The sequence below is a fragment of the Salvelinus alpinus genome, chromosome 23 (genome assembly GCF_045679555.1).
Source record: "Salvelinus alpinus chromosome 23, SLU_Salpinus.1, whole genome shotgun sequence".
In the NCBI taxonomy this organism is placed as follows: domain Eukaryota; kingdom Metazoa; phylum Chordata; class Actinopteri; order Salmoniformes; family Salmonidae; genus Salvelinus; species Salvelinus alpinus.
This window is the reverse complement of record NC_092108.1, coordinates 42,939,240-43,062,909: the sequence shown is the minus strand read 5'-3', so window position 1 is coordinate 43,062,909 and position 123,670 is coordinate 42,939,240. Positions and strand designations below refer to the sequence as shown.

The 123,670-nt window shown below is 42.1% G+C and overlaps 6 protein-coding genes and 1 pseudogene across 12 annotated transcripts in view; 3 read left to right on the top strand and 4 right to left on the bottom strand.

Annotated features, from left to right (window-relative positions):
* Nucleotides 1-1,518: 1,518 nt before the first annotated feature.
* LOC139551093 (NACHT, LRR and PYD domains-containing protein 3-like) lies at nucleotides 1,519-23,529 on the bottom strand. 4 transcript variants are annotated; one of them, XM_071362486.1, is made up of 9 exons: nucleotides 23,118-23,516; nucleotides 15,414-15,697; nucleotides 14,951-15,130; nucleotides 10,400-12,266; nucleotides 9,128-9,295; nucleotides 8,627-8,800; nucleotides 6,427-6,591; nucleotides 6,153-6,196; nucleotides 1,519-3,381 (listed from the first exon to the last, which is right to left on the bottom strand). In XM_071362486.1, exons 2-9 carry the CDS (start codon nucleotides 15,679-15,681, stop codon nucleotides 2,849-2,851), a joined length of 3,399 nt encoding a protein of 1,132 aa, XP_071218587.1. In that variant the 5' UTR covers nucleotides 15,682-15,697; nucleotides 23,118-23,516; the 3' UTR covers nucleotides 1,519-2,848. The 4 variants fall into 4 exon arrangements, with proteins under 4 accessions (XP_071218587.1, XP_071218588.1, XP_071218590.1 ...); XM_071362487.1 differs by lacking the exon at nucleotides 23,118-23,516 and adding an exon at nucleotides 22,014-23,097; XM_071362488.1 differs by having other exon boundaries at nucleotides 3,244-3,381; nucleotides 6,153-6,293; nucleotides 23,118-23,529.
* Nucleotides 23,530-34,140: 10,611 nt separating this feature from the next.
* Nucleotides 34,141-41,377, top strand: kcnmb3 (potassium calcium-activated channel subfamily M regulatory beta subunit 3). Its single transcript, XM_071362751.1, has 4 exons — nucleotides 34,141-34,226; nucleotides 36,271-36,474; nucleotides 38,039-38,213; nucleotides 39,653-41,377. The coding sequence occupies exons 1-4, from the start codon at nucleotides 34,141-34,143 to the stop codon at nucleotides 40,046-40,048; spliced, it is 861 nt and encodes a 286-aa protein (XP_071218852.1). The 3' UTR covers nucleotides 40,049-41,377.
* On the bottom strand, nucleotides 40,353-59,476 carry LOC139551092 (phosphatidylinositol 4,5-bisphosphate 3-kinase catalytic subunit alpha isoform-like). Its single transcript, XM_071362485.1, has 21 exons — nucleotides 59,107-59,476; nucleotides 57,721-58,131; nucleotides 57,330-57,539; nucleotides 56,835-57,085; nucleotides 56,220-56,465; nucleotides 55,821-55,906; nucleotides 55,580-55,685; nucleotides 54,914-55,066; nucleotides 54,541-54,675; nucleotides 49,310-49,434; nucleotides 48,992-49,073; nucleotides 46,885-47,049; nucleotides 46,493-46,596; nucleotides 46,041-46,212; nucleotides 45,713-45,819; nucleotides 45,403-45,524; nucleotides 45,149-45,227; nucleotides 44,406-44,576; nucleotides 43,959-44,076; nucleotides 43,588-43,739; nucleotides 40,353-43,255 (listed from the first exon to the last, which is right to left on the bottom strand). The coding sequence occupies exons 2-21, from the start codon at nucleotides 58,070-58,072 to the stop codon at nucleotides 42,985-42,987; spliced, it is 3,207 nt and encodes a 1,068-aa protein (XP_071218586.1). The 5' UTR covers nucleotides 58,073-58,131; nucleotides 59,107-59,476; the 3' UTR covers nucleotides 40,353-42,984.
* Nucleotides 59,477-60,376: 900 nt separating this feature from the next.
* Nucleotides 60,377-66,505, bottom strand: LOC139551283 (calcium-activated potassium channel subunit beta-2-like). The gene is made up of 5 exons (XM_071362749.1): nucleotides 66,477-66,505; nucleotides 63,218-63,346; nucleotides 62,832-62,999; nucleotides 62,237-62,432; nucleotides 60,377-61,963 (listed from the first exon to the last, which is right to left on the bottom strand). Exons 1-5 carry the CDS (start codon nucleotides 66,503-66,505, stop codon nucleotides 61,679-61,681), a joined length of 807 nt encoding a protein of 268 aa, XP_071218850.1. The 3' UTR covers nucleotides 60,377-61,678.
* A 7,319-nt stretch (nucleotides 66,506-73,824) lies between these two features.
* Nucleotides 73,825-109,372, top strand: LOC139551080 (F-box-like/WD repeat-containing protein TBL1XR1). 3 transcript variants are annotated; one of them, XM_071362466.1, is made up of 16 exons: nucleotides 73,853-73,993; nucleotides 75,243-75,304; nucleotides 85,461-85,566; nucleotides 88,823-88,968; nucleotides 94,816-95,050; nucleotides 95,955-96,087; nucleotides 97,543-97,684; nucleotides 98,185-98,248; nucleotides 98,415-98,456; nucleotides 98,580-98,677; nucleotides 103,268-103,450; nucleotides 103,862-103,936; nucleotides 104,146-104,273; nucleotides 104,678-104,843; nucleotides 105,181-105,282; nucleotides 108,481-109,372. In XM_071362466.1, the coding sequence occupies exons 3-16, from the start codon at nucleotides 85,509-85,511 to the stop codon at nucleotides 108,505-108,507; spliced, it is 1,599 nt and encodes a 532-aa protein (XP_071218567.1). In that variant the 5' UTR covers nucleotides 73,853-73,993; nucleotides 75,243-75,304; nucleotides 85,461-85,508; the 3' UTR covers nucleotides 108,508-109,372. The 3 variants fall into 3 exon arrangements, with proteins under 3 accessions (XP_071218570.1, XP_071218567.1, XP_071218568.1); XM_071362467.1 differs by lacking the exon at nucleotides 73,853-73,993 and adding an exon at nucleotides 74,014-74,154; XM_071362469.1 differs by lacking the exon at nucleotides 98,415-98,456 and having other exon boundaries at nucleotides 73,825-73,993.
* Nucleotides 109,373-109,494: 122 nt separating this feature from the next.
* On the top strand, nucleotides 109,495-117,920 carry LOC139551282 (protein DVR-1-like; annotated as a pseudogene).
* Nucleotides 117,921-121,324: 3,404 nt separating this feature from the next.
* LOC139551077 (E3 ubiquitin-protein ligase TRIM39-like) overlaps nucleotides 121,325-123,670 on the bottom strand; it is a 10,648-nt gene continuing 8,302 nt past the window's right edge. Inside the window, exon 11 of one of the 2 annotated variants that reach the window (XM_071362465.1) lies at nucleotides 121,325-123,670. This exon is cut by the window's right edge and continues 2,166 nt beyond it. The gene's annotated coding sequence lies outside the window, so the exon portion shown is untranslated. The other variant, XM_071362464.1, reaches the window with a different exon arrangement.

Genomic DNA, 123,670 nt, shown 5'->3' with positions numbered 1-123,670 from the left:
AGCAAACCTAAAAAGGAATATGCACACTGTATTTCATTCAAGTAATGGCATGTGAAGGAATGTAATTTCAGAGGCAAACCTTGCTAGGCTGGTATTGCAGTGTGCCTCCTGTCCCAGACAAGCACAGACAACATCCTTTCAGCAGGCCTATGGTGCGCTCCACTGTTCTTGTGCGTGGGCTTGCTTGTACCTTGCCTCTTGTTGGTTTGAGGGGTTTGTGTGGAGTCATCAGCCATGTTTTTAATGGGTAGACCCGGTCTCATGCAGTTATGAACACAACATTCCGATATTGTTTCCCAGTAGAGGTCTAACAGGGCAAATCAAACATAAGTCGCCTACCAATAAGCCGTCCATCATCAACAGCTCCTTCCTGGAGGTTAAGGCCGACTGAACTGTTCTGCACAATGAATGAATCATGTGTCCCACCTGGCCACTACCTTCAACAAAGCCCAATGTGAATCACAGATGACCTGCACATTGACAGGATGGAAACCTTTTCTGTTGACGAAGTTGAATTTGTTCAATGACAGTGCTTTTACTGCGATGTGGGTGCAGTCAATTGCTCCAATGACATTGGGAAATTCAGCTACGGTATGGAAATCCCTTTTCACTCTGGCCTGTTGCACAGCAGTGTACGGAAACTGTATGTATTGTGGGGTCAATGAGATAATGCCATGAAGGACTGCAGGCAATATTCGGCTCATGGTTGGTTGTGAAATGCCAGACTGATCCTCAATCTCCAATTGGAATGTTCCAGTGGCCAGAAATCCCAGGGTGGAGAGGACTTGGGTATTCACTGGTATGGCATTGGTGCATTTCGTCTTCCTTTCTAATACTGGAGAGAGTTGGTTGCAGAGATACAATAAAATATGCCTTGGAAAAGTAAATCTAATAATAAGCCAAGCATCGCTCTCAGCAAAAAAAATCAGCATGTTCATTGAAAACACGCTCCCTGCGTAATGCAGCTTGTGCCAGATCCTCCAGCAATGCAAGATTTGCCATTTTGGACAAGTCACAATGCCTCAATGTTGCCTTTTTTATATATTATATAACTAAATTGCCTCCAACCTTACATTCCACTCTCTTTCTAATTGACTTTATTATTCAATTAGGCTTAAATGGTTTCATGTTTCTGAATTCAATAGCACCCTGAGAACTATTAGTAGCTTAAGTGTCTAAAAAAGAAATACATTAATAAACGATTCATGTATTATATTTTTTCTTCATAGTTTATGATTTGGTCCAGTATGCCAATCCTTTCTCCATTTGGTGGATGGAATTTCATTAGCAGTTGGACTTTTCTAACCACAAGGTGCGTACGCATGGTCAGAGTGTGCGTAAACTTAAGCACACTTCTCAAGTATAAGTACAACTTGGTCAATCCCACACTTTGATTACAAAATGATCGCACGCATGGTTTACCAACTTTCTGTTCGTACGCAACATTGATAAATGAGGGCCCAGGTACCTTCTCCTGGATATATAAATATAGTTCACATAAGAGTCAAACACTTCACATGGTGGTCAAACATGTCATAACATAAATTTAATTCGCATGATGGTCAAACATTTTGTAATATAAATACAAATACTCCAATATCACAAACTATAGGTTTTACTCTTGCATCATGCTCCGTTCACTATTGGACATAGGCCTACTGTACTGTAGGCTAATATGTTATTGGATTGACGATGTGTTAAATATCACATTTTAGTCATTTAGCAGAGGTTCTTATCCAGAGCTACTTACATTAGTGCGTTCACACATTCTTCACACTGGTCCCCTGTGGGAATCAAACCCACAACCCTGGCATTGCAAGTGCCAGGCTCTACCAACTGAACCACACGGGATACATTCACAAGCTGGCGTGGGCCGATGCCCTGGCGTTGTCGGATTAAACAAACATCATTTAAACAAATCTCCATACGTTTCCCTTTCACATAATCAACATGGAATGAATAATATACGTTTTTAATGAATTCATGAATAATGAATTGCTAAAGGTATGCTTATGCTCAACTCCTGATGTTGTGGTCATATAAACTGTGGTGAGACAGTTGCAATCTTCATTTGAGACCGTTTGCTACAGCAGGAAAAGAATCCTGCAGCAACAGGAAATGTGAATTGGGAAAGGTGAATTGAAAATGTTTGTAGGGGGTTGATGAAATTTCAAATTCCAGACTTTAGAAGCCTTTTTAAAACTCACTACAAGTTTGCATTTCCTGCTGTGCAGTAAAATTCTCAGCAACAAAAGTGATCAAATTAAGATCCTACACCTGTACATCTTTTCAGTTTATTTCAAGTGTGACATCTTCAAATAACATAATAGTATAATCACAGTGATCCCAGTATATACAGCGGCAACTGTTAGAATGACCTAATAAACAATACTTACACTCTTACAACAGTTAATATCAATACATACTGAAAAATAATATCTCCAATGGTCTTTTTTCCACTTTGGTTGTGAGTCTTTTTTTTCAACAGTCAGTGTTCAAAGTCTTTCAGATATAGTTTTTTGTGCACTAGTGTTCTGAGTGTAACCAGTAGCACTACTTAGAGTTGTAGCAGTCTGTCTGGGCATTTGTCTTACCAGTAACCGGTTGACTTTACTCTGTAGTTGGGTTGCAATCCTGGTGTCTGTAATATACTGTATCTCCAGTGTCATGTTGAATTTGTGATAATCGGTCCCACAGATACCAAGTTCATGGCAAAATATGTACCATGAAAATTCCATTCAGTGTAATTGAGTTCAAACCGAAGCAGAGTTTCACAAAACACTCTACGAATATCATTATTTACAAACACCAATAATAACAAGACTGCCGCTGTCTTAATGCAAAGTTTTTACCTCAGAGTCACTGAGGAGCCACTCCCAACATAAAACCCTGGGTAGAGGGGCTCAGTGAATTTGGTGTGGAATGTGTGCAGGTGTGTCCGTATGTTAGAGGAGACTCTGCAGAAGGACAGAATGCCGGCCTGCCAGTCCAGATACACTCCTACTCTGTAGTAAGGGGAGGATTGGACGGGAAACTCAGTGCAGTTATTATTGTGCCAGGTGGTGTTACTGTGATTAGAGGACTCCAAACTCCAAGACTTACGATTGTATCCAAGCACACAGTCTTTACGCCCTCCTGTCCTGCTGATTCCTTTATATGCCATTCCTATAACAGCCCATTCCCCATTCCAATCTGCCTCCCAGTAACAGGGCCCAGGCCCAGATAGACCCTCTCTACACAGCACCTGTTCACAGTTCCCAAATCTCTCTGGGTGATCAGGATACCGCTGCTTCTCATCCACCCATGTCACCTTTCTGTTCCCCTCAGACAGAGAGAGGCGTCTGTGTGCTGTGTTTGGGTCCAGTGTGAGATCACGTGCATCTGAATGGGGAGACGAAGACATAACTGATCACATTTCATCAAATTATCCAACAATTGGGGGGGGGGGGGGCATATCCAAATGAACCCACTGTCTGGTCCATTAACTGGATCATGACTGAAACTAGAAAGGAGTCCAAGTGGAACATTCCAACAGTCTCTTGAATAAATCAATTGAACTTTTCCCCAACTATCCACAATGTTTTGGTCAACCTAAAATATGAATTTCATAAAATAAAAAAAGTTGGGTAAATCAAAAAAGCTGGAACTAGTTACATAATCTTTTTGACTTGGGCCACCTCAGTTTTTTTTTTTTACAGTGTATGATTGCCATTATCTATCATGCAGAGGGTAAACGCAGAGGTTTAGCAGAGGTTAAACGCACATAAACACCGTTAAACCACCTTTTTTTTTCGGCGAGCGTATCTTTTGCGCAAAAATACATTGAAAGTATAGGGAGCATTACTTTACTCACCCGAACGGCGATCATCGTTTACCCACTTATTGTTTTGCCACTACATCCCTGATCCTACCTCCATTATCAAAGTTTGAATTTGTGGAACATTTTCACGCTGGGAGAAATTTTACAGCATGATGTCACAATCAGAACGATTGGGAACTATTCCACGCTGGGAAGATTTTTTTTACATGGGACAGGGTGTCATGTAAAAATCTTCCGAGCATGAAGTAGTTCCCAATCGTTCTGATTGTGACGTCAGGCTGTAAAATTTCTCCCAGTTCAATAATTGCACGGGCATCTCTTTATATGGATGGCTGAGCTCGTGAGAATATTTCTCTCACACCCTCCCTCGATCTCGAAAAACAGTTTTGTGGGCACGAGCATTTGCTTCACACATCTGCCAATCAAAGGTGGCCAGGATTATTGACTCTGACAAAACAGAAGCTTGTTGAGGGATGAAGTCAGCATATAAATACCTGGCCTCACGCGTCAAAGGGCTGAGGGTTGATGTGAGGAGAGATTACTATTATTATTATTTTATTTTTGTATAAAAATATATACAGTGGGCTCCAAAATTACTGGCACCCCTGAATGGCAATGCACAAACAATGCTTAAACAAATATAACAAAATAATTATAGAGAAACTCTAAATACCAGCATGTGAGAAATACTGTACTTTATTAATGTTTCAATGGAACCAACCAAAATTATTTATTGATTTAATTAAAAATCAATGTCCTCCAAATCAAGGTTTCTCAATTAATGGCACCCTTAAAGATTATTGTAAATAACATCTACCAAAATTAAACCACAAATTAAATTCCCCTTTTTGTTTATCTAAGTATTAAGGAACTATATTGAGCCATTACATCACTTCCTGTTTCACTAGGGTATAAAAATGAGGTAACACACATGCAATATCCCTTTGTCATCCAACACCATGAAGAAAACAAAAGAACTGGCAGTTCAAAAGAGACAGATGGTCATCGACCTTCATAAATCTGGTAATGGCTACAAGAAGATCCACAAACAATTGAATATACCACTGAGCACTGTCAGGGCAATTATTAGAAAATTCAAAAGATATGGTACAGTTGAAAACCTCACGGGTAGAGGATGCAAATGCATTTTGCCCCGCAGGATAGGGAGGAGGGTGGTGAGAGAAGCAACAAAATCCCCAATAATCACTGTGAAAGAATTGCAGGCCTTGGTGGCGTCTTGGGGTCACCAGGTTTCAAAAAGCACCATCAAAAAGCACCGTCGAAATAGAGATGCATACAAGGAGAGGCACCTCATACCCACGGTGAAATATAGAGTGGGGTCAGTGATGTTTTGGGGCTGTTTTAATTCCAGAGGTCCAGGGGCACTGGTTAAGATTGATGGCATAATGAATTCCACCAAGTATCAGGCAATTTTGGCTGACAATCTGGTTGCCTCTGCCAGAAGGCTGGGACTTGGCCGTAGGTGGACTTTCCAACAATTTTTCAACGGTTCTGCCTGCGGCTATGGAATCCTGACCTGTTCACCGAATGTGCTACCTTGTCCCAGACCTGCTGTTTACGACTCTCTCTCTACCGCACCTGCTGTCTCTAACTCTGAATGCTCGGCTATGAAAAGCCAACTAACATTTACTCCTGAGGTGCTGACCTGTTGCACCCTCTACAACCACTGTGATGTATTATTATTTGACCCTTGCTGGCCATCTATGAACATCTTGGCCATGTACTGTTATAATCTCAACCCGGCACAGCCAGAAGAGGACTGGCCACCCCTCAGAGCCTGGTTCTCCTCTAGGTTTCTTCCTAGGTTCCTGCCTTTCTAGGGAGTTTTTCCTAGCCACCGTGCTTCTACATCTGCATCGCTTGCTGTTTGGGGTTTTAAGCTGGGTTTCTGTACAGCACTTTGTGACATTGGCTGATGTAAAAAGGGCTTTATAAATACATTTCATTGATACAGCGAGATATTTAGCCTATATTCTGGAATAATTTTCAGCACTGGACAACTCCTGGGATGACAGTTAAGTTTCAATTTGTAGCGAGTGCACTGCATGGTGTTTTGGGAAACGGGTGTGACATCTTCGGACGTTATTGTTTTTACAATGCATCGTTTAAACACTCCTAAGACTAATTTCAATCTTTATCGGGAAACCGGCCCTGATCATTTGAACATGTCTTTTCATGGCTTTGAGGGGGAAAAAAAGATTCCATAATTTAGATATCAGCTCAGGGAACAAGTGTACAAAAGGAAATTATACATTTCTGTTATGGACATGAATGTGATAAAAGTTTATTCATCCCAGCAATCAACACTCACATTTAATTTGACCTGGTTGGGTTCTGAAATCTCCAGATCCCATGCTGTAGCAAAAACAAAACAAATGAATAACATGCACGCACACACACACACACACACACAAATACACACAAATGAATGCAAGCATGTGCATTATGGACACTGCAACAGAGACAAAGAAAGAGCTTTAAACACAACTTCACTAACGTATCTGTTCTCACAACTTTACTGGTCTGTTCTCACACTGGTTACTGGATGTTTGGCTAACAATAAATGAGAAAATGGTACAACATACTTGAGTTTCTCCAGTTTACAGCAGGGATCCTCTAATATAGCAGAGAGCAGATTCACTCCTGAGTGATTGTAGCTCAAGTCCAGCTCTCTCAGGTGTGAGGGGTTTGACCTCAGAGCTGAGGCCAGAGAAGCACAGCCTTTCTTTGCGACTCCACAGAATGACAACCTGCAGAGTTTATCATGAGTTTACATCCTCTAGTGGAGAAAATGGTAGCTGTGTATGTCTTCCTCAATCACTTAAAATGTGACATTTGTATTTAAAAAATAAATTGGAAAACATATAATTAAATATATTAGAATTTAATAAATGTTGCATCTTAATTTATGACAATCTTTTTTATGCAATTAAGTACAAGGCATTTGGAAAGTATTCAAACCCCTTCCCTTTTTCCACATTTTGTTACATTACAGCCTTATTCTTGTTTCTCATGGTCTGAGTGTTCTTTAGGTGCCTTTTGGCAAACTCCAAGCAGGATATCATGTGCCTTTTACTGAGGAGCGGCAGCGTAGCCTAGTGGTTAGAGCGTTGGACTAGTAACCGAAAGGTTGCGAGATCGAATCCCCGAGCTAACAAGGTACAAATCTGTCGTTCTGCCCCTGAACAGGCAGTTAACCCACTGTTCCTAGGCCGTCATTGAAAATAAGAATTTGTTCTTAACTGACTTGCCTAGTAAAATAAAGGTAAAAAAAAAAAATAAGATAATTCTAAAATGTATTAAATAAAACAGTTTACCTCATCAATCTACACACAATACCCCATAATGACAAAGTGAAAAGTTTTTTTGTGTGCAAATTTACTACAAATAAAAAACAGATACCATATTTACATAAGTATTCAGACCCTTTGCTATGAGACTTGAAATTGGGCTCAGGTGCATTCTGTTTCCATTGAGCATCCTTGATGTTTCTACAACTTGATTGGAGTCCACATGTGGTAAATTCAATTGATTGGACATGCTTTGGAAAGGCACACACCTGTCTATATAAGCTCCCACAGTTGACAGTGCATGTCAGAGCAAAAACCAAGCCATTAGGTCGAAGGAACTGTTCGTAGAGCTCTGAGACAGGATTGTGTCGAGGCACAGATCTGGGGACCGGAAACAACATTTCTGCAGCATTTAAGGTCCCCAAGAACACCGCGGCCTCCATCATTCTTTAAATGGAAAAAGTTTGGAACCACCAAAACTCTTCCTAGAGCTGGCCGCCCGGCCAAACTCAGCAATCGGGGGAGAAGCCTTGGTCAGGGAGGTGACCAAGAACCCGATGGTTCCTCTGACAAAGCTCTGTGGAGATGGGAGAACCTTCCAGAAGGACAACCATCTCTTCAGATTTCCACCTATCAGGCCTTTATGGTAGTGTGGCCAGACGGAAGCCACTCCTCAGTAAAAGGCACATGATATCCTGCTTGGAGTTTGCCAAAAGGCACCTAAAGAACACTCAGACCATGAGAAACAAGAATATCTGGACTGATGATACCAAGATTGAACTCTTTGGCCTGAATGCTAAGCGTCACGTCTGGAAGAAACCTGGCACCATCCCTACTGTGAAACATGGTGGTGGCAGCATCATGCTGTGGGGATGTTTTTCAGCGGCAGGGACTAGAAGGCAAGTCAGGATCGAGGGAAAGATGAATGAAGGGAAAGATGAACGGAGCAAAGTACAGAAAGATCCTTGATGAAAACCTGCTCCAGAGCACTCAGGACCTCAGACTCGGGTGAAGGTTCACCTTCCAACAGGACAACGACCCTAAGCACACAACCAAGACAAAGGGAGTGACTTTGGGACAAGTTTCTGAATGTCCTTGAGTGGCCCAGCCAGATCCCAGACTTGAACACGACCAAACATCTCTGGAGAGACCTGAAAATAGCTGTGCAGCGACGCCCCCCCCCATCCAACCTGACATAACATGAGAGGATCTACAGAGAAAAACGGGAGAAACTCCCCAAATACAGGTGTGTCAAGATTGTAGCGTCATACCCAAGAAGACTCGAGGCTGTAATCGCTGCCAAAGGTGCTTCAACAAAGTACTGAGTAAAGGGTCTGAATACTTATATTAGGGAAAAAATACTATTTAATCAATTTTAGAATAAGGCTGAAACGTAACAAAATGTAGAAAAAGTTTAAATTCAGCTGACATATTAGTCCGATATTGTCCTCTATACTTAACATAAGAACTAGTTAACTAATGCAGGAATACTGACCTCAGTGTCTCAAGCTTACAGTGTGGATTCTCCAGTCCAGCTGAGAGCAGTTCCGCTCCTGAATTCCGCAGGTCATTGTCACTCAGGTCCAGCTCTCTCAGGTTTGAAGAGTTCGACTTTAGAACTGAGGCCAGAGAAGCACAGCATTTCGCTGTGAATCCACAAAATGACAACCTGCAGAGTGTATCATGAGTCTAAATCGTTTAGTAGTGAAAGTGGGAAATGGAAGCTTTGTATGTCTTCCTCAATCTCTTAAAATATGATAATTATTGATCACATTATTTCATATAATAAGTACTGCATCTTGAAAGTAATTTTTTTAAATACAATTGTATACTGTACAATAGATCTGAAATCAAACTTTCTCTTATGTAGTTAAGTAGCCTAACTATGACATTTACATTTGGCTGAGGTCAAACACATTAGTCTGATATTGTTGAAAGGGGAATAAATGTGGATTTGAAGAACTATCCAAATGTGAACTAATACAGGAAAACTAACCTCAGTGTCTCAAGTTTACAGTGCGGATTCTCCAGTCCAACAGCGAGCAGCTTCACTCCTGAATCCGTCAGGCTGTTGTCACTCAGGTCCAGCTCTCTCAGGTGGGAGGAGCTGAGAGCTGAGGCTAAAGCTTCACAGCATCTCTCTGTGAGGTTACATCCATTCAGCCTATGAAAGGTAAAATACTAATTTATCACAGTTATACAAATCTAGTGAAAAAGTAGCTTATATTTTGATCAAATTGGGAAAATAATGAACATTGGAAAGTTTAATTCCAAAACGCTATATATCCATTAGATTTTTAGATTAGATTTTATTGTTTAAAGAAATTGGCAATTTCTCGCATGGAATAGCCTTCATTACTCAGAACATGAATAGACTGACATATTTCAGAAGAAAGTTCTTTGTTTCTGGCCATTTTGAGTCTGTAATCAAACCCACAAATGCTGATACTCCAGATACTCAACTAGTCTAAGGCCAGTATTATTGCTTCTTTAATCAAAACAACAGTTTTCAGCTGTGCTAACATAATTGCAAACGAGTTTTCTAATGATCAATTAGCCTTTTAAAAGGATAAACTTGGATTAGCTAACACAACGTGCCATTGGAGCACAGGAGTGATGGTTGCTGATAATGGGCCTCTACGCCTATGTAGATAATCCATTTTAAATATGCCTTTTCCAGCTACAATAGTCATTTACAACATTAACAATGTCTACACTGTATTTCTGATCAATTTGATGTTATTTTAAATGGACACATTTTATTCTCTTTAAAAAACAAGGACATTTCTAAGTGACCCCAAACTTTTGAACGGTGGTGTGTGTTATAAAAAAAATCAATACAGTAATATAACATCTGTAAAACATTTAAATTTTTGACATTTTAGTCATTTAGCAGATGCTCTTATTCAGAGTGACTTGCAATAAGTGCATTCATCTTAAGACGGCTAGGTGAGACAACCACATGGGATGGAATGTTCGTATCCTGTATGATTGACTATACAGTCAAACATACAGGATACGAACATTCCATTCCATCTAAACAATGGATATATATCAAAAAAACTTTCATGCACATCTAAATCTATGAATGAAAAATTAGAGAACAGTAATATTTTACACACACATGAAGGTGCCCATAAGCAATCATTTCTGATGAAAAAACACACGTGAAATTGGTGGATATCGCGTTTTGGAAATAAACTCTTCACATGTATAATATAATTTAATTATGACTGACAATTTATAACATAGTATGTTTTCAACTCACAGAGATGTTCTGGAGGCTTTGACGACTGGCAACAGTCTCAGAAGCCCCTTTTCTGATCTGGAGTATTTCTTCAGATCAAACACAACCAGCTCCTCTTCTGAAGTCAACAACACGAAGACCAGAGCTGACCACTGTGCAGGTGAGAGTTCTTCACTGGAGACATTTCCTGAGCTCAGGTAGTTTTGGATCTCCTTCACCAGTGAATGGTCATTTAGTTCATTTAGACAGTGGAACAGATTGATGCACTTCTCTGGAGAGTGATTCTTTCTGATCTTCCTCTTTATGTACTTGACTGTTTGCTCGTGGCACTGAGAGCTGCTTCTCGTGCTCCTTGTCGGTGTCAGTAGGCCATGTAAGTGAGACTGATTGGACTCTAGTGAGAGGCCCAGAAGGAAGCGGAGGAACAGGTCCAGGTGTCCATTCTTACCCCGTAAGGCTTTATCCACAGCACTCTTGTGAAAGGTGAAGGCAGGTTTTAATGTAAACTTCCCAAGAATTTTTCTGATGGCAGAAAGGTCTTTGTTCATTAGGTTTACATTGTTGTTGTTGAATGATAAAAAGACATACAACGCAGCCAGAAACTCCTGGATGCTCAGATGCACGAAGCAGTACACCTTCTCCTGGAACGGCCCATAATCCTCTCTGAAGAGCTGTGTGAACACTCCCAAGCGAACCGAAGCTTCTCTGGCATTAATGCCACACTCTTGCAGATCTGACTCATAGAAAATTAGGTTGCCATTTTTTAGCTGTTGAAAAGCCAGTTTTCCCAGTGCCATAATGCTCTCTTTATCCCAGTGTGGATCTCCCTCGTCTTTCTCATTATATTTCTCGTTCATCTGTTTAGCATGAAACACCAGTAAACCAAGGAATAATTGAGTCAGAGTCTTTGGTATTTCTCCATTCGTATCTGTACTCAATATGCGCTCCAGAACTGTAGCGGAGATCCAACAGAAGACTGGTATGTGGCACATGATGTGGAGACTCCTTGATGTCTTAATGTGTGAGATGATTCTGTTTGCCAGATTCTCATCACTGAATCTCTTCCTGAAGTACTCCTCCTTCTGTGTGTCATTGAACCCTCGTACTTCTGTCACTTGGTCAACACACCCAGAAGGAATCTGATTGGATGCTGCAGGTCTGGAGGTTATCCAGAGGCGAGCAGAGGGAAGCAGATTCCCATTGATGAGGGATTTCAGAAGCACATCCACTAAGGTTGGCTCTGTAGCTTTATCCCAGCTATCATTCTTCTTGTAGTTTAGAGGCAATCGACACTCATCTAGACCATCAAGGACAAATAGAACTTTGTACTTGCTCTCATTGTAGTTTGGGTTTCCTGATTCTTGTAATTTTGTGAAAATCTGATAGAGAAATTCCTTCTCAATCACTTTTGCCTCTCTGATGCATTCATGAACAAGATCCACTAAACTCAGCATTTTCTTCCGCACCAAATTTAGCTCTCGAAAAGGCAGTGAAAATATGAACTGGATATCTTGATTTGCTTTTCCTTCCGCCCAGTCCAAAATGAACTTAAGTACAGAGAATGTTTTTCCAATGCCAGCGATTCCCTTCGTCAGCACAGTTCTGGTAGGTTTGTCTTGTCCAGTTACAAATTTAAAGATGTTATTGCATTCGATCACCTTTTCTTCTGTCGCCGCTGGTGTGACGGATGCGATCTCAATCTGTCTTACTTCGTGTTCATTATTGACCTCTTCACTTCCACCCTCTGTGATGTAGAGTTCTGTGTAGATCTTATTGAGAAGTGTTTTATTTCCCTGTTTTGGCACCCCCTCGAAAACATGCTGAATTTTTTCCTTCAGTTTGTATTGGAATTTACGTCGGTACTTCTCAACATCTTCATATGACGGACCTGACAATGGATAAACAATTACAGTTTAAGATTAGGTATAATCAAGGTTTGATTGTATTTAGCGACTCAATTATCAGTCCCTCCGTGATTTTGCGAAGCCAAAGAGGTGTTTTCATTTGAAAAAAGTTATTGTTTAAGTGGCTTAATAATTGAACAGTGCACAAAGGGTACTTGCGACTGTGATTCCTGAAATGCAGCGCTTTTTGGAGTATTTTTCTATTTTATTCTGAAATTATACTTTTGTTGCATTGTTTGCTAGCTGGTTAGCTAGCTCATTGGCCACAATTGGAAAATGTTGCTAACGCTAGCTAGCAAGTTAATATAACTTATTCTCTCGATGTATGTTAGCCAGCTAAGTTAGTTGTATCTGAATATAACTCTCAACTGCTGTCAACATCAGAATAAGATTTGCAAACACTAGTTAGGTCCAGAAGTGGTTTAACAGCTTTGACTGAATGCTGACAGTGCATTCAGAGCCATCCAGTGGCTAGCCAAACTACAGAATTGTGTGTTGTAACGTAACTAAAGTTCGGGAGGAAAGACCACACATGAAACAATTTACATTTCCTCCGCTTTTGACAACCAAACAATTTAGAACTCCTTGTCAGGGCTGGACTACCCCATTTGGGGCCCCCAGGGGGCCCCCCCCTTTTTAGGAAAACAGCTAACTTCCTTCATTTCAACATATTTTGCAAAAATTTGCAGTTTTATAAAGTTATTCTACACATTTTGTAATGAGGCTAAGATCTTATTTGCAGTTTTAAAACTAATTTCCTGCAATTCTACGGTTTTTGCCATAGGTCAGAAAGAAAAATGTGGTGTTTTATAGCTCATCTCATGCTATTGTTCATGTTTTGCCATAGGCCTGAGAGACATTTTTGCATCTGGCACGTCCGCGGCTCATTTTCAAGATTGCACCAGCACGCTCTCCTGAGCGCATTTCTCTACTATTCACGGCCCTTCCCCGAACGCACCAGCACATCTCCCGGGTACACGCAAGCTGCATGCCCTGCTCCTCGGTGGACCCGAGAGGCCGTGCCGCCTACCATCGCATCGGAGTCTCGGCTATTCATCCATCGTCGGTCAAGTAAATCATCTTGATGCAGAATCTAATCTGTTCTAAGAATTTCTCTCCACAATCCCGTATTCTCTTCTTTCATATTAAGAGTAATGTTTGATAAAAGCTCTGCCGTTTTGCACATTTCATTATGCCATTCATTTAAGTATTGTCCAGGGTCACATTTACAACAGCCCACATGAGGGCAGCCATATATTGTATCAGATTGTTGGATTATGCTAATTTCAACCAACCATATATTGTCCACCATACTATTTAGACTCAGACTGGCTTTCTGCCATCATTATGTCCTGCCATTGTTTTTCTCTCTCTTGTTATCTTGATTTACTACAGCTGCCCTTCCTACCCGGCGCTACAACAACATCCACCTCCCGCATGTTGCCCACCAACCTGGGAAACACCATGCTCCCGAGGTCCACCATGATGTCATTCCCTGCCACCTCCACTGCCGTATAGTCATTCCACAACCACCAACTCAGCCCAAACCAGCTCCGGACATGGTTTCTCACTCCACAGATTACAACCTGTCATCCAACACAGACTTCACGTCCCTGCAGCTTCCCCTGACGCCCCAGCAGCTTCCAGCAGTACGACTCTCCCTGAACCGAACCTCCCAGCTTCAGCTGCTTACATCCACAACCTACCCCCCTCAACACCGCCAAGCCACCATAAAACACAGCAACTTCCTCTGCCCCACTGTCCCAACCATCTCCTTTCTCGGCTGCGGTCCACCAGCAAATCAAGCAGTAAAACCTCCACGTCCCAAAGCTTCCCTGATCTTCGGCCATTGTCGAGATTCCTACCGGGATTCCCTTGCATGACACAGTCACCATTCATACCCAAGCCCACGGTTCCGCCACAACCAGATGCTATCGCAGTCCAACAATCTCATACGACCATACTGACGTCCTCCTTTGCTGAAGCCTGTTCATCTGGTTCACATCGGATTAGCCATGACGCGTTTCTCCATTCAAATCGTTTGCTCAAGCTACACGTCTCCAAACTCATTCCTCTGACAGTGCATTGTCATGACAAATTGGACACCAAAAATTGCAAATTGCCTTGCAAGATGTCAGAATTGTCGCAGCAGATAAAATCATTTTTGCCCGCAAATGTATATTAAAAGAAACGCTGCGAAATCCTGGAGGGACTGATTTATTATTAAGGACAGAATACAAACTTGAGATGCGTGGGGCCAAAATAAACTAATCCATGGTTTGGTTTTCTATAAACAGCCAATACAAACTTCAGCTAACTTTAGCCACCGCTAGTTACACACCAATGGAAGTGATTTGGCCATGAAATTATTAACAGGCACTGCCTGTTATCACTCCCATAAATATTTTCGTAGCAGTGGCGAAAGTAAGCTGAAGTTTGTAGTGGCTGTTTTAAAGAAAACTGAACCATAAATAAATCAAAAATCACAGCCCATAGTTCCTCAGCCTGAAAGCAGTCTATCTAATATTAAGTTGTAAAATACAACCCTTTAACGCTACATTCTGCGAATGCAAAAACTTTTTTTCTTTTCTTTTTTTTTTTATAAATTTGAAGACATATAGTTGTATTGAATACCTCTCTCCATAGCGTGAGATGTTATGTTATTTACCATCATCTGTAGAGTTAACAGCATCTTCCTTAACATGGTCTCCAGACTCAGTGTGGTTGGAGAGATCTGCAGAAGCATCCTGAACATCCTGAACTGGTACGGTGCTTGTGTTCAGGTCGGGCCTGGTTGCTGTGGCTGATACTCCTGCTATGGCTTGGTGTTCTGTCCCTGACATTGGAACTAGATAAAACAAAAATGTACAGAAATTGATGTATTGATCAGTCAATGAGGTCTGCATTTGTTTTATTTTGGAGGGACTAAATAATGTATGATTAAAGTGGTCCTCCAAAGAAAGGGGTAGTGGGGGCGCAATTAAAGAAAATATACTCCCTCCTTAAACAACTCTTTCCCTCCTAGTCGGCAAACACGTCTGGTTTCAATCAAATGTGCATTTTAGAATGATTACAGGCTCAAGCATACAGTATGAATCCTGAGCTATTTTTACAGTCGGTCTTTAACTTACCAGCTAGATCATTCCGTTTAATCTTCTGCAGAATATGGTGTGCCATCTCCAGAGCACCAGCTTCCCTATAGGTATGCACCATCTGATCCACTGTGTCCTCTCTTTTAGCATTTTCCAGCCTGCTAACTGGGATGGTAGATGAGCCATCCGAAACAGGCTGTTTCAGGTACCACTGAAATGTCTTCAACTCCTCACTGGTCAGTTGTTGTAGAATAGCTAGCAACCGCTCTGGGACAGGTGTGGGTGGAGCAGATGATGAGGTGTCCATTTTCGATCACTTGACACTATTAAACAACAGATCAAGTTAAATGTGTATATAACGTTCACACAAAACACAAAATACTAGGCCCCTGTCAATTGTGTCAATCTGCTGTTGATATGGCATTATTGGCGGACTGAATCGTTTGGAGGAGCATGTCTTTGGCAATTGGATGAGGGGCACTATTTAAAAATGGGGATGGATAGCCAACTTGAACAAGCAAAATTAAGTATGCAGCAGTGGCGGTTGGTGCCATTTAAGATTGGGGAGGACATTTTTTGTTGTTGTTGTTGATCAAGGCCTTATTTCTATTACAGCATATTGGATGACTATCATTTACTGTATATTCCATTCACCCAGCTCAATGTAACATTAATAGGTTTAGGCTAGCTACTACATGATGCTCATTTTCCCTATACCCATCATGAGGTTGCTACAGGTTGCTACAGGTCGAGAGAAAAATGCCAAACTTCATACCATAACTGCTAACTGCTACACACAGCCTACATCATTGTCACCATATTAACTAGCGTCATAGTCAACATAGCTACTAGAACTAACACGTTAGTAAACCAGCTACAATCATGCAGTACAGTGTACAGCAAGCAGTTTAGCAGTTACACCGGTGGGCCCCGGTGGCAATACATTTTATAAAACCAAAAACTTACCTTGACTTGGAAAAGTTAGTGTTGGATAGCCATAGCCAGATAGCTAACATAGCATCTCCGTTTGAGCAGGGTGTTTGACTATGCTAAACTAGCTAGCTGCATTCCCTAGCTAAGAAAGTGAACGTGAATTTAAAAAATAATAATAGCTAGCTCTCTCTCTCGTTCTCTCTCTTGCTTCTCCTTAATTTTTGAATAAATTAATTTGTTCAAAACTGTTCAACTAGTGTCTTTCTCTCTCTGTCAACTACTCACCATATTTTATGCACTGCAGTGCTATCTAGCTGTAGCTTATGCTTTCAGTACTAGATTCTTTCTATGATCCTTTGATTGGGTGGACAACATGTCAGTTCATGCACAAAGAGCTCTGATAGGTTGGAGAATGTCCTGCAGAAGTTGTCAAACTTACTGTGTAAGTCTATGGAAGGGGGTGAAAACAATGAGCCTCCTAGGTTTTGTATTGAAGTCAATGTACAATGAAGTCAGTGCATTCGAAAAGTATTCAGATCCCTTCACTTTTTCCATATTTTGTTACGTTACAGCCTTATTCTAAAATTGATTACATAAAACAAAATCCTCAATCTACACACAATACCTCATAATGACAAAGCGTAAACAGGTTTTTAGAAATGTAGGCAAATATTATTATTTTGTAATATATATTTACATAAGTATTCAGACCCTTTGCTATGAGACTCAAAATTGAGCTCAGGTGCATCCTGTTTCCAATGATCATCCTTGAGATGTTTCTACAACTTGGAGTCCACCTGTGGTAAATTCAATTGATTGGACATGCTTTGGAAAGGCACACACCTATCTATATAAGCTCCCACAGTTGACAGTGCATGTCAGAGCAAAAACCAAGCCATTAGGTCGAAGGAATTGTCCGTAGAGCTCTGAGACAGGATTGTGACAAGGCACAGATCTGGGGAAGGGTACCAAAATAATGATGTAGCATTGAAGGTCCCCAAGAACACGGTGGCCTCCATCATTCTTAAATGGAAGAAGTTTGGAACCACCAAGCTTTCTAGAGCTGGCCGCCCGGCCAAACTGAGCAATCGGGGGAGAAGGGCCTTGGTCGGGGAGGTGACCAAGAACCCAATGGTCACTCAGACAGAGCTCTAGAGTTCCTCTGTGGAGATGGTTGTCCTTCTGGAAGATTCTCCCATCTCTGCAGCACTCCACCTATCAGGCCTTTATCGTAGAGTGGCCAGACGGAAGCCACTCTTCAGTAAAAGGCACATGACAGTCCGCTTGGAGTTTGCTAACAGACACCTAAAGGACTCTCATACCATGAGAAACAAGATTCTCTGGTCTGATGATACCAAGATTGAACTCATTGGCCTGAATGCCAAGCGTCACGTCTGGAGGAAACCTGGCACCATTCCTACTGTGAAGCTGATTAATTATTATTATTATTATAACAAAGCAAACACTCTGTCCATTTCTAAGAATTTGTAAGATCCTTATTTGCATAAAATAGACAAAGACCAGCCACCAAATTAATCAATAGCGTTTATTCTCGAGAGAGCTCCATTCAAAAAAACATGTACATTAGCTTATATATCACACACAGCGTCATAGCTTTCTAAATGTCCCTCCTCTTCCCCGACAAGGACAAAGCTGACCAAAAGTCCATTCCAACCCACCAACGCACATACCTTACACCCAATATCTGGATTATCTCCTGAAGTCTCACCATAGTTTATTACCACTTAGCTGACAGTTCCAGTCCCCCCCAGATACGGAAAACCTAGAGGGGCTTTTGCTGTCTTCCCTTATCTCCACAGAGTTATAGCTTAGTCGGTTCAAACATAGGTTAATGATCCACTTAGTTTTCTTTAGGCACACACACAGACATTCCTTCTCCCCCCCCCCCGTACATGCTACATAACCTCTAATCCTAATGGTTAGGTTTCTGGGTAGAATCATTTATCTTAAACCTTGATAAAATATCTTAACAGAAGCATGGTGATGGCAGCATCATGCTGTGGGAATGTTTTTCAGCGGCAGGGACTGGGAGACTAGTCAGGATTGAGGGAAAGATGAACGGAGCAAAGTACAGAAAGATCCTTGATGAAAACCTGCTCCAGAGCAAAGTGTCACCTTCCACCTGGACAACGACCCTAAGCACAAAGCCAAGACAACGCAGGAGTGGCTTCGGGACAAGCCTATGAATGTCCTCGAGTTGCCCAGCCAGAGCCCAGATTTCACCCCATCTAACATCTCTGGAGAGACCTGAAAATAGCTGTGCAGCGACGCTCACCATCGAACCTGACAGAGCTTGAGAGGATCTGCAGAGATGCACCAGAGAAACTCCCCACATACAGGTGTGCCAAGCTTGTAGCGTCATACTCAAGAAGACTCAAGGCTGTAATCTCTGCCAAAGATGCTTCAACAAAGTACTGAGTAAAGTGTCTGAAGACTTTTTGTTTTACATTTGCAAAAGTGTTTTTTTATTTAAAATCGGGTATTGTGTGTAGATTGATGAAGATTTATTCATCAATCCTCTGGGAATGCACAGTACCCAGAGGATGACAGAAATTAGCTGTCCTCCGGCTACACCATGGTGCTACCCCAGAGAGTGCTGTTGAGGCTACTGTAAACCTTCATTGCAAAACAGTGTGTTTTAATCAATTATTTGAGGATGTGAATATATACTTAAAGTGTTATAATAACCATGTAAATCTCTCTTGGACAATGGGACTTTGATCAAAATATTTGGCTATATACACTACCGGTCAAAAGTTTTGACGCCTACTCATTCAAGGGTTTTTCTTTATTTTGACTATTTTCTACATTGGAGAATAATAGTGAAGACATCAAAACTATGAAATAACACATATGGAATCATGTAGTAACCAAAAAAGTGTTAGAACATTTGTTTATTTTAGATACTTCAAAGTAGCCACCATTTGCCTTGATGACAGCTTTGCACACTCTTGGCATTCTCTCAACCAGCTTCACCTAGAATGTTTTTCCAACCGTCTTGAAGGAGTTCCCACATATGCTGAGCACTTGTTGGCTTCTTTTCCTTCACTCTGCGGTATCCATGCTGGTTAAGTGTGCCTTGAATTCTAAATAAATCACAGACAGTGTCACCAGCAAAGCACCCCCACACCATAACACCTCCTCCTCCATGCTTTACGGTGGAAAATACACATGCAGAGATCATCCGTTCACCCACACCGCGTCTCACAAAGACATGCAGGTTGGAACCAAAAATCTCCAATTTGGACTCCAGACCAAAGGACAAATTTCCACCGGTCTAATGTCCATTGCTTGTGTTTCTTGGCCCAAGCAAGTCTCTTCTTCTTGTTGGTGTCCTTTAGTGGTGGTTTCTTTGCAGCAATTCAACCAGGAAGGCCTGATTCACACAGTCTCTTCTGAACAGTTGATGTTGAGATGTGTCTGTTACTTGAACTCTGTGAAGCATTTATTTGGGCTGCTATTTCTGAGGCTGGTAACTCTAATGAACTTATCCCTTGCAGCAGAGGTAACTCTGGGTCTTCCTTTCCTGTTGCGGTCCTCATGAGAGCCAGTTTTATCATAGCGCTTGATGGGTTTTGCGACTGCACTTGCAGAAACGTTCAAAGTTCTTGAAATGTTCCTTATTGACTGACCTTCATGTCTTAAAGTAATAATGGACTGTCGTTTCTCTTTGCTTATTTGAGCTGTTCTTGCCATAATATGGACTTGGTCTTTTACCAAAATAGGGCTTCTGTATACCCCCCTACCTTGTCACAACACAAGTGTCATGATGTTGCCTGCTTGGGTACTGCAAACCCCATCCCCCTCTCCCTGCCTCTCCCTTTCCTACCACAACCCATGCGGTGATCACAGAGAGGTCGTAAATTCCTGAGAATCTCCTCATGGCCCAACAGTATTAGACAGAGGGTAAACTTTCAGGACAAAGGAATTCTCTTCCACCTCACAGAACTTGAGGACCCGCCCCTGAGCCAGTTGGGTCAGAGACCATGGGACAGCCCCTCTCTGCTATCCGAATAAAAGCCAACTCTGAGAAATTACCATTAGACCATGTTTATCCTCAATGGGGAGAACAAAGGTTAATGTAACATTGCTGAATCTTTAACCATACCACGTGGTTAAAACTCTTATACTAATAATAACAAGTTTTGATATTGACTACTAGTCTGCAGCTAGGAATTCGGTATCATTGAACGCGAAGAAAGACAACCGCCGAAACAAGCATTCTACAACGAATGTCACTCTGAACAATCCACAATAACTACGACAGAAGGAACTCCAACAAAACGAACTTCTCTCCAACGATCAAGACGACACACAATGAGCGTAAATATATATATATTGATTGCAATTGTTCCCGAATGAGTGAGCGTTCATGTGTAAAGGATTAGCATGTCAATTGTTATAATTATGAACTCTGTAGTGACTTCTTGGTCGAACGCCAATTTTTCCTTTGTCTAACAAGCTGCTATGCCGGTTCAGCCCACTAGGGCATATTTCTCCTATCATTTCATGTAACTATTTTAAGTTTGTGTGTTTGTTTATGCATTTCTGTGAATTAATTAGTTAGTAATAAATAAATGATTTAAGACAATTGATGTATGGATGACTCATAGTGAAGACTGGGTTCGTGCAGATAATCAACAATTTACGACGTTTGGAATGAGACTAACGTGAGGTAAAGTAAATAAATCATTAATTAGAGGACTATTGATCAGATATGAAAATATCTGAAAGGTTATATTGGGAAATTATAACTTTGTAATCTAATAACTTTCCCTGGTGCCCTCGAATTCATAGTTAATTAGTTACGTTATTACTCAAGTGATCGCGTAATCCCTAATTACAGGAATCTTTGATAAAAACTATAAGTCTTCAATTTAACGATAGCAAAGACACGACACAAGTGATTGGCTCAAACGCATTAAGAAGGAAAGAAATTCCACAAATTAACTTAAGAAGGCACACCTGTTAATTTAAATGCATTCCAGGTGACTACCTCATGAAGCTGGTTGAGAGAATGCCAAGAGTGTGCAAAGCTGTCATCAAGGCAAAGGGTGGCTATTGATTTGTTTAACACTTTTTTGGTTACTACACGATTCCATATGTGTTATTTCATAGTTTGTCTTCACTATTATTCTCCAATGTAGAAAATAGTAAAAATAAAGAAAAACCCTTGAATGAGTAGGTGTTCTAAAACTTTTGACCGGTAGTGTATATAGCCGAATATATTGATAAGTCCCCTTGTCCGAGAGAGACTTACATGGTTATTAAAAAACACTTTAAGTATATATTCACGCCGCCAAATAATTGATTAAAACACACTGTTTTGCAATGAAGGTTTACAGTAGCCTCAACTGCGCTCTCTTGGGTAGCACCATGGTATAGCCGGAGGACACTAGTTTCCGTCATCCTCTGGGTAAAGACATTTGGAAAGTATTCAGACTTTTTCCACATTTTGTTACGTTACAGCCTTATTCTAAAATGGACCAAAAAAAAGAAATTTTCATCAATCTACACACAATACCCGATAAATTAAAAACATTTTTGCAGATGTAAAAAAAAAACTACTTAAATATCAACTTTACATAGGTATTCAGACACTTTACTCAGTACTTTGTTGAAGAATCTTTGGCAGAGATTACAGCCACGAGTCTTCTTGGGTATGACGCTACAAGCTTGGCATACCTGTATGTGGGGAGTTTCTCTGATGCAGATCCTCTCAAGTTCTGTCAGGTTCGATAGTGAGCGTCGCTGCACAGCTATTTTCAGGTCTCTCCAGAGATGTTCAATCGAGTTCAAATCCGGGCTCTGTCTGGGCAACTCAAGGACATTCAGAGACTTGTCATAGTTGTTATGTTTTCACTATTATTCTACAATGTAGAAAATAGTAAAAATAAAGAAAAACCATTGAATGAGTGGTGTTCTAAAACTTTTGACAGGTAGTGTAGGTCAGACACTTCAGAACAAACTTCCTATAGATTTTTTGTTTGTGGGGGGACTATCTGTTGTTCCATGTAGTGAATCTGTTACTCAATGTATTTGTATGGGCTATTAGCATTAATGCCCCCCCAAAATTATATATAAACATTGTATACCACCCCCTCCCGGCTTAGACTAAGCTTGGACTGTAATGATTAACAGTTTAAGGAACAAAGAGTAAGATTGGGATCTTTACGTGTTTGTCTTTTTGCAAACTGTGGTAAGAGGCATGTAGGCCTACTATAGTGAACAGACACATTATTCTCTATTCTCTAAAAATCTGTATATTCTGTTGTATCTTAGATATTGTCTAAAGATACTGTATAACCGTATAAAACCAGCTCTCACTTTAAGAAGCAGTACTACTCACCCTGAAATGGAACTCAACTACTGACAAACACTTGAATCATATCATATTTATCGGAAATATACCAGTCTTAGCTTTCAGGAATGGGGTCATATAGGTAATAGCCCAAACCGTTCAAATGCTAGGTCACAGCCAGTAGAAACTGGCTGAGAGGAAATCAAGGGGGTTTGGGGGATTTGTACGCAATGTCGGGGCCATGGGGTGATGAACAAATAACACATATGTAAAGCTCTGACTTTGACTTCTGATTGACTTACATGTAAAGTTAAAAATGTTCCATTCAGTAATGGTTCACTTTCTCGTCAAGTAATATTTAGTAACCTTTCATGAAATCGGGGAAATGTGAGCAGGGTTCCACAATATTAATCAATACTATGTACACATTTATATTTAAGTATTACCTCTGTCTTGCTCTGTTAATAGTAATATTCAAGTTTACTTACTTCATTCTCTCTTCTCTTTAAAGCAGCATATTCTGCCTTGGGTTCTCAAAAATAACCACACGGCCAGGAAACTACTATAATCAGGAAGCAGATCTTACAGTCTTTAAAGTTGCCTTGTCGTGAGTTTTAGGGTGTTCTCACACTTGGTTCTATTCATCCAATTTTTGTGAACTTTATTAAGAGTTTTGCTAATTTTCTTGATTTCTTGTCAGCCCATATGTAGGTTAAAATGGTTATTCCATCAAGGTTCAAATGATTAGACTAGTACACAACACAGAACAACTAGGTTAAGGGTCAGTGGCCCAAGCCTGGGAACAGGAATATTCCAAGTTCAGACGGAAGGAGGGAGTCAGATCGCTATGATCACCAGAAACTTTACTTTTGGTTTCTCATTACAATTGTTGCGCTACTAGTGCTGCCTGTTGATGTTAGGTAGGCAGCTGCAGTAACTGGATGATATTAACATATTCGGTTTTTATTTCATTTTTCATTTTATTTCATCTGGGTGCTTACGTCACCTACTAACACCCTGGTACTACCAGTGTAGCTCCAATTCTCATCAGTCCGAGAACAGAAAGGTATGTGTTGCAGATTACTCCTGTGTACAAGTCCATAACGTGAAATAAATAAAGACTCCCATTGTTAATGCTATAGGTATTGTAATAAGGTGGTGTGAGACTATTGAAACATGTAACTTTCATCGTTGTTATTGATATAGTTTTACAGTGCTAAAAAGTATTGCTATTGCTAGCTAGCACGCCTTCTGTGATGTAGATGGTTAGCTGAGCTGCCGAGTTATGCTAGCGTAGCATTATGGGAGGTGTAGTTTTGCCCTCTAAGGTCTGAATGGGCTAAATGCGATTTCACGTTGTAGCTTGTTTTTGTACGTGAGTTGTTGTATTTTAATACTGTCAACACCTAGCAATGTATTGGGGATGTGTTTTACATTTTCTCTTCATGCTCCTGTATTTTATTTTAACATTTATTTAACTAGGCAAGACAGTTAAGAACAAATTCGTATTTACAATGACAGCCTAGGAACAGTGGGTTAACTGCCTTGTTCAGGGGCAGAACAACATATTTTTACCTTGTCAGCTCAGGGATTCGATCTAGCAACCTTTCAGTTACTGACTCATCACTCTCATCACTTGTCAGATGGTGCATTGGAGACTGATGTGTTCCTGTCCTGTCTTTTCATAATACGATTGTAGAGAAAGTTCTACATAAAAGCCCAAAAAAGACAGCCGTGGTGTCGCTCTTAATTTCTTGGTTTTTCTGTGGTACATCTGTAGACCGCTACACATAAATACATATGAAATAAGTCACTGGTGAGTTGTTTTGTTTTCCATGGGTGATACAGTAGATCATATGAATATACACAGAGCATACAAAACATTAAGAACACCTGGTCTTTCCATGACATGGACTGACCAGGTGAAAGCTATGATCCCTTTTATAGATGTTAAATCCACTTCAATCAGTGTAGATGATGAAAGGGTGGCGACCGGTTAAAGAAGGATTTTTAAGCCTTGAGACAATTAAGACAGGGATTGAATATGTGTGCCATTCAGAGGGCGACCAGGCAAACTAAAAATGTAAGTGCCATTGAACGGGGTATAGTAGTAGGTGCCAGGTGCACTGATTTGTGTCAAGAACTGCAACAATGCTAGGTATTTACGCTCAACAGCGTGAACAGAGTCCATGCCCCGACGAATCAACAAATTGAGGCTGTTCTGAGGGCAAGGGGGGTTGCAACTCAATATTAGGAAGGTGTCCTAAAAATTGTCAAAGACCCCAGTCATAGGCTCTTCTCTCTACTACCGCATGGCAAGCGGTACCGGAGTGCCAAGTGTAGGACAAAAAGGCTTCTCAACAGTTTTTACCCCCAAGCCATAAGACTCCTGAACAGGTAATCAAATGGCTACCCAGACTATTTGCATTGTGTGCCCCCCCCCATCCCCCCAAACCCTCTTTTTACACTGCTGCTACTCTCTGTTTATCATATATGCATAGTCACTTTAACTATACATTCATGTACATACTACCTCAATTGGGCCGACCAACCAGAGCCCTGTTAGCCAATGTGCGGGAGCAATCTGCATTGTGTCCCACCCACCACCCGCCAACCCCTCTTTTACGCTACTGCTACTCTCTGTTCATCATATATGCATCGTCACTTTAACCATATGTACATACTACGTCAATCAGCCTGACTAACCGGTGTCTGTAAGTAGCCTCGCTACTGTATATAGCCTGTCTTTTTACTGTTGTTTTATTTCTTTACATACCTTTTGTTCACCTAATACCTCTTTTGCACTATTGGTTAGAGCCTGTAAGTAAACATTTCACTGTAAGGTCTACACCTGTTCTATTTGGCACATGTGACAAATAAACTTTGATTTGATTCCTAATGTTTGGTGTACTCAGTGTATATATTTAGATTGTCACAGCAAACCTGATCCAATGACAAACACAATAGCACCAGCTACATGTAATGCTGAACTAAATTAGCGTATACCTCTTTCCATAACAATGAGCTTATCATGGACAACAAGGTGTGGCGCTGCTAGCTGGGGTCCAATGGGAGATCATTAGCGTCTTACCTGGCTGTTTCTATAGAAACTCCTGGGAGCAGGTGGAGAGGAGAGGGGAGGATGTTTTACGCTCACCTTCTAGCCTTGGCGAATGGCAAACACAGGGAATTCCCTCCAGTCTATCACTGTCAGTACATAGAGCCGTCATCATACAGTCATCATGCTGCTGTATTAAAGAGTAGAGCTGAGGAGAAACTATGAGAATACGCTGTAGGACCATTGGAAAAGCTACTACAGTGTTTTCTCAACCTTTTTTAGTGCCAAGTACCGGCAAGCTAGATTGTTTCCTCCTTTTGGGGAAAATGTACATTTAAACTAGCACAAAAAAAAAAGACCAAATCAGCGTCAGCTAGCTGAACATCTCAGGGACTGCTGAGCATCATCCCAGGGACCGGAGCTGGTACTTGGGCCGGAGGTTGACAAAACACTGGGCAACCAGACTACAGGAAGTTGTTGGGAGTGTTTGAAAAGCAGGAATGTTCTTGAACACAGCCTCACCTCGGAAGTCTTTTAGCGTCCCCATTAGCATCAACCTGCAGGGCGCACGGAGGCGACAGACACGGTAAGACACAGGTTAGCTAGCCTGATCCCAGATCTGTTGGTGCTGTCTTGCCAATGACCCTAAGATTTGGCACGACAGCACAAAGAGATCTGTAAATAATCCTTAACCTGGTCCCAGATTGGCTGGGTAATCTAGAACAATCTGGGACCAGGTTAAGGATTACCTAAATAATATTTTTTAATTCAATTGAAGATACAATGGGTGGGGATTTCTGAAACTGGAAGGTGGGTGAGCAAAACTACATCAAAGCTTCCTTTCTGCAAGTGAGACTTCCTATTACAGGGAAAACAAACAGAATTCCTAGAAAGTGTTTCGAGTGGTGGTTCTGTCTGTCCTAATGTGCTTTAGGACAGACAGAATAATCGCTTGAGCACATTAGGACAGACAGAACCACCACTCGAAACACTTTCTAGGAATTCTGTTTGTTTTCCCTTGTTCACAGGCATGTTATGTTCATACAAATATTTACACATGTTAAGTTTGCTGAAAATAAAACTTAGTTGACAGTGAAAGGACGTTTCTTTTCTTGCTGAGTTTATGTGAAAACGGCGCATTTCTATGTTTTGTAGTTAAAAAGTTCTACCCGATGACATCATCAAAAGTTTTGAAAACACACTATGAGAATCGAGGTGATGTAGGGAGCAAGAAAATACTCTTCCTCTGGCTAGAAACGTGTACTTTTAATCCTACCCAGGGATGTCACAGAGAAGCATTTTTATCAGTATTTTTTAAAGCATTATTTATCTATTTAACCACAGATCATAGAAACGCGCCGTTCTCACATACGGTGCATTCGGAAAGTATTCAGACCCCTTGACTTTTTCCACATTTTGTTACGTTATAGACTTATTCTAAAATGGATTTTTTTTTTTTATTGTTCATCTAGACACAATACCCCATGTTTTTTTTTTAAATGTTTGCAAATGTATAAAAAAATATAAGACTGAAATATCACACTTACATAAGTATCCAGTTCAAGTAACCCTTTACTCTGTACTTTGTTGAAGCACCTTTGGCAGCGATTACAGCCTCGAGTCTTCTTGTGTATGACGCGACAAGCTTGGCACACCTGTATTTGGGGAGTTTCTTCTCTCCAGATCCTCTCAAGCTCTGTCAGGTTGGATGGGGAGCGTTGCTGCACAGCTGTTTTCAGGTCTCTCCAGAGATCGGGTTCAAGTCCAGGCTCTGGCTGGGCCACTCTAGGACATTCAGAGACTTGTCCCGATGCCACTCCTGTGTTGTCTTGGCTGTGTGCTTAGAGTCGTTGTCCTGTTGGAAGGTGAACCTTCGCCCCAGTCTGAGGTCCTCAGCTCTCTGGAGCAGGTTTTCATCAAGGATCTCTCTGTACTTTTCTCCATTCACCTTTCCCTCAACCCTCGACCCAGTCCCTGCCGCTGAAAAACACTCCCACAGCATGATGCTGCCACCATTATACTTTACCGTAGGGATGGTGCCAGGTTTTCTCCAGATGTGACGCTTGGCATTCAGGCCAAAGAGTTCAATCTTGGTTTAATCAGACCAGATAATCTTGTTTGTCATGGTCTGATAGTCCTTTAGGTACCTTTTGGCAAACTCCAAGCGGGCTGTCATGTGCCTTTTTACTGAGGAGTGGCTTCCATCTGGCCATTCTACCATAAAGGCCTGATTGGTGGAGTGCTGCAGAGACGGTTGTCCTTCTGGACGGTTCTCCCATCTCCACAGAGGAACTCTGGAGCTCTGTCAGAGTGACTATCGGGTTGTTGGTCACCTCCCTGACCAAGGCCCTCCTCCCCCGATTGCTCAGTTTGGTAAGGCAGCCAGCTCTAAGGAAAAGTCTTGGTGGTTACAAACTTCTTCCATTTAAGATTGATGGAGGCCACTGTGTTCTCGGGGACCTTCAATGCTGCAGAAATCCTTTGGTACCCTTCCCCAGAACTGTGCCTTGACACAATCCTGTCTCGGAGCTCTGTGGACAATTCCTTCAACCTCATGGCTTGGTTTTTGCTCTGACATGCACTGTCAACTGTGGGACCTTGTATAGACAGGCGTGTGCCTTTCCAATCGATTGAATTTACCACATGTGGACTCATGTGGAAACAGGATGCACCGGAGATCAATTTTGAGTCTAATAGCGAAGGTTCTGAATACTTATGTAAATAAGGTATTTCTGTTATTTATTTTTTAATAGATTTGCAAAGATTTGTAAAAACCTGTTTCCGCTTTGTCATTATGGGGTATTGTGTATAGATTGATGAGGGGGAAAAAATATGTAATACATTTTAGCATAAGGCTGTAACTTAACAAAATGTGGAAAAAGTCAAGGGGTCTGAATACTTTCCGAATGCGCTGTATGTAGACACTGGTTTGGTGCTGGAGATAATGAATATGAAGTTGAAAAGTGGCAGAATTGCCCTTTAAGCCTTAAATCAAATCAAAGTGTATTGATCGTGTACATAGATTTGTAGATGCATGTGTTTTTTTTTCATATCCAATAGTTCATCTAGCAATACAATAACAATACACATATAATCCAAATAGTTTACCAATATCAGAACGTGGTCAGTGTCCGGAATATATATACTGAGTGTACAAAACATTAAGAACACCTGCTTTTTCCATGACATAGACTGACCAGGTGAATCCAGGTGATATCTATGAACCCTTATCGATGACACTTGTTAAATCCACTTCAATCAGTGTTTAGATAGGGGAGGAGACTACTTCAAGACTGATGTTTATGCCTTGAGACAACTGAGTCATGGATTGTGTATGTGTGCCATTCGGAGGGTGAATAGGCAAGACAAAATATTTAAGTGCCGTTGCACCGGGTACGGTAGTAGGTGTCAGGCGCATCGGTTTGTGTCAAGAACTACAACGCTGCCGGGATTTTCATGCTCAACCGTTTCCCGTGTGTATCAAGAATGGTCCACCACCCAAAGGACATCCAGCCAACATAACACAACAGTGGGAAGCATTAGAGTTAATATGGGCCAGCATCCCTGTGGAACGCTTTCGACACCTTGTAGAGTTGAGGCTGTTCTGAGGGCAAGAGAGGGGGGGTACAACTCAATATTAGAAAAGTGCTCTTAATGTTTTGTACACTCAGTTTATATACGGTGCATTCGGAAAGTATTCAGACCCTTTGACTTTTTCCACATTTTGTTACTTTACATCCTTATTCTAAAATGAATTTAAAAAAAATTAAAAATCATCATCAATTTACACACAATAGCCCATATTGACAAAGCAAAAACAGTTTTTTTGAAATTTTTGCGATTTGTGCAATGACTGCCCTTGTTTCACTAGTGTTAGGTTCTAATTCTCAGTGTAAAAAACTCGACAGACATTATGAAAGCTTAACCAAGTTTATTCTTCCCAGAGGATCAATACAGCTGCATTAGACAAACACATTTTCACACAAGCACTGATATTTAACCGTTCCTCATAGGCTGAGTCCCCTCCTACCCATCTGTACAAACATCGTTCTTTACTGCTAGGCAGGACACTAGTAATACGGGCCATGAACTTTTATTTCTCCCTTAAGGTGACCTGACCCCCTCCATCACTAATCCATGGCTCTCTCCCCTTATCAATGCCTGCCACATGTTATCGCTTCCCTGCACTCAACACATTCCAAGCTTAATTGCACCCACGATATACCTTCCTCCTATAACCATTAACTATTTTCCAGGGATTCTAGGATTATAGGCTACACTTAAAGTTATTTGGCCACTTTAGTTGTGATACAAACCTTCTGAAACATCTAGGCCTATGGGCTAGGTTACATAATGCATGGGCCTACGATTTGAAAAAGAAGCAACAATTGTCTTTACATATACTAAATAATATATGTGTGAAATTAGTTTTGATTTAGAATGGGCCGTTATCATGCACCTGTCGGAACGGGGGGGGGGGGGGGGCACTGATGCTTTCCAGAGGTTCATTTTCATGCCAGCCAGGTAGGCTACTCCAGTTGCAAAGCAATGTGCTTAATATTAGGAAAGTTGAGAAATAAATCTATTAGGCCTGGCCCAGGGGTGCACAATTAGAATTCAAAGAGGTCCAGTGACTTAACATTTTCTCCCCACAAGGTCCGAGCCATTAAAATGTCTAACGTGCGCTCTGATTTGGGGGCATATGTAGTTCTTGTATATGTCGAGCTAATAAACAAAGTACTACATTTCAATAACATTTCGACAATATTTATTGCACATTTCCAATGCAGACACATTAAACATGAGGTAAAATAAATATGCAGCCTAGTCATAAATAAAAGTAGGCCTATCACAAATGTTCTCATTTCAAGCAGAACAAGACTGCATCTTCACAAAACAAGAACAAAAGTGCCTGTTTCTGGAAAAAGTGATTTGATTTCTGAACAAATAAGAAACCACAGGTTTAATATTGCTCTTTCCTACTCTCTCCCACTTCACTTCTCCATCTCTCTTCTTTAGTGAGAGAAATGGGCTGTTTCTTGCCCTGCCAGTCATTTGAACCTTGGCTGGAATGGAGTCAGTGTCATTCTCATGCACATATGTAGGTGCTCATTGGTGAGTCTAGAGCGGTACTGATTTTTAATGATGTTCATAGTGGAGACAGAAGACTCACAACTGTATGTGGAGCCAAAGATGGTCAAGGTGTGTGGTGCTACTTTGGTTAGACCAGGGAAACCAGTCTCAGACACAGCCTGCAGCCAGAAAGTGTCATGATCAGTTAGTTGAAAGTGCTCTCTTAGTGCAACATTTGCTTGCAGATCAATCTGTTCCATCTGTGGAGATCCAGCATGTCCCCTGACATCTGTGATGAGGAATGGATTCTCAATTAGAAGAAGGAGCTGCTGTCAAAGTGATTTCTGAAGTTTACAATCAGCTTGTCTATGAAGTCAACATGAAGAGAAACATCTCTCTCACCCTGAATCTGTTCCTGCACTTTTGGGAAGTGTGCACAGTCTCCTTGAAGATCTTCCTTGAACACTTCCAGTTTCCTCTGGAACGAGCGGACAGATGCCAGCAAATCAGAAACTGAATTGTTCTTGCCCTGTAGTTTCACGTTAAACTCATTAGGGTGTGATGTGATGTCTACCCAAAAAGCAACAATATCCATTTTGCTCTCGTCTTGCAAAAGAAGTGAACACTGTGTTGCCTTCTGACTCTTGAGCTGTACTAGGAAAGCTGTTATTTCCTTTCGAATGGACCAAAAGCGTTCCAACACCCTGCCTTTACTGAGCCAGCTTACGTTGTTGTGCAGCAGTAGGTCATTTGCATTTGCCTCAACTTCTTTCAGGAATTCTCTCAGCAGGCGATGTTGATGAGACGAGGATGCCCTGAGGAAGTGGATGAGTTTCATCATTGTATTCATCACTTCAGCATACTCTTCTGACAGATTGGAGCACAGGACGGACTGATGAATGACGCAGTGGTAAGCTGTGAGATCAAGGTTGTCCTCTTTCAGCCGTGCCACAGCTCCTCTCTCTCTTCCTGTCATGGCAGGGGCCCTGTCTGAGGTGATGGAGATCACTTGTTTTAGATCTATGCCCCTCTTTCTCAGCATGTCCTTTATGGCCATGTATATGTCTTTTTCCTCTTGTATGTGTCTCGAGTGGTGTTACACCTAACAGGTCTTCACAGAATTCCTTCTTCCCTGTGTGGTAAAATCTAACATACACCAGAAGCTGGGCATTATCACTCACATCAGTAGATTCATTAACAGCTAATGCTCTGCATGGTGCTCTCCGAATAGCTTCATCAAGCTGTGTTAATACATCCTCTGTTCGTATTTCACTCTTTCCTGCTGATGTTGTACGTGACATTGGGATATGCTTGATCTTCTCACACAGCTCATCTTTTTGTTTACCGTCAAGTAAGTTTCAGCAACAGCATTCATGCACTCCATCGCCACTCCCCAGTCAGTAAATTGCTTTTGGTATTGACCCAAAATCCAAGCTATTTTTAGTGAACATTCGTTTGCACGTTGTTGGGCAGTGAATGCAGAGAGGACTCTGGTGGACCGATCATACTGGGCTTTGAGTTTGTTTATTTTGCGTGCCCTCACCTCCAGACTGCTGTGGATATGTTTGCTTAGAATATATGTGCTTTGTCTCGCAGTGGCAGGCAGAGTGGTTGGACACTCGCTGCGGGAAGGATAAAGCCATATTTGTCTGTCCACTCTTCTTTGAAAGCTCAATTTTCTGTATCGACTTTCCTGACTTTTGCACACGCAATTCTATAATTTCTCCTCTCGCTTCCGCTTTTGCTTCTCTCGCTGCCTCTCTCTCTGACGACATCAGTCTCCTAACATGCATTGTAAACAATCGCTTTGATTGGCTGAGATTCGTGAAGTGATTTAAATAACGCACGTGATTGAACAACACACAGTAGTATGGGGCGCTGTCTGGGACCTTCCCAGCTGCACTGAGCCAGCGCGATATGTGTACATTGAACAAAAGGGTTGCTTCATCAGTATTTAATTGAACAATTATTTCTGAGAAATGTGTCGAGGTCCAGATAAATCCTTCGTCCGCCAATTGTGCACCTCTGGCCTAGCCTATAGAAAGCTGATGGGATCCTCCTGTTTTTAATCATCAAAACTATGTTTCCTTACGCAATTGCATAGAATAGCCTATAGAAATGTTTAAAATGTAAGGAACACTCATTTCATTCAATGCATAAACCAGCTATGAGGAGATGGGTCTCGCTGCGCAACAGGTGATCCTATTACGCTGAAACTCTGAGTGCCAGGGCTCTCATGAAGTGTTACATTTTCCCGGATGCATTTGCATTGATGTCAGAGTGATTAGAGGGACAATAGAGCCCTGAGTACCAGGCCATTAATGATTGGCTGTTAGCAAGTTGGGTAGGCTACTAATGACCATCAGCGGTATCAGAGTGCAGTTTTGGAGAAGTCTAGTCACCGTGACTCAACGGTCACGTGAAATTTGACTGCGGTTATGACTACACACCACCCTCTGGAGAGCCATGCGGTTGCTGGCGGTTCAGTTGCCATACCAGGCGGTGATGCAGCCTGACAATGCTCTCGAAGGTGCATCTGTAGAAGTTTGTTAGGGTCTTAGGAGTCATGCCAAATTTCTTTAGCCTCCTGAGGTTGAAGAGGCGCTGTTGCATCTTCTTCACCACGGTGTCAGTGTGGTAAGTCCATTTCAGGTCCTTGGTGATGCGCACGCCAAGGAACTTGAAGCGTTTGGCCCTCTCCATTGTGGGCCTGTCTATGTGGATGGGAGCTTGCTCTCTCTGCTGTCTCCTGTAGTCCATGATCAGCTACTTCGTTTTGTTGAGGGAGAGGTTATCTCGTCGTTGTTAGTGATCAGGCCCGCCACGGTTGTCATCAGCAAACTTGATGATAGAGTTGGAGTCGTGCGTAGCCACACAGTCATGAGTAAACAGGGAGTACAGGAGAGGCTGAGCACACACCCCTGGGGGAGGGGGCCGTGTTGACAATCAGCGTAGCGGATCTGGGGGCGACCCATCAGGAAGTTTAGGACCCAGTTGCACATGGAGGGGTTCAGTCCCAAGGCCCTGAGCTTGGTAATGAGCTTGTGAGGCACTATGATGTTGAAAACCAAGCTGTAGTCGATGAACAGCATTCTCACGTAGGTATTCCTCTTGTCCAGGTGGGATAAGGCGATGTGCAGTGGCTTTTGCATCATCTGTGGATCTGTTGAGGCGGTATGCGAATTGTAGCGGATCGAGGGTGTCAGGTAAGTTGGAGGTGATATGGTCCTTGATTAGCCTCTCAAATTACTTCATGGTGATCGAAGTGAGTGCTACAGTGCTTAGTCATTTAGCTCAGTTACCTTTGCTTGGGTACCGGAACAATGATGGACATCTTAAAGCAAGTGGGAACAACAGACTGGGATAGGGAGAGATTGAATATGTCCATAAGCACTCCAGACAGCTGGTCTGCACATGAGGACGCGGCTTTGGATGCGACCAAAGAAGGTGTTCAGCTTATCTGGGAGTGAGATATCAGTGACATGGCTGGTTTTCCCTTTATAATCCATGATTGTCTGACGTCCCTGCCACATGAGTTTTGTGTCCGAGCCGTTGAATTGCAACTCCACTTTGTCCCTGTACTGTCGTTTTGCCTCATTGATCGCCTTATGGAGGTCATAGCTGGTTTGTTTTTACACGTCCATGTTCCCGGTATCCTTGCCATGGTTAAATGCAGTGGTTCACACTTTCAGTTTTGAGCAAATGCTGCCATCTATCCACAGCTTTAGGTTTGGATATGTTCTGATCATCACTGTAGGAACAACATGCACTTCCTGATGAACCCAGTGACGGGGTCAGTGTAATCGTAAATGTTATTCCTAGAGGCGACCCAGAACATATCCCGGTCCACGTAATCAAAACAGTCCTATAGCATAGATTCCGATTGGTCATTCCACTGATGGATATACCTTCCCATGGGCGCTTTCTGTTTTAATTTCTGCCCATAGACTGGGAGCAGCAGGATGGAGGCGTGATCTGATTTGCTGAAGGGATGACGGGGGAACTTCACCTTGTAGCCTTCCCAGAAGGGAGAATAACAATGGTCAAGTGTCCTCTCTTGTAGCACAGGAGACATGTTGGTAGAACTTTGGAAGCGCTTTTTTCAGATTTCCTTTATTAAAGTCCCCAGCGACGACAAATGCGGCCTCGGAAAAATTTCCAGTCTCGTCAAAGTTCCTTAAATGCCAACAGCTGAAAATTACTCCGGAAGGTAATGGGGTCGGTATTTGATGGTGAGGAATGCAAGAACGGGAGAACAAAAGGACTTGAGTTACTGTATGTTTTTAATCGTGAAATATACCCCTATGCCTTTATTTCCCCGGAGTGTTCTTTCTTTCTGTCCGCGCGACGGACAGAGAACCCGGTTGGTTGGTTGGTTGGTTGGTTGGTTGGTTGGTTGGTTGGTTGGTTGGTTGAAGACAAAATCAAGGAAGAGTGACACATTTCCATAAAACAGATTATGTTGCAGTCCCTTGTCTCTCTGAAAGGAGATCCTCGCCCTGAGCTAGTCTACCTTATTGTCCAGAGATTGTACATTAGCAAGTAATATACTGGGTGGTTTGCCATCTTTTTGAGCCTGACTAGGATGCCGGCCCTCCTTCCTCTCCTCTGGTGGTGACGTTTTGGTAGAATGCCCGGGATGAATGGTACTGCTTCGGGAAATCCAAATAAAGGTTTGTGTCCAGGGAAGTCGAATTTGTGGAGTGATCGCCGATCTAATGTTCAGGAGTTCTTGTTGGTTGTAGGAGATGATACCAGAAACGTTCTGAGCAAATAAAATAAGACATAACACAAAAACAAAACACAAAACTGCAAAGTTGTCTGTCGGCGCCATCTTGTATCGACTTAACCTTTCGGAATGAATGGGTAAACGTGAAAGTGTATAGTTGTTTTTGTTTTAACCCTATCCAAAACCTTGACCCTTAAATTAAGCATTCGGAATGAATGAAGGACAATGCTCAGCAGGAGGAGCAACCCAGGGTGTCAAAAACACTTTGAAATGTGATGTTTGGAGAAACGTAGAAATTTGACATTTGGAGAAACGTGTATAAATGTTAGAATCTGAAGTCAGACTGGTAAAACCATGAGATCTTGTTGGCTCACATACACACTCTGGCATTCAAAAGCAGCCCTATCAAAGAATTGTCAATTAATAATCATATCATTGGATGGAGTGAATGAATGGCTGCAGCAACCGTCTGACAAGCACAACTGGTGTTGCATAACAAATGAGGCCTAATTAGACAAAAGAACAATTAAGTAGTTTGAACAATATAATAAGTCGTTCAAATGACTTAGTATCTCGTTGAAACGACTTAATATCTCATTTGAATGACTAGGTAAAAAAAGAGATAGTAAGTCGTTCAAACGATATTCCATTTTTTTTTGGCCTTGGGCTTCAGGGCATCCATATATGTGTGTTCATTCATGAGCGTGTGTGTGTGTGTGTGTGTGTTCATTTGTGTGTGTGCATTCATTCATGTGCATGTATGTGTGTGCCTATGACAAAGGGAGATCCTCCACCCGTTGGCGGCGAGGGAGCAGGTGTGGCGGAGAGGAGGGTACGGGCGCGGAGGGGAGAGGGCCAAGGCCCAGGTGACGGCCTCCAGTGTGGGGGAGGACAGAGCTATGCTCCTGGGCTTCAGCATGATGGCCTTCTCTGTGCTCATGTACTTTCTGATCGGGATCACTCTGGTTAAACCCCACCTAAACAGGTAAGGGAGGCCTCTGTCAATAAGACGTTTATATATGGAGCAGAATCGCTATCTGGTGAGTGGACACCGAGAGCTGGTGGTTTTGTACACTTACAATAGGTTATATTTCTAAGAATCAATCATATGATTCTAAGAATCAAAATCATCTGGGCTGAATTCGTAGGAGATGACTACTGTACCGTATGATCATCTTCAAAGTGAAGAATTTGAGTTAATGCAAGATGGCCAATAATGTAAGATAACTTTAGTAACACTACTGTAGGTGTCCTTGTGCATGCATTCATAACGCCTTTATAACAGCTATAGAAAACATAACATTTGTCAGAAATTGTTGTAACTAGTTATGAGAAACCCCACATGATGTTATAAAACTAGTTATAATTGGTGTAATAGGTGATATTTCATACTGTTGTCATATGCTCTAAGGGAAACTGTTAATAACAACTACTATTACATAGTCTGCATGAAAACTTATGTCATATGTTATTACATGCTACATACAAGATATTGTATCAGGTTATTATTTAATTTACCAACCTCTGTGTCACATTATTACATTGAATGGAATAATGGGCATCATAACCATGTCATATACCCTTATAAAGTATGCACAGACACTAAGTAAATTGACATTCATTTGAGGTGTTATAAAACAGTTATGAATTTGCTTATACCATAGGATGAGTTGAGAGTATCACAAAACATAACCATTTAAAGGATCTCTAAGACATATGGGCAAGGGGGAGTATAGATGTACTTATGATTTGTATTTATTTTGACAACGAGACAACCACCAGTATGACAACAGTATGAACAGTCATCAATAAACCAATTATAGCTTGTTTTATAAAATAATGTGGGGTTCCTCATTACTAGTTATGACAACTTATAACAGCTTATGACAAATGTTGTGTTATATAGTTGTTATGAATGCATGCATAAGGACAGCTATAGTGTTACCATAACTTCTCATCAGTGGTGGAAAAAGTACCCAATTGTCATACTTGAGTAAAAGTAAAGATACCTTAACAGAAGATGACTCAAGTAAAAGTAAACATCACCCAGTAAAATACTACTTGAGTAAAAGTTTAAAAGTATTTGGTCTGATATGTAATTAAGTGTCAAAAGTAAAAGTATAAATAATTTCAAATTCCTTATATTAAGCAAACCTGAAGGCACAATTTTCTTGTTGTAAAATGTATGGATAGCTGCCGCGCACTCAGATGCTATTTACAAATAAAGCGTTTGTGTTTAGCGAGTCCGCCAGATCAGAGGCAGTAGGGATGACCAGGGATGTTCTCTTGATACTGTAAGTGTGTGAATTGAACCATTTTCCTGTCCTGCTAAGCATTCAAAATTGAACGAGTAGTTTTGGGTGTCAGTTAAAATTTATGGAGTAAAAAGTACATTTTCTATCGGAATGTAGTGAAGTAAAATTAAAAGTTGTAAAAAATATAAATAGTAGAGTACAGATACTTATAAAAAACTACTTAAGCAGTACTTTAAAGTATTTTTACTTAAGTACTTTACACAACTGCTTCTCATCAACTGCTGATGGTTTCAGTGACTGGCATGAGGAGGCCAGCTGCTTGCTGGTCCAGGTTGATGTTCTGGATGAGTGGGCCGACTGCAGAGGGGTCAGCACTGCCCCATGCCTGAGGGTTCTGGTCAACCTCAGTACCTCTGGACAGAAGGCTCGCCTACACTACGATGAAGAGTCTGTACTCCTCAACCATGAGGTACAGTTGAAGTCGGAAGTTTACATACACCTTAGCCAAATACATTTAAACTCAGTTTTTCACAATTCCTGACATTTAATCCTAGTAAAAATTCCCTGTCGTAGGTCAGTTAGGATCACCACTTTATTTTAAGATTGTGAAATGTCAGAATAGTAGTAGGGAGAATGCTTTATTTCAGCTTTTATTTCTTTCATCACATACCCAGTGGGTCAGAAGTTTACATACACTCAATTAGTATTTGGTAGCATTGCCTTTAAATTGTTTAACTTGGGTCAAACGTTTCGGGTAGCCTTCCACAAGCTTCCCACAATAAGTTGGGTGAATTTTCTCCCATTCCTTCTGACAGAGCTGGTGTAACTGAGTCAGGTTTGTAGGCCTCCTTGCTCGCACACGCTTTTTCAGTCTGCCAACAAATGTTCTATGTGATTGAGGTCAGGGCTTGTGATGGCCACTCCAATACTTTGACTTTGTTGTCCTTAAGCCATTTTGCTACAACTTTGGAAGTATGCTTGGGGTCATTGTCCATTTGGAAGACCCATTTGCGACCAAGCTTTAACTTCCTGACTGATGTCTTTAATGTTGCTTCAATATATCCACATAATTTTCCATCTTCATGAACCATCTATTTTGTGAAGTGCACCAGTCCCTTCTGCAGCAAAGCACCCCCACAACATGATGCTGCCACCCTTGTGCTTCACGGTTGGGATGGTGTTCTTCGGCTTGCAAGCCTCCCCCTTTTTCCTCCAATATAACGATGGTCATTATGGCCAAAAAAGTTATATTTCTGTTTCATCAGACCAGAGGACATTTCTCCAAAAAGTACGATCTTTGTCCCGATGTGCAGTTGCAAACGGTAGTCTGGTTTTTTTTATGGCGGTTTTGGGGCAGTGGCTTCTTCCTTGCTGAGCGGCCTTTTAGGTTATGTCGATATAGTAATCGTTTTAATGTGGATATAGATATTTTTGTACCTGTTTCCATTACATCCCTTTCTGGAATTTTCGAAGCTTTTTAAAGGCACAGACAACTTAGTGTAGGTAAACTTCTGACCCACTGGAATTGTGATACAGTGAATTATAAGTGAAATAATCTGTCTGTAAGCAATTGTTGGAAAAATTACTTCTCATGCACAAAGTAGATGACCTAACCGACTTGCCAAAACTATAGTTTGTCAACAAGAAATTTGTGCAGTGGTTGATGAGTTTTAATGACTCCAACCTAAGTGTATGTAAACTTCCGACATCAACTGTAGAATAAAGGCCACCAGTGACTGAATGTCGCTAATTTGAGAAATTTGCTTCAGTCATTAATAAGGAGAAGCTTCCATCCGGAGTGACTGGTGTCTAGCTTATGTGCATTAGTCATGCGTGCAAGTCATGATATATATCGGACTTAGATAATATAAACAAAATATGTATACTATTTTTCCCTTATCATTGCAGTGTTTCTACATACCCAAATGTCAAGTAGACAGGAAAGTCCTTGTGGACGAAGTGCAGAAAATCCAAAACACTTTGGAGGAGACACAAGGCAGTGAGTTGCGTTGTCTATCCGACCCCAGAAAATACCCCGAGGACACCATTTTGAAGAGGAAGTACACGTTAGGCCTTGCCCTGTGGTCTCTGCTGTGGCCCAGCTTGATGCTGGGCGGGGGAGCTCTACTGGTGGGCCTGGTGAAGCTCAACCAGAGACTGGCACACCTCTGTACGGAGCTGGGTAATGAGGCAGCAGGGGGTAGGCTGACAACGATGACAAATACCCAAGGCAAACTCTATCAGCTCCTTAGGTGGTCTGGCTCTGGACAGCACTCGCCTATGCAGGATGACTCAGTGAAGTGATAGCTGACAGTGGCTTTGTTCCAATGTGTAATAAGTGTACTACAATGTGTATTGTAATGTATCCAGTGAAAGGACATGGAGATAACATACTGTGTAGGTGATCCCCACTGTACAGAAGGAAGTCTATGGGTTGATGTAGTAGGAAATGGAAATAATTACGTTATCCACTTTGTCCTGGATTTTTTTTATTGATATGCACAAGGGCTGCAGGGAATCCCACTGTATAATTATAATGGCAAGAGGCAAATGGATAATAAGAAATGAAATGCATTGGTTCTCAAAATATCTGAGACGGGGATACAGAGACATTTTTATTTTTTTATTTAAACAGTACAATGAGAGAATGAATACAGGGTTCTTTCCAGACGTGGTAAAATGAATGAGTATGAAAGAGTAATTAGTGCATACTACAGGTCAAACAATATTTACAAAGATGAATAGCTAGATAAGAATATCAGCTTTAAAAACATGCAGGATAGCTTTTCACCATTGTGCTTTTACACTGTAGCCAGAGCAGCAGACCTAAAGTGAAACTCCACTAGATACTTGTAAGTCGCTCTGGATAAGAGCGTCTGCTAAATGACTTAAATGTAAATGTAAAACTTTTTCCTCTTACGGCCCTTCATTCGTCTCTCATTTCAACAACTACAAGCTGTCTACTGGGTTGTAAAAGGATGTATTAGGCATAAGTCCAATGTTTTTGGGAGGGTTAGCGATTATATTTAGAGTTTGTCTACATTTAGAATACAAAAATATATTACCTCTAGAGTTATTCAAGGATCAAGTGATTTGCACAAAGTAGCAGTTCTCTTCATGGTGTGCCATTGTACCTCACCAGTAACAAAAAGGTAATTAACATGAAGTTCAAGTAAACACTAGTAAGAGAAAAGGATGACATTTCCCACAGCAAAAATGAAAAGAAACATTTATGATAGCTCTTGCATAGTGTATGTACTATGGGTATTGTAGTCGTCTCGTTTTGAATGGGTCCTGCCCAACAGTCTGTAACCTGTACAGAAACACACAGTCAGTAAATCATTTGGTGAAGCTGGCATACAACTGACTAATAACGTAGCTCTATGCAATGAGCAAACTGCAGGATCCACACTTACAAGGGAAGTTGTCAGGGAAGGGAACAGAAAAAGACACTTGAAGGGAGAACCACATTCATAATTTTTCTTTTTTAAACAACTTTACTATATAGGGAGTTCATATGAAAGAGAATGCTGAGGAAGTCTGGAATAGTGTCTAATCTATACATACTTGAATTTTATAAAGACACGGTGAAGCAAATTCCAATTCAGTAAAAAGAAAAAAGAAAAAAAAAAAGTTTCAAACGCTTCCTAAAATGTCTGTTTAGATGTTTCACTGATAGTTTTCCGACCTGTGGGTTGTTTCTTTTCATTCGTTTTTTAAAGTGAAAGGCAGGGTACAATAGCCTTTTTTCACAGTTCTTCCAGAGTCACCCTGTTAGGGAAGAGATAGGTGATACTGTCACAGTGCATAATTGTACATTTGTCTTCTGTGTACTGTCTGTACATAGTTGATAGACACCCTTAATGCCGTGTATATGCACAATTCAGAGATACTCCCATCTCTTGACCCTACTTTGCCTTGACACCAGTATTACAAGTCTATAGTACAGTACATAAATATCACAATTTGCATAGTGTAACAGCACGGCATTCTATAACATTGCACATCCTTTTCGCCCCCCCTTTCCCTTTAAAAACAGAACAAGGATGAAATTGAATATCTATTTCATCTGGGTGTCGCAAAAGGACTTTACAGTTCTTTTCTGTCGGTCATCCAAAACGTCTGCGATGCAGCCTTTTTGCACCTGAATGCTCCACACGCGTCGTAACACTGACAAACAAATACAAATGTTAGAGATCAGTGCTAACACAGAAGATACACAGGGATTGGAATAGTAGTGACTCATTCCCACGGTAAGACCGATAAGTAAGCTGTCGGGGGTGTGTGTGTGTGTGAGAGATATATATATTTTAGTACTTTGGCTCAGTAGAAAATAAAGACTCAGAATAATATGTGCACATTATGGATACGAGACCATTGGGATACTTCTGTACAAAATGTCATACTTGAGGTCACGAAACATGACCGTTTCAATCTGAGGGGACACTGTGTAATCGTCACTTGAGATCAAACATCGGTCAGAAAGTTCTGCTCGCTAGCCTTAAAATTGACGGCAGACGATGAACGGACATCCTTGTCTGTTAACCATGCACCACTGGGATTTAACAATGCTGGTGGTATTCTGGGTAGTGTTCATTGGGCTCCAAGCGTAAGAAAACAGACTGCCATGATTTGTCCAATAAGAAGAAGAAAAAAAAAAAACACTTTCCGTTGCATGCCCTAATGAACATGACCCTGGGCAGGCCTTCTTGGTGTCCTGGCGTGCTAGTAGAATGTAGGCTAGAGATCCATTCTGTCCATAGTAAACTAGTGGATGGGGTACGCTATATAGGGATGCACAATATCGGCTGACAATATTAAAAATCGGCCAGCATATCAGTAGACGTGATATATTGGCCGATAAAGCAATAGATCAGCCTTCATCAATTGTTTGTAATCATGATTGGTCCCCTAATTTTACAAGGAGAAAACTTTATGACCATATTGCAATACCAATATGGGAAAAATAATGGCCCAAAAATATGATTATCGTATCAGCCCAGAATTTCCCCATCAGTGCATCCCTAATATCCAGTTGGCACCCTTCTAACGGATGGGTTCATAAGTTAGCGGATGATGTAGAGACCCGTTCTAGCCTTTCACTTCATCCAACAGCTCTATCCATTCATATCTATATTCATGGGCGCTAGCTCTGCCAGCTTAGCTTAGCTGGCGGATGGTGTCGAGATCCGCCCGTGTCCTCTCTGCGTTGCTGCTGCTCTCCAGTCCTATGGAACCTCTCAGTTCATGGCGTGCTGGCGGATGGTGTGGAAGATCCAGTCCATTTTGGTGGTCCAGCCGCCGTGGTGGGCGTCATTCATCTGCTTCATGAAGTAGTCCAGGGCCTCCTGCTCCGTCTTGTCCAAGGCAAGGGTCTTGCGGATGTAGGCGATGTCGTCGAACGACTGCAGCTCGGGCATGCCGGAGCCCAGCATCATGGAGAACAGGTTGATGAAGAGGTTGGCGTGCTGCCGGATGGCCAAATAGGCCTTGTAGCACATCTCCTGAAACCTGGGGGAGTGGGAGGACAATTGTGAGGGAGAATTAGGCTGGGAAACGTGGAACCTAGCTGGGTTAGGAAGCATGTGTTTTTGTGCTAATAACTGTGCTCCAAAATGGCTCCTGAGGGGATTAATAAAGTTGTAATGTATTACCAGTAGAGCAATGATATCACTCTATAACACAATTTCATGTTCAGATCAATTAAAAAGCTAAATGTAGTCAATGGAGTTCCCCATGTAGCCTTTTTAAAAAACACTTGCCTTGCACTTCAGAGTAGTGAATCTAATCCCTAATATTCACTGATAGGAAAGCTAACATTAACAAAAATACAGATACTGTACCTCTCAAACTCCCTGGTTTTTGTGCACTCCTGGGTTCCTTTGCTGATGACGATTAAGAAGTCCTGTGTCAAGACAAAAGGCACCCGCTCTCGCTTGTAGCCAAACTTCTTCTTCTTGTGATCCAGGAAATGGCCAAAGTCTATGTGGAATAGCTGCAAGGAGAAAAGACAAAAACAAAGAGCATCACAAAAACTGCTGACAGGCCTCCTATAACCAGGGAACGTCGAGAGAAAAGAAAAGTCTATGTAGGGTTGCAAAATTCCAGTAGCTTTTCCAGAAATCCTGGTGTGAAGATTTCTGGAATTACGTAGGAATTCTGGGTAATTTGGGGAAACATACCGGAATTTTTCCACCCTGAGTCTGTTAAGTACCTGTCCATCATCTTTGACCATGATGTTGCTGTTGTGTCGGTCACCGATCCCCAGGATGAAGGTGGCTACGCAGTATCCTGCACACGACCGTGTGAACAAGTCAATGGCCTGGTCGTACCTGGACACATTTCAATGGGTATATGTCATTAGACCAAAGACATGAAACTACAACAATCCTATTGAAGCTAAAGAAAGACAACCATAAGGCATTTTATAAGAATACAGTACATTCCACTTATAGGCAATTCGTGGATACTTTTGCCCTTTCAAGGATTAACCCCCCCATATGTGACAGTCTATTCCTTAATATACACCCAATATGACTAAGCGTTTAGCACCTAGCATAGCTTAGAAGAACACCATGTAGAAGAACGTAGGCCTACTGGTCATGCATTCTAAGATGTATGCTATGCTGTTGTGGATATTGAAACGTAGCCCAGTGCTCACATCTCTCCCCTGTTCTTGTCCTTGAGCCACTGGTGCAGCGTGTGGCTGTTGAACTGCAGCGCCCCCTTCAGGCCTCCTTTACACTGGATCTGCATGATGGTGTGGGAGTTCCTCACCACCTCGATCAGGCCCACGCAGTCGCCGATGGACAGGCAGCCGTACGGCAACATCCTGGGGACAAAAACAACCAAATAGGATGACCGGTAGGTCTACCATGGCTACAGTCTCATCGATACATTATTCATCTACCAATCGATAGACATGCATTGATTCCTTCTGTTCAATCAGAAGTGCATCCTGACGGTCAATCCACCAACAGAGAATGGGATGTGATCAGTACAATATGATACAGATCTAAGAAATATTACTCCTAATCTGGAAGTAACAATTCATTTCCTCGATTCACTTTTTAAAAAACTTTATTTAACTAGGCAAGTCAGTTAAGAACAAATTCGTATTTACAATGACGGCCTACCTATGGAAGCTATACATTCACTCCCTTCAAAAAACAACCCGACATTCAATCGACCTACATTCCTCCGCTTCGTATCTCATTTAGGCTACACTAGTTTCCAGTTCAGAGTTTACATTATCAGCTCCTACGGAAAGTAATGGACTCAATGTTTAATGAATCGGACGAGTCGCTCCTAATTTTAGGCTCCTGCCATCAAGGAGAAGAACATGAAGGGTGTAATCGACTATTCATGCATGCTGCTGCGTTAAGCGGCTACAGAGACTAGTACCTGAGATCAAGCCCCTGGTTCTGCCAGATGTTCTCCATTATCCTAATGATCTGCAGAGTCAGCATGTCCTGCCTCAGATCTGAAGGAGAGGTGAGAGTGAAATAGCAAGATGAGGAGTCTGAGCTTTGATCACACTAATGCAATATGAAATCGGTGCCAGGGCAAAATGGGATTCGGTAAGCATGTTTATCGTCTAGTGTGTCCATAGTGAGTCAAGGGGGTTGGGCGATTCATTTTGCATTAGCAAGATGTACCGTCTCCATTCTTGAAGATGATCTCGTTGCTCTGGAAGAGCAGCTCTGACATCATGTCGGGATTCTCCCAGTTGAGCCACAGAGGCCGTTTGGCCGATGACATCATCCGGCACTCTTCCAAGCTGAAAGAGATGGCAAACGTATCAACACAGACTCAGAATAACGTTACAAAAACATTTTTAACACAGTACAGCCTGTTATTAAACCTGAATTTCACAGGACACATTTCTTGGTTTCTTTGTTCAAACATTCAGAAGAATATGTGGACATTTGTGGTTACGTCTACTGTGAGATAGAAAACCGGCAGTACCGGAGGTTTCCCAGCTGGTGAGCTGGGTTGAGCGGAGAGGTGAAGCTCTGTAGGGCATCCATGTAGTCAGGCCTTTTCATCTGCTCCACCAAGAACTTCATCTGAACCTGAGGGCAGAGAGAGAGCGCACGCTTCACTTTCACTTTACTAAATGTAGGGAGTCCATAGTCCTGAAGACCAAGGAGGCCTTTATAGCAGTTCCACACTCCTTTTTGCTTAGTATCTAGTTTGTTGTAAGTAAGAAAAACATCACGAAAAAGACTGATCAATTGAGGCTTCCATATTAGGGCGGGAAGTCGGAAGGCCTTGATCACGTCGCAAACGTTACCTTCTGGGCCTCGTCCTTCTTCTCCTGCTTGAGGAGGTCGGTGAGGTTGATGAGCTTCTCCATGGCCTCCACCTGTCTGCTCAGGTGCTTCAGGTACATGCCACAGGCCCGGCAGTAGGACTCCAGCAGCAGACCAAAACGTTGGCTCACTGTCTTGTTGTGCATCTCAGACCTGGAGGCAGAGAGAACAACTTATGTGATTGTGCACCCCTATACAAATGTACTAGCAAGACTTTTCTCAATCACAATCAATGTAACCTCTGTAAGCCTTTTCTTTACGTAAACCTTAAAATGCAGAAATGAAGCATGTTTTACAAGATTTTACACCAGCAGAATGGAATTCCGGCTGCCTAAGGCAAATTCAAGCAATCCTCCACACACACACACATTTGGTTTCATAAACACCATAAGGCTAGTGGACTAGTAAGGAAACAAACATAAATCAAACTCACTTGAGATGCCAAAAAAAGAAATGTCCTATCCGCTGATTGGTCAAAGCCTTCTTCAGCAGAAAGCGGGCCAGTGGGTTATCGAGGTACTGCTCGTACTTCAGAACCTGGTGGCCAGAAACGCAGTATGTTCAGAACACACACCCAAAATGAAATGCATCTGATAGGATTAGAAGCCACCATGTAAAAGAAAGCAGTTAGCCTGAGGGGTCATATTGAATTCTTTATGTAGTGTCAAATAATTAAAACACTGTCAAACGTAGGTGTCAAAGCCATTCAAAAACACATTAAGCTGACAGCCATGTTGAATCCAAGAATAGTAGGTGTATAGAATGGACAAGCCACACCCCATCTCTTGATTCATTACAGACTAAGAGTGGGTCTTATTATTGTACCTGGACCAGCTGAATGAGGTATTGAGAGAGTCTGTCATCCGTTAAGTATTTTTCAAGGCACTTCACAGCAAAGTCTCGGATCATGGGATCGGGGAAGTTGCAGTCCAGCAACTCCATGGCTTGTTCTGGCTTCATGGCTGGCCAGTCCTTTAAAAGGCAATACATCTGGAACAAAGATTTTAAAAAAAATTGAAAAGTATATAAAGAACACAAAGGCAACCTGCCTAAATGACTAGCACTCACGTCCGTAGCCATGAAGTGTAGCCATGAAGTGCTTTGAAAGGTTGGAAATGGCTCACAACACCATTATCCCAGAAACCCTAGACCCACTCCAATTTGCATACCACCCAAACAGATCCACAGATGATGCAATCTCTATTGCACTCCACACTGCCCTTTCCCACCTGGACAAAAGGAACACTTATATGAGAATGCTATTCATTGACTACAGCTCAGCGTTCAACACCATAGTACCCTCAAAGCTCATCACTAAGCTAAGGATCCTGGGACTAAACACCTCCCTCTGCAACTGGATCCTGGACTTCCTGACGGGCCGCCCCCAGGTGGTGAGGGTAGGTAGCAACACATCTGCCACGCTGATCCTCAACAGTGGAGCTCCCCAGGGGTGCATGCTCAGTCCCCGCCTGTTCACCCACGACTGCATGGCCAGGCACGACTCCAACACCATCATTAAGGTTGCAGACGACACAGCAGTGGTAGGCCTGATCACCGACAAGATTGACCTCCCTACAGGCTAAGACCTGGCGGTGCCAGAATAACAACCTATCCCTCAACGTAACCAAGACTAAAAGAGATGATTGTGAACTACAGGAAAAGGAGGACCGAGCACGCCACCATTCTCATTGACGGGGCTGTAGTGGAGCAGGTTGAGAGCTTCAAGTTCCTTGGTGTCCACATCAACAACAAACTACAATGGTCCAAACACACCAAGACAGTAGTGAAAAGGGCACGACAAAGCCTCTAAGGAAACTAAAAAGATTTGGCATGGTTCCTGAGATCCTCAAAAGGTTCAACAGCTGCAACATCGAGAGCATCCTGACTGGTTGCATCAGTGCCTGGTACGACAATTGCTTGGCATCTGACCGCAAGGCACTACAGAGGGTAGTATGTACGGCCCAGTACATCACTGGGGCTAAGCTGCCTGCCATCCAGGACCTCTACACCAGGCGGTGTCAGAGGAAGGGCCGAAAAATTTTCAAAGACCCCAGCCACCTCAGTCATAGGCTGTTCTCTCTACTACCGCATGGAAAGAGGTACCGGAGTGCCAATGTAACCGATGTGAAATGGCTAGCTAGTTAGCAGTGGTGCGTGCTAATAGCATTTCAATCGGTGACGTCACTCGCTCTGAGAGCTGAAGTAGTTGTTCCCCTTGCTCTGCAAGGGCCGCGGCTTTTGTGGAGCGATGGGTAACGATGCTTCGTGGGTGTCAGTTGTTGATGTGTGCAGAGGGTCCCTGGTTCGAGCCCAGGTAGGGACGGGGAGAGGGACGGAAGCTAAACTGTTATACCAAGTCTAAGACAAAAAGGCTTCTCAACAGTCCAAGCCATAAGATTCCTGAACAGGTAATCAAATGGCTACCCAGACTATTTGCATTGTGTGCCACCCACCACCTGCCAACCCCTCTTTTACGCTACTCTCTGTTCATCATATATGCATAGTCACTTTAACCATATCTACATACTACCTCAAAATCAGCCTGACTAACCGGTGTCTGTATGTAGCCTCGCTACTTTTATAGCCTGTTTTTTACTGTTTTATTTCTTTACTTAACCATTGTTCACCTAATACCTTTTCTGCACTATTGGTAAGTAAGCATTTCACTGTAAGGTCTACTACACCTGTATTCAGCGCACGTGACTAATAAACTTTACTTTGACTGGTTTTCCACACCCCTACTTAAAGGATAGCTGTATTCCCAGTCATGTGAAATCCATAGATTAGGGCCTAATTTATTTATTTATTAAAATTGACCGATTTCTTTATATGAACTGTAATTGTTGCGTTTATATTTTTGTTCAGTGTATATCAAATGTCCCCATGCCATGGTAGGCTATAAAGATAGCAATTGAAATGAGAGACTGTTTACCTGTGCAACCTCATCCCTGGAGTTCCATTTCACTGCCAGGAGAATCTTGGGCAGTATCTCCGGGATACTGACGCAGTAATGTCTACAGTAAGAGAAAAATAGCAAACCTTTGAATGTAGAAAATTGCTTTCCTCCATTAAGATCACACACACTTCTCAAATCATGAGCAGCACACATCTTAGTACAAGTACTTAGTACCTTGAGCAGGTAACCAAACTATTTCAGGTGTAAGACATTTTGGATAAATCTTGCATGGGTTTTGTTTGTGTTTTTCATAATATAAATATGTATTTGTTGATAAAGCACACAGAGTAATACCTGTGCCTCCAGAGGAAGTCCTTCTCCTGCTCAGTTATTTCAGACAGTGGGTCTCTGTTACACACCAGGCGCAGCTGTTCGTTGTCGCTGTCCGTCAGAGGGTTGTCTCTTGCCAGTCTGTTACTCTGCAATAGAGAACATTATGCTGCTTATTAAAACTACAGTACTGGTGGAAAGCAGGGTCACGTTCAATAATCACTCAGTTGTAAAAAGTTTTGCAACAGAAAACAAAACCTGCGTTCATATTGGACACACTCAGGTAGTTCCCGGTTCACACCTGGTTCAAAGCATTTTGTTCATGTTTTGTGCCTCATGAACATGTCACCAGTGTCTCCTGGGGCATCTCTAGTACACACAACTTGTCAACAGCATTAACCCTTTGACACGTATGATATCATTTGTGATAATTGTTGAGTGGTCCCTGCAGCGTACCGTTGCAAATATGTGATTGAAACAGTAGCAACCAAATGTATGATGTAACAAACGCGTCTAAACAGCATTGTTGTCTGAAAAGCATCTAAACAATGTTTTGTACTGATTCGAAATAACAGGTCTTTACAACTTTATTCTTACATTTCACCTTTTATTGTAAAAAAAAAAAAGTGACCTTCAGCCAATCATCATACTGACCACATCCATTACATAAACCAGTATAAATAACAGGTTTCGCTGACAAAAATAAGTTAGTTACCTAACAGCTAGACTTGTTTACAATGTACCAGATCTCTGGTAAGCACAAGGGAGTAATATTGTTTGTAAAGTGGTTGTTCCACTGGATATCATAAGGTGAATGCACCAATTTGTAAGTCGCTCTGGATAAGAGCGTCTGCTAAATGACTTAAATGTAAATGTAGAAAAGAGATGCGTGGGAACTAAGCTAACAGCAGCTAAATTCTTTATGATGGCAGCCATGTTGGTTTATGTTTGACAAGCGAAAACTCCCTAATCCCAGAATGCCTTTCACTACAAGATGCAAATAAACAAAGTCAAAGATGGCTGCGCCCATTGCCTGAAAAATATTAACTCATTTGTAATGTTCTGAAAAGTGGCCAAACTATTTGATCATCACTCCAAATATATGCTAGCCTAACCGTAGCGCGAAACCTAAACACGGATGAAACCCTTTTTAGGGGGGGTTTATGATGCAGGAAATATTACTATGATGGATTTATCAATAAAAGGTGGGCAAACACAGGAGAAGTTCATACACTAAATAAAAACCCTGGCAACCCTGAGGTACCATAGATACAATCTGATGCCGCGTTCATGGGAACTCTGAAATCTCAGACATCCGACTTTAGTGCATTGAAGACAACTGTTAACTTGGGGGGGAGCTCAGGCTGGGAAAAATGCCAACTCTGAATTCCAACTCGGGAACTCAGGCCTCTTTCTAGAGCTCAGACTTTCCGACCTGAAGATCACTGACGTCATGATTTGACCACATTTTTCAGAGTTCCATCACCTCGTTTTAAAAATATTTGTTATAACATCTTTGGTCTGACAGACGCTTACTTAACAACCAGAATGCATTGTATAATGTCAACAAACATGGTGCCACACATAGCTGGCAAATAGCTTAGCGCATCATAATAAGAACCTTAAAAAAAATATACAGTATAGATGTTTTACACACATCATATGTGTCCATTACAATCTATGCAAGAAACAGAATGCATGATTTGTCACCAGTACCTGAAAACATTACCAGTCAAAAGTTGACACCTACTCATTCAAGGGTTTTTCTTTATTTTTACTATTTTCTACATTGTAGAATAATAGTGAAGACATACCTCCAGTCCCTCGACTTCTTGGCACTGACGGAAACATGGATTACCACTGATAACACTGCTACTCCTACTGCTCTCTCCTCGTCTGCCCACGTGTTCTCGCACACCCCGAGAGCTTCTGGTCAGCGGGGTGGTGGCACTGGGATCCTCATCTCTCCCAAGTGGACATTCTCTCTTTCTCCCCTGACCCATCTGTCTATCGCCTCCTTTGAATTCCATGCTGTCACAGTTACCAGCCCTTTCAAGCTTAACATCCTTATCATTTATCGCCCTCCAGGTTCCCTTGGAGAGTTCATCAATGAGCTTGACGCCCTGATAAGTTCCTTTCCTGAGGATGGCTCACCTCTCACAGTTCTGGGTGACTTTAACCTCCCCACGTCTACCTTTGACTCATTCCTCTCTGCCTCCTTCTTTCCACTCCTCTCCTCTTTTGACCTCACCCTCTCACCTTCCCCCCCTACTCACAAGGCAGGCAATACGCTTGACCTCATCTTTACTAGATGCTGTTCTTCCACTAATCTCATTGCAACTCCCCTCCAAGTCTCCGACCACTACCTTGTATCCTTTTCCCTCTCGCTCTCATCCAACACTTCCCACACTGCCCCTACTCGGATGGTATCGCGCCGTCCCAACCTTCGCTCTCTCTCCCCCGCTACTCTCTCCTCTTCCATCTTATCATCTCTTCCCTCTGCTCAAACCTTCTCCAACCTATCTCCTGATTCTGCCTCCTCAACCCTCCTCTCCTCCCTTTCTGCATCCTTTGACTCTCCATGTCCCCTATCCTCCAGGCCGGCTCGGTCCTCCCCTCCTGCTCCGTGGCTCGACGACTCATTGCGAGCTCACAGAACAGGGCTCCGGGCAGCCGAGCGGAAATGGAGGAAAACTCGCCTCCCTGCGGACCTGGCATCCTTTCACTCCCTCCTCTCTACATTCTCCTCTTCTGTCTCTGCTGCTAAAGCCAATTTCTACCACTCTAAATTCCAAGCATCTGCCTCTAACCCTAGGAAGCTCTTTGCCACCTTCTCCTCCCTCCTGAATCCTCCTCCCCCCTCCTCCCTCTCTGCTGATGACTTCGTCAACCATTTTGAAAAGAAGGTCGACGACATCCGATCCTCGTTTGCTAAGTCAAACGACACCGCTGGTTCTGCTCACACTGCCCTACCCTGTGCTTTGACCTCTTTCTCCCCTCTCTCTCCAGATGAAATCTCGCGTCTTGTGACGGCCGGCCGCCCAACAACCTGCCCGCTTGACCCTATTCCCTCCTCTCTTCTCCAGACCATTTCCGGAGACCTTCTCCCTTACCTCACCTCGCTCATCAACTCATCCTTGACCGCTGGCTACGTCCCTTCCGTCTTCAAGAGAGCGAGAGTTGCACCCCTTCTGAAAAAACCTACACTCGATCCCTCCGATGTCAACAACTACAGACCAGTATCCCTTCTTTCTTTTCTCTCCAAAACTCTTGAACGTGCCGTCCTTGGCCAGCTCTCCTGCTATCTCTCTCAGAATGACCTTCTTGATCCAAATCAGTCAGGTTTCAAGACTAGTCATTCAACTGAGACTGCTCTTCTCTGTGTCACGGAGGCGCTCCGCACTGCTAAAGCTAACTCTCTCTCCTCTGCTCTCATCCTTCTAGACCTATCGGCTGCCTTTGATACTGTGAACCATCAGATCCTCCTCTCCACCCTCTCCGAGCTGGGCATCTCCGGCGCGGCCCACGCTTGGATTGCGTCCTACCTGACAGGTCGCTCCTACCAGGTGGCGTGGCGAGAATCTGTCTCCGCATCACGTGCTCTCACCACTGGTGTCCCCCAGGGCTCTGTTCTAGGCCCTCTCCTATTCTCGCTATACACCAAGTCACTTGGCTCTGTCATATCCTCACATGGTCTCTCCTATCATTGCTATGCAGACGACACACAATTAATCTTCTCCTTTCCCCCCTCTGATAACCAGGTGGTGAATCGCATCTCTGCATGTCTGGCAGACATATCAGTGTGGATGACGGATCACCACCTCAAGCTGAACCTCGGCAAGACGGAGCTGCTCTTCCTCCCGGGGAAGGACTGCCCGTTCCATGATCTCGCCATCACGGTTGACAACTCCATTGTGTCCTCCTCCCAGAGTGCTAAGAACCTTGGCGTGATCCTGGACAACACCCTGTCGTTCTCAACTAACATCAAGGCGGTGACCCGTTCCTGTAGGTTCATGCTCTACAACATTCGCAGAGTACGACCCTGCCTCACGCAGGAAGCGGCGCAGGTCCTAATCCAGGCACTTGTCATCTCCCGTCTGGATTACTGCAACTCGCTGTTGGCTGGGCTCCCTGCCTGTGCCATTAAACCCCTACAACTCATCCAGAACGCCGCAGCCCGTCTGGTGTTCAACTTTCCCAAGTTCTCTCACGTCACCCCGCTCCTCCGCTCTCTCCACTGGCTTCCAGTTGAAGCTCGCATCCGCTACAAGACCATGGTGCTTGCCTACGGAGCTGTGAGGGGAACGGCACCTCCGTACCTTCAGGCTCTGATCAGGCCCTACACCCAAACAAGGGCACTGCGTTCATCCACCTCTGGCCTGCTCGCCTCCCTACCTCTGAGGAAGTACAGTTCCCGCTCAGCCCAGTCAAAACTGTTCGCTGCTCTGGCACCCCAATGGTGGAACAAACTCCCTCACGACGCCAGGTCAGCGGAGTCAATCACCACCTTCCGGAGACACCTGAAACCCCACCTCTTTAAGGAATACCTAGGATAGGATAAAGTAATCCTTCTAACCCCCCCCCCCTTAAAAGAGTTAGATGCACTATTGTAAAGTGGTTGTTCCACTGGATATCATAAGGTGAATGCACCAATTTGTAAGTCGCTCTGGATAAGAGCGTCTGCTAAATGACTTAAATGTAATCAAAACTATGAAATAACACATATGGAATCATGTATTAACCCCCCACCCAAAAAAAAAGTGTTAAACAAATCAAAGCCTCAAACATAAATTGTCCGCAAAGGTGAAATGGGCTACATCTTTTGTGAATTAATAAAGAGGCGGAACACACCTCAACTGTTCGAAAATTAAACATCTTTAGAAAATAATTTTAAATTGACAAGTTGAAACAGCCTATAGATAATTAGTAGGCAGCATGCCTTGGTTTGAGGGCAGCGCGGGTTAACTGTCCTGCTGTGTAACAATCACATTTTGTATTGATCACAATCACAATATAACTGTCTGTTACAAGCCAGGAAAACTAGCTAGCAGTACTGTACGTTGGCTACTATGAAGAAGGGAGAATGACATCAAGACTGACATCAAGAGCATAAAAAAAAAATCTAAAATACGCTTGTGCGAGCGACTGTTACACAAGATATTTGGAACTCATACGTGAAAAGGTTAAATCATTACAACAGATTAACATACAATGTCAATATTGACTTAGACCAAACAAAAACACTTGGGACTTACCAAACCGGTGTGGCAATAGTTGAAGCCCAGCTCCCGGGATATGTTCCAGTTGGCGTGCTCCTCGATGGCCGGCATGTCGGGGAACTTTACTGGGTTACTGAAGTGGTCAAACTCCAGCTCCAGGCAAGGGGTTTCCTGTGGGCCCAGAGCAATATAATGGAAAGGTCATTTGGCGTCATCCAAAAGGGCTTATGAGAACAACGGCATCTTATTATTGTGGGATTAACTTGTGTCAATGAGTAATTAATAAAGATGGATAAGAGGCTTAGACAGTGAGAGGGGAGATGCAGATTATTGCTAACTGTAGCTGTGTGTGTGTGTGTGTGTGTGTCTTTCCATATGCGTGTGTAGCTAGCTAGCCAACATCTCAGACCTTGTTCGGATTGGAGCCGGTGACTCCGATAGCATTGAGCAGGTCTTCCAGGCCGTGGGGCACGGGCCATAGGTTGAGGGCCATCTTTCCAGCCACCAGCGTGTGGGTGTAATCAAACAGGTTGATGTTTCCCCAGGCTAGTGGACAGTGCTCCTGCAGCAACATTAGCACAATGATGGATTGTATTGTAGTCAATGTACAGAGTTGCATTGAAATTGGGATCAATGTAAATCGAGTTTAAAAATGTATAAAGAGGATATAGAATCCCAAGCTATACAAGTACAAGATTGAAAGCTATTGTTGTGCAAAGAAAACGCATGTGACACACAAGTAGGATTTGTCAAAGCCAGGAAAGTGAGTGGTACTGTTCATATCAATTACACTACCCAAACACCCAATTCATTTACTTTTTCCACATCTCCATGTATTCCCCAATCATTATTAATCTACACCAGGGATCTCAAACTGACTGGCGGCCCGGAGGCCACATCAGGCCCGAAAGCTGTTTCCCTCCAGCCCCCATGACAACAGTAACACCGACATTGGCCCCCAGGTATTTTGAGTTAGACCTGATTTACACTATTGATACTTTGGTCAAACCAAAGTAACTATTTTCTGTCAGAAACAACAAATTCCTGAAACCGGTGGGCAGGAGGGAGAGCTCACCTCTTTGGCCCCCTTCCTCCCTTTCACAGAACAGATTGACAGACAGAGTCGGGCGGCACGGGGGATGTCTGGAATGTACATGTCGTAGTTCAGCCACTCGTTCCACCTTGGATGTACAACAAAAACATTCTCTCAAACAGACATCCCTATGAAGCTAACATTAAGTAGGCTACACTACAGTATGTGATTTAGCAAGTACTTCATTAAGAAAGTAATTTATTATGGATGCAGGATGGCATACCTGGGGTTTGAGCATGGCACACGCTGAGTGTTCACGTTGTCACACAGCTGCTCCCCACCGTGGTAAATCCCAGTCCGGACGTAGATCTAGATCAATAGCAGAGACAAACATGAATAATTTACATAGACGTCTTTGACAGAAACCTTTATTGTACTACTAAAAACAACAATGACATCCAGGACATTTGGACCCCAAACGTGATCTAAAATGTAGTTCCCCTTCTCCACCAGGACCTGCACTGAACAGAACTGTCAACCGGGTTCAGTGAGGATTTTGGGGGGGGGAAACAGGGAGGTTCTACTTGAACTTGTTTAATAAGAACATGGGTTTTTGTTTTCTGTTGCAAAACATTTTGATACGCCCTACTGAACACCACCCAAAGGTCCTCAAGTACAGTACCTTGTCAATGTCCCTGATGTTGACATTGACGTAGGTGGCACACAGTATCCTTATCCTCAGCGTGCCGTTGATGGTCCACAGAGACTTGGTGGCCGTCTCGCCGTTCATGTAGGGAGTGGCCGTGGAGATGCGGCGGGCATACGAGGGCATGGTAAAGGTGTCGATGGGCAGCTGTGAGTACAGGCTGTCCTTGGCCATTAGCATGAGGTTGGGCATGCGCCCCAGCATGATGCAACTCCTCACGTACTGGGAAGGAAAGGCAATAGACATTAGACGCTACACCAAGCGAGAGGTATTAAACATACCTCTCACTTGGGATGTCTGAATGGAAACCATTGTTTTGCACAGTTGCTATTACCTGTGTAACATTGCTAGCTAGTCATTGGACAGTCATTCAAACATGCTGCAGACAGGATTCAAAGAAATGTCCTCAACACATTATTTTTCAAAGCCAAAGTTTCAAATCACAGACTGTTGTCAAAGAAATGCCTTATTTGGGAATTTCTTCTTTCGATTCGCTCATATTTAAAAAAAACAGGCAAGAGACTAACTACAGATGTTTGAATGTATCCCTATTCAAGATGTGGAGTCATCAGAGCAGTGTGTGTGTTATACCTTGTATTGACTCAGGGGGTATTTCTCCAGCAGGTACTCGTCGCAGCCGCACACCTTGAGGATGTACTTGCCCTGATACTCCTGCACGCACATCTTGAGCTGCTCGTGGGACAGCAGCATGCTACGTGTCTTCTTGCGGATGGCCTCTGCGATCACGTGCTCCGGCACGCAGTCGTGGTTGATCTTCAGCGTGTACTTCTGCTTGTCGTTGCTCGGTGACACGATGACCCATATGACCACTATGATTTGACCTTGGAGGGAAAGACGAATAAACGTGTTATTAAAGGATCATAACGTGGTAAGCCAAGTAAATGTAAGTTCAAGTCTTCCACCATCCAACCCGATACATCACCAAACATATATTTAAAACAAGTGGTTGGTGGTTCTGTCAATGCTTACAATAGGCTATTTTGATACAAATTTAGGCTGTACATGGCTGGGCTACTTTCCCTTTGCCACAGACGCCAAAACTTCATTGTGTCTCCCATGTCCTACCTTTGTCAAGCTTATTGAAGATGTGCTTAGGTAGTTCTACTGACGACTCTACATTGGGAGGGTAGACGTACAACGCTCTACTGATGGGTCCGTTAGTGTCTCGGAGGTCCACAGACTCCTTGCAGACATTTAATATGTTCCTTCTAAAGTCCTGGACCTCCGCGTCCTTGACCAGGTCAAACTCGCATATAGGCATTCCTATGGCAAAACCTGCACACACACACAAAAAAAATAGAATTTCATGCACTTCTACAGCTACATTTTATCAAGCTTTATCCTCTCAGTATTCATGAAATTTGAGGGCTTGATTTGAAGACGTCCTGAGGCCACACCATTCTCTGTGTGCTTATGCGACGTCAGTGACTTGGTATAAAGAATACAAGAGACATACCAATTTCTCGGTTTAGTATTTTCTCCTCTCGGTTGCCTACTGGCTCGATGACTTTCAGGAAGGCCTGAAAAAGCCTTAGGTCGCACAATCTCCTCGTCTCATCGTAGAACTCCTCTCTCTCAGCCTCTTGGGTAACGCTGACAAAGATGTAGGAGGTCTCCTCCTGTAGGAGGTGGTGGAGTGGATACTTCCTGGCCTCCTTGAAGAGTTCGTGTTTCACCGAAATGAGTGTGGCCTCACGTGTGCACTCCAATGTCAGAATCATCCCATTGGGGAGAAGGCAGTCCACCATGATGCTCGGGGGCATCAAGTGCATGCCCCATAGTTCTCCCGAAGATGGCCTGGGAGGCATGGTGGTCGGGTCGGCTGCTCCTCACTATGCTAATAATTACAATGAGTTGGGTCGACCAGCTGGAGAGAGAGAGGCAATTACATAAGATGCAGTGACCCATTTATAAAATGTCCATTCTGCATGAGATAGTTAGCTAGCTACTAAATATTTTTAATGAGAGCAGAGGCATTGAGTGCAAGTGCTCACTAATAACTATCATATTATAGCAGGCAGTTGCTTACACTACATTATAAAATAATAAGTTAATTTTTCATTGTCCAAAAAAAATGGAAATGCATGGGACAGCTCAAGCAGGAAACTACAGTTCCTCTTGGACAGATGTTGCTCGAAGAAAATATTTTTCATAACAATAGATAGTTTGATAGCTAAATGGAGAGGTTGACAGGTCACTCACTGTGTAATCTGACAAACTAACAGTGGTGAAGCAATGTGTCACAACAAGTAATGGAACGGGAAGACTGTAGTTAGCTAGCTAATGAAGTAGCTAACTAGCTTGCTAACTAACAGTTAGCGGTTTAGAGAATTTTGTAACATCCTTAATTCTGTCCTATGGGTATATTAGGATGGCACACGTTTGAAAACTAACCGGCAATTGTTATTTGCATTTTGCTTACTAGAATGCATCTATCGCTAGTGAGTGACAGGGTTAAACTTAGCTATCTAAAACACCGGTGCCGCTAGCTAGCTAATATTAGCTAACAAACCGCTACGCTAGCCATTAGCAAGCTAGTTGTTTGTGCAGAGTTAGCTAGGCTAACTGGCACAAGCTAAATGTCCAATGTCAATGCCTCATCATATTTGCAACTAGCCGTGTTGTCGTCTCGTTAAATTATGTATTTATTAGTTATGATTGTCATTTGACAGCATTTTCTATTTTATGACAAAATACCTGGCATTTGCAGGCAAACATTAGTTTGGTTATCGTCTCGCTCAAGTAACGCCCTGTTTTCAGTCATAACATGCAACTTTCTCCCGAGAATAGCTAGCAAATGAGGCAACTGTGAGCTAGCTAGCTAAACAAACCATATTCCTACCCGTTCTAGACCTCTCGCCCTCAGACGTAGCGCTGGCTTGCTACTCCATCCAATTGTCGGGACAGTCAGGTTTCTCAACAAAGACGTCTTTCGGTATCAATATGAATGTTTTCCCAAAGAATAAGTCCATTACATTCCATGTCGTGATACCCAGCTCAATAGCGAAAAAAACTGCATTTTGATTGCTCGCAAGCCGCCGGTCAGAGAGCTTAGTGTTCGTTTGACAAAGCTGCCTGCCTGGCGGTTTCCACTAGCTTCTATAGCCACAAAATCCAAATTGACAAAAAAAAAATATATAGCTGTTTGGTCTTAATGTAAGGCTAGGGTTGAACATAAGGTTGGCAATGTGGTTTAGGTTAGGATTAGGTTTAAAATACAATTTTAAGAATATACATTTTCGAAATGGGCGGGGTTTAGGACTTTGTGGCTATAGAAACTAGTGACGACCATGGCATCGGGTTTTTGACCTCGGAAGATATGATGCATAGAATGTTCTTTCTGTCTTCTATTCAAACAATTTATGCCATCTCACCAACAGCATTTTAAACATTTTACATAATATTTAAAAGTGTTAAAACTCTCAAAAATCTTTGTAAGAAAACACAGTCCTGAAATAAAAGTGTTATATTCTGACAGCATTGCAACAAATCAAATAAAAAATGCATGACTACAGTAAATATGGAGATGTAGGACAGGGGTAGCCAACAGTAGTTGGTAGCCAGGGATGGTAAACAGGAGGGTTGAATCTGTTTTAATGCTGGACGTGAACAAAGCCCTGCACTTACAGTCCACCAGAACAATTAGGCCTACTGGTCACTCCTTATGGCTATCGATCCAAAACTATGCTTCTGGTAAAGGGGGTAACATTGTTATGAAGGGGACAGCAGAGGGGGTCAAATTCAAATTCCTTTCTTGCTTGTAAAATATTTACTGCTTTCTATTGCTGTCAGAGGGAGCTGGAAGTGGGCAAGTGGCACACCTCAAGAGATGCCAAGTAAACAACACGTGTGATAACTAGTCAAACCGACAATGTCAAAGATGTGACATTCATACAAGGTCTATTTCCATCCAAAGCCAGTCCTATGCAAAGCCAGGGGGAAAGTTTGTCTCAAACAAGGAAAGGCAGAGAAAGGCTCTGTCATGCCAAATGCCCTCAAAGGAAATCTGCCCAGTGACAGTGAGATAAAAAAAAATGCTAAAAAGTTTTCATTGGCATAATTTCTAAGAAATTCTGAACAAGAAGGTAGTGTTTATTACAGTTGCATCATTTATAAACAATTGCTTGATTGTAGAAATGCATTAGATTCACCGTCAAATTATTTATTTCATTTTGATATGCCTCACCATGGGAAGTCATAACTGCATCAATATGTTTTATGAGGTAATTTATTGCATACAGAGCAAAATGTATAAAAAAATAAACATGAAAATGTAGCAACTTTCCTTGGTTGTCATCAGAGAGACACAAGACAAAGAGAAACATTTTTGCATAGCACACAATTTTGTATGACAGGCTGAACAAGAAAATGGTAATAACTGTAAATAATATAAGCTATGGCTGACCCCTAAAATATGTTGATGCTGTCATTCAGCAATTTCCCCATTAGATTCAGCATATTCTAGCTAGTTCGGGTATTTCGACAATGGTCTTTAACCCTCTTCTGCAAAAAAGGAACTGCACAAGGTTTTAACTTTGCTCAACACAGTAGGTCATGAACAATTATCTTCAGCAAACACAGTGGACAATTTGGGAGAATGAACTCTGTCTCATTCCGTCAGCACAAATTTTGCTCGGAATTGTCGTCTGTGAGATAAAGGGCACGTGCTCAACATTACTCCAAATTTAGGATTGTAAGAGAGGGTACCCAACATTCTGTTAGAGCCCCGTGTTCAAAGTCTGCAAATCATTTACTAAGTATTTGTTATTGTGGTCGCATTGTCGAGCGGGAACCTGCAAGTAAGCATTTCATTGTACTGTGTATCCTGTACATATGACAAACAAACTTGACATGGTAGATAATAAAAAACTTAAAAATAACCTTTTTAATTTTTGTGAAAAGGTTGCATATTCTGACATGTATGCATATCCGCGGGAAGTAGGGGTACTGAGGGTGCTGCAGCACCCCCTGAAAAATCTGAATTAAAAATAAAAAATCACGAGAAAAAAAAAATTCAATCACAAAAGTAGTGCACTGGGCCTTTAATAGTCCTGTATTAGCAGACCGATATAGCCATCTGCAGCGTCAGCGCGGGCTAAAGGTTTGTCCCTACCCCCAAACTACTTCTCACGGCTATGCATGCATGCATGCATGTTGCTTTCCAGGCAACAGAGGTCGTACATTAATTTAGCTGCTTAGATGTCCATTTCAGAACATTCCTTTCACATTCAGTTTGCAAAAGTCCCTAAGTAGAACAGAAGCAAATCAAGCCACCTGTTCCAAATGTCTCAGCGTTGAGAGAGCAACATTACAAGAGGTCACAGGGTCGTTAGGTTAAAACAATCCCTTTCATGTCATTATCTGTCTGGACTGGAGACCATGTTTGTCGCTCTCAGTTATTGCGCCAGCAAGCTTCACCTCTTGATCTTGACTACCTGCTCACACATAATGGAGAGGTACTGGGTGAGTTTGACCATGAAGATGATGGCAGTGCCCCCGGTGAGCATGCAGGAGGGCCAGAAGAGCGAGTAGAAGACAGCGCTGTGGCCGTACAGTCGGGTCAGGAGGGCGCTCTCCTGCTGGTCGCTGGGGTCGTAATAGCAGGGCACCTGCTGGTGCGGCTTCAGGCGTTCTGAGATGTTCACGATCATGTGGTGCATGGCTGCAGTGTCCTTCTGGCACTTTGGTACGTAGAAACACTTGAAAGAGAAAAGTTGGTGGCAATGATGTTAGTTCAGGTCCCTTAAACGTGCCTTAGTAAGCATCCCCAGATACCCAACGTGAATATTTATACTTGTGTTCCTGTTGACTTAAATATGGAAATAGAGCATCATGAGTCATGCAAAGCTCTAGGAGTTTTCCTGACCACGTGACCAGGAAGAAGCAGGCCCACATGACCCTGGCTTGTGCCAACAGCAATAGATTTCAAACCATTCAGTCATTCACAGCCTCCATTCTGACCCTCCGTTCACCTCAAAGTTGGAGTCCCAGCTCTCCTCGTTGTGAGATAAGCGGCTGAGCCTGCCCGTGGTGTTGACACTGACGTAGACCTGCAGACAGGGGTACTTGGAGCCTCTCCAGCAGTCCGAGCCACAGCTGTAAGAGCAGTTCACGTCTGCCGTGATGGTGGAGTTGACCACGATACAGACACTCTCCTCTGTCCACACACTATATGGAAAGATGAGGGGAAGAATTCAAAGGTATTGTAGGATTTTACACAGTGGCAGGTAAACATATATTTATCTCTGTGGTCAAATAATATTGCAGAATGATTTTGGGGTATAAAAATACCGGGTAGACACCCCTCGGAGGTAGATGCGTAATTTTCACGTTCCAATTTAGCGTTTAAAGATTGCATTTTAGAATTTGCACTGATAACCCTCCATAATACTGTGGCATGCTGTGCCATAGTGTTCACACAAAAAATACTGACAAACAAACATACTGTATAAACACTACAAAGGCAGGTTGATTGAATTGCAGTCTTTGAGAATTAGCAACAGCAGAGTTCACCAAAATTACAAAATATACAAAGAATTATCCACTGTCAGATTGATAGTGCAATACCTGCTTGCGTAAGAGCGTAGTATGGTGATGCCCAGGACAAAGTACATCATGATCGACGCAATGACCATGGCCAGGCCCAGGAGAATAGCCCGGTCCTCCCCAGCTTTCAGAGCCGTCACCGTCTTCTTGTCCAGCAGGTCAACATCCCGGAACTTCTGGTAGATGGACCTGAGGTAGTGGTCAGACCAGGATTGGGGTCAAGTCCATTTCAATTCATTTTTACAAGAATACTTATTTTTTACTTTAATCGTTTGAAATGTTCCTCAATTTAATAACGGGGAGAACCATCGTCTGTTTCCTACTTGGGGGAACATCCACTGCATGTCAGCATAAAATATATGAACATTTATTATTAAATTGGAGTGATTTTCAGAGTGACACTGTACCTCGTCGTTCCTCCTCCCGATGATGCCCCTCCTGCACTTTTGGCACCTGTCACAAAGAACATCTTCCCAGACACCCCACGACCTCCTCTGCTCACAGAAGAAGCGGAGCGGACAGACTGCTGGAACGGCCTGCACAAAATAATAGTCCGTTATCACTCTGAACTCTATATGTAGATAGTATAGATAGACAGATCAACAGTAGATTAGACATTTTTCTCAATATTGATTTCTTAGATATTGAGGAATGAAATGGCATGAATCACACTCATAATGACAGATTATCGATTATAACATCGAATTAGATTAATGATGGTAATTCCTAGTATTTCATCACCGGCACTCTTCAGTCAGCCCGCTTATGACCCCTTTTGCCAACTTTTGTGTCATGGAAACAACACTGAAATAGAACTCTGTTGTTTGAAATATAGCATTTATATGTACCATCACAGACACAAGGCAACAGACGCTCTTCTGTTATTTCAAGACAGTTTTGCAACTCAAATACAGAGATGGAGCAAAAGAAAGTCTTCCTGTGTTGCGTGATTTTGCAGTCAAATTCACTACCCTTGCGTGAAAGCCAATTCTAAGTTGTTGACAAAATATGAACAGATTGATACAATTCAAAAGGAATGACAAAGTAGGCCTATTTCTTCTGAGACATCAACAACCATGGGTAGTAGAGCTCCACCATAACCAGGATCGAGACTAAATTACTTGAATAGGATGGTAGTGTTCCTCTAATATAGTGGACGGTTAGGTGCAGCGTCACCAGGTAAACAAACGTTAATAAGGTGAGACAGGATAATAGATGATTCTGAATGAACGGTGTTAATGTCGATTAAGTTGTCATGAAAGACATACCTGCTGGAGCATGAACCATTGGAACGTAACCCCTGTCAACACAAACACATTGTGTCCTCTCATTTATCAACAACAACAAGCCATGGCTGGCACACCGAGTCCAGTAAAGGCATCATCACTTAACATTCTACCCCAAAAAACAGACTGAAACAGGGAGGGACTACCTGAAGTAGTTCAGTAAGAAGCCATCATTTTTGTTGTCTGTTGAAAAGTGTTTTGCTTTCTTTTGCTACGGTGTGCACTAATGAATACGACCCAGACGTTATGACTTATATGTTTCAGGTCGTCCAGGGGTCAGTGTGTAAAGTGAGGGTCGATGCAGTCCCACTTTGGAGATTGCCAGGCCTTTATTGAAAGTATGATTTGGAACAAAGACATTTACATGACCTGATTGCAGTGGTGCATTACCAGCGTGTGCATTTGTCAATATCAATTGGGCAAAGCTCATGTCCCCTGGTATACCAATACTTGAGCCCTGAAACACGCCACACAAAATTTAGAGCGTAAATCGCGCTCCTCCAACCTTGAAGATTGGCGTCTGGTGTAACGGATGTGAAATGGCTAGCTAGTTAGCGGTGGTGCGCGCTAATAGCGTTTCAATCGGTTACGTCACTTGCTTTGAGACCTTGAAGTAGTGGTTCCCCTTACTCTGCAAGGGCCGCGGCCTTTGTGGAGCGATGGATAACGATGCTTCGTGGGTGTCAGTTGTTGATGTGTGCAGAGGATTCCTGGTTCGCGCGAGGGGACGGACTAAAGTTATACTGTTACACTGGCATGGTAGGATAGCCCTGGCCTCTGCACATGCATCTTATTTCTCTCATCTTAAGTTGTAGATTAAAATAAAAACAGTCCGGAAATGTACATATTTTTAACTGTTTTACTCCCTTCCCACTGGGCAAAAACTGGTTGAATCAACAGGGTCATAAAAAAATAAATCTATGTGATGACCTTGAATCAATGTGGAACACTTATTGGATTTGCAAAGTCATCAATGTAAGGGAATTTCGTCTTTTTTTCACCAAACTTTAAACCTAAATCTAATGACATGGTGAAATATTTTGTTGATTTCACGTTGAATTTACATCAGTTGACAACTCAACCAAATATAAATCAAAACTAGACGTTGAACTGACATCTGTGCCCAGTGGTTTGGCATATGCTCTAAGTCTTCCACTTGCCAACTTGACCCTATTCCTAACAAGCTGGTCAAAGAAGTTCTCCCTGTAACAGGCCTACCAATTTTGAACATTAGTAACGCATATCTCTAAACAGCAAAGTGATTTGAAAAATGATATGCCCATTTCAAAACTCCCTTTCCTTTCAACGATTCTACAGAAGACTGTTGCTTGTCCAAATGTTCCAAATGTTATTTGGGTGTTCCACATGGCTCTGTGCTTGGACCCTTATTAGTTGATTTATAGTTTCCACTTGGAAATGTAATCTGCAGACATGCCATGCACTTTCACAGCTATGCAGATGACACTCAAAATGTAATTTTCTTTTAAATCCCACAGTACTTTGCAGGCAGCTTGCCTTGAGGCATGCATCAAGGAGGTTAAACATTGGACGACAACAAATTTCATACTAAACAGAGATGATGCTAATTTGTAATAAAACACAAAGCTTGATTTTTTATTGCCTTGTGTTTGCTTTTTTATCTCCTTCCTTGTACTGTTCGACTGTGGTGCGATTGTACATGCACATTAAATGAAGTTTGATTTGATCTTTTGATTATTTACAAATGGAGAAATACAAATTGTAAACAATTTCTGTAATAATTAGCAGAACAAGTAAGTTCCCATAACATAAAGTGTGATATTCTTGTCTCCATACCAACAGTAAAATAGCCCCAAAAAACAGCCCACATCAGAAAAGTTATGGGTCTATGAGTCTATGAGTTGCTGACTGACAACGTTGTAATGCAAAGACTTCTATAAACACTGCTGGATAGCACAACCTCAAATAAATTAAACTGACAATGGCATGGATATCAACATAGTTCAACTTAAATGATTGACGGTTTAAAGTTAAATGAAGTTGAATAAAGTTAAATGATTGCAAGTGCCACGTCGTAACACTGTCATTTATTTTTAACTACATTTTGATCAATAGCTGTAATCGTTACCACTTGAGTGCCTGAAATTGCATGCATAGCCTACCTTTATTGAATTCAACCAGGGAAATACTTACAAAGACTGTGTCCCCTTCGCTGCTGCTCCTGAGTATGGATGCTGGAAATGCTTTTTAAAAGCTTCTGGTCCAAAAGATTTGTAGCTGTGCTTCATGCACCATGGAAGTTAAAATTGCACTGGCAAGTGATTTTGTCGCTAATGATACAAGGAATGGCCAGTGAAGTATGGAATGTAGCACTGTGTTTGAGTCCAATTCAATGCCTGACCTTGCAGGGCTTCCCAACAGCTGGCCCATGAATGAAATTTAAGTCAAATATACAAAAATATATATTTAAACATACGTACAAAAGCACAAAACAATTGGGGTAAAATGGATTCCAAATATGTTTCACCTCTCAGATAATAATGTTAGTGATCTGATAAGAACTATAGTACCCACGTATAGGTTCCTGACAATAATACTCTCTTATAATTTACACACTGTTAATGAAACTACAGTGTAAAATATATGTATCTTACAATATATTATCCACATTTATTCAAAATATATTATGGAAATGGGCCAGTTCATATATGTTTAGAGTGAAAATGCATTTTCCTATTTTTTGTTTTTTTTAATGTTAAAATTGTAAATGTATTAATTTCAGTACTTCAGGACTTACTGGAGGAAATTGGAGACAGTACTCAGCTAAGCATGATAGAGCACCCCTACACATGAACATGGATAAGAACATATTGATTATAGCTGGTTGCATACGGTTCACAGTAACCACCATTTTGAGAGAATAATTAAGGATAACCCATATGCCCTCCATGTTATCTAATTATGTAACGGTTGCTGAGTGTGCGCTATTCATCACATGAAGTAACAGGAGAGAAAATGATCTCTGTCCGTGGCTAAAGGATGGCGATGATGCTTCAATGCCCATGGTTTGTGAAAACGCTGGCTACAGCAAGAACGTACTGTACCTCTCTACATTCCCATTATCTCTTTAATGAACCATGTCCTCCTACCGTTGCGGACCGTGCGAGACAAACGCTTTACTACTCTCAAATTCTTTCCCAACATTGAGTCTTGTATTACAGTGGAATCACACCGCCTCTGAATTTGTTGGATGTGTCAGTGTCGTTCTTTGTTGACGTATCGATGTTTTTGTTCAGGTCAGGTCAGATCAATAGAAAGTGTTGGAAATCTCGGTTTTCCAACGTATACTTTTCTCTTGCTAAACGAGATGTTCAAAGGATGTTTGAAATACACTTACATACGTGGCAATCTTTGGCAGAGCAACCTAAGGCCTCTATAGAACTTTTGTATGTGTGCGTGTTTCTCTTTGATCAGACTAAATTAGTCGGAGATGACATTACATATTAATAAACAAAATATGCCATTTAGCAGACACTTTTACTAAAAGCAACTTAGTCATGCATGCATTTTACTTACAGGTGGTCCTGGGAATCGAACACATTATCATGTCGTTATAAGCGCCATGCTCTACCAACTGAGCTACAGAGGACCATGAACCCATTAAAATAAGATAAATAAAAGTGAGGTGTTTATTTCTTTAGTTACAATCCCTCTGTGGACTCTGCTTTGATCTTCCACAGTTTAGTGGGTGCTAAATGTCACCACGAGGCCTGGCATTTTTACACTCACTACAACCACAATGCATTTCAGAGTTGGCCCATGCTAATAATCTTCCTCTAACTTCTTGGACACCAACATTTGCTTTTAGAGAATGTCTCAGGACGTATTTTCTGCCTTGTCCTTCGAGTGGTTATTGTTCTGTGGCCAGGTGTCCCAGTGGTTAGTCTTTAAAAAGACACGTGCTCCTTTGCAATGCTCCCAGCATGAAGCAGAAACTGGAGTAGTTTCACAACCAAAGGTGTACAGAATGAAGAATGAGAATCGGAAAGTATGGAGTTATCGCGTTGACATGATGTTTGACACGTCAAATGTTATACAATCCGTCACAGTTTATATATAACCATACAAATGACATATGTTGGTGTTGTGTTGCCCTGTTTCCCCCCAACTCAAAACTGTTTAGTCTTTATGTAGTGCCAAATGAGATATAAAAAATGTAAGGGGTGACAAAATCATTTAATTATCTTAATGTTCTCACGTTTATCAGTTATTGTGTCTGTATCAATCAGTGTCATAAAACATGTAACATTGGCACCTCTGGCAGTACATGATCTTGTTCACTTCATTAATTGTAACACATCCCACAAGTTACAACACCTATTGTCTTGGTACCTTGTGCATTTGCACATGTCAGCTAACAATATGTGTGAAATCCGGTAGGTCTTACCTCCTGCTGGTACACTGTTTTCATCTTCCAGGACCAGGGGAAGGGATTCAACTGTCAGTGATGGCTCTCTCCAACTCGGCATGGACTCTCAGTGACAAGCCTGCTACCTCTTACTTAAACTCCAACCCCAGTCAACCGCATGCTTGTCATACCTGCGTGGGCAACTTGAGTGACAAGTACCATACCCCATGCTTAAAATGAGTTGGTCAAGAAGTCAAGACATATTGAATTAGAGTGCCTCAATGTTCAGCTATTTTTTCTGGACCATGGCTGTCTGACACAGTTATAGCATTTGCTCAGGTGTGACGGTGTGTGTGTGTGAAGGAAGAAAGTTTGATGTACAGTACTCTGTAGTGCTGGAGTACAATTCATTAGTAGGGTATACACTGCAGCTATAGAACAGGAGATATTTTTACTGTTTTGCCACAAGGTGTCTCTGCTGCCATAGAAACAGAAAAATGCAAAGCAGCTTCCCAGATTTCCTGTTATTATCCTTGTGATTATCAACTAAAATATCTTTATTTTACAATTTTGAGAACATTTCAATTGAAGTAAATGGCTTATGCTAATTTATTGTTTCATTAATTTATGTGAATTTTGGAATATAAAATTCACTAGATATAAAATTCTGTAGATATTGTGTACAAAACATTAAGAACACCTGCTCTTTCCATGACATAGACTGACCAGGTGAAAGCTATGATCCCTTATTGGTGTCACCTGATGACAAAATATTTAAGTGACTTTGAACGGGGTATGGTAGTAGGTGCCAGGCGCACCGGTTAGAGTGTGTCAAGAACTGCAACGCCGCTGGGTTTTTCACGCTCAACAGTTTCCCGTGTTTATCAAAAATGGTCCACAAACAAAGGACATCCAGCCAACTTGACACAACTGTGGAAGCATTGGAGTCAACATTTTATTTTATTTAACATGTGCCAGCATCCATGTGGAACACTTTTGACAGATTGTAGAGTCCATGCTCTTATGAATTGAAACTGTTCTGAGGGAAAAGGGGGGTGCAACTCAATATAAGGAAGTTGTTCGTAATGTTTTGTACACTCAGTGTATTCTATATTTGGGTTATCATACTGTCTATTTATATTATTATTATTGACTTAAAGCAATGATTGATTCCTTTTCTATTTATCCAGAGCTACATTAGAGGAAGGCATTATAAGATATCCTCAGTGGCTTCTCCATGGTTCTTCATACTATAGGTCTGCTCAGGGGATTCCCTTGGAAACCCCTTGTAGCCATGCAGCCATATTGGATCCTAATTGGCTCATTACTGGTCTTCCATCCATAACGATCATTCACTACCAGCCTCTGCTGGTATTTCCATCTTCTCCTCCCAAGGGACATTCAGCCCCTGCCTAATGAGCTACTAAGCTACCTCTGTCAGCAGTGTAACGTCAACTCTGTGTTAGGAGCTTACAACCTCCCTCAGGAGCCTTAAAAAGTGGCATGAAGCTGCCTCCCTATTGGAAAACAATGTGTTTTTTACCATGACCACTCTTAGGCCCCCAAAAATAACCATGCCCATCCAAACCACATAGTGAGGAAACAGGGAGAACTCGTGCCCAATATCGCCAAAGAGGAGGAATGACATGACACAAGTACAAAAGGAATGGCATTTGTTGTATATGTGTGGCTAAGCCTAAACATAGCTGCGGTGGAGGAAGATTCGCAGGAGAATCTGAGACTTTCTGTGTGGGCCAGATTTGGAGGTGAAGCAACAAGAGTAATGGGAGATGAAAGCCGATTCTTCCCCTTTGTTTCCCCTGGTTGGGCTAAAAATAACTAGTGCTGAGCAGGCACTGGAGCCCATGCAGTAGTCTGTCTCCAGCTGGCTGCTGGGGACAGGATGAGCATGATGATAACACAGGCTTTCATTCATGGGGATAAATCAGCATGCATTCATTGCACCATGTTGACGTTGTGCATGAGGAAGTGCTGTGTTCTGAATGTGCACAAAGAAAGTTACATATTGTTGAGGGGATGATGCATTTTTATTTGTATACTTAGGTTTTGAATGAACCCTTCATTTTTAGATACCATATTGTCAGTAGACCTACACTGGGCTGCATCACTGACATTGATTTATGATGAATTGCCAAAGTGCACCACTCGCTCTGGTCATGCTGTCGACGTCATAATAGTGAGCGACGGCGGCTAATTGACTCTTCTGTATCTGGAACAGAACAATCACAGTAGCCTATAGCAGTGTTGGAGATATTCTGCCTTGAAGGATTTGTCCTGTTTTCCCTCATTAGCCCCCCCCCAGCTCCCGCCTCCAACCCATACACACACTCAAAGAGAAAAAAAAGAGAATGTACGCAATAGTACTGTCGCCAAGGGAGCCGGCGGAAGCTTTCATTGGCGTAGCTGTATCCAAGCAATTACACAATGCCAACAGGTCCTCCGCATATTTAAACAAGTTACCGCTGTGCTCATATCCATTGCAAGCCCTTCATCTAATAGTCCTGCTACAGCAACCTCCTCACAGACACAGACCCACGCATGTACACGCACACACACCCAAGCAGGTACACACACAACAGATAATCAGGCAGTGTTTTGATTCCTATTCAAATCCCTAACATACATCACTTCGTGTCCCACATACATGCTCCGATTCCTCCCGCACAATCAGCACCTTTCAGTGTAGAATGTAGACAATATCTTTCTAATATATAACATATTGTACTCTCAGATTACAGTACAGCCCTGTAAGTACATAGCTATGGCATAATAACCATAACAGATGGAGCTACTGTGCTAACCCAAATAATGCTTTACGGTTTCAACATTAGTGGTTTTGTTTTAGCACTCGTGTATGCATGTCCTGTATATGGATCAGTGGATTTATGTTAGTGGGGGAGAGAATTGGTGTTGAAGCCATGTACAGTTAGACTCTGCTGAATAATGCATTGAGTAAACCCTGGCATTGGGAAAGGGGAATGCACTCTGCATTTGATTAGAGAGGCTGCCAATGCACCCACACACAGTGGGAGTGAGGGAGCATATATTTCTGCTTTCCACAAAGGGGAGGAGGGAGAGAGGGAGGGAGCATGTGAGAAAAATACCAATTATGTAGAGATGTACAGTTCTGTACTAAGCCCTCTGTTGGAGCGTTGACCTTGAGCTACATAGTAGTGAACAATGCATGCACATTTGATTTAACAATAGTACAATACAGTACACTTTCTCTGACAACACAAATGCGTAAATTCTTCTGGCTTGCTGCTGCTCAGTTAACGATTGCATGTTCAATATATTTTCTACACCCCCCCCCCAGACACACCCTAGTGACCATACCCTAAAAACTGTGCTCTAAACACACATCTTCACTTAGTGTGTTTATCTGTGTTGTGTGCGTGCAGACTGTGGCATCTGTGTGGGGCACATTAAGAGATATTAGACTTGGAAGTCTAATGGACACTGCTGGGATGTTAACACTGAGCCAGATGACTACTGAGATCATTTGGTGGGAGGATCAAAGGGAGAGAGCTCAGAGCAGCAAAGGCAGTAGCTAGGGGAACAACATCAGCGGGATACAAGGAACTGTAGTACAGCGGGTACTGTAGCACCAGCACTGTAACAGCCACGGTATCAGTCCTCCGATGTGCCAGATGCACCCAATGGGAACATGCGTACAGTATTATACTTTCAGTTGATCATCATCTGACCACATTCAAATCACATTAAAACCAACAATAACATTACCAACTAAACAACAACAACCTAATTTGTTGACAACAACAACAAATGCTATTCAGGTATAATGGTATAGGGAAAAAAAAGTGTTTTTTTGACACTGAGATAGGAAGCGTTGGTTATTGCTTTACTTTTGCCCTGTCTGTGCTGTTAGTTACCAGGGTTATTTCATGTTTCATTTTTCCCACTTCATCCATTACTGTAAGCAGCTAGCAACCATTATCACCGGGAACTGAGAAGGCCCTGCGACTAGGTGGTGGGGAATAGTGAATAAAATTATTCTTCATGGACGCAGCGTAACATGCTGTCCATTCCATGAGACACAACATGAATCACATTTCCATCTATTTGAATTTGCATCATGTGTGTGCACGTGTAGGAGAGAGTGAGAGAGCGAGAGAGAGACCCTCTGAGACTCCCTGCTGAGCCTGTACTCCATAGTGGCGGGAAAAGGAAGAAAAACATGGAATGAAGGATGTGCTGTATATTGGCTACTCACTACTTATTCCTCTTGTTGTGCTTATTGTGTGTTTCTGCTGGCCACATTCACCATTTCATGATGTGTCATCATCTCGCACAGGGAAGTCTGGAGCGATGAAGCAGAATCTTCACTTGGGGCAAACAGTCATATGTTAGCACTGAATCAGTACTAACTATTCAGTCTAGTTTTTTAATTATGGCAGGAAAAGCTTGTGCTATCGTCATCCTATCTTTGATACAGCTATAGTAGATCTAAAATGTACTGAGGAATCATGGAATGATCCCATCTCAACGTCTCATCCCAGGGTGATATACAACTTCCATGATGCTTTCACAGCCTTGTCAGTGCTTCTCAGAAGATCTTACTCCCGTGTATCTTTTGATCAACATCTCCAGCTAAAACAGTGCAATGCACTTAGGAACATGTATGCAAATAGAAAACAGTTATATATGTACACATCAATAACGTCCGCGTGTTACTGACTTTCTCAATATGAATGACCAGCAAAGGATAGAGGGTGGGGAGTAATTTATCTATGGCTAGTGGTGCCCAGCCAGGCAAAAATGTGCAATGGTGGGGGATGGGTGAAACACTGTTTTGACTGGTGGCTGGCTGTAACGCTTGAGGCCTCTATACTTTTTCCTTTTCATCTGATTGGTGGAACCAAGTGAAGGTTCTTAAACCCAATTTGGGAGGAGGGGAGGGATGGTTATTCTGTGATGGAGCCTGTGCTGCTCTAAGTACTGTATATGATTGTGAAAGTGAGTTGCCTATTTCTTCATAATTCTATTCTGAGTAGTTGAACTCTCCCATTTCTTTATGGACAATATTAATACATTCAAAGAGACTGGTTGTATAAAATATACATTCACAGAACTGTATGGCATCTAATTATCTAAATTACTACAATATTGGTTTACCATACGTTTTAATCGTTTTGCGTTTCGGGAAGAAAAAAAAACATTTCCTGTACACTGCTTCTTCTTTCTGTGACTATGCTTTCTTTCTGTGCCTCGCTTCAATGAGTGATGTTTGGAAATACTGTAGCAAGCTGCCTGGACTGCCCATTTTTGTAGGGAAAGTCGCGTCACTGTGTTGAGTGTCTGAAGCCGTTGGCTTCGAACCGCCTGGCTTTGTATCTTATCTATTAGCGTTAAAATGTTAATTAATTTCCTTGATATATCAATTTTGCAATCTTTGGAAAGAGATAACATGGTTTAGCTTTAACACGTGGATTACAGCGGAAGCCATCTATCAAAAGATTTCAGACAAAGTAGGTAGCTAGCTACTGGATTATGGGGACACATTTTGAAAGAGCAGCTAACTAGCCTTGCTAGCTAACCAGCACCGTTCATATAAGAACGAATCTTGTTTTTTTTGGTTTGTTGTTGGAACACAGGAATAAATGCAAAATATTGCGACCACTTTTTAAAGGTATGCCCTGTAATATGTTTTTGTGACTAACTAGTTAGCTACCGCTAAATCCTTGTTTAACAATGCCTCATGGTCGCGGGAGAGTGGCGAGCGAAAAACCACGTCGCTGTGCCCAGGCTAGCTAGCTAATCACTACGTTAGCTTAGCCTCTTGCGTACAACCGTGTGGGGGATGGGCTTTGTGCTCTTCGCTCTAGCTAGTTAGCAATGCAAGCTACGTTAGCTTAGGCTAGCCGGTGACATAACGCCAACTAACGGTAGCTACTGTAGCTAGCTAACGTTAGACGAAATCGTTTTTTAAATATTACTGTCGCTAGCTAACGTTATAAATTAGATAACCTAAATTGCGCAGTTAGGTAGTTAACGTTAAGTTACGGATAGTAAATTGTGCCGACTGGTGTAGTGTGCTAATGTTGTAACGTTGACTATGATATCGTTTTCTATCACAGCTGTACACGAAGGTACTGTACATGTAACTTTACAGTAGTAGATAGGTAATTATTCTTCCCAGTCTGCTTCTTGCGTAATCCTACCAGGGCACTTGTAGCACAAAGGTCCATTGGCTGTATGGATTCAACACTGACCTAGTCTGATAGTATAGCGACACACCCCTCTTGGCCAGTCAGTTTTTAACTCTTTCCTCAATCTGCCTGCGTAGGCACTGCAACATTTCCCTTACAATTTCCATACAATATTGGCAGGTATTATCAATGTACTGGGATTGTTAAGTCCCAGTTGTCGTGCATAATTATTAGCTCTGACGTTGCTATGAAAGCATCATCCTCTTGCCATGCTAGCTATATACTTCTAAACAGTATACTCAAGGTTTCACTTTTATGTACTTACTCAGAGGGTCAACATGAACAGTGTATAAACTGGAATTAAAAATACATGTATTTCGTGAACTAACACTCACGCTTGACTTTTCCAGCACTGACGTTATTGAGTAAACTTACTTACTATGACTGAGATGTGGTTGTCTAGCTATCTTGAGATGAATGCACTAACTGTAAGTCACTCTGGATAAGAGCGTCTGCTAAATGACTCAAGTGTATATGTAATTATTCTGTTCACTGTCTTCGTTCCTAGATTGCGGAGTTCCTCCTCTGGACGGTGGAGCAATGAGCTTCTGAAAGACACTTGATCACATGGTGAGTAGTCTGGGGCTGACATAATCGTATGTGATAGCTGAGAAGTGTTTCCGAAACAACACACAAGTTGTGCTTTTGTCGCATGTAGTATATTAGAAAGCACAGTGGTTATCACAGAATCACACTGACATGCCTGACGATTGCATTGTAAGGATGACTTTCTCCATACTTTGGCTCAAACCTGGACTACCAGAATGCGGAGTTGTTTTGGATATCCCACAGGAGCACATCTCCCATGATGTGTGTCACTTTCCATCAACATAGTCCTTTCTCATCCACTCTGTGCACTTTTGGGTTTTCAAATCCCCAAACAGATCGTCAACTCTTGTGAAGGAGCAGGAGAGGAGTCTGCAGATGCAGTCACACCCTCGGTAAGGTGTCAGGACTCTGGGGTTGAGGCCTGTACTTCAGTGCATGTCAAACAGAGAGACAACTAACTCACACCAGTGAGCCATATTCGCCCTCCTTGACCCAACTGAGTTGTCATCACCCCAAAGAGGCACGAGGGAAACTAGGGCTGGGCGGTATATTGAATGATTTCAAATTAATGTTTTAGCGCAATGTTCCAAATACCTGTATTGCAAAAGTCAAGTATTATTTAATTGTTTTCGTTTCTATGAGTGTTTTGTCTTTTTGGTCTCGTCTCCTTCGCTCCTTCTGTACTGTGTACTTTCCCCACTTGCACACAGACACCAAGCCCCTCCCCCTTCCACTTCCTCTCTGACAACAAGCAGTTTCAACTCGCTATTTGAGGTTTGGTCTAACATAATCGGTCATAAGGACACCGAAACACATTGAGACATTATTTGTACTGTAATGGAGGAGAACTTAACCTTTATAACGATACCCTTTTTATGTCTCCACTCCCAAAATGTAGAGCAGACCATACTAAGACTGCAGCATCTATGAATGTGGAAAATTAACTCAGTTTGTCGCAGGCGGCATCAGTACCATGTACCGTTAGCAGCATTTTAGCCAGACTGTTATGCGCTAGCTGTCTAGTCTGTGTTTTGTAAATGTGCAATGAGCATAAAAATACGCATTTATTTAAGGAATTGGCAACTCGTTCTGAGAAATAAGCATCTTCTTGTCCAGGTAGGCCACTTGATTTCCACATCTAAACACAGTGATCAGGCTATTTTGTTCAAACAGTTGGAGACGGACAGGAAGGTGTGTCCATTAGCAAGCAAATACAGTGCATTTGGAAAGTATTCAGACCCCTTGACTTTTTCCACATTTTGTTACGTTACAGCCTTATTCTTAAATTGATTTTGGTTAAAAAAAAAATATATATCCTCATTATTCTACACACACACTACCCCATAATGACAAAGCAAAAACAGGTTTTTAGAACATTTTGCACATGTATTAACTGAAATATCACATTTACATCTGTAGCTGGGGAGTTTCTCCCATTTTTCTCTCCAGATCCTCTCAAGCTCTGTCAGGTTGGATGGGGAGCGTCGCTGCACAGCTATTTTCATGTCTCCAGAAATGTTTGATCGGGTTCAAGTCCGGGCTCTAGCTGGGCCACTCAAGGACATTCAGAGACTTGTCCCGAAGCAACTCCTGCATTGTCTTGGCTGTGTGCTTAGGGTTGTTGTTCTGTTGGAAGGTGAACCTTCACCCTAGTCTGAGGTCCTGAGCAGGTTTGCATCAAGGATCTCTGTACTTTTCCCCATTCATCTTTTCCTCAATCCTGACATCTCCCAGTCTCTGCTGTTGAAAAACATCCCCACAGCATGATGCTTGCCACCACCATGCTTCACTGTAGGAATGGTGACTGGTTTCCTTAAGACGTGACGCTTGGCATTCAGGCCAAAGCGTTCGATTTTTGTTTCATGGTCAGAGTCCTTTAGGTGCCTTTTTGGAGAATTCCAAGCGGGCTGTCAGGTGCCTTTTACTGAGGAGTGGCTTCCGTCTGGCCACTCTACCATAAAGGCCTGATTTGGTGAAGTGCTGCAGAGATGGTTGTCCTTCTGGAAGGTTCTCCCATCTCCACAGAAGAACTCTAGAGCCATCGGGTTCTAGAGCCAAGGGTCTTCTTCCCTGATTTCTCAGTTTGCCCAGGCGGCCAGCTCTAGGAAGAGTCTTGATAGGTCCAAACTTGTTCTATTTACCCTTCTCCAGATCTGTGCCTCGACACAATCCTGTGTTGGAGCTCAAAGGACAAGTCCTTCGACCTCATGACTTGGTTTTTGCTCTGACATGCACTGTCAATTGTGGAACCTTTTTATATAGACAGTTGTGTGCCTTTCCAAATGACTCTTTACATATTTTTTTTTAACTAGGCAAGTCAGTTAAGAACAAATTCTTATTTACAATGACGGCCTAGGAACAGTGGGTTAACTGCCTTGTTCAGAGGCAGAACGACAGATATTTACCGTGTCAGCTTGGGGACTCGATCTTGCACCCTTTCGGTTACTGGCCCAACTCTCTAACCACTAGGCTACCTGCCGCCCCAATCATGTCCAGTCAATTGAATTTACCAAGTTGTAGAAACATCTCAAGGATGATCAATGGAAACAGGATGCACCTGAGGTCAATTTCAAGTCTCATAAAAGGTCTGAATACTTATGTAAATAAGGTATGTCTTTTTGTTTTTTTATAATACATTTGCACATTTTTCTAAACCACTGTTTTCACTTTGTAATTATGGGGTATTGTGTGTAGAATGATGAGGATATATAAAATACATTTTTTGAATCGGGCTGTAATGTAACAAAATGTGTAAAAAGTCAAGGGGTCTGAATACTTTCCGAATGCACTGTAGATCCAAGTTGGCTAAACTTAGCTGGCTACTCACTAGCAGGTGGGCTTGTGCTTGAGAGATTGTTTGAGACCTGTGTTAATGTTCTATAATGCCTGGTAAGAAGTTGGCCATTATCAGTGGATGTGCATTGTGCATGGTTCTGGTTAAATTTGTAACAAAAAGGGAATTTTCCTAGACTTGATAGTCAGATCAGTGATTATTGCAACAAAGCAGGTTATAATATTTTCATTTGTAGTGGATCTTATATTTAGCCTCGGTATAATTTTACAAGGCCGGAATTCATTAGATTATTCCTGACTGTTTGAAATAGTGTATTGACCCTTAGCATTTTTAGATATATATTGTGAATCACCGATAAGTTTGAAAAGGCCATATCGCCCAGCTCTAGAAGGAAAAAAAACGTTTAAAAATACTTTTCGTCCCCCAAGCGCTGTAAATATTTGCGTGGGTTAGTAGGAATACACAGCCATGACCATTAATAAACGCCTCAACCCATTTTGACTTGGCTTCTCGAGCTGTATCTGACATGATTTCCTGCACATTAACTCTCATACAAACTGTGCTGTTTTAATGCATTCACACTTATAGCCTTGGGCCTCGTGTTCAGAGAGAGAGTGCTGTCCGTGGGCAAAGTGCAAAAGGTGAGATACAGTAGAAGCTACAGTATAGCCCACAGAGGCTTGTATACAAACGGACTACAATCCTTTCCACTAAAATGTGTGGAGGGAAAGAAATGGTCCAAGGCTAGAATGGCTGGCATTTCGTTGTTATTTTGTTGATGTATTGAACAACAACGCCATAGTTAGCATCTCCGATATAAAGTCGAGCTGAGGATCAACGCTTCCAGGGACCTTCTCTTCATATCAGAGGTTTAAGGCCCACTCTCTTTTAGACCCACTTATCTTGGCCAGGTCGCAGTTGCAAATGAGAACTTGTTCTCAACTAGCCTACCTGGTTAAATAAAGGTGAAATAAAAAAAAATAAAAAAATAAAAACTCTGTGTGTCTAACCCCAAGGAGATCTGGAAAACGGTTAAAGGCCTGGAGAATAAACCCTCCTCACAGCTGCCCATGTCCCTTAAAGTTGATGATGTGGTTGTTACTGACAAGAAGCACATGGCTGAGCACTTTAATCACCACTTCATTAAGTCATGATTTCTATTTGACATCTATCAGCCATGCTTCCTTGCCCGTCCAACATTTCCTCATCTCCCACCCCTTCTAATGTGACTATCACCAATGCTTCTCCCTCTGTTTCCCCTGCCCCGCTACAAAGTTTCTCCCTGCAAGCAGTCACTGAGGTGCTAAAGGAGCCCCTGAAACTTGACTCCAAAAAATCATCTGGGTCCAATGGTTTAGACCCTTCTTTAAAGTTGCTGTCCCTATCATCGCCAAGCCTATCTCTGACCTTTTTAACCTGTCTCTCCTTTCTGGTTAGGTTCCCATTGCCTGGTAGGCAGCCACGGTTCATCCTTTATTTAAAGGGGGAGATCAAGCTGATCCTAACTGTTATAGGCCTATTTCTATTTTGCCCTGTTAATCAAAAGTGTTGGAAAAACTTAATCAACTGACTGGCTTTCTTGATGTCCATAGTATTCTCTCTGGTATGCAATCTGGTTTCCGCTCAGGTTACAGATGTGTCAGTGCAATCTTAAAGGTCCTCAATGATGTCACCATTGCCCTTGATTCAAAGCAATGTTGTGCTGCTATTTTTATTGACTTGGCCAAAGCTTTTGATACGGTAGACCATTCCGTTCTTGTGGGCCGGCTAAGGAGTATTTGGCCTGGTTTGTGAACTACCTCTCTCAAAAGAGTGCAGTGTATAAAGTCAGAAAATCTTCTGTCTCAGCCACTGCCTGTCACTAAGGGAATATCCCAAGGCTCAATCCTAGGCCCCACACTCTTCTCAATTTACATCAACAACATAGCTCAGGCAGTAGGAAGCTCTCTCATCCATTTATATGCAGATGATAGTCTTATACTCAGCTGGCCCCTCCCTGGATTTTGTGTTAAATGCTCTACAACAAAGCTTTCTTGGTGTCCAACAAGATTTCTCTGCCCTTAACCTTGTTCCGAACACCTTTAAATCAAAGGTAATGTGGTTTGGTAAGAAGAATGCCCCTCTACCCACAGGTGTGACTACTACCTCTGAGGGTTTAGAGCTTGAGGTAGTCACCTCATACAAGTACTTGGGAGTATGGCTAGACGGTACACTGTCCTTCTCTCAGCACATATCAAAGCTGCAGGCTAAAGTTAAATCTAGACTTGGTTTCCTCTATCATAATCGCTCCTCTTTCACCCCAGCTGCCAAACTAACCCTGATTCAGATGACCATCCTACCCATGCTAGATTACGGAGACATAATGTATAGATCGGCAGGTGCTCTCGAGCGGCTAGATGATCTTTACCTTTTGGCCATCAGATTTTCCACCAATTCTCTTTATAGGATACATCACTGCACTCTATACTCCTCTGTAAACTCGTCATCTCTATATACCCATCGAAGACACACTGGTTGATGCTTATTTATAAAAACCCTCTTAGGCCTCATTCTCCCCTATCTGAGATATCTACTGCAACCCTCATCCTCCACATACAACACCCGTTCTGTCAGTCACATTCTGTTAAAGGTCCCCAAAGCGCACACATCCCTGGGTTGCTCGTCTTTTCACTTCGCTGCAGCTAGCGACTGGAACGAGCTGCAACAAACACTCAAACTGGACAGTAACCTCAATCTCTTTATTCAAAGACTCAATCATGGACACTCTTACTGACAATTATGGTTGCTTTGGGTGATGTATTGTTGTCTCTACCTTCTTGTCCTTTGTGCTGTTGTCTTTGCCCAATAATGTTTGTACCATGTTATGTGCTGCTACCATGTTGTCATGTTATGTTGCTACCATGCTGTGTTGTCATGTGTTGCTGCCTTGCTATATTGTTGTCTTAGGTCTCTCTTTATGTAGTGTTGTCTCTTGTCGTGATGTCTGTGTGTTGTCCTATATTTATATATTTGTCATGTTATTTTTAATCCCAGCCCCCGTCATTGTAAATAAGAATTTAACTGACTTGCCTAGTTAAATAAAGGTTACATATAAAAAATAATAAGGTCAAGGATCCAGGCTATAGTCTGGCTTAACCTCACTAATCCTGGCCAGAGGGATGGTGTTTTTCAGCAGCTAGAAGTTAGAACGACACCCTGGCTCTTTCTCAATTCGTCTTTCCAATAAGAGGTGAACCACCTCGGACCTTCTCCTCCAATGCATTTTGAGGAGGCGGTGTGGAATCAAGGAAAGGGACCCTGCCTGTTATTGGTATGGGACACGAGAAGAGCAGTGTACTTGGCATATAACATACACCTGGTGCGTGTGAAAAAAATAAAATAAACTTTTTAGATTTATTTCTCAGGATCTACAGTTGAAGTTCGGAAGTTTACGTACACTTAGGTTGGATTCTTTAAAACTCGTTTTTCAACTACTCCACAAATTTCTTGTTAACAAACTGTAGTTTTGACAAGTCGGTTAGGCCATCTACTTTGTGCATGACACAAGTATTCCAACAACTGTTTACAGACGAGTATTTCATTTATAATTCACTGTATCACAATTCTAGTGGGTCAGAAGTTGACTGTGCCTTTAAACAGCTTGTAAAATTCCAGAAAATTATGTCATGGCTTTAGAAGCTTCTGATAGGCTAATTGACCTCATTTGAGTCAGTTGGCGGTGTACCTGTGGATGTATTTCAAGGCCTACCTTCAAACTCAGTGCCTCTTTGCTTGACATCATTGGAAAATCAAAAGAAATCAGACAAGAAAAAAATTGTTGACCTCCACAGGTCTGGTTCATCTTTGGGAGAAATTTCCAAACATCTGAAGGTGCCACGTTCATCTGTACAAACAATAGTACGCAAGTATAAACACCATGGGACCACGCAGCCGTCATACCGATCAGGAAGGCGACGCGTTCTGTCTCCCAGTGATGAATGTACTTTGGTGCGAAAAGTGGAAATCAATCCCAGAACAACATCAAAAGACCTTGTGAGGATGCTGGAGGAAAGGGGTACAAAAGTTTCAATATCCACAGTAAAACGAGTCCTATATCAACATAACCTGAAAGGCCACTCAGCAAGGAAGAAGCCACTGCTCCAAAACCGCCATAAAAAAGCCAGACTACGGTTTGCAACTGCACATGGGGACAAAGGTCGTACTTTTTGGAGAAATGTCCTCTGGTCTGATGAAACAAAAATGGAACTGTTTCGCCGTAATGACCATCATTATGTTCGGAAGAAAAGGGGGAGGCTTGCAAGCCGAAGAACACCATCCCAACCGTGAAGCACGGGGGTGGCAGCATCATGTTGTGGGGGTGCTTTGCTGCAGGATGGACTGGTGCACTTCACAAAATAGATGGAAACATGAGGAAGGAAAATTATGTGGATATATTGAAGCAACATCTCAAGACATCTTTCAGGAAGTTAAAGCTTGGTCGCAAATGGTTCTTCCAAATGGACAATGACCCCAAGCATACTTCTAAAGTTGTTGCAAAATGGCTTAAGGACAACAAAGTCAAGGTATTGGAGTGGCCATCACAAAGCCCTGACCTCAATCCTATAGAATTTTTTGGGTCAGAACTGAAAAAGCGTGTGCGAGCAAGGAGGCCTACAAACCTGACTGTTACACCAGGTCTGTCAGGAGGAATGGGCCAAACTTCACTCAACTTATTGTGGGAAGCTTGTGGAAGGCTACCTGAAACGTTTGACCCAAGTTAAACAATTTAAAGGCAATGCTACCAAATACTAATTGAGTGTATGTTAACTTCTGACCCACTGGGAATGTGATGAAAGAAATAAAACCTGAAGTAAATCATTCTCGCTACTATTATTCTGACATTTCACATTCTTAAAATATAGTGGTGATCCTAACTGACCAGAGAAAGGGAATTTTTACTAGGATTAAATGTCAGGAATTGTGAGAAACTGAGTTTAAATGTATTTGGCTAAGGTGTATGTAAACTTCCGACTTCAACTGTATATCTGGAAATGTAGACACCGCTTGTTTCTCGGCGACCTCACCCCTCATAGTCGATGTGAATAGGACCAACTATGGGTGTCTCCTGTGTGTTATCCCGAATGTACAACCAAACCCATCAGCTGTACCCGTGACTAACGCCAACATATTGCAATACGATCCCATTCCCAACATTGTCATGATTCTGTCTGTGTGTCGTGAAGTGCATCTCCAGAGTCCAAGGCTCTCTTGATTTGATCACCATTAGATATCATATCTGGTCTGTGTGTACTTTTCAGTGGGCTAGCATGATGAAGTGCTAGAAGTTCCAATCCAGCCATCCTACACGTCCGTCCCTGTTTATTTCCACGGTCCTGTTTAAACAGTGTGTGGCTCACTTGAATAAATAGGCATCTCAGGGATACAAACTATTCGGGATGTTATTCCCAACCCCCCCCCCCCTGTTTCCTTTCCCCCAGTGGTTTTGTCCACATGAATCAGCCTGCCCTCTTAAGGAGGGCTCAGTAATTATTTCCATTTGTGGGGGTAATGAATGGAAACTGGTGCCGTGCCTAAGGGCCAGGATGGAATTTAACTCCATGATTGTACTGCCAATTGATGATGATAACTTTGGCTGTAACCACAGAGTGTTATGAATTTGGCCCAAAGTAGGTCAGGCAAGGTCAGGGATCAAAAGGCATGCCCATTTGATATGGTGTTATGTCAATTTTTGGCAGGGCTACAGACTGAGACCATTTAGTCACATTTTGTGACCCTTTAGCTGTGCAAGTAACATTTTTAAATTGGTCGCACTGGTGCAAGCTGCACATTCTACTTGGTCACCTCAATCAAAACGTTCAAATTTTGGGGCAGATAAAACCATTAATTTGTTAAACAGTAAATTGCATTATCCTCATGATTCCTGTGTCTGCCCTGCTGCTGTGCCTGCCTGTTTAGCTGGGGCTTGCTGTTGTAATGTGCAAGCCTCACACACTGTCCCCCCTCATGATTGTATAATAGTGATGGGGGAAAAACGATAGTTGCATATCACAATATTATTTTTGAACGCTTATATTGATACTTGGAGGAGTCAAAGTATCGGTTTTAGATATTAGCTAACGCTAGTCAGCTGTACTAGTGCCAAAACGCTGGTATTTTACACCCTATAACTAATTTTCTCATGCTCTCGCTTGTCTGCAGCAGACATAATGAGCGATATGTTTGGAGCATCAGATCGCAGTATCGAATCACAATACATATAGAATTGTGAGAATCGCAATACATATCGTAATGGCACCTAGGTATCGTGATAATATCGTGTCGTCAGGTCAATGGCAATTCCCAGCCCTATTGTATAATATTTCAAAATACAATGGGGGGGAAAAACACAACTTTGGAAGCAACTAGTGTCGCTATTAAAGAGGGAGACTGCCCCTAAAAAGCTATTTCTCGTTTTCAAAATGGCCTGTGTGTCCTAATATTCTAGTGTCAAAATTTGTTTCCCACTTTGTGGCAACAGTTTGCAGAATGCCCTTTCCAGTTTCAGCATGACATTGCCCCCGTGCGAAATGCGAGGTCCAGAAATGGTTTGTCGAGATAGGTGTGGAAGAATTTGACTGGCCTGCACAGAGCCCTGACCTCAACCGCTTTGAACACCGTTGGGATGAATTGGAACGCCGACTGCGAGCCAGGTCTAAGCGCTCAACATCGGTGCCCAACCTCACTAATGCTCTTGTGGCTGAATGGAAGCAAGTCCCTGCAACAATGTTCCAACATCTAGTGGAAAGCCTTCCCAGAAGAGTGGAGGCTGTTATGGCAGCAAAGGGGAGACCAACTCCATATTGATGTCCATGATTTTGGGATGAGATATTCAACAAGCAGGCGTGTGTGACACTGCAAATATGTTTAGGGGGTGCCACCAAATCATGGGCTGGTGCCACTAACTGAAACCGTTAGAGGCACCAGTGCCACCAGGGGAAAATGTTAGTGTGGAACTCTGCGTTGTGAGTTCGTGTCATTTTACACCTTGTTTTATTGACTTGGGAATTGACTCAGGGTATTTGCACTCTATTTGCATGGATCTACTATCCATTGACTTTCAACATGTAGTCTAGATTGTAAATGTTGCCACTCGCCAAGACTCCCAAGTTCAAAAGCAAGCTCAGTTCCAACTAGATGCCTAGTCACTAATCAGTGTAGTGATAAGCTGAAGTCCATCGGCAAGCATTCAAATGTTCAACCATGATGAAGGCACTGGGTTCATTTGAAGTGTCTGTTTTAATCTGTTTAAGTATCTGAGTATAACACAAGCTGTACAGCATTCATATTTTGTCAGGCTGTGTTGTAACTATGTGTGTGTGTGTGTGTGTCTCTCGCTCTTCCTAGGCTCCCATTCCCTTCGCTGACCCCATGGTTTGACCACCAGGATTAAAAATGAGCATTAGCAGTGATGAGGTCAACTTCCTGGTGTACAGATACCTGCAAGAGTCAGGTAAGACCCACATCTGATCTACAGTGCCTTCGGAAAGTATTCCGACCCCTTCACTTTTTATAACATTTTGTTACGTTATATAGCCTTATACCAAAATGGATTTTAAAAAATCCTCATCAATCTACAAACTACCCCATAATGACAAAGCAAAAACCGTTTTTTGGAAATGTTTGCAAAAATAAAAACGGAAATATCACATTTACATAAGTATTCAGACCCTTTACTCATTACTTTGTTGAAGCACCTTTGGCAGCGATTACAGCCTCGAGTCGTCTTGGGTATGATGCTACAAGCTTGGCACACCTGTATTTGGGGAGTTTCTCCCATTCTTCTCTGCAGATCCTCTTAAGCTCTGTCAGTTTGGATCTGGAGCATCGCTGCACAGCTATTTTCAAGTCTCTCCATAGATGTTAGATCGGGTTCAAGTCCGGGCTCAGGCTGAAACACTCAAGGACATTCAGCAGGACAACGACCCTAAGCACACAGCCAAGCCAACGCAGGAGTGGCTTCAGGACAATCTCTGAATGTGAACCTTCGCTCCAGTCTGAGGTCCTGAGCGCTCTGGCGCAGGTTTTTATCAAGGATCTTTCTGTACTTTGCTCCGTTCGTTTCCCTCGATCCTGACTAGTCTCCCTGCCGCTGAAAATCATCCCCACGGTATGATGCTTCACAGTATGGATGGTGCCAGGTTTGTCATTTACTGAGTGGCTTCCGTCTGGCCACTCTACCATAAAGGCCTGATTGGTGGAGGGCTGCAGAGATGGTTGTCCTTCTGGAAGGTTCTCTCATCTCCACAAAGGAACTCTGGAGCTCTGTCAGTGACCATCGGATTCTTGGTCAGGGAAGTTTGGTCAGAAAGATGACCAAAGCCATTCTCCCCCAATTGCTTAGTTTGGCCGGGCGGCCAGCAGTTCCAAACTTCTTCCATTTAGGAATGATTGAGGCCAGGGTGTTCTTGGGGTTCTTCAATGCTGCAGAATCTTTTTGGTACCCTTCCCCAGATCTGTGCTTCGACACAATCCTGTTTTTGAGCTCTACGGACAATTCCTTCGACCTCATGGCTTGGTTTTTGCTCTGACAGGTGACTACCTTTCCAAATCATGTCCAATTAATTGAGTTTAGCACAGGTGGACTCCAATAAAGGAAGATCAATGGAAACAGGATGCACCTGAAGGGGTCTGAATACTTTCCGAATGCGCTGTATATCTACACATAAACATTTGGTATTTGTTATTATATTAGGATCACCATTAGCTGTTGCAAAAGCAGCAGCTACTCTTCCTGCGGTCCACACACAACATGAAACATAATACAGAACATAATTAGACTAGAACAGCTCAAGGACAGAACTACATACATTTTTAAAAAGGCGCACACAGCCTACATATCATTGCATACACACAAACTGTCTAGGTCAAATAGGGGAGAGGTGTGGTGTTGCTTTATCTGTTTTTTGAAACCATGTTTGCTGTTTATTTGAGAAATATGAGATGGAAGAAAGTTCCATGCAATAAGGGCTCTATATAATACTGTATGTCTTCTTGAATTTGTTCTGTATTTGGGGACTATGAAAAGACCCCTGGTGGCATGTCTGGTGGGATAAGTGTGTGTGTCAGAGCTGTGTACATTGACTATGCAAATAAATTGGGATTTTCAGCACATTAATGCTTCTTATAAAAAGAAGTGATACAGTCAGTCTCTCCTCAACCCCTTAGCCAAGAGAGACTGGCATGCATAGTATTTATATCAGCCCTCTGATTACAATTAAGAGCAAAATGTGCCGCTCTGTTCTGGGCCAGCTGCAGCATAACTAGGTCTTTCCTTGCACCACTGGACCACACGACTGGACAATAATCAAGATTAGACTAAACTAGAGCCTGCAGAACTTGCTTTTTGGAGTGTGGTGTCAAAAAAGCAGAGCATGTCTTTATTACTGCCAGACCTCTCCCCGTCTTTGCAACCATTCAATCTATATGTTTTGACCAAGACAGTTTACAATGTAAGGTAACGCCAAGTAATTTAGTCTCCTCAACTTGTTCAACAGCCACACCATTCATTACCAGATTCAGCTGTGATATAGCACTTAAGGAATGATTTGTACCAAATACAATGCTCTTAGTTTTGGAGATGTTCAGGACTAGTTTTTTACTGGCCACCCATTCCAAAACAGACTGCCACTCTTTGTTAAGGGTTTCAGTGATTTCATTAGCTGTGGTTGCTGATGCATATATGGTTGAATCATCAGCATACATGGACACATATGCTTTGTTTAATGCCAGTGGCAGGTCATTTGTAAAAATAGAAAAGAGTAGAGGGCCTAGAGAGCTGCCCTGCGGTACACCACACTTTACATGTTTGACATTAGAGAAGCTTCCATTAAAGAAAACCCTTTGAGTTCTATTAGATTGCCAAATCGTGGATTCAGAACTGAGGTTGAAAAGCCATAACACACACGTTTTTTCAACAACAGGTTATGGTCAATATTATTATCAAAGGCTGCACTGAAATCTAACAGTACAGCTCCCACAATCTTATCAATTTCTTTCAACCAATCTTCAGTCATTTGTGTCAGTGCAGTACATGTTGAGTGCCCTTCTCTATAAGCATGCTGAAAGTCTTTGGTTAATTCGTTTACAGAGAAATAGCATTGTATTTGGTCAAACACAATTTTTTTCAACAGTTTGCTAAGAGCTGGCAGCAAGCTTATAGGTCTGCTGTTAGAACCAGTAAAGGCCGCTTTACCACTCTTGGGTAGCGGAATTACTTTGGCTTCCCTCCAGGCCTTAGGACAAAGACTTTCCTATAGTCTCAGATAAAAAATAAAAAAGATATGACAGATAGGAGTGGTTATAGAGTCAGCTACCGATTACATTGTGCTGTAGTCGGTTCCGGAAATAAGTGTCTAACCCTTTTGAAAATTGTTTTTTGAAATATTTGGGAAAGCAATACATTTTCCATTTGCAATTTATCTAGCTTAAATCCAGGGAAAATGCTTAATATCGCAAACATTTCAGCTACCATAATCCCCAAAATGAATCTTAACTGAGTGCGGCCCAGCGGGCAAAGCCAGTTCAATTGTTTATTACAACCAGACGTTGGTTGAAATTACATTATTATGATATAATTTCAACCAGTTTTGCCCGCTGAGTGTAAACTCTGCAAGGTGAATGTAAACAGTGATGCAGTGGTGTGGCGATTTGAAGGACAGTGGTGTGCAACTCATTTTCCCCTTCCTCTCGCTCCATCCTTCTGTCAGGCTTCTCCCACTCGGCGTTCACCTTTGGCATAGAAAGCCACATCAGCCAGTCCAATATCAACGGAGCCCTGGTTCCCCCTGCTGCCCTCATCTCCATCATCCAGAAGGGCCTGCAGTACGTGGAGGCAGAAGTCAGCATCAATGAGGTCAGTACCCACAATGCTAACTTTCCTATTTACTGACTGTACCCCAAACTAACCGGGTGGTATACCACATTTTACTATATACCGGTATTGATGCATTGACCGGTTTGGGGTTTTACTTTACAATCTATAACGGTATTTCAATGTTTGGTTGGTTAAATGTGATACGCAACTCAGGCAGGTATAATGTCCGTTTTTATAGTTTACTCCGTTTGCTACTTGAGTCGTCTTTCTCCCTCCTGCTGCATGCCACTTCCAAACACAAAGCCCTGCCCCTGTCACACAAGGAGAGAGCAGTTGTTCGACCACGGAGTCACGAACACTTTCTTTTCGTTCACTCGGCAGTCTGCATGGTCAGATAGATGGAACAAGATGTTGGTGAAAAAAATGCTGCTTTCCATGTGTTCTATAATTACACAATCTAATAGTAGTTTGCAGACAGTAAGATACACTCAGTAAGATACACTATCTGCTATTTTGTATTTTCTTAGCCATTTGTGACTAAAATAAATATTTTTTGCTTTTTAGCTAATGCTAATTGCTAGTTAGCTGGCTAGCTAGCTTGCTAAATGTACTAAGAGTCAGAACAAATGTATAAAGCTAATACAGCCTGGTACCAGTGTTTCTGCAACAATATCTTAAATCCGAGAAGAATAGGTGAAACATATGTTAGCTAGCTACATGGTTTGAGAAAACATCTCATTACGGTCCCCTGGAAACATTGACCAACACTTTGGTTTCTACCCTGTCAATAATAAATTCATTTTCGTGTCAAACAACAATGCACAACAAATATTATGGCTGAACTCAAATGTGCTGGTTGATAAAATACCTGTATTTATGGGAAAGATGTTTGAAAAGGGTATTTTGTTTTTAACCTCTCTTGGGCACGTGAGACGGTAGCGTCCCACCTCTTCAACAGCCAGTGAAACTGCTGGGTGCCAAATTCAAATACAGAAATACTCATTATAAAAATTCAGAAAACAAAACATATTTTACATAGGTTTAAAGATTAACTTCTTGTGAATCCAACCACGGTGTCAGATTTAAAAAATGCTTTATAGTGAAAGCATACCTTACGATTATTTGAGAACATAGCCCACTAGACAAATCATTACAAACAGTAGCCAGCCAAGTAGAACAGTTACACATGTCAGAAATAGAGATAAAATTAATCCCTTACCTTTGATGATCTTCATATGGTTGCACTCAGCAGACATTCATTTACTCAATACATGTTCCTTTTGTTCGATAAAGTCTCTTTTATATCCAAAAACCCTGTCCTGCAGGTGCGATGTTTGGATGTACCAATCTTGTGCAGGTGTTGTTACACGTGGTCTGCCACTGCGAGGACGATCAGCTGTCCGTCCTGTCTCCCTGTAGCGCTTTCTTAGGTGTCTCACAGTACGGACATTGCAATTTGTTGCCCTGGCCACATCTGCAGTCCTCATGCCTCCTTGCAGCATGCCGAAGGTACATTCACGCAGATGAGCAGGGACCCTGGCCATCTTTCTTTTGGTGTTTTTCAGAGTCATTAGAAAGGCCTCTTTAGTGTCCTAAGTTTTCATAACTGACCTTAATTTTCTACCGTCTGTAAGCTGTTAGTGTCTTATCGACCGTTCCACAGGTGCATGTTCATTAATTGTTTATGGTTCATTGAACAAGCATGGGAAACTGTGTTTAAACCCTTTACAATGAAGATCTGTGAAGTTATTTGGATTTTTACGAATGATCTTTGAAAGACAGGGTCCTGAAAAAGGGATGGTTTTTTGTTGTTGCTGAGTTTATAAAACTACCCAAAATTCAAGACTTTGTGCTTTTCAGCTAAAATTATTATATAGAATTCTTGCCACCAACAAAATGTTGAATATTTGGGGCATTCAATCATCGAAGCTCTGCAGATTTTGTTGTGAGGATACAGAATCAATAGACCATTTATTTTGGTATGGCCCTCAGGTAGGTAGCCTGTTTCTGGTCTCAGGTTCAGGAATGGCTGACAATGCAGAACATTGATCTAAAATAGACCCTATAAATAGTGCTGTTGGTAGATCTGGAGAGACCGGGTTAGTCAATTAATAATATACTAATACTCTTAGTTAAAGTATTTATCTTCAACTCGCTGTCTTTGGATTCTATTTGATTAGATGGATTGAAATTGTATGTCAAACAGCACAGCAAAGTTGAAAGATATATGGTGCGTATAAATCCGAAGAGGGTGGCCAGCAGAGATCTGAGGGAAGCAGAGGGCTGGGATATGGAATTGGAGACAAGTGGGAGTGGAGTTGCTGGGCGGGGGATAGAATGACGGTCAAAGATAAGTAAAAAAAATAAAAAATAAAGTCTGAATAAAACAAAACGTAAGTTTGAATGACGGTGTGGAACAGTGTTTTTACAGCTAATGCCTGTTTGCCAGAGGCTGATGCCGTGCTGCTGTTTGTACACATGCATATACACACACACTCATTCAAATCTGCACGTACACGGACACACACACAGGTAAATAGTTCCATACATGCACTCAAACATATTCAGTTGGCTGTTACGGTCTTTGTTGTCCTTGATGTCTTTGTTTTTTGCATTGTTTTCTGTTTTTTTTTTTCTCTCTCTTTTGTTTATTTTGCTGGTGCATGGGGGGGGGGGTGGAGAAATGCAATACAGTGATCCCTCGCCACTTCGCGGTTCACTTATCGCGGATTCGCTATTTCGCGGATTTTCATAATGCATTTTTTATTTTTTTTTGGTGCATTGTGCTCTGCATTCTGATTCGCTAAAAACTCACTCCCGCTTCTTGTATCAAAACATGCTACGAATTGTGCTATCATTTTGTCGTCTCGTGCAGTTATGTGTACGTACATAAAACAGCTTGGCAAATTTACATTAAGTTGGCCAGGAAGGAAGGAAGGACTAACGCTTGGTCGCTTAGCAACCATGGTGCGAATGGCCACTGAACTTAAGCGAGTAGCTGAGGAATGGGACCCTTTGATGAGCCGTTCATTACAGTTCTCCAACGTAATCGATGGTGGCATGTCGGTGTACAAGGATCTTTTTGCAAAGAAGAAAAAAGAGCGACAACAGCTGCCTATCACTATGCTCTTCTCCCGAACAAACACACCTGCACCGCGGGCTTCAGAAGAAGAGAACACTGCAGAGCGCAGTCAGGATGCAGCGGCCCAGTCTGAAGAGCAGTGAAACGGCCTACACGTGAGTCACTGTATTTGTATACATGTAATAGTTGCTAATTGTAAAAAAAAAAAGAAGTTTTCTATTTCGCGGATTTCACTTATCGCGGGTCATTTTCGGAACGTAACCCCCGCGATAAACGAGGGATTACTGTATATTTTTTCTGAGTGGAGGGAGGGGGGTCTCGGATGGTTGAGGGGCAGCTCTTGGGGATCTGTGGGGGGGGGGGGGGGGGTCTTGGAGGGCTGGCGGTTGGGAGCTTAGGCCGGTGGCTGATGGATCGCTGGTTCAGGTCCCCGTTTTTTGACCTTGTGAGATCTGTCGACGTGCACTTGAGCAGGGCGTTGACCCTGGTTGCTTGTGTGTGTCGCTCTGGATGGGAGTCTGTTGGATGACTAATGTGATGTAGTTGTTGAGTGGCTTTACGCAGGTATATTGTATGTTTTAATCATTCAATAATAAAGAAATAAATGCATTCAAGGAGCTCCCTGCCCACTATGTTCCGCCAATAGTATTAGAATAATAATTATGTGATTCAAACAGTTCAATTAACCAGGCCTAGATGTGTGCCCATATCTTGCAGCCCTGCATGGCACAGTGTGGAAATTATAACAAAAGTGCAAGAAATGCAGAAATTGTTTAAAAGGCTGAATTTGGTTTGGTTTGAACAGTATAAAACAATCAGAATGAAGAAAGCCCCATTGCAGTCACTTACAATTTGTGTTGCCACCCTAGGGTTATATTTAGAACTTTTATTAATCAAAAACATAAAATAGCGTCATACAGTCTAATAAGTGAAAAATGTTGTGATATGATATTTAGGCTATATCGCCCAGCCCTATGTTAGACATATCTGTTGAAATATTAGAAGGTTAAGAACGAAACATCAAATTTTAACTTTTGAGTGGAATTCCCCTTTTTTAATGAAAACGTTTCTGAACCTGTATCACTGGTTAATGGCAACTGCTGTGTTGAAACGCATGTCTCAGGTCGTGTTAATGCAGGATGATGCGTTTTTTTACATAGAAAAGGAACGTTAAAATGTAGAAAAGTTCTTGCTGCATTTTGTAAACGGATATCTAAAGTGCTTCCTATTGAAAATTCAGTTGCACTTCTCCACTGGGATTACATTTATTTGCTCTTGTCATTGAACCACCAGACAGCGCTCTGACTGATGTATAGGTTACTTTTCTCCGGTGTATTTTTTTTCTCCAGTCGCAAATTTAAAATGCAAGATTAACTTCAAACAAAACATTAGGAAATGTAGCTGGTTACATTCTTTCTATGATAAACATAAAAAAAATATGCATCGTTTTTGAAAAAAATACCTTGCTTTTTCTTTGTACGCTAATTTACTTGCGTGGCTGGTAGCCAAATAGATTAGCACTTCTTCTGTTGTCATCTGATAACGGTTTTCTGCCTAATGTGTTGCACTAATGCATTTTGTGTGAAGAAAAACTAGTTGCATGCCCTGTATCACTCAATTGAAGCAAAAAAAACACTGACTTTCAATGTGAAACTAGGAATGGGCTTGAGTACTCAAACTGATGTCAAAACTCAATCTTTAACCCGGAGGTCAATTTTTTAAATATTTTTTATACTGTAAACATTTTGGTCAATGTTGTCTTGAAGACAACGTTCATTTGCTTTGATTCTAGTGTTCCATTTGTGCATTTGTGGGACACAAAAAAAAAACAGGCCAGGCATCACACGGTTCTGCTGCCTAAATTCCCTTTCCCCTCTGTCTCACTAGCTCGTTTGTGTCTCACTAACTCGTTTTTCGTCCGACCGCGCCCTTTACACAGAAGTGCTGAGTGCGCCTACAGAAATAAATGCGTATAAAAACGTATCTAACTGATGGGATACATGAGCTACATTTTTTTGCACAAATTCAAAATGGACTGGTTGAAGTAGGGAAATATGTGTTCCCACAATGAGCTGCAGTTTTGGAATAACTACGTAATTTTCCTCTTAGGCTACTTTGTGGTTATCACTAGTTACCACAGCCACAAAGTAAAAGTTGGCTGTCGTAAAAATTCATGATGACAAAAATTTGCTGAATTTGTACTTTTCTGTGTGAAAAACGTATAATCCTGCGTTAACGCGAAATGTGTCTCCGCATTTAACCCAACCCCTCTGAATCAAAGAGTTGTGGGGGGCTTCCATAATTGACATCCACGTCTTCGGCGCCCAGGGAACAGTGGGTTAACTGCCTTGCTCGGCCAGAACGACAGATTTTTACATTGTCAGCTCGGGGATTCGATCCAGAAACCTTTCGGTTACTGGCCCAACGCTCTAACCACTAGGCTAGCTGCCGCCATTTTGAAGATTATGTTCCACGATATAATATAACCAGTTACAGTTTCAATAATTAATGTTAAATGGCACTTGTTTTTCATTAACTGGATATATGAGGCAATTAGGATTCGTTATCTGTAATGGTTTTTTGATAAATTAGGCTTTGTTGCACACTGTTGGCATATAGATAAATGTGCACATTTTTTCCCTTGTTCTAAAAAAATAGCTCATGCGAGTACTTGTACAGTCAAAGGCCAAATGCCCATTCCTATATGCAATGCAGATTAAATCGCAGATTTATTTGACGGTCAGCGTTTTGAAAATGCAGATTTCTGAAAGTTAATGCTGCGACCCCTGTATCATGTCACCCAGGATGGCACTCTGTTTGATGGGCGGCCCATCGAGTCGCTGTCTCTGATCGACGCTGTGATGCCCGATGTGGTGCAGACACGGCAGCAGGCCTACCGGGAAAAGCTGGCCCATCAGCAGCAGGCAGCTGGGGCTGGCAGCGCCAGTGGCACCCAGGGCCCCCAGCCCAGCGGCACCAAGAACGGAGAGGGTGGAACTGCTGCCAACGGCGAGGAGAATGGTGCCCACGCCTTAGCAAGTGAGCAGAACCTTTCATTATGACACCTCTTTTATTTTTGTTGAATTTTACATAATAGTTAACATAACCAGGGTTGGGTTCAATTCCAATTTTATTTGAAATTCCAATTCCATTTTTTTATTAACTTATGAAGGGAATTCTATTGAATTCAAGTTTTGGAATTGTGTTGAATTGTAAAAACATTTAGTCAGTTAATGAAATGAATGCACTTAGTATCAAATTTACTGCAAGATTTGTTAGAAATAATTTCAACTGATTTTGTATATTTCTGGTATAGCGACGCTGTCTGAACATTGACATTATCGCCCTGAAAGCCTGAGGGAATTGAAATCAAATTGGAATTTGGGGAATTCTTGGGGATAATATTGAACTAGAAATGTAATTCACCTAACATTGGACTTGAGAGGACTTGAATTGTCTCTGAATTCAAAGACTGACCTGGAGTTTGAATTGAATTAAATGGAATTTATTGGAAGAGGGAATTGAATTAAGATTGGATTTGTTTAACCCCTGGTCATAACAGTACAAATGATTTACAATACATAGAGCTACATAATCACCTCCTTGAGTTTAAAGTTTAAAGCACAACCTTTTCCTCTCCAAATCATTCCTACTAACACTAGCGTAGGTTTAGGTGCTACTTGACAAGCCGGACCAATGAAAATATTGAGGTTTCTTCCGTCATGCATTTTTACAGTGGTCGAAACTCCCTTCAGCCAATGCTTACATCAATCCTGCACTTTTAAATGATAATCAGGGAATGTTCAAGTGCACAGTTGGGAGATTTAGGGCGTAGCCCAAGACCTCAATGTGATGGTAAGCGGACAAGATGGATATAATCCATTTGATACAAAGTTGAGTCCTCTATCTAACTCTATGGTGTATTCCATCACCTCCCCTCCAGACCACCATGCAGACATGATGGAGGTGGACGGGGACGTTGAGATTCCCCAGAACAAGGCCATGGTGCTGCGTGGCCACGAGTCCGAGGTGTTCATCTGTGCCTGGAACCCCGTCAATGACCTGCTCGCCTCAGGGTACAGAACCGACTCCTTTATCCTTCTGTTTCTTTTCTCTTTCTAACTTCTCTTTCTCTCTCCTTCGGTTTCACTGTCTGTCTTCTCTCCTTTTTCTCTCACCTTCCTATCACTCACTGTCTCCTTCTACTTCTCTATCCCTGTTTCTAGTGAAAGACAGCCTAAAGTTAAATGCTTTTTGTTCATGAAGTAAATTCCCCCTTCATATAGCATTGGCAGTTTTCATGCGTTGACCTACATTTTGATGAGCAGAACTTAATCAGGGAAGTTTACAACAGAGTGTTGGTTGGTTAACTTAAGATAAAGCATGTGTATATTTGGCAGGCTTACGTACTCGCACATCTAATTTAATCCTGAGAAGTGTGTGTTTTATTAGCCCTTTACACACGTACCCGTATACAGTTTGAAAATTGAAGATTTTGGCACTAATAAGTGCCTAAATTGGAACGTAGTGTCTGTACAGTAACCTGCTATACATGACGTCAGAGCTCTCTCCTCAGAGTGATTTATTTTAAACAGGGCTCAATTTGGTGAGTTGAAAGACAATGTTTTCAGAGATACACAGACAGATGTTCAATTTAGTTTATTCTGCATGTTCTTTGGGATTTTCTAAACGGATTAACAATTCCACATTGAACGTTGCATGGTGATGAATTACGGCCATGACATCTGTTTGGTGAGTAGGCCTAGGCTTAATGATTCTGTTCCGAACAGAATGAGCCGCCGTTGGTTTATTGTGAAGAAAACTTGCCGCAGCAAATGCACCTGAATGCACTCATGACTCTTTCTATGCGCGCACAAATTACGACCTGTTTCTCTGAATCGCCTTGTGAAAGCCTAACACTGTAAGATCGTATTTTATACTGTAAGATCGTATTTTATTAACTAGTCAGGTTGGCAATAGAGCAAGCTTTCAAATCATGCCCACCTGACCCAGATTGCTATTTAAAATGGACCGCTTTTGGATTGCGTAAACAACAGTAATTGTGTGATGTCGGGGATGCAGGGTTGTGTTCCAAACGAAACAACTACAAGTGTGCTTGCTCTAGCGCCTCAACAGCCCAGCTAGGAGAGCTAAAAAAAAAAACAAAAAAAAAGTTACTTATAGTTGACTCTTCTTTTCTTTTAGTCATAAAAGTGTATTGAAAATGCTTAGGAACTACGTACGCTTTGGAGATGTGTGTGGCCACTTGGAGACACCAGTTAGTCCTCTCACTCAAACACTTGTTGTTTTTTTTATCTTATGTTGCACCTACCCCACCTACCCCAGGAATTAGTCTTGTCATTTCACTGAATGTATCCAGAGTATTTTAAGATTCCATTTAGCCCTATTGCTATAGTCCAATTCCCACAAGGGTAAAGGGTTAATGATGCTATGTTTTAGGCTGACAAGCAGCCAAAGAAGTTGCACATTAGATGACAGTGTGTACCGTGTATGTGTGTGTGCGCGCGCAGGTCTGGGGATTCAACGGCGCGGATCTGGAACCTGAGTGAGAACAGCACAGGCAGCTCCACCCAGCTGGTGCTGAGACACTGCATACGGGAGGGGGGTCAGGACGTACCCAGCAACAAAGACGTCACCTCACTGGACTGGAATGTGGGTTAGAGAGAGAATGTGTGTGTGTGTTTTGAGGGGTGGGGGCAGACAGACTGTGTGTGTACACACTCTGGTGTGCGTGTGTGTCTCGGCTGCCAAAGGCATTCTCTGGCAGCGCTTCCCAACCGGATATATGGGAAGGCTTCGTTCCCTCCCATGGAAAATGCAGGGCTTTCACTACCGCTACTCAGAATATAGACTTACAGTAGAGCAGGCTGTCATTTCTCCCTGCTCTACAAGTTGCTGGAGGATACTGAACCAGCATTTTTATGTACTTTTGGCCAAATCACAACTCGAGATAATTAGGAAAAACTGACTTTCTCAAATGTTTGTCATCAGGAGATTTAAGCTAAGATTTGAGTAATTCACAAATCTCAAGTTAGGATCAGTGCCATGTTTTGTCCTAATTTGGGGTGTAACAGAAACCCAGAACTTCAGGTTATTGAAAAGGTTTGGTTTTGGTCCCAAAAATGACTAACTGAGGAATTTCTATCTTTCAGAGTGAGGGTACGCTCCTAGCCACAGGCTCATACGATGGCTTTGCCAGAATATGGACTAAAGACGGTAAGCAATTTAAAGATACACTATGGGCATGCTAATTGTTTACGTAAAATGTTGGCTTGAATCCTTAGTTTTAGACGAACAATATAAGCTTTTGCTCACAGGCGAGGGGAGGAGTGACGCTGTCTGTCCAATTAGGTCATTATGGACAATATTTCTGTCCATTTAGGGGACCCCTTTGTGTGGCTCAAGAGCAACCTCGAAGGCAAAAGTTCCGTATTGCCTCTTTTTTTTAATGTCAGAACTTTCACATCTCAACATTTCTAAACACATTCACAGATGGTCTAAAGTACTGTTCTCTTGCTAAACAAGCACCATGACATGTTTTTTGCAGGTAACCTCGCCAGTACCTTGGGCCAGCACAAAGGTCCTATATTTGCCCTCAAATGGAATAAGAAAGGCAACTTTATCCTCAGTGCAGGAGTAGATAAGGTAAGATAATGGTTTGTGTGTTACAGGTCCAATGCAGACATTTGTATCTACATTTTTACTCAGAAAGGATTTGATATTAAGTGCCTTACTGTGATTGTTTCTGTTCGGGCCATTTTCATTGAAAATAAAAATAGCTTCTTAGCAAAGAGCAATTTCTCAATTAAGATTTTTGCTAGGACTGTCTGGTTGTTGTCTGAGTGTGGAGGGGAAAACTAGCTGTTATTGGCTGAGAGGTTTGGAACTCTCTTTCTTATTGGTCTATTTAACTAATTTACTGGCAGGCCAAAAAAACTACTCTTGAACTAAAAGGGCTTTATCATAATTGTAACAATTTCACAGTATTATTCCAAACTCATAGTGAAAATACCATGAGTGTACAAAACATTAAGAACAACCCCTCCCCCCTACTCATTCCAGTGTTTTTCTTTATCTTTACTATGTTCTACATTGATGAAGACATCAAAACAATGGAATAACACATTGAATCATGTAGTACCTAAAAAAGTATAGTTGAGATTCTTCAAAGTAACCACCCTTTGCCTTGGATGACAGCTTTGCACACTCTTGGCATTTCTCAACCAGCTTCACCTGGAATGCTTTTCCAACCGTCTTGAATGAGTTCCCACATATGCTGAGCACTTTTCCTTCACTTTGTGGTCCAACTGATCCCAAACCATCTGAATTGGGTTGAGGTCAGGTGAAGTTGGAGGCCAGGTCATCTAATGCAGAACTCCATCACCCTCCTTCTTGGTCAAATAGCCCTCACACAGCCTGGAGGTGTGTTTTGGGTCATTAGCCATGCTGGTTAAGTGTGCCTTGAATTCTAAATAAATCACAGACAGTGTCACCAGCAAAGCACCATCATACCACCTTCTCCATGCTTCACGGTGGGAACCACACATGCGTAGATCATCGGTTCACCTACTCAGTGTCTCACAAAGACAGGGCAGTTGGAACCAAAAATCTCAAATTTTGACTCATCAGACCAAAGGACAGATTTCCACCAGTCTAATGTCCATTGCTCGTGTTTCTTGGCCCAATCAAGTCTCTTCTTTATTATTGGTGTCCTTTAGTAGTGGTTTCTTTGCAGCAATTCGACCATGAAGGCCTGATTCACGCATTCTCCTCTGAACAGTTGATGTGTCTGTTACTTCAACTATGTGAAGCATTTATTTGGGCTGCAATCTGAGGTGCAGTTAATTGCCGATTTCTGAGGCGGTCCTCATGAGTGCCAGTTTCATCATAGCGCTTGATGGTTTTTGCGACTGCACTTGAAGAAATGCTCAAAGTTCTTGAAATGTATGTCTTAAAGTAATGATGGACTGTCGTTTCTCTTTGCTTATTTGAGCTGTTTTTGCTATAATATGGACTTGGTCTTTTACCAAATAGGGCTATCTTCTGTATACCACCTCTACTTTGTCACAACACAAGTGATTGGCTCAAACACATTAAGAAGGAAAGAAATTCCACAAATTAACTTTTAATAAGGCACACCTGTTAATTGAAATGCATTCCAGGTGACTACCTCATGAAGTTGGTTGAGAGAATGCCAAGAGTTTGCAAAGCTGTCATCAAGGCAAAGTGTGGCTACTTTGAAGAATCTCAAATATAAAATATATTTTGATTTGTTTAAACACTTTTTTTGGTTACTACATAGAGGTCGACCGATTAATCAGAATGGCCGATTTTAATTAGGGCCGATTTCAAGTTTTCATAACAATCAGTAATCGGCATTTTTGGACACCAATCATGGCCGATTACATTGCACTCCACGAGGAGACTGCATGGCAGGCTGACTACCTCTTATGCGAGTGCAGCAAGGAGCCAAGGTAAGTTGCAAGCTAGCATTAAACGTATCTTATAAAAAACAATCAATTTTAACATAATCACTAGTTAACTACACATGGTTTATGATATTACTAGTTTATCTAGTTTGTCCTGCGTTGCATATAATCGATGCGGTTCCTGTTAATTTATCATTGAATCACAGCCTACTTCGCCAAACGGGTGATTTAACAAGCGCATTCGCGAAAAAAGCACTGTCATTGCACCAATGTGTACCTAACCATAAACCTCAACGCCTTTCTAAAAATCAATACACAAGTATAGATTTTTAAACCTGCATATTTAGTTAATATTGCCTGCTAACATGAATTCCTTTTAACTAGGGAAATTGTGTCACTTCTCTTGCGTTCTGTGCAACAGAGTCGGGATAAGCAGCAGTTTGGGCCTCCTGGCTCGTTGCAAACTGTGTGAAGACACTTTTCTTCCTAACAAAGACAGCCAACTTCACCAAACGGGGGATGATTTAACAAAAGCGCATTTGCAAAAAAGCACGATCGTTGCACGAATGTACCTGACCATAAACATCAATACCTTTCTTAAGATCAATACACAAAGTATATATTTTTTAAACCTGCATATTTAGTTAAAATAAATTCATGTTAGCAGGCAATATTAACTTCTTCGGGGTAGGGGGCAGCATTTTCACTTTTGGATAAATAGCATGCCCAAATTCAACTGCCTGCTACTCCTCCCCAGAATATAAGATATGCATATTATTAGTAGATTTGGATAGAAAACACTGAGGTTTCTAAAACTGTTTGAATGATGTCTGTGAGTATTACATAACTTATGTAGCAGGCAAAACATTGGGATGTTTCATTGGGACACCAGATTTCTAAGGGACTTGTTTGCAGTTCCTACCGCTTCCTCTAGATGTCACCAGTCTTTGGAAATTGGTTGAGGTTATTCCTTTGTGTAATGAAGAAGTACGGCCATCGTAAATGAGGGTCACTTGAAGTAAATTGTTTGAGAGAGGCACATTACCAAAAAAGTTGCGTCAGTTTGTTTTCTTTTTGTATTGAAAACAGATCATCCCGTCTTCAAAATGATCGATTATTAACGTTTAAAAATACCTAACGTTGTATTACAAAAGTAGTTTGAAATGTTTTGGTAACGTTTACATGTAACTTTTGATATATTTTGTAGTGACGTTGCTCAAGTTGGAAGCTGTGTTTTTCTGGATGAAACGCGCCAAATAAATTGACATTTTGGATATATATCGACGGAATTAATCGAACAAAATGACCATTTGTGATGTTTATGGGACATATTGGAGTGCCAACAAAATAATTTCGTCAAAAGTAAGACATGAATTATATTATATTTTATATATTATATATATTTTATTTCTGCGTTTTGTGTCGTGCCTGCAGTGTTGAAATATGCTACTCTCTTTGTTTACTGTTGTGCTATCATCAGATAATAGCATCTTATGCTTTCGCCGAAAAGCCTTTTTGAAATCTGACATGTTGGCTGGATTCACAACGAGTGTAGCTTTAATTTGGTATCTTACATGTGTGATTTAATGAAAGTTTGATTTTTATATAATTTTATTTGAATATGGTGCTCTGGCTATTGGCCAGGTGGGATGATTGCGTCCCACCTACCCCAGAGAGGTTAAACTAGGGAAATTGTGTCACTTCTCTTGCGTTAATTGCACGCAGAGTCAGGATATATGCAACAGTTTGGGCCGCCTGGCTCGTTGCGAACTAATTTGCCAGAATTTTACGTAATTATGACTTAACATTGAAGGTTGTGCAATGTAACAGCAATATTTAGACTTATAGATGCCACCCGTTAGATAAAATACGGAACGGTTCTGTATTTCACTGAAAGAATAAACGTTTTGTTTTCGAAATGATAATTTCCGGATTTGACCATATTAATGACCTAAGGCTCGTATTTCTGTGCGTTATTATAATTAAGTCTATGATTTTATAGAGCAGTCTGACTGAGCGGTGGTAGGCAGCAGCAGGCTCGTAAGCATTCCTTCAAACAGCACTTTACTGCGTTTGCCAGCAGCTCTTAGTAATGCTTCAAGCATTGCGCTGTTTATGACTTCAAGCCTATCAACTCCCGAGATTAGGCTTCTTACCTGGGAATATTGAAGACTCATGTTAAAAGGAAACACCAGCTTTCATATGTTCTCATGTTCTGAGCAAGAAACTTAAACGTTAGCTTTTTTACATGGCACATATTGCACTTTTAGTTTCTTCTCCAACACTTTGTTTTTGCATTATTTAAACCAAATTGAACATGTTTCATTATTTATTTGAGACTAAATTGATTTTATTGATGTATTATATTAAGTTAAAATAAAAGTGTTCATTCAGTATTGTTGTAATTGTCATTATTACAAAAAAAAATTAAAATATATATATATATATATATATATATATATAAAACTTGGCCGACGTAATCCGTATCGGCTTTTTTTGGTCCTCCAATAATCGGTATCGGCGTTGAAAAATCATAATCGGTCGACCTCTATTACTACATGATTCCATATGTGTCATTTCATAGTTTTGATGTCTTCACTATTATTCTACAATGTAGAAAATAGTAAAAATAAAGAGAACCTTGGAATGAGTATGTGGAGAAAGCCATTTAAGAATAGAAGAAACCAGATGTTTTTTTCCATTTGGATTTAACATCCCTTTAATATGTAATTGCTTTGTCATGGTATTGTCATTTCGTCACACACATGACGAAAAGCCTCTGACAATGTATCCTTCTCTCGTTTAGACCACGATCATTTGGGATGCTCACACAGGGGAGGCCAAGCAGCAATTTCCCTTTCACTCAGCGCCGGCCCTGGACGTGGACTGGCAGAGCAACAACACGTTTGCCTCCTGCAGCACGGACATGTGCATCCATGTGTGTAAGCTGGGCCAGGACCGGCCAGTCAAGACCTTCCAGGGACACACGGTAAGACCTGAGACTGGACTGGCTCTCTGGCCTGGGTGCATCTCGATAGTCTCTTCTCCCTGTCACGTTAACAATGATTGCGTTAACACAGGCAGACCAATTCTGATCTTTTACTCAGTTATTTGCAAAATATCTAATCTGATTGGTCAAAACATCAGAATTAGCCTGCCTGTGTATACGCGGCCATTGTGACTGACATTGATTAATCTCAGTAGTCTAAAGTGGCACCCTCTAGTTCAAACGCATTGATCTGAATATAGGTGAAAGCTTTTGCCCATCCTGTTTCGTCACGTCACTGCAGGAAGTGCCTTTGTACGTGCACCCTGTTTGTGCACTACCTATATTATAAAGTTCACAAAATGTTTCCTTGTATCCTCCCTCCCTCATAATCCCTTTCTCTTTTCCCTCTAGAATGAAGTGAACGCAATCAAGTGGGATCCTACGGGGAGTCTGCTGGCCTCCTGCTCCGACGACATGACACTCAAGGTCAGTACACACAGCTCACACACAACTTCCTAACTACTGCCAAATATGTAATTTCATGGAGTAGGAACGGTACAAAGTAAGTGTTATCGGGGTCCACTTTTGGCTGTAGTTTATAAGCCGTAACTAGAATCTCTTCTTCCCTAGTCGGTACATATAATTGATTGGAGTCCTCACGTTTCTCTCTCTCTTCTCCCCTCCATCTCTACCAGATCTGGAGTATGAAGCAGGACTCGTGTGTCCACGACCTGCAGGCCCACAGTAAGGAGATCTACACCATCAAGTGGAGCCCCACGGGGCCCGGGACCAACAACCCCAATGCCAATCTGATGCTGGCCAGGTAATACAAGGCTAGGAACCACTCCAACTCCCAGCATGCCTCTGGGGTTTGGGCTAATAAGGGGTTTTGTGTCAAACAAATACATTTAGGATCTGTACATGATGGAGTCATGTATGTTCATTCTATGCTTCTCAATCTGTTACGTTCGGTTTGCCCCAGCTGAATAGATCCCAGGATAGTCACTGTAATCAAATGAAAGTGAATGGTTCTTATCTCCCTCTTTCCTCTCCTCCTCTCCTTTTACTCTCCTAAATTGCTTCGGGGCGCTGCACTGGGACTGACCCTGTACTCCCTCCCGAGTGTGTTGTCTGCTTTTCTGTGGCGTCTTGGAGGTTAGGAGCAGAGCAAAAAATGCATTTCCTTTCCAAGATGGACACTAAAGTCTTATTCCATCTCCCCCCCAGTGCGTCGTTTGACTCGACTGTGCGCCTGTGGGACGTGGAGCGCGGCGTGTGCATCCACACGCTCACCCGCCACCAAGAGCCCGTCTACAGTGTGGCCTTCAGCCCCGACGGGCGCCACCTGGCCAGCGGCTCCTTCGACAAGTGTGTCCACATCTGGAACACACAGGTACGGGATGGACTGACACACACACACACACGCTCTTCTAACTCATATGTCATTCACATCTCAAGACCTACTGTTTATTGCAGGGCTGGTCTGATGGTCGATGCATGGGTTTGAATATTTAGGTCCAAATCCTAACTTGAGATCTGAGCGCAAAACTCTGACTTTCACGTAAATCATGCGTTGATTTCAACCGGTGATTTGTTCTAACTATTCTCAAGTAAGGATTCAGCCCTAAGTGAGATGCGTGTAAAACATGATTGAAATGGACTTGTCCCCAGTTCTCCTGCTTATCATTGTTTTGCTGATCACATCCCTGTCTGTCTGTTTGTCCGTACAGACGGGTGCTTTAGTTCACAGCTACAGGGGAACAGGGGGCATCTTCGAGGTGTGCTGGAACGCTACGGGGGACAAAGTGGGAGCCAGCGCGTCAGATGGATCAGTAAGTCACCAGCCACCTCTTCATGGCCGGGAGTTATTTTCCTGATTTCAGAAGGAACTGAGAAGGAAAAAATATTAGACCACAGTTAAAAGCTATATCTAGGGTCCCAAGTTTTTCCTGGCTTCATTTATGGTCACTGTTCATGATCACCTATTAGTGACACCTATATATGGATAATGGCACTGTGGTAATAGCAACTCGCATGCCCAGCCCACCTGAGAATCTGTCTTTTTTCAGCCTGTGTTTTTGAGAGGTGCCAAATCCAATTCTCACTTCAATCTCGCTGGATTGATTGCTTTCATTTTACTCATCATACTCTTTCATACCTGTTGTTTTTTCCCCCCTGTTAACGTTACGACCGCGAAAATGTTTGGAATGACCTGTCAAACACACCCCGGTAATGGCTGAAATGGGCTCAATGGAATACATCGTTTTTCCAGTGAATCTATATGAACGCTAAAGCTTCGTCAGGGATTTAACACATCTCGACACTTGCATCACACGAAAGATAACTTTTTTCAATTACACAAAAAAAGTTCTCATTTGATACAGTTGAAATGTTTGCAAATTAGATGAGCTGAAATGAAAGAAACTTCCGAAAATGAACACTCGGATTATAGTGATATTATATCTGATCTCGCAAACAATGTAAAGTGTGTATACTGTAGATGGGTGTAATCTAGAGCCGAGCGTGTTGATTTTTTAATCAGAGCGTATCCTGCTATTGACACGCTTGTTGAATTATGCAACAGAACGTGACAACAGTAATTAAAGAGGCAGTCTAGAAAAGTGTAGGTAGGCTTAAACGGAGGACGTTTTTGTGGTTGTAAAGCCCTATTCCACCTAGGGTTGTGGCGGGTCCTGAAATTGTCAGCCAGTGACTGTCAAGCAAATAACTGCCAGTCTCACAGTAATTGACCGTTAATTAGCATAACCAAGTTTAGCATCTCCTGGCTTCCACACACATCTTACAAGCCACTGACGCAAACCTTTGGAACATCTACATTTTTTTTAAAGTCTAAGAAATCAATTTAATATAGTCTACGCCATCACAATATATCCATGATTTATTTTAGACCGGTCTAAAGAAACATGATATGAAGAAAATGCAGTCCATTTCAGAAGAACAGAATAGCATACTCTGAGTTGTCCTTATGTTAGGCCCTGATCTGGCTGTGCCATATGGCTGTGGGCTACACTAGTTCATTTAGCAGATTTGCTTAGAATTCCATGGCTTTATTTTTTAAATTATTTTATAGTATGAAGAATACAATTGAACAAAGCTTAATAAAATGGAAACACTATTTTCTCAATGATTTCAAAGGAAGTGCGCACATGCGACTATTCTGTGTCGAGCGGTTAACGAAGAAATGGTATATGCGTAACTTTAATTGTGATACAAAGGTTGGGCTATATGTTTTGATGTTTAATACATTCTAAGGCTGCATGATGAGACTAATGATGATTTGGGAAAAAGTCGGAAGCTGCACACCATCAGTCTCCCATTCACAATTTGACAAGCACTTGATAATATTCTCACCAGGCCTTGAATTTCCTGGCGGAATCCCCCTTGTGTGGCCCATAAAAAAGAATCCATGCCTCTTGTGGCCAAAGTGGCCATTGTGCCCTTGGCCTGAATATGATAGGCTAATTGTAATTCCCTTCTCACGGCTGCCGTGCTCCGACGCACCTCTCAAGGGACAACGGAGCGCTGAGTACCAGGCAGTAAGCAAGTTTGGTAGGCTGCTGATGACCATCCGCAACATCAGAGCTTGGAGAAGCCTAGTTGCCGTGACTAAACGGCCACGTGGAATTTGACTCCTGTCATGACTCGTGGTCCCGTGTGGCTCAGTTGGTAGAGCATGGCGCTTGCAACGCCCAGGGTTGTGGGTTCGATTCCCGCGGGGGACCAGTACTGAGAAAATGTATGCACTCACTACTACTGTAAGTCGCTCTGGATAGGAGAGTCTGAAATGACAAATGTAAAAATGTGACACAAGATATTAAATAAATACCTGATACCATTTGAAAATAGACTTGAGTATACAAAACATTCTCTTTCCATGACATAGACTGACCAGGTGAATGCTATGATCCCACCTGTTAAATCCACTTCAATCAGAGTAGATGGAGGGGAGGAGATGGGTTAAAGAAGGATTTTTAAGCCTTGAGACATGGATGGTGTGTGCCATGCGTCAGGCGCTCCGGTTTGTGTCAAGAACTGAAATGCTGCTGGTTTTTTCACGCTCATCAGTTTCCCGTGTGTATCAAGAATGGTCCACCACCCAAAGGACTTCCAGCCAACTTAACACAACTGTTGGAAGCATCAAAATGGGCCAGCATCCCTGTGGAACGCTTTCGACACCGATGTCCTGACGAAATAAGGCTGTTCTGAGTGCAAAAGGGGAGGGGTTGCAACTCAATATTAGGAAAGTGTACCTAATGTTTGGTAAACTCAGTGTATATGTGTAGTCTAAGGAGAGAAAAAAAGGAACATTTGTCTAATTTGAAAACCTGATTTCCCACCAAAATCCATGAACATCATTCATTATTTGTCCGTTACTGTAAAATGTTTTATGTGCTATAATTCATTAAATACATGATGGATTTAAGACTTTTTTTTTATCGTCGCAAATGATCTCTAGATGTAGGTCCTCTGTTGGTAGAGCATGGCACTAACAATGCCAAGATGGTGGGTTAGATTCCCGGGACCACCAGGAATCTAACTACCTATCCAGTTTCCAGTATCTGTTTTATTCATCAAGTGTCAGTATTACAGCTAGAGCAGTAAACAATGTTTTTTTAATGTCCATAGTTGCAGCTGTGGAGTAATTAATCAAACAGATAGGCTTGAGCATCTACGGATAATCTGTAAGGGATTGTCCTAGTACAGTGAGACCCACCACCAATTATCTCCTTGCATAATGCAGTGTCTATTGACAGGGACGGTTAGGAAGTCAATAGCTATCGTTCTGACTGGACTTGAGAGGTTTTACACATTGGCGCAGCTGAGAGTTCTAAAATTGAATAATGAAAGGAAGTGTTTTTCAGCAGAGGAAACGGTACTACTTAGGCTAATAATGGATGTGTGTTTGTCTTATTGTTAAGGCCAGGGGTTTCTCTGGTCACATGGTCAGAAAAAAACAACCTTGCCCTGCTCATTACATTAGACCTTTAACCTCTCTCTCTCCGTTCCAGGTTTGTGTATTAGACCTGAGGAAATGACGCTCGTTTGGGGAGCCATGGACCGACTACGAATGTGTACATAGCCAAAATGACTGTCCCAGCCTGTCGTCTACACTGCTGTAGTCCCATCAGAAGCCATGGCCCGTCATCACAACCACCACCACCATTACCATCACAGCCAAACAGAGCACCCCAACACCCCCATAAACACACAGACTACCCCTCCAGAGAAGAGGTCAAACTAACCCCCAGCAAAGGGGATCTGGACTTCCCTCAAGTCAGACTCAGACCCACATGAGAGAAAAAGGACTATATTATGGTCACCGAGACAAAAATCATATTGAAGAGAAGAGGACCCATTGCATACATACCAAAATATCTGCAATTTGTTTTGTTTATTTATTTTCTATTCTTTATACCAGAAATGAGAAATGTTAAGCTTTTGTCCCCCCCCACGTCGTTGGTGTGTGCATATTGTACATGTCCACATTTTTTGTCGTCCTGTGGCCATTTATTTTGCTTTAGGTTTGTGTTACATGTCGAGAGAGGTAAGGTCAGTAGGATTTTTTTCTTAAATTTGGGTTTCAAACTGATATTGGGAGAAATCGTTCATTTTGGCACTGTCCATGTGTGTTTTTGTGGTTCAAAAATACATTGAACAACAAATATATATTTATAAAGTTGAAATTGTTTCATTTGTTTTCAATTCAAAGCTTTTTTTTCTTCAGTTTGCCAAAATCCTTTTATTAAACATTTCTGGGAGCACAGTTAGTGGGGATTAAAGGTGCCATATGCATACTTGTACTTCTTATTACCTTTTAAATGGCTTCAGGTGTGCAAAACTGTTAGCTTAATAGATATCTGATAATTCTAATAAACTCTTGGACTAAAGATCATCACTGCAGCTACTAGAAAGCCCCATCCTCTTACATTCTAACTACATGTGATGTTAGATTTGAGTGTAATTGATTGGTTAGGGGAAGTTGCAGACACTGATCTAAGGTCAGTTTGGCGTTTTCTCCCGTAATGGCTATGGCTAGGATTGGGGGAGGGTAAGCTGATCCTCGATCTGTGTCTCCAGGGAGCTTTTAGCCAGAACATAGTGCTTTGGGTAGCTCATGAATGACAGGACAACCCACATCCAAAGCCACAATGTCCTACAGGCGGGTTGTGTTCAGTAGGACACTAAGTAGCAACAAGTTTTACAATGGAAAACAAGTGTTTCACTTTGGACACGTTCAATTAGAACCTCCACGTTTCAGAACGATTTCTCCCTATTGAACACGCTCCATGTATCCTGATTGGTTGATAGAGGACGTTACCATTAACATCTGAGCTGTGCTATTCACAATATGTTGTACCTCCACAGTCCATCGTGTGCTAAGCTAACAAATGCTAAATGATAATCAGACTAAGCCATCACTAAGTTTTTTTTTTTGCTTTGTTTTGTTGACCGGTCTTGCTTGGTAATTAATCTGGACATACTGTAGCTGTCTTGATTTCAGCAGTAACACTTGCATAGAGTGGCGTGTACTGTACATAGGACCTTCATAGCACCTACATAAGTATTACGCCGGCCCTTTCAAATGTCGGCAGTCAGTTTCAACCATGCTTCCTTCAATCGACAACCAACTCTTATCACATTTGAAATGTTACCGCTGGGCAACCTTATTGCAATTTGTCATGTTGAACAAAATGTTTATGATTGTCATTGACTGTTGATGTCTGGGATCTAGTGATGTTTATGTTGATGTCTTCAGGTGTCATGTTTAGGTGGTTGACTCCGATGTCAAAGTTAGCCGGTAGTTTTCGGACCTGAAAGTGGTGGCGTCCGCATGCTTCAGTTTGGCTGGCGGCGAGCCAAAGTTGGCTAGGCGAACTGCTCGTATACTTCCTTAAAAGACCTTCACTTGAAAAATTTGAAACAAGCGGCAATAGTACTGTTTGTCTATTTTGAGACACCGTAGCCAGTATACACTGTCTCAAAATAATCCAAATGAATCTAAAATAACTCAGGATTTAGTTATTTTTTGTTTAACTAGGCAAATCAGTTAAGAACAAATTCTTATTTTCAATGACGGCCTAGGAACGGCCTTGTTCAGGAGCAGAACGACAGATTTTTACCTTGTCAGCTCTGGGATTCGATCTTGCAACCTTCCGGTTACTAGTCCAACACTCTAACCGCTAGGTTACCTGCCGCCCCAAATCTATCATTAATTTTGACGTTTTTGCAGAGGAGATCTTAGATATAAAATTGTGCGACTAAGATCTTTGGTGCAGTATTTCTCAATGGAAAAATGTGCATGAAAATGAGTTGTCTCGTTGAATATCAACAGACTTCACTGAAGAATCCTAACTGTTGACCAATCACTGACGAACGGGTGTAGACTTCAGCTACCAACCTCGGCTTTCCTCGAGAAAATGTGTGCCTGAAAAACCCTTACCGAAGTCCAAAACGAACAAAAACATCACAAAATGTCGTCATAATATATGCACAAACTCTTCCGAACTGTTTCGTCTGGGAAGCATGCGGACGCCTTTACACAAGATTAGTCCACGTTCCAAGACTACTTTTGAGTTCTATAAACATCTGACAAAGTTAGATTTTTGGAGTGATCCGTTGCTTTAAGTGTTCTGTTTTAGGACACAATGCTGTGTCTGCTCTTTGGTTGTGGTTTTAAAAGTGATTTTGTGCACAGCACCAACACAGGCTGTGTTGAGGCCTATACATGGATAGACAGCGTTTTTGTTTTGTAGTGTTTCAGAAGGTGCAGTTTTTTTTTAATGCCTTTTTTTCCTTCTGTTTTTTTTGCAGGGAGATTAGTTGAGATGAGAAGCGGACTTTGGAACATATATGACTTCATGTAACATTGTAACTACATATAATATATCTGTGACATCACAGGCGATTCTTTTTATATGCCACTCAAGTGCAAGGGTGGTTTTAAAAAAAATCTGTAACTCTCGAAGACATGCTTGGAAAATGTGGCGGTACTATACATCATGTGGGTCTTTTACCATGAGAAATGGTTCTTTATAAAATACCATTAAACGGTCATAGCTATAAAAGAGAAGAGCAGCCCTAAGACTGGGTTTATATGTTCTATTTTTTCCTGCACTTCAGAATAATGTGTAACAGGGAGATGTTTAAACCAGGGTTGTAGTCATTTCTATTTTGATTCATTCTGTAAGTGAACTTTCAATTCTTGAATTGAAAAAAAAATCCTCATTGAAAATGAATGGCACTTTTTTTCCATTCTTGAATTGGAATTTCAGTTCATCCCATAAATTTCATTTGGAGTTGACTCCTAACCCTGGTTGGCACATCCAGACAGGGATTAATGCTCGTGGTTTTATTTCACTCAGCTGAACGTGTGCAGTAGTTCCGTTAAAACGGAAGGGGAAATAGTAGTGTCTAAACTGTTGACTTATTGGTTACACATTGGATCCAGGCCAACTTCATGGCATTCCGAAATCCCATATCTTAGCACTAGCTATCATCCTGTCGCTTTAAAACACCAATGTTGTTGTTTTTTTGTCTTTTCAAAAGCCTCCTTTGCGATTTTCTTTCTCAGAATGTCACTTGTTTTACAAACACATTTTGTACAGAAGCTAAGAGTATTTTGGAGTTTTCTTTAATATAATCAACAGTGAGTGGATTGTACCATGATGACACTATTTATTATGAAGTCTATGACAGTGGAATGGTATTTTATAACCCTTTTGTTTTTAAAAAGAGACGCTTTTTACACTGCATTCAAGTGTTTGCTAATTTTTTTTTGTTCCTACCTAAAGTACTAATTCTATCTTTGCTATGTCTAAAAAGCCCTTGAAGGTTTTGTACTCTTTGGAAACTTTTATAATTCAGATTTATTTGTAGCTATGTATGCAAAAATGAACAAAAACAATAAATCTCAACTTTAACAAGGACGTGTCATAACACCATGGACCATGTAAATACCTATTTGCAGATTTTTTTTGTTCCATGTTGTCTTTGCCCTCACCCTTGTTATGTTCTCTCTCTCATATGGTTGCTGAGACTCTCTCTGCAACCTACGCATTTGACTGTTGTAATATCACTCAGATCTTTGAAACGTCTAGAATAAAATCTATTTTGATAATAGCCAAGTGGTTTTTCTGTTGACTTGCTTTGTTCCTCATGACACCTAGAGGGCCTTCTGTTGTTCTGCATTCTCCCTCAATGTACAGTTAAAGTGGCAATCAGCAGTAGAAACAATAACTAAGTGGCCTCCCCACCCTTGTTCGGTAAAAAGATGAGGGGTGAGGCTGGAGAATTGTTATCTCAAATCGTTGACCAAGCAATGGATACAAGGATTGACCATCTATGGTATCAACGTTTTAGTTTAAACCATGTTTTGAGGCGGTTTGACATAAAAATAAACATTTACACGCTTGTATTTTGGGTTCTGATGGGGTACGACAGTCGAACTTAGCTCATGAGTCGTAAGTTATATTCTAAAATAATGAATGGGTAAATATCAATTTATAAGTAAAAAATAATTGATGTAGCAACTGCTGGTTGCTCATTTAATGGTAGCCGTATCCCCTTTAGCCATAGGGGCTGGTTGTGTATAGTACTCTATCCTTGGTCATGGTACATGGCACAATGTCTTGAGCACGTTCGGCTCTTGTGATGTTTGCATGCTCTAAATCCAGGCTACAAGTTAAGGAAACATGCAGTCCAGAAGACAGCATACCCGGCATTTTTTTAAAGGCCAGTGACTGCCATCTAGTGGTCAAAAGTATTATGAAATAAAGTATTATGAAATTGGGAAGTTAAATGTGCTACACACAATTTCTCCGAATTTCTCCCCTATGTGGAAGCTAGGTGAATTCCAACAACACTAGGCTACATTCAATTCTCCCTCCCCAGAATACCATTTCAGTAACATGGCAGAGACTCCCACTTGAGCCTTTTACTTTCTGTTTTGGTCCACCAGCTTCAAACAGCTGTAAAAGCTATTTTTTTTATTGAAAATATATTTCACAGATGGTAAAATTATATCCTACACTATTCAGTGCTTGTTTTCTCACTTAAACAGAAATTGAGCGAACAGTGTAAAATTTTAGCAACCAGGAAAATTACAGCGGTTTCTACATTGGCTGCTTGCCCCGGTTTCCATTAAATAACACAGCCACAAAGTCAAAACAGTTTTCGCATTTTTCTGGTCCAGCGCGAGAAATTAATTGGCGATTGTCACAGCCAATTACAACACTGACGAGTAGACTTTAAAGAGGCAATCTGTGATTGCTACATTTGTGGACATTTAATGAGCGACTGCCTTTCAAAGGCAACAAATCCCATCGAAAATGGCCTATGTGGCATCGATTTGAGTCAGAAACAGTTATTCTAGTGTCAAAATTGACTACAAACTGTAAACAGGATAATTTTGGTCATGAAGTCAGTCTTGTCTAAAACGGAGTTTGGAACATCACTGCATCACAATGGGTAAATTAAGGTTGGGTTTTGATTTGACAATGTCCATTTGCCCACTAACTTGGGGTGTACAGTTGCGGTGATTGCCCTCTATCCAATAGCATAGACAGTAAGACAGACCTGCCCAGCAGCTCTGACTTTGTTTACATATGACAACACGTTGCGCATTTTTTTACTTGAGAAATACTACACCAAACACCTTAGTTAGATGTACAATTGAGCAATTAAAACATTATTGGCCAAAATGTCGACATTAATGACCGATTTCTTGAGTTATTTTACATTCATTCTGGCGATTTTGAGGAAGTGAAATAGGCTTTTGCGTCTCATGTGGGACAACTATCATTAACCAAACGCAGAATAGGTCAGGAAACACACCTCCAAGACTGAAATCACGCAACAGAAAAACACGTAATTGACTCTTGAGGAATATAACTTGGACTAAATGCCTCATGAGCTTAGTTCTACTGTCTTACACCATCAGAACCCAGGAAGAAGCTTCCCACTGGTCAATCAACGTTGTTTCCACGCCATTTGATTGAAGTTACGTTGAACCAAAGTGGAATAGACATTGAATTGACATCTGTGCCCATTGGGTTGTTGTAGCCTACTCCGTTGTAAACAACGTAATTGTAAGCAAACATTGTTTAGCTTAAAACATGGTATAAACAATATTTTATGGATGGTCAGTCATTGCATCCATAGATCTGTCTATGAATTTGAGTGGTTACATTTCTCCAGGGCCATCCCTACATAGGCATACATACACAATCAATTTTAAACAAGTTTGATATTCAAGAGATACCGTTTGGTCTTTGAAAACAATTGCTTCTGAGTTAATTCACTCCTATTGTTTTTGGGGCAAAATATACCAATGAAAAATCAACCAGGGGGACAAAGTCACAGAGCATTGGCGTTCTTTATTACAGATAAAGGCTTGTATTGACTGTGACATTGAAAATTCAATTGTAAATTGAAACCTGGGCCCTACTAAAGTGTGAACCTAATATGTCTTGTTTTTTCAGACTGGTGTCAGGCTGGAGCTTGAGGGCCACGGCTGTGTGGAGAAACATCTATTCTTCAACGTGTCTTTTCTGCAGCCCTTGGAGCAGCTCTCTCTGGCGCAGCTTGAAATCAAGTTCCAGTGGGACGTGTTCCGCACACCAAGGTTCCTCCTGGGCCCACAGGCTCTCGGTGTATCCCTGTACAAGGTGCTGCGTGCGACCCTGAGGGGAGCGAGCCACGAGGCCAACCGCAGGCTGGTGCTGTCCCAGTCCCAGTAGGTGCAGCTAGAAACCAGAGCCCAGATCCCTCACGCTGGACCTCACAGCCTTGGCTGAGAACTGGCTTAAAACCCCCTACAGTCAATTTCGAAGGCCCCGTGTGAATCTAATTAGCATAACAACACAATCAGTGTTTTTGCATTGGATGCATCTCAATCCACCGCATGTCGCACTTCTGCATCTGCAGTGAAAGGTGACAGAACTAGAGCGGTATTCTCACACATTCGTCTGTAGCGTCCGAACAGTTTGGCCTACAAACTATTATGACCACTCTATGGAAAGATGAGACTCTCACAAGCACGAAGTCGGAAGAGCCGATCTGCCAACTTCTGTCTGTAGTGTCCGAACAGTTTGGGCTGGACACTAATAGGACCCCTCTGTGGAAAGGTGAGACTCGTCGGAAGGTACCCCAGTACCAGTTAAACATTTTCTATGGAAGTCTATATGGAGACAGTTTAGTGCCAAAAATAATGGTTTAAATATATGTAAAAAAATATATATATTTATAAAATGTTTCCTGATCTTTCTTAAATGTGTCCAATAAAGGACAGACACTTCAGAAGAAACTTCCTTCAGATTGTTTTTGTTCCATGTTCTATCTGTTGTTCCATGTATTGAATCTGTTATTCAATGCGTTAATTAAACCAGGGAGGACCTACGGGCTGGAGCTACAGCCTCAACCCGCCCACACCCTGGCCAGGGACACCATCATGGCCCTCCACCTGGGAAACACTCTCCCGTTCGGGCCAACAGTAACCTTCCCAGAGTTCCAGACCTCATTGGTGGCCCATATCCCTGAACCCGCTCCAGTGCTGCTCTCGGCGGAAGTGGAGAGTGGTCTCTCAACTCCCGAACAGCTAATCAAATGGTTACCCAGACTATTTGCATTAACCCCCCCCCCCCCTTCTACGCTGCTGCTACTCTCTGTTATTATCTATACATAGTCACTTTAATAACTCTACCTACATGTACATATTAACTCAATTACCTTGACACCGGTGCCCCCTCACATTGACTCTGTACCGGTACTCCCTGACTCTTTTCTCTGTATATGTCAATGATGTTGCTCTTGCTGCTGGTGATTCTCTGATCCACCTCTACGCAGACAACACCATTCGGTATACACCTGGCCCTTCTTTGGACACTGTGTTAATAAACCTCCAAACGAGCTTCAATGCCATACAACACTCCTTCCATGGCCGCCAACTGCTTTTAAATAGTAGTAAAATAAATGCATGCTCTTCAACCGATTGCTGCCCGCACCTGCCCGCCCGACTAGCATCACTACTCTGGACGGTTCTGACTTAGAATATGTAGACAACTACAAATACCTAGGTGTCTGGTTAGACTGTAAACTCTCCTTCCAGACTCACATTAAGCATCTCCAATCCAAAATTAAATCTAGAATTTCGCAAACAAAGCCTCTTTCACTCATGCTGCCAAACATACCCTCGTAAAACTGACTATACTACCGATCCTTGACTTCGGCGATATAATTTACAAAATAGCCTCCAACACTCTACTCAGCAAATTGGATGGAGTCTATCACAGTGCCATCCGTTTTGTCACCAAAGCCCCATATACTACCCACCACTGCAACTGTATGCTCATTGGCTGGCCCTTGCTACATATTCGTCGCCAAACCCACTGGCTCCAGGTCATCTATAAGTCTTTGCTAGGTAAAGCCCCACCTTATCTCAGCTCACTGGTCACCATCGCAACATCCACCCATAGCACGCGCTCCAGCAGGTATATTTCACTGGTCATCCCCAAAGCCAACACCTCCTTTGGCCGCCTTTCCTTCCTGTTCTCTGCTGCCAATGACTGGAACGAATTGCAAAAATCACTGAAGATGGAGACTTTTATCTCCCTCTCTAACTTTAAGCATCAGCTGTCAGAGCAGCTTACCGATCACTGTACCTGTACACAGTCCATCTGTAAATAGCACACCTCATCCCTATATTGTTATTTATTTATTTTTCTGCTCTTTTGCACCCCAATATCTCTACATGCACATCATCATCTGCACACTCCAGTGTTAATCCTAAATTGTAATTATTTCACTTCTATGGCCTATTTATTTCCTTACCTCCCTAATCTTACTACATTTGCACTGTACATAGATTTTTCTATTGTGTTATTGACTGTACGTTTGTTTATCCCATGTGTAACTCTGCATTGTTGTTTTTGCCGTACTGCTTTGCTTTATCTTGGCCAGGTTGCAGTTGTAAATGAGAACTGGCCTACCTGGTTAAATAAAGGTGAAATTTAAAAATAAATATATATAGCCCCGCTATTGTTATTTACTGCTGCTCTTTAATGATTTGTTATTCTTATCGCTTACTTTTTAGTTGTTGGTATTTTCTTAAAACTATTTTGTTGGTTAAGGGCTTGTAAGTAAGCATTTCACTGTAAGGTCTACACCTGTTGCATTCAGCGCATGTGACAAATACAATTTGATTTGATTTGATTTTGAAGTCATGCCACCGCTACATCGACTTCAAGGACGTGGGCTGGTAGGACCACTGCCACGTAGATTGCCCATTCCTGCTGAGCGAGAGAGGCAGAACGGCACCAACCATGCCATCCTGCAGGCGCTGGCACACTCCCTGGACCCCTGCGGCATGCCCCAGCCCTGCTGAGTACCCATCCGCCTATCGCCTGTCTCCATGCTCTACTACAACAACAACGACAACCCAAATATTCAGTGAGTCTCCAGTGGTCAAATGGCTTTGACATCATCATACAGATGATGATCATACATACATGATGATCATACAGGTCTCTCTCCTTAGTTTGGCACATCAAATCAAATGTTATTGGTCACATACACATATTTAGCAATGTTATTGCGGGTGTAGCGAAATGCTTGTGTACCTAGCTCCTACAGTGCAGTAATATCTGACAATTCACAACAATACACACAAATCTGAAGTAAAAGAATGGAGTTAAGAAATATATAAATACTAGGATGAGCAATGTCAGAGTGGCATTGACTATATTACAGTAGAATAGAATACAGTATATACATATGAAATGAGTAAAGCGGTATGTAAACATTATTAAAGTGGCCAGTGAATCCATGTCTATGTATATATGGCAGTAGCCTCTAAGGTGCAGAGTTGAGTTACTGAGTGGTACCTGCTAGTGATGACTATTTAAGTCTGATGGCCTTGAGATATAAGCTGTTTTTCAGTCTCTCTGTCCCAGCTTTGATGCACCTGTACTGACCTCGCCTTCTGGATGGTAGCGGGGTGAACAGGCTGTGGCTTGGGTGGTTGATGTCCTTGATGATCTTTTTGGCCTTCCAGTGACATTGGGTGCTGTAGGTGTCCTGGAGGGCAGGCAGTGTGCCCCTGGTGATACGTTGGGCAGACCGCACCACCCTCTGGAGAGCTCTGTGGATGCAGGCAGTGCAGTTGCCGTACCAGGCAGTGATACAGCCCGACAGGATGCTCTCAATTGTGCATCTGTGAAAGTTTGTCAGGGTCATAGAGGCCAAGACAAATTTCTTCAGCCTCCTGAGGTTGAAGAGACGCTGTTGCGCCTTCTTCACCACACTGTCTGTGTGGGTGGACCATTTCAGATTGTTGATGATGTGTACGCAGAGGAACTTGAAGCTTTTCACCTTCACATGGACACATTTCACCTAACACAGAAATTTCAGATAGAAATTGATATACCTCTCACAGACTGGGATTTATAGTGCCATCCTCTGGCCACTACACATACCGAAAGCAATCCCTGACCTATTTTTCATTCTGCAGTAAAAAAAAAAAAAAAAAAAAATCAAGAGAATGGGAGTGAGTGTCGATGTTTAGAAACAGCTTCTCTGGTAACATATTTGCATCGTATAATCAACTCCAGTGAACTTGTAAGATGTTTCTGCTTAGCCGTCATGATCGGAGAAAATCTCAACAATGAGGCTATTCTCAATGCTGCCATTGTTATCACACAACCTCAGACCTGTTCTATACCTTTCAAAGAATGTCTAGGTGGGGGAAGCTTTCAAACCAGACCTGGGCTGTTGGCAGATCTCATCATTATGAATTATATTCTTATCTGAAATTGCCTTGGTTTGCAGGAAAGAAGCAGAACAGAGTTCCTGGCTTTCAGTTATTGTTTTATGGGGAAAGGGGAAGGGGATACCTAGCTGCAGAACCGAATGCATATAACCGAAATGCGTCTTCCGCATTTAACCCTGAATCAGAGAGGTGCTGGGAGCTGCCTTAATCGACATCCACGTTGTCGGCGCACCGGGGAGCAGTTGTTGTTGAGGGTTAACTGTCTTGCTCAACGACAGAACGGCTCAGGGATTCAGACCAGGGACCAATGTTCTTATCCGCTAGGCTTCCTGCCACCCATGCCAGAAGCAGCATTCATCCTGTTTGGCTACTTTCCAATGTTGTCAAAAGGCAGTGTCTTTGAGTCCATCTACATGTTGTTATCTGACTGCAGTGCTGTCAAACTGGTCGACACTGTAGTGAGTTACATGCACTAACACAATTCTTATTCAGAACAATGGTGTTGGAGGTTTTACGTGTTTAGCTCTGCAGGCAGTTAAATGTAGAAACCACAGTGTCCTAAAATTTTAATTTGCTATATTGTAATTACTTCGCCACCATGGCCTATTTATTGCCTTACCTCCCTTATCCTACCTCATTTGCACATACTGTATATAGACTTTTTCTACTGTATTATTGACGGTATGTTTGTTTATTCCATGTGTAACTCTGTGTTGTTGTGTGTCGAACTGCTTTACTTTATCTTGGCCAGGTCGCAGTTGCAAACGAGAACTTGTTCTCAACTAGCCTACCTGGTTAAATTAAGGTGAAAAAATAAATAAATAGGCTATTTTTATATACATTGATTCCATACGTCATTAATATGTGTACATATTATAAAAGAAAACCATTCAAATAAAGCACATCACTTGTAGAATCATCATAGATTTAAAGAGGCAGCAGCGTTCATATACAGTGCTTTCAGAAAGTATTCAGACCCCATGACTTTTTCCACATTTTGTTACGTTACAGCCTTATTCTAAAATTGATTAACTGTTTTTTTCCTCATCAATCTACACACAATACCCCAAAATGACAAAGCAAAAACAGGTTAAGATATTTTTGCAAATTTATTTAAAATAAAAAACTGAAATATCATATTTACATACAGTACCAGTCAAAGGTTTGGACACACCTACTCATTTAAGGGTTTTCTTTATTTTTACTATTTTCTACATTGTAGAATAATAGTGAAGACATCAAAACTATGAAATAACACATATGGAATTATGTAGTAACCAAAAAAGGCTTAAACAAATCAAAATACATTTTATATTTGAGATTCTTCAAAGTAGCCACCCTGAAACAGATTTTTATCAAGGATCTCTATGTACTTTGCTCCGTTCATCTTTCCCTCGATCCTGGCTAGTCTCCCAGTCCCTGCCTCTGAAATACAGTGGGGAGAACAAGTATTTGATACACTGCCGATTTTGCAGGTTTTCCTACTTACAAAGCATGTAGAGGTCTGTAATTTTTATCATAGGTACACTTCAACTATGAGAGACGGAATCTAAAACAAAAATCCAGAAAATCACATTGTATGATTTTTAAGTAATTAATTTGCATTTTATTGCATGACATAAGTATTTGATACATCAGAAAAGCAGAACTTAATATTTGGTACAGAAACCTTTGTTTGCAATTACAGAGATCATACGTTTCCTGTAGTTCTTGACTAGGTTTGCACACACTGCAGCAGGGATTTTGGCCCACTCCTCCCTACAGATCTTCTCCAGATCCTTCAGGTTTCGGGGCTGTCGCTGGGCAATACGGACTTTCAGCTCCCTCCAAAGATTTTCTATTGGGTTCAGGTCTGGAGACTGGCTAGGCCACTCCAGGACCTTGAGATGCTTCTTACGGAGCCACTCCTTAGTTGCCATGGCTGTGTGCTTCGTGTCGTTGTCATGCTGGAAGACCCAGCCACGACCCATCTTCAATGCTCTTACTGAGGGAAGGAGGTTGTTGGCCAAGATCTCGCGATACATGGCCCCATCCATCCTCCCCTCAATACGGTGCAGTCGTCCTGTCCCCTTTGCAGAAAAGCATCCCCAAAGAATGATGTTTCCACCTCCATGCTTCACGGTTGGGATGGTGTTCTTGGGGTTGTACTCATACTTCTTCTTCCTCCAAACACGGCGAGTGGAGTTAGACCAAAAAGCTCTATTTTTGTCTCATCAGACCACATGACCTTCTCCCATTCCTCCTCTGGATCATCCAGATGGTCATTGGCAAACTTCAGACAGGCCTGGACATGCACTGGCTTAAGCAGGGGGACCTTGCGTGCGCTGCAGGATTTTAATCCATGACGGCGTAGTGTGTTACTAATGGTTTTCTTTGAGACTGTGGTCCCAGCTCTCTTCAGGTCATTGACCAGGTCCTGCCGTGTAGTTCTGGGCTGATCCCTCACCTTCCTCATGATCATTGATGCCCCACGAGGTGAAATCTTGCATGGAGCCCCAGACCGAGGGTGATTGACCGTCATCTTGAACTTCTTCCATTTTCTAATAATTGCGCCAACAGTTGTTTCCTTCTCACCAAGCTGCTTGCCTATTGTCCTGTAGCCCATCCCAGCCTTGTGCAGGTCTACAATTTTATCCCTGATGTCCTTACACAGCTCTCTGGTCTTGGCCATTGTGGAGAGGTTGGAATCTGTTTGATTGTGTGTGGACAGGTGTCTTTTATACAGGTAACGAGTTCAAACAGGTGCAGTTAATACAGGTAATGAGTGGAGAACAGGAGGGCTTCTTAAAGAAAAACTAACAGGTCTGTGAGAGCCGGAATTCTTACTGGTTGGTAGGTGATCAAATACTTATGTCATGCAATAAAATGCAAATTAATTATTTAAAAATCATACAATGTGATTTTCTGGATTTTTGTTTTAGATTCCGTCTCTCACAGTTGAAGTGTACCTATGATAAAAATTACAGACCTCTACATGCTTTGTAAGTAGGAAAACCTGCAAAATCGGCAGTGTATCAAATACTTGTTCTCCCCACTGTACATATGGTGACCTCACCCAGTATAACCAGTGTGTCCAGAGATGCAACCTCTCTTATCATCACTCAGTGCCTGGGCTTACCTCCACTGTACCCGCACCCCACCATACCCCTGTCTGCACATTATGCCCTGAAACTATTCTACCACGCCCAGAAATCTGCTCCTTTTATTCTCTGTCCCCAACGCACTAGACGGCCAGTTTTTCTAGCCTTTAGCCGTACCCTCATCCTACTCCTCCTCTGTTCCTCGGGTGATGTGGAGGCTAACCCAGGCCCTGCGTGTCCCCAGGCACTCTCATTTGTTGACTTCTGTAATCAAAAAAGCCTTGGTTTCATGCATGTTAACATCAGAAGCCTCCTCCCTAAGTCCTGTAGCTCTAACTCCAAAAAGTTTTGGGACACTGTAAAGTCCATGGAGAACAAGAGCACCTCCTCCCAGCTGCCCACTGCACTGAGGCTAGGCGATACGGTCACCACCGATGAATCCATGATAATCGAGAATTTCAATAAGCATTTCTCTACGGCTGGCCATGCTTCCCTCCTGGCTACCCCAACCCTGGCCAACAGCTCCGCACCCCTCGCAGTTACTTGCCAGAGCCTCCCCAGCTTCTTCTTCACCCAAATCCAGATCGCAGATGTTCTAAAAGAGCTGGAAAATCTGGACCCGTACAAATCAGCTGGGCTAGACAATCTGGACCCTCTCTTTCAAAAATTATCCGCCGCCATTGTTGCAACCCCTATTACCAGTCTGTTCAACCTCTCTTTCGTTTCGTCCGAGATCCCTAAAGATTGGAAAGCTGCCGCAGTCATCCCCCTCTTCAAAGGGGGTGACACTCTAGACCCAAACTGTTACAGACCTATATCCATCCTGCCCTGCCTTTCTGAAGTCTTTGAAAGCCAAGTTAATAAACAGATCACTGACCATTTCGAATCCCACCATACCTTCTCCGCTGTGCAATCCAGTTTCCGAGCTGGTCACGGGTGCACCTCAGCCACGCTCAAGGTACTAAATGATATCATAACCGCCATCGATAAAAGACAGTACTGTGCAGCCGTCTTCATCGACCTGGCCAAGGCTTTCGACTCTATCAATCATCGTATTCTTATCGGCAGACTCAATAGCCTTGGTTTCTCAAATGACTGCCTCGCCTGGTTCACCAACTACTTCGCAGACAGAGTTCAGTGTGTAAAATCGGAGGGCCTGTTGTCAGGACCTCTGGCAGTCTCTATGGGGGTACCACAGGGTTCAATTCTCGGGCCGACTCTTTTCTCTGTATATATCAACAAAGTCTCTCTTGCTGCTGGTGATTCCCTGATCCATCTCTACGCAGACGACACCATTCTGTATACATCTGGCCCTTCTTTGGACACTGTGTTAACTAACCTCCAAACGAGCTTCAA

Bases quoted from the DNA above. Each gene is read 5' to 3' on its own strand.
- LOC139551093 (XM_071362486.1), bottom strand. From the start codon at position 15,681: ATGGACACCTCATCATCTGCTCCACCCACACCTGTCCCAGAGCGGTTG. The intron at 8,801-9,127 runs GTTAGTTTTCCT...TACACTCTGCAG, and splicing joins TGTAAACTTGAGACACTGAG to GTTGTCATTTTGTGGATTCA. The intron at 3,382-6,152 runs GTGAGTGTTGAT...CTCCCCATTCAG, and splicing joins CCAACCAGGTCAAATTAAAT to ATGCACGTGATCTCACACTG.
- kcnmb3 (XM_071362751.1), top strand. From the start codon at position 34,141: ATGTCCATAAGCACTCCAGACAGCTGGTCTGCACATGAGGACGCGGCT. The intron at 34,227-36,270 runs GTGAGATATCAG...CCTATGACAAAG, and splicing joins GGTGTTCAGCTTATCTGGGA to GGAGATCCTCCACCCGTTGG. The intron at 38,214-39,652 runs GTACAGTTGAAG...TTATCATTGCAG, and splicing joins CTGTACTCCTCAACCATGAG to TGTTTCTACATACCCAAATG.
- LOC139551092 (XM_071362485.1), bottom strand. From the start codon at position 58,072: ATGCCTCCCAGGCCATCTTCGGGAGAACTATGGGGCATGCACTTGATG. The intron at 57,086-57,329 runs GTAGGACATGGG...TTTCCCTCCAAG, and splicing joins CTTCAATAAGCTTGACAAAG to GTCAAATCATAGTGGTCATA. The intron at 43,256-43,587 runs GTACAGTATCTG...CCACTCCCCCAG, and splicing joins AAAACCAGGGAGTTTGAGAG to GTTTCAGGAGATGTGCTACA.
- LOC139551283 (XM_071362749.1), bottom strand. From the start codon at position 66,505: ATGGGCCAGCTGTTGGGAAGCCCTGCAAG. The intron at 63,347-66,476 runs GTCAGGCATTGA...TATTTTGTGCAG, and splicing joins CTGTTGGGAAGCCCTGCAAG to GCCGTTCCAGCAGTCTGTCC. The intron at 61,964-62,236 runs GTGAACGGAGGG...TTCTCTTTCAAG, and splicing joins GCTGGGACTCCAACTTTGAG to TGTTTCTACGTACCAAAGTG.
- LOC139551080 (XM_071362466.1), top strand. From the start codon at position 85,509: ATGAGCATTAGCAGTGATGAGGTCAACTTCCTGGTGTACAGATACCTG. The intron at 88,969-94,815 runs GTCAGTACCCAC...CATGTCACCCAG, and splicing joins CAGAAGTCAGCATCAATGAG to GATGGCACTCTGTTTGATGG. The intron at 98,457-98,579 runs GTTCCGTATTGC...TGTTTTTTGCAG, and splicing joins GAGCAACCTCGAAGGCAAAA to GTAACCTCGCCAGTACCTTG.